Source organism: Periophthalmus magnuspinnatus, chromosome 1, assembly GCF_009829125.3.
Source record: "Periophthalmus magnuspinnatus isolate fPerMag1 chromosome 1, fPerMag1.2.pri, whole genome shotgun sequence".
Lineage (NCBI taxonomy): Eukaryota > Metazoa > Chordata > Actinopteri > Gobiiformes > Gobiidae > Periophthalmus > Periophthalmus magnuspinnatus.
Window position 1 is genome coordinate 2393504 of NC_047126.1, and position 122283 is coordinate 2515786.

The 122283-nt window shown below is 43.4% G+C and overlaps 7 protein-coding genes and 2 non-coding genes across 12 annotated transcripts; 1 reads left to right on the forward strand and 8 right to left on the reverse strand.

The window, feature by feature from the left end:
- Positions 1–4742: 4742 nt before the first annotated feature.
- LOC117375335 (uncharacterized) lies at positions 4743–19678 on the reverse strand. 3 transcript variants are annotated; one of them, XM_055223383.1, is made up of 10 exons: positions 19547–19678; positions 15576–15660; positions 15164–15505; positions 12660–12971; positions 12160–12273; positions 11625–11657; positions 10182–10211; positions 5570–5890; positions 5345–5505; positions 4743–4981 (listed from the first exon to the last, which is right to left on the reverse strand). In XM_055223383.1, the coding sequence occupies exons 2-10, from the start codon at positions 15652–15654 to the stop codon at positions 4877–4879; spliced, it is 1497 nt and encodes a 498-aa protein (XP_055079358.1). In that variant the 5' UTR covers positions 15655–15660; positions 19547–19678; the 3' UTR covers positions 4743–4876. The 3 variants fall into 3 exon arrangements, with proteins under 3 accessions (XP_055079358.1, XP_055079359.1, XP_055079360.1); XM_055223384.1 differs by lacking the exon at positions 19547–19678 and having other exon boundaries at positions 15576–15831; XM_055223385.1 differs by lacking the exons at positions 11625–11657; positions 19547–19678 and having other exon boundaries at positions 15576–15831.
- A 10031-nt stretch (positions 19679–29709) lies between these two features.
- Positions 29710–35793, reverse strand: LOC129456700 (uncharacterized). The gene is made up of 7 exons (XM_055225757.1): positions 35727–35793; positions 35318–35659; positions 33991–34260; positions 33702–33799; positions 32635–32698; positions 32464–32528; positions 29710–29847 (listed from the first exon to the last, which is right to left on the reverse strand). The coding sequence occupies exons 1-7, from the start codon at positions 35791–35793 to the stop codon at positions 29710–29712; spliced, it is 1044 nt and encodes a 347-aa protein (XP_055081732.1).
- Positions 35794–40160: 4367 nt separating this feature from the next.
- On the reverse strand, positions 40161–49977 carry LOC129456425 (uncharacterized). 2 transcript variants are annotated; one of them, XM_055223446.1, is made up of 8 exons: positions 49904–49977; positions 46213–46285; positions 45805–46140; positions 44839–45150; positions 43502–43612; positions 42476–42508; positions 42227–42256; positions 40161–41167 (listed from the first exon to the last, which is right to left on the reverse strand). In XM_055223446.1, the coding sequence occupies exons 2-8, from the start codon at positions 46277–46279 to the stop codon at positions 41151–41153; spliced, it is 906 nt and encodes a 301-aa protein (XP_055079421.1). In that variant the 5' UTR covers positions 46280–46285; positions 49904–49977; the 3' UTR covers positions 40161–41150. The 2 variants fall into 2 exon arrangements, with proteins under 2 accessions (XP_055079421.1, XP_055079425.1); XM_055223450.1 differs by lacking the exon at positions 42476–42508.
- A 774-nt stretch (positions 49978–50751) lies between these two features.
- jpt1a (Jupiter microtubule associated homolog 1a) lies at positions 50752–55899 on the reverse strand. The gene is made up of 5 exons (XM_033971670.2): positions 55736–55899; positions 52923–53062; positions 52165–52250; positions 51148–51175; positions 50752–51078 (listed from the first exon to the last, which is right to left on the reverse strand). Exons 1-5 carry the CDS (start codon positions 55789–55791, stop codon positions 50951–50953), a joined length of 438 nt encoding a protein of 145 aa, XP_033827561.1. The 5' UTR covers positions 55792–55899; the 3' UTR covers positions 50752–50950.
- Positions 55900–59185: 3286 nt separating this feature from the next.
- LOC117375379 (small ubiquitin-related modifier 2-like) lies at positions 59186–62032 on the reverse strand. The gene is made up of 4 exons (XM_033971680.2): positions 61890–62032; positions 61337–61468; positions 61174–61245; positions 59186–59961 (listed from the first exon to the last, which is right to left on the reverse strand). Exons 1-4 carry the CDS (start codon positions 61908–61910, stop codon positions 59896–59898), a joined length of 291 nt encoding a protein of 96 aa, XP_033827571.1. The 5' UTR covers positions 61911–62032; the 3' UTR covers positions 59186–59895.
- Positions 62033–69827: 7795 nt separating this feature from the next.
- LOC117379485 (5S ribosomal RNA) lies at positions 69828–69946 on the reverse strand. The gene has a single exon (XR_004542078.1). It is a non-coding gene; the product is annotated as a 5S ribosomal RNA (ribosomal RNA).
- A 367-nt stretch (positions 69947–70313) lies between these two features.
- On the forward strand, positions 70314–70432 carry LOC117379554 (5S ribosomal RNA). The gene has a single exon (XR_004542092.1). It is a non-coding gene; the product is annotated as a 5S ribosomal RNA (ribosomal RNA).
- A 4691-nt stretch (positions 70433–75123) lies between these two features.
- On the reverse strand, positions 75124–86432 carry LOC117375400 (NACHT, LRR and PYD domains-containing protein 3-like). Its single transcript, XM_055223237.1, has 9 exons — positions 86390–86432; positions 81250–81384; positions 80403–80442; positions 80127–80307; positions 78251–80015; positions 77725–77892; positions 77169–77333; positions 76982–77028; positions 75124–75851 (listed from the first exon to the last, which is right to left on the reverse strand). The coding sequence occupies exons 2-9, from the start codon at positions 81372–81374 to the stop codon at positions 75271–75273; spliced, it is 3072 nt and encodes a 1023-aa protein (XP_055079212.1). The 5' UTR covers positions 81375–81384; positions 86390–86432; the 3' UTR covers positions 75124–75270.
- A 13158-nt stretch (positions 86433–99590) lies between these two features.
- On the reverse strand, positions 99591–117899 carry LOC129456411 (NLR family CARD domain-containing protein 3-like). The gene is made up of 10 exons (XM_055223231.1): positions 117831–117899; positions 113000–113134; positions 111959–112093; positions 111107–111146; positions 110828–111011; positions 108972–110736; positions 108444–108611; positions 107896–108060; positions 107554–107600; positions 99591–100264 (listed from the first exon to the last, which is right to left on the reverse strand). The coding sequence occupies exons 2-10, from the start codon at positions 113122–113124 to the stop codon at positions 99690–99692; spliced, it is 3204 nt and encodes a 1067-aa protein (XP_055079206.1). The 5' UTR covers positions 113125–113134; positions 117831–117899; the 3' UTR covers positions 99591–99689.
- Positions 117900–122283: the final 4384 nt, after the last annotated feature.

Genomic DNA, 122283 nt, shown 5'->3' on the forward strand with positions numbered 1-122283 from the left:
AACACACAACACACAACACACAACACAAGGACAAAACGAGCACAACACACAACACAAGGACAGAACGAGCACAACACACAACACAAGGACAGAACGAGCACAACACACAACACAAGGACAAAACAAGTACAACACACAACACAAGGACAGAACGAGCACAACACACAACACAAGGACAAAACAAGTACAACACACAACACACAACACACAACACAAGGACAAAACGAGCACAACACACAACACAAGGACAGAACGAGCACAACACAAGGACAGAACGAGCACAACACACAACACAAGGACAAAACAAGTACAACACACAACACAAGGACAGAACGAGCACAACACAAGGACAAAACGAGCACAACACACAACACAAGGACAAAACAAGTACAACACACAACACAAGGACAGAACGAGCACAACACAAGGACAGAACGAGCACAACACAAGGACAGAACGAGCACAACACAAGGACAAAACAAGTACAACACACAACACACAACACACAACACAAGGACAAAACGAGCACAACACACAACACAAGGACAGAACGAGCACAACACACAACACAAGGACAGAACGAGCACAACACACAACACAAGGACAAAACAAGTACAACACACAACACAAGGACAAAACAAGCACAACACAAGGACAAAACGAGCACAACACACAACACAAGGACAGAACGAGTACAACACACAACACAAGGACAAAACAAGTACAACACACAACACAAGGACAAAACAAGCACAACACAAGGACAAAACGAGCACAACACAAGGACAGAACGAGCACAACACACAACACAAGGACAGAACGAGCACAACACACAACACAAGGACAAAACAAGTACAACACACAACACAAGGACAGAACGAGCACAACACACAACACAAGGACAAAACAAGTACAACACACAACACAAGGACAGAACGAGCACAACACACAACACAAGGACAGAACGAGCACAACACACAACACAAGGACAAAACAAGTACAACACACAACACAAGGACAGAACGAGCACAACACAAGGACAGAACGAGCACAACACACAACACATGGACAAAACAAGTACAACACACAACACACAAAACGAGCACAACACACAACACAAGGACAGAACGAGCACAACACACAACACAATTTAAAATAAACTCTTTATTTTTACACTTTTCAGCTTCTGCGTTTGGTTTTTGTTTAAAGTTTTCAGCTCAGTAAAAGTATTAAAGTACTGCACTTAAGTAGAGTTTTCACACGTCTGTGCTTTACTTTACTACATTTTACAGCTGATACTTTTACTGTTACTGCAGTACTTTTGAGAGCAGTATTTGTACTTTCTGCTCCACTACGTTTTTGAGCTGAACTAAAAAAAAATCATACGAAAAAAAAAAAAAAAACTGATCTGAACAAAATCTGTCTCATTTTTTAATTATATCGCGTTTATATTTGTGTGAAATACTTTTACTTTTTACTCTTAAAGTACATTTTTAAACGGAGACTTTGATACTTTTACTTCAGTAGATTATTATTGTTATAAGTTTGTATTAACTGAGAAGTAAAAGTATTAAAGTACTGCACTTAAGTCGAATTTTCAGGCGTCTTTACTTTACTTAAGTACATTTTACAGTGTGTACTTTTTACTTTTACTTGAGTACATTTGAGAGCAGTATCTGTACATTTCTGAACAGGACTGAAAAGTAAAAGTACTTTTCATGTGATCTGAGGGAGTATTTTTACCGTGTTCGTGCTAAAACTCTGACTCTGTTTTCGAGTTCGAGCTTCGACAAAAATAAACGCAACAAAATTTATCAGAAAAATGTAGAAATAGATTTGAAAAAAACGACAAATTTAAAGTTTACAGCTAATAATTAAATTGGATTTGTGTGACATTAGTGCAGGGCTTATTTAGGAATGTTTTTAAGTGTTTGTGCGTCGTGTAATTTGTTGTGTTTTTAGTGAATAGTGTTTTAAGAGCGTGTCCTTGTGTCAGAGAGCTCCTTTAACCCTCTGATGCATGAATTATCAAAGCCTTGGTCAAGATTTTTGTTTTTCTGAAGTGTTTTTCTTCTTCTCAGGACGTGAAACAACATCGTGAACTGCCTGTAAAAATGAATTAACTTGTGTTTTATTGTAAATATATAAACACGTGTTTCTTTTTATGCTTTGAAAAACATTTCAACATTTTTTTGGGGAAATTTCAACACTGTTTAGATTAAATGTTTAGGCCTGAATAAGAAAACCAGAGGAAATTTACCTGCAGTTACACCGACTGACCACTGACTTGATCTCAATGGAGTGTGGCAGCAGAGAGCACTCCACATAACCCAATGCATTAAAGAGAAAGTTGTTTTAGTGTCTGTCCTCTGCAGTGACCGCTGTGCACCAGAGGGTTCAAAAGGCTCCAGGGCAGGACCAAGGCGGGTTTTAAGTATCTTTGGTGTTTGTTTTTAGCGTTTCAGTGTTTATATATGTGTATAAAGTTAATTTGGTTTATGGGTTTATTTGGTTTTGAAGCGTTTTAAAGAGCAAATGTTATTTTTAAACACTCTTTTAACTGACAATAGTTTAATCCAGTTAATGGGACGGTATAAAAGTCGACACACCAGGTTCTGCTGCTGTCTCACATCCTGCGTTACAAATACTTTTAATATTTACACTATTCTAATCACATTTTAAAACAGGTACTTAAACACTCTTAAGTAGATTATTTCTTGTGATACTTTTACTTGTTTTGAGTAACTTTTTACCTCTGTATTTGTACTTTTACTTAAGTGACAACATTATTATTTGGCTTATTCTGTAAATAACAGTCCAGTTTTGCTCGTACTTTGCCTCGTCTACAACAACAAAACTACAAACTGAAGACGCTAAGGACAAAACTGAAAACACAGGAACCTCAAAAGGAAGAGATTTTATAGAAACGACAAAAAAAACAACATCATGTCACATTTTTATATGGCGCTTTTCCACTTTCGAGGTGCTGACACACATTTATACACCAGTGTCTTGCCCAAGGACACCGTCAGATCAGTGGACAAACGCTCTACAAACTGAGCCACAGTTCAGACCAACGGCTCAAACCACAGACCTGGAAACGCTGCTGTTTTTTTGTTCCATAAACGATCGTGTCACGTTGTTGAAGTATTTACAGCATTTACTTCCGTCTCACGTCGTCAGATTCGTGTGATTCTGGCTCTGACGCTCTACAGGGGAAATTAAATAGAAACGATAATATTGAAGATACTAATCCCTGCGAACCAACTTTTAAATAGACAGTACCATTAAAAACTCAACAGATAAATGACAGAATGAACCGATAATTAGCCGTAGCAGTTATTTACTCAACTCTCTACAGCTAAAATATTACGTTATTGCATTAAAATATCCAAAAATCTCCTTATTATTGCAAAGAAAAAGTCTCCAAAGTATCTGGTTCCATCTTTTTAGTGATTATTTAGTGATTATTATGACTCTGACTCTCTGATAACTTTATATCTGAACCACTAAGTGTCTTTTTTACTATACTGGTTTATGTTTTCCTCACAAAATGTAGTTTTTGATATAAATATGTATTTTTGTAATTATAATGAACAGGTTAAACGGCTGTTAAACTTTATTATTGTTTGTGTTTTGTGTGAATAGTTTTGCAAAATGTGTAAAAGATTTGCCCACTTACTAAAAAGTTGCAGAAAAAGTCTAAAACTGTAAAAAAGGTGAATATTTAATTGTTTGAGTGCAGATAAAAAACAAAAACAAAACAAAAAACGAATCGAATAGTTTTGTCCATAAACTTTTTTTTTTTATTGTTAAACTATAAACATCACCTCCTTGTAGTTACACTTCTTGACAGAACAGGCCACAGTTCAGCTCTTCCTCCGTGTTCACTCAGGCTGTTCTGGCGTCTTTGTTCAGGCTGTTGTTCATATTGTTATTGTTCATATTGTTATTGTTCATATTGTTATTGTTCATATTGTTATTGTTCATATTGTTATTGTTCATATTGTTATTGTTCATATTGTTATTGTTCATATTGTTATTGTTCATATTGTTATTGTTCATATTGTTATTGTTCATATTGTTATTGTTCATATTGTTATTGTTCATATTGTTGTTGTTGTTGTTCGCATCATTGTTGTTCATATTGTCTTTGTTCAGGCTGTTGTTCATATCGTTGTTGTATCGTTGTTGTCTTTGTTCAGGTTGTTGTTCATATCGTTGTTGTATCGTTGTTGTCTTTGTTCAGGCTGTTGTTCATATCGTTGTTGTATCGTTGTTGTATCGTTGTTGTCTTTGTTCAGGTTGTTGTTCATATCGTTGTTGTATCGTTGTTGTATCGTTGTTGTATCGTTGTTGTCTTTGTTCAGGTTGTTGTTCATATCGTTGTTGTATCGTTGTTGTATCGTTGTTGTATCGTTGTTGTATCGTTGTTGTCTTTGTTCAGGCTGTTGTTCATATCGTTGTTGTATCGTTGTTGTATCGTTGTTGTATCGTTGTTGTCTTTGTTCAGGCTGTTGTTCATATCGTTGTTGTATCGTTGTTGTATCGTTGTTGTATCGTTGTTGTATCGTTGTTGTCTTTGTTCAGGCTGTTGTTCATATCGTTGTATCGTTGTTGTATCGTTGTTGTATCGTTGTTGTATCGTTGTTGTCTTTGTTCACGTTGTTGTTCACATCGTTGTTGTATCGTTGTATCGTTGTTGTCTTTGTTCAGGCTGTTGTTCATATTGTTGTTGTATCGTTGTTGTCTTTGTTCACGTTGTTGTTCACATCGTTGTTGTATCGTTGTATCGTTGTTGTCTTTGTTCAGGCTGTTGTTCATATCGTTGTTGTTCATATCGTTGTATCGTTGTTGTCTTTGTTCACGTTGTTGTTCACATCGTCCGCTGGTTCGTCCGAAAGCCGTTTCTCGTCATAACTTCATAAACATTGTGCATTTGTGCGTTCCCTTCTTCTTCGCGGTTCATCCATTTATGAATCTGTAAATATAAAACATATTTAAACGTCTGAAAACATCACACATTTACACTTTTATCATGTCACCTTGAATACCCTCGTGTTCATGTGTGTACTTGTATTTCTGCGCTTGTCTTTGAATGTTCATTTTGTGTTTTGATTTGTTGTATTGTGAGGTTAATGTCTTTCGTATTGTGTGCATTACTTTGTGTACTGATTGTGATGTACAGATACAGTTGCGTGCCTTTGTCCGCACGTTACACAAACACATCTAAACTAAAGGACAAAGACCAGAATGCACCTGGGCTGGAGTCGCCACATAAAGCAGAAACCACAGAGTCTGAAGCACAGCGAGCTTTTTGTGCGTCTTCATCGTGTGCGTTTACCTTGGGAATAACACACAGGGTGAAAATCACAGTGATGGTGACGCTGACGACTGCAGTAGTGATGATGATGATGATGATGGTGAGGATTGGGGCAGATGTCGCTGTACACGGGTCAACAGGTGCAGTTGGGGGAGGACTTTGTGGTTTCTGGGTTGAAACTTCTGCTTAAAGAAAATATATTTAGGCTGTAGGACAAAAAAGAGGCAGGATAAGTGGCGTACAAACCTGTGACGTGCACACTGTACATGTCGCACACAGCCTCACACTTCAGGTTTATGTAGTAAGAGCAGCGGTAAAATCCAGAATCATGGACAGACACGTTTCTGATTGTTATTTTGTTCCTCTCAAACACTCCAGAGCGTACAATCCTGTGGACATCTTCTCTGTGAGACGGGACAAACTTGTCTGGGTTGTTGTTGTAGTAGGCCACGCGCCGATGGTCACGGTACAGATACATCCCCGTGAACTCCTCACTCGTCTTGGCGTTGTCACAGTCGTTGGAGCACTCGAGGGTCAGGTTTTCTCCAGGTTTAAGGTCCAAAGTTTCTAAAAGTGAAAGAGTTTGTCAGTAAAACTCTGAAGGATTCGTTTATGATTGTATAAAATGATCTTACCTGCAGAGGCAGAAAGACAAATCAGAGCCGTAACCAGCAACATGTTCACCCTGAGCCACAAGTGTCAGATAGAAACACAAGAGCACACACACCTCACAAATACACACCACACAAGAGCACACACACCTCACAAATACACACCACACAAGAGCACACACACCTCACAAATACACACCACACAAGAGCACACACACCTCACAAATACACACCACACACGGGTTTCCTGTACACGGAAACACACAGTAGCTCCAGACTTCAGTCTCTCAGACGCAGAAGCCGCTGAGTTTAATGACCATCACAGACTTTAGGTTTATGCTTTAAGTGTCTCTGATTGGACGAGTGTCTCTGATTGGACGAGTGTCTCTGATTGGACAAGCAGCTAGAGAACCAATGTCCAATGTTTTTTATAACATACATATATACATACACACATACACACATACACACACACACACACACACCCACACACACACACACACACACACACACACACACACCCACACACCCCTATACACACATACATATATACATACACACATACACACACACACACACACACACACACACACACCCCCACCCACACACCCCTATACACACATACATATATACATACACACATACACACACACACACACACACACACACACACACACACACACACATACACACTTACATTTATACATATATAAGGAAAACTGCTTATGTGAGTTGGAGAAGTTCAAATTGAAGCTCATCTGTTGTTGTTTTGTCCATTTTATCATGACTTTATAAATCTTTTATTTGATTTCTCCTGATGCTCTGATTTGTTCTGGTGAAACGACGAGGACAAGATGCAGTGGTTGTTTCAGTCTAATGTTTATAAATCAGCTTCATTTCTTTGTAAAACCTGGAAGAAGCTGCAGAGGAGTTGATTTAAATGATTCTGTTTGTGCCACACGTCTGGCCTGTTTAATTTAATTTATTTAAATTTAATATAATATACATGACCCTCCTGATGTTGCATCGGCCGATGACCTTTGTTTTTTGGCTGCGTTTTCTTTTTTTTCTAGTTAAAACCTTCCTCATTGTTTTTCTCAGTGTCACTCTCTCTCTCTGCAGTACAGCGCCCTCTAGTGGACGGTCATGTGTAACACTTCTGTTCACTGTAAATCCTGCTGTAAAATGTTTGTTATGGTTTCATAACATGTTGTAAATGGTGTCGTGTTTGGACGTGCTGCTCTTCGTGCTGCTCTTCATACCAGGCAGATTCTTATCATATTCTTTTGGCAGAGGCTTATCACTTTAAAACAAACAAACAGAAACTAGAACCAAGTCACAACATTTCTGTCCTGTTTTGTTTAACAAAACAGGACAGAATAGACCTTAACATTTGTTTTGTTTGACTCTGGAGCTTCACACTGACGCCTGCTCAGGTTTCAGAAGTGCATCTTCTATTCATTTTTCCCATAGACTTTTGGAAAAAATCTAATATTAAGAGTTCAAAGGTCACAGATTAACCAGCTCGTCCATAACGCTGCTGTTTTAGTCCAAAGACACAAGATGCAAGATTCTGTGGAAACTTTTAATACATTTGCAGTTTAGAACGTGTCAGATTTTAGATAAAACTACAAATCGTGTGGTTAATAGTTTCCAGTATCTGCTTCTCTCAGAGCAGTTTCATCAGGCCTGACTCAGTCGATAAATGAGAATCTGTCTGCGATTCATAAAGGTTCTATATTACACAAGATTGATTTTTGTAAGCTTTATACTGTTACTCCTCAAAAACAGACCTGGAGTTGTGTTTTGTTTCATTCACACATAAAAACTTTGAAACGTGGACGTATTAAGGTTTGTCATCGTGTTCAGCTCAGCTCTATGTGGAAACCAACATCCAAAATACTTTTAATAAAATAAACCACTAAAAGAGGCAAAAAAAACATTTACCTTTTGTGTTTTAAATGTGATTTTTGGGCTTAAAACCACAGCGTTATGACTTTGGAACCATTAATATTCCACTAAGTCTATGAGGGAAATGAATAGAACATGTGTTTCCATGAGTCTGTTTCATCTCCAAAGCTCAAAACGCTCGGTTCCACCTTGTGATGTCATGAAGTGGTAGATAACAACTACTTTTTATCTTTTGTTTTAGTAGAGTTTGGCAAAGGACATTTAATTTCCGCGTGACTTTACTTCGTCAGGGCTTTAGTCGTCGAGGTGGTAACTGCAGTAGCCGTAGTTATAACAGTAATAGCTCACTTATTTCTACTGACAATGACAAATATTTACACCGTTCTCATTTCCAAAAAGCTCGACCAGGAAATAAAACTGCCCATTTCACCAAACCAGTTGTGTGGCCTCAGCATGTGACTGTGGAATGACTTTTATACTCACTCATCACTTCTGATTGTGGGAATTTCACCAACGGAAGCGGATATTTTTTTCCCCCGATACTGTGAAATGAGAAACTCCGCACGGACGGATACGCAGAGTTTATTAAAAATCCTTTATTAGCCATTAATCACAAATATACAACAATTTCAAACAGTTAAAGTTACAAATAATAATAAAAAAAATGTATATACAAAACGTACAATCATTATGCCCACATGGACGCAAAAACAAGTGCCTGATTTTGAAAAAAAACTGTGAAAAAGTAAATTAAAACTCAGTACCGCCCAGGTTCCTTCCATATAATTGTTGATTTCACAAATATAAGCAACTATTACATAAACTGGTAGCAGCATAAAAAATAAAAACAAGGAACAGAAACCTGAGAGGAGTTTTACAATGAAACGCAGCTTCTTTTGGCACTGGAAGAAATTCAGCTTAAATCAGACATGCCCAAACTACGGCCCACGGGCTAAATGCGGCACTCGGGCCAACTTTTCTTGGCCCTCGAGCTTCCGGTGAACTGTCTCATATTACCGTAAACAGTACTTTTGACTGTATATTTCTGAAAATCTACTTTAACAAGCCCAGATCAAATATTTAATGTGTCCCTCTGAGGATGTGAGCGTGAATAAAGGTCTAAAGGTTCAGTCTAACTTTAAAAAACACGTAGATTTGTCTGTGTTTTTATAAAGTTTGGACACCCCTGACTTAAATATCACAAGTTTCTATTAAATACACAGCTCAGTTTTAGTTGTAGTTGGCTCAGATAAATCACTTTCAGAAGAGAGAGAGAGTGAATATATTTAAACTAGTACAGGATCCGTTTAGCAATGATCTTAAGTCACAAGCTACAAAAATTAACATTTACCTTTAGCAAAAAACGAAAACATGTTCAAATACAAAACAGTATTGTAATTTACACAGTGTCCGATAAAAAAACAGAAATCCTCTCACTTTTACGACACGGGACGACACGCTATAGTTCACAGTCAAACAGTAAAGTTTAAAAAGTATAAAGTACAATTACATATGATTTCAGTCAAAAGCAGCAGGTACAGGTAAAGGTTCATTTAGTGCATCAGATCCCTGGATGAAACACGAGCACATATTTACACGAACGCAGACAAACACGACGTATTTCCCCCGTATGATTATTTAAGCCGCGTCATTAGCGATAAAAGTATTAAAATAGAATTAAAGAGTAAAAAGTAAAAGTATTCTGTGCAGATTTTGAGTCTAATTCATGAGCTTCAAATTCATTGATTCTGATTTGTGTTTAATTTTGTTCAACAGAAACAACTGAATCCATCATTTTTTTCTGTCTGTATATTTTTATTTAATTTTTTAATTTTTGTTTTGTTCAAATTGTGAACCCTCAGCCTTTTCCACAGGTCTTACACCGTAATAAAAAATACTTTTACTTTTCAGTCCTGTTCAAAACTGTAGTGGAGTAGAAAGTACAGATACTGCCCTCAGATGTATGAAGTCAAAAGTAAAAAGTACACACTTGATTGTACTTCCTTATATTCCACGACTGGTAATGAGTGATAAAGATCGTTTATCATTTTCTCTAGACTCCACATAGCAAACTTTGACCCCTTCAGACAGATTATGAAACATGTCAAATAAGGAAGTGTTTATTTGTGTCGCTCCAGAGCAAAGAGGAGAAGAAAAGTGCAAGGTTTGTGTGTCGCTTCACAAAGATTCAAACACCACAGCTTCATCTTTTTGGTTCTAAATTACAGTAAAGCCTCATTCCAGGGTCGTGTCTAAACCATTTGATCAGCTGGAAAGAAAAGTGAATGAGTACAAGACTCATTTTTACGACATTATTTTAAGTGTAACAAACTCACCTTCATCAGGATTGATAACAGGCTTCTCACCTGAAAGACAGAAATGTATTAATTAGTGAAACAAATCATTTTAGTATTTATGATCATGTGAGGACAGAGTCTGGACAGGTCCAAAAAGCCCCAGATTCAAAAGCCTGAGGTCAGTCGCCCAACAATGAGCCCCTCACATTCTGCCCACATTAACACAGTAATCTAAGTACTGTAGGATTAAAACTCACAAAAACTGAGGCTGCTGGCGCGTATCACAGAGGCACAAGGCTGGTGGGTCCCTCTGTTTAAGAAGAAGGACCAGAGGGTGTGTTCTAACTACAGGGGAGTCGCACTCCTCATCCTTCCCGGTAAAGTCTATTCCAGGGACTGGAGAGGAGAATCTGACCGATAGTCAAACCTCCGATTCAGGAGGAGCAGTGTGGTTTTTGTCCCGGTCGTTTAACACTGGACCAGCTCTATACTCTCCATCAGGCCTCGAGGCTCATGGGAGTTTGACACAGTCCACATGTGTTTTGTGGATCTGGAGAGGACATTTGACCGTGTCCCTCGTGGTGTCCTTTAGGGGGCGCTCTGGGAGGGGGTCTGGTTCAGGGGCCGGAGGGGGTCTGGTTCAGGGGCCGGAGGGGGTCTGGTTCAGGGGCCGGAGGAGGTCTGGTTCAGGGGCCGGAGGAGGTCTGGTTCAGGATTTCATCTCTGCTGTTTGCAGATGATGTTTGTCCTGATGCTTCTTCGAGTCAGGACCTGCAGCACTGGGGCGGTTTGAGCCGAGTGTGAAGTGTCTGGGATGAGAATCAGCTCCTCCAAATCCGAGGCCATGGTCCTCGACCAGAAAAAGGTGGCGCCCTCTGCAGGTGGAGAGTCTCTGCCTCAAGTGGAGCAGTTCAAGTATCTCGGGGTCTTGTTCTCGAGTGAGGGGAGGATGGAGCGTGAGATTGACAGTTGGATCAGCGTCTGCAGTGATGTTGTCTCTGTGTCGTCTGTTGTGGTGAAGAAGGAGCTGAGTCAAAGCTCTGGATTTACCTCAGTCTGTCCTCACCTGTGGACATGAGCTCTGGGTAATGACCGAAAGAACAAGATGATGGATACAATGGTCCAAATGAGTTTCCTCCACAGGATGACTGGGCGCTCCCTTAGAAATAGGCTGAGGAGCTCAGTCACATGGAAGGAGCTTGGACTAGAGCCGCTGCTCCTCCACATGGAGAGGAGCAGCTGAGGTGGCTCGGCCTGGCCCCGGATCAGCCAAAGACGATGGATGAAAAACATTCCTCCTGTGAATGGGTGATCCTTCTGTCTGACCTCTACTCTGACCTGTGGTGTCACATGTTTGTTTCCATGGAAATAGATCATTTTAATGCTATACTATGGAGCATTCTAGCCCAATGACAGAGAGAAACAGGAGGCAGACCCTTCACCAGAAAAGTGAAGCAGCTTTAAAGTACTAAGTGAACATACTCATCAGAGGAGCTGCAGAGAGCCGTCGAGCCTCTGTTAAAAACACAAAACACAGTCACCACTTTAACTTTGATGTTTTACTGCTGCTTTTGTTCCTAAAACTGTTTCATTCATGTCTTTATTATGTGCAGTCCTACTGTGAAATACGACCTGATCTATGTTACATAAAATCACCAAAGCATATTTTTAGTTTGTGAGTTTTGTTCACATAAAGAGCTCTTTGGAATCTTATGACGGTTGTATTAGTTTAAGTTTGAAAAAAATATCCATATACAATATTCTATCTAATTTTCTATAGGACGCACAGAAATGCATCATGGTCCATTGGTTTTACAAACAGGAACAGATGAACTGGTTAAACCAGTTCAACAATAACTAAAGTAAAAAAGTCTGTACTTTCCCAAATCACAGAACATGGAAACTGCCCACAGCTCAGGAGAAGTCACATACATCATTTTTACACTTTTAAGTACCAGCTAAAAGGGAAGTCAGTTGTTTATTTCTGTATCTTACATTAATATATAAAGTTACTCACTTTGTCGCCTCCTTCGACACAAAATAAGTGCCACCAGTAATCCAACGATGAGTGACCCAAAGACCACCACTGGAGCCACGATGTGGCTGTAGGAATTCTCCTTTGGCTTATTTCCTAAAAGACAAAACAAAAGTATGAACCAACCTTATTTATGCCAGATGCCCTTCCCCCTGGTCATTATCTGAGAAACAAACTGTTGGGCTTCACAGATGTGTCCACCGTGGTGAAAATGAAAGGATAAATGTAGCTGTGTGTAATGAGGAATGTTGGACAATAACAGTATCACTTTCTTTTTTGACAAGATAAAATCCTGTGAGCAACTTGAAAACACTTATTACACAGATGTTTCGTCCTAGAAAAGCTGAAATTGAAACCTTTTTTCTCATTTTTGTGTAAGATTTTGCCACCTAATATGGGCGAATATGCACTGCTACATTTACAAACAGAGATTATGTCCCACATGAGGAAATGACCCACAATAATGGAAGAAAATGACTTACCTGCATTTTTATCACTGACTACGATGTCAACTCGTCCTTCACCTTCTTTCTCTCCTTTGGCGTTGTACACCTCACACACAAATTTTCTGAATTTTGTCTCGGATCCAAAAGGTAGTGTGCTCGTCAGATCGAAGAGGCCATTTTGGTTCTTTTCAACTTTCACTTCAGGGTTATTTATCCAGGGAAGGTCACCCACCACCCAGCGAATGTCACCTTTAGGGAAGCCACCGAGGGCCGTGCAGGTCAAAGTGAAGCTCTTATCAGGGTCTATTTCCTCAGGATCAGATTTAATCTGTGGTTTGCTGTAGTTTGCTGCACAAAAACAAACATATTATATTGGAGATTGAACAGTCGTCAGGTCTGTCACAAACACAGAGGTTATAAAGAAAATACAAGAAAGACACGAGACAAACAGACTACACTGTATTTACGAGTGTTTGTGTAATGGGTGCTGGATGCCACTGACAATATAATAAAAACTTTACAAATGAGAGGAAAACTTCACTGGAGAACTCCTCTGTGTTTACAAAGAGACATCTCTGTATGTGAATGTTAATGCTTCCTCCTGTGGACCCACCACCTGCGGGAGGAGCCATGGAAGGCTGGAGTGAGGAGATCTGGGCGGCAGTCGAAGGCGGGGGCCTCGGTGACCGGATCTCCAGACATGGAGACTAGCTCTGGGGACATGGAATGTCACCTCACTGGGGGGGAGGGAGCCTGAGCTTGTGCAGGAGGTTGAGTGTTACCGGCTAAATATAGTCGGCCTCACCTCCACGCACAGTTTGGGCTCTGGAACCCAACTCCTTGAGAGGGGCTGGACTCTCTCTCTCTCTCTCTTTCTCTGGCGTTGCCCGCGGGGAGCGGCGGCGAGCTGGTGTGGGCTCATTGCCCCACAGCTCAGCCGCCACGTGTTGGGGTTCACCCCGGTGAACGAGAGGGTCGCGTCCCTGCGCCTTCGGGTCAGGGACAGGTCTCTCACTGTTGTGTCGGCCTACGGGCCAAACAGCAGTGCAGAGTACCCGGCCTTCTTGGAGTCCCTGGGAGGGGTACTAGACAGTGCACCAACCGGGGACTCCGTTGTTCTCCTGGGGGACTTCAACGCCCCATGTGGGTAACGACAGTGACACTTGGAGGGGCGTGATTGGGAGGAACGGCCTCCCCGATCTGAACCCGAGTGGTGTTTTGTTATTGGACTTCTGTGCTAGTCACAGTTTGTCCATAACAAACACCATGTTCGAGCACAAGGGTGTCCATCGGTGCACATGGCACCAGGACACTCTAGGTCGGAGGTCGATGATCGACTTTGTTGTCGTGTCATCTGACCTCCGACCGCGTGTCTTGGACACTCGGGTGAAGAGAGGGGCTGAGCTGTCAACTGATCACCACCTGGTGGTGAGTTGGATCCGCTGGCGGAGGAGGAAGCCGGACAGACCTGGCAGGCCCAAGCGCATCGTGAGGGTCTGCTGGGAACGTCTGCCGGAGCCCTCTGTCAGAGGGGTCTTCAACTTGCACCCGGGGGAGGCTGGGGACATGGGCCGTGTTCTCCACCTCTATCGTCGATGTGGCTGCTCCTAGCTGTGGTCATAATGTTTGTGGTGCCTGTCGCGGCAGCAACCCCCAAACCTGGTGGTGGACACCAGAAGTAAGTGATGCCGTCAGGTTGAACAGGAGTCCTACTGAGCCTTGTTGGCTTGTGGGACTCCTGAGGCAGTGGGCTCGAGTGGCAGAGGCAAAAACTCAGGGCTGGGAGGAGTTCGGGGAGGCCATGGAGGAGGACTATCGGGCGGCCTCAAAGAGATTTAGGCAAACCGTCCGATGCCTCAGGAGGTTCTCGACCAGAAAAAGGTGGCACCCTCTGCAGGTGGTGGAGAGTCTCTGCCTCAAGTGGAGGAGTTCAAGTATCTCGGGGTCTTGTTCTCGAGTGAGGGGAGGATGGAGCGTGAGATTGACAGTTGGATCAGCGTCTGCAGTGATGTTGTCTCTGTGTCGTCTGTTGTGGTGAAGAAGGAGCTGAGTCCAAAGTCAAAGCTCTGGATTTACCTCAGTCTGTCCTCACCTGTGGACATGAGCTCTGGGTAATGACCGAAAGGACAAGATAATGGATACAAGTGGCTGAAATGAGTTTCCTCCACAGGGTGGCTGGGCGCTCCCTTAGGGATAGGGTGAGGAGCTCAGTCACACGGGAGGAGCTCGGAGTAGAGCCGCTGCTCCTACACGTCGAGAGGAGCAGCTGAGGTGGCTCGACCCCTGACTGTGTGACCCTAACCCCCTAACCTCTGACCTCTGACCCACCCAGAGCTCCCTGTCCACTGTCTGATCTGTCAGGATTTACTGATTTTGCAAAACCCTCATAGACATTAAATTACAGCCCTTTTCTTTGTCAGATTCACTAAAGTTCTCATGTTGTTATTTGTATTTTGCAGTGAGCACATCGGGTCTATATTCAAATGTTTCTATAATTCTGTCATCCACAGAGGAGTAAACACTGTTTTAAAGATCTTTACCTCTGACGTCCAGATGCACTTTCTCTTTATTTTCTCCGCTGTCTGTCAGTATCTCACATTCATATTCTCCGGCGTGGGTCAAATTAGTGTCAGTGATGAGCAGAGACACGTTCATGTTTGAGGCAGTGAAAGGACCCGAAGCAAACTGAAATCCAGGTGTTTGAGGTTTTTGTTTTCCTCTGAAGAACTCGAGCACAGGCGCTCCATTTAATGTCCATGTCACCATTACAATCTCAAGTGTCTCAGTGATGCTCGTCTGAGACTGGACGACACAGTCCAGCAGCGTGTTCGAGCCAAACTGAGCCACAACCTCAGACTTCTGACAAACGACTTTCACAAAAACTGTGGAGAAAAAAAACAACATAAAACTATTCATCCTTTAGATAGTAATCTGAAACGGAAAATTACTTACACGTTTGGCTTTCACTTTCTGCTTCAAGCGCAAGTGAAATGAAGAAAAGACACGAGAGGACAAGTCCACTGGAGGCCATGTTTGACTGTCAGAAAAATAAATAAAAACAAAATGAATGTGCACGTCTCAAAGAACTTCAGAACTCCTCTTTGTCTTCAGACCTAAGCCTAAACATTTATCTGGTTTTGAGTCTGACAGAAGAACAACAAAAAAAACAACTTCAACGACAGTGAAGACGAATATTTAAGTAAAACAAACAGCTCCACCGTAGAAAAGAGCAAATGTAACAAGTTTATTTGTACAGAAGGTTCCACGTTTTAGCTGCACAAAAATGAAAAACTGACTCCTCAGGTTTAGACCTGGTTTAGTTTTGGTTTAGACCTGGTTTAGACCTGGTTTAGACCTGGTTTAGACCTGGTTTAGACCTGGTTTAGTCCTGGTTTAGTCCTGGTCTACTGCTGGTCTACTCCTGGTTTAGTCCTGGTTTAGTTTTGGTTTAGACCTGGTTTAGACCTGGTTTAGACCTGGTTTAGACCTGGTTTAGACCTGGTTTAGACCTGGTTTAGTCCTGGTTTAGTCCTGGTTTAGTCCTGGTCTACTGCTGGTCTACTCCTGGTTTAGTCCTGGTTTAGTTTTGGTTTAGTTTTGGTTTAGACCTGGTTTAGACCTGGTTTAGACCTGGTTTAGACCTGGTTTAGACCTGGTTTAGTCCTGGTTTAGTCCTGGTCTACTGCTGGTCTACTCCTGGTTTAGTCCTGGTTTAGTTTTGGTTTAGTCCTGGTCTAGACCTGGTTTAGTCCTGGTTTAGCCCTGGTTTAGACCTGGTTTAGTCCTGGTTTAGACCTGGTTTAGTCCTGGTTTAGTCCTGGTCTAGTCCTGGTCTAGTCCTGGTTTAGTCCTGGTTTAGTCCTGGTTTAGTCCTGGTCTAGTCCTGGTTTAGTCCTGGTCTAGTCCTGGTCTAGTCCTGGTCTAGTCCTGGTCTAGTCCTGGTTTAGTCCTGGTTTAGTCCTGGTTTAGTCCTGGTTTAGTCCTGGTCTAGTCCTGGTTTAGTCCTGGTTTAGTCCTGGTTTAGACCTGGTTTAGACCTGGTTTAGTCCTGGTTTAGTCCTGGTTTAGACCTGGTTTAGACCTGGTTTAGACCTGGTTTAGTCCTGGTTTAGTCCAGACTAAAACTTCCAGTAAATTAAACTCTTTGTTTTCTAATTGACTAAACTTGTTTGACTGGTTCTTGTCGCGTCGGTGAATTTTCTTTGACGTTTCTGTTGAGGTGAAATGTAAATATCAGTGCGGTTCAATCTGAAAGAGAAAGTTCAAACGTGAAAGTCGCCATTTTATTAGAATTTCTTAACCAAATCTAAAGCGAACTCTCAACCCACTGCTTCCTGACGCTCAGCTCTGAGGAATTATCTTGTTCTGCAAAATCCCATTGTGTCTGATTCTGGTCCGGACGTGGCTTTTGTACAAACTAAACTTATGTAACGACTGTGACAAAGAAACATTTTCACTCAAAGACCCGCCCTTTGTCCCAGTGAGGGTCAAATGTGAAAGTGAAAAAGTTAAAATAAAGTAGAGGTCAAATACCACAGATTAAACCCCCCGTGACCAGGGCCGGCTCCAGCTTTCAGGGGGCCCTAAGCTGAATGTGTCTCTGGGGCCCCCCTCCTCTCAGGGGCCCTAAGCTGAATGTGTCTCTGGGGCCCCCTCCTCTCAGGGGCCCTAAACTGAATGTGTCTCTGGGCCCCCCTCCTCTCAGGGGCCCTAAGCTGAATGTGTCTCTGGGGCCCCCTCCTCTCAGGGGCCCTAAACTGAATGTGTCTCTGGGGCCCCTTCTGGCTCAGCTGTTGTTGATTCACATTTGACACATTCTGACTCTCGTCACTTTGTCCAGTTGTTTTTGTTTTTATCTGAACATCAGACTGAAAACATCCAGAACGACACAACTACAACAACACAACAACAACACAAACACACAACAACAACACAAACACATAAGAACAACACAAACACATAAGAACAACACAAACACACAACAACAACACAAACACATAAGACCTGATGATAATGACCTAATTTCCGGCTCATGTCTTTTATTTGATCCTCGATTCTGTTTTAAGTCGTTTATTGTCTGAGGTTTATTCACAAACACATTTTCTTTAAGATCGTCCCACAGGAAGAAATCAGGACGAGTCAGGTCTGTGGAGATACTGCCCCGTCTGTGAAAAACACTTATTATCCCTTTAATGGTGTTTACACTCGTCTCTGGTATTGGGTCAAATTTGACCCGTGTGACTCAAAGTCCCACTGCACAATGAGGTTCGCTCCTCGGTGCTGGATTTGTTCAGATTAATGTGGGAGAGTCTAAACGCTCTGGAAAAACAAAATAAAACTAGAAACAAAAGGATTTTTTTCACTTCTCAGAATCCGAGTGAATCTGGTCACAGCATCGGTCACAAGTCCAGCAGATATAAAGCCAATAAAAAATAATAAAAAACGATAAAGACGACACAGACACACACGCACCAATCTGTGTGAGTGTGTGTGTGTATTTTTACACAGTGATACGACTTTTAAAGATACACAGGTCAAAACAAAACTCAAAAAATACTCAAGTAAAAGTATCACATGAAAATAAAAGTATTTTTGCACAAATGTAGTTATTTTGATACAGATTTTAGCTGAATTCTGTTTTTATTATTATTTTTTCCCTAGATGTTTTTATTTGTATATTTTTATTATGAATGTGTCACAAATAAACCCTCAGACTTTTCAGCAGCTCTCGAACTAAAATAAAAAGACTTAAACTTTTCAGCCCTGATAAAACATACAGTGAAGTAGAAAGTACAGATACTGCTCTCACATGTACTGAAGTAAAAAGTATTCACTCTAACGTTTACTTAGACCATGGTTCTGAAATAGTGAGATGCCGGGGGGCGCGTATGACACTGTAGTACTTTACGCAGCGCGTACGCAGCAAAGAGCAGGACAGAGCGAACAGATCGTGACACAAGACAGTGAACGAGAGACACTTTTGCTAAAGAGACACTATGGAAAACATTTTAACAGGGATGAAAAGAAAGGCAGAGATAGACGGAGGTAAAGTCACACGAAAAATAAGACGAGGAAGAGTCTGATGAAGAGTATGGAGCACTGGGCTTCACCGTGACTCCGGTGGGACACGAGGACAGACCGGTGTCTACTGTGGACAGTGGAAAGTGTAAAGACAAATAAGACGCCTCATTACACCTCAGTCTGATAAGACGCTGGAGTTTTTTCATCGTAAACGTGTCAAATATTAACAACAATCATCCACTTTGTGAATGTGACTTAAAGCAGCAGCTCTGAGCATCATGTGAGGGGGAGTACAAAAGAGCTAAATTATTTGTTTTAATTTGATATTTATTTAATTTTAATGTATTATTGTGATATTTATTTAATTTTATTTTTTTATTTGATGTTTATTTAATTTTATTTTTTTATTTGATATTTAATTAAATTTCATTATATCATTTCATTTATTTTATTTTTTCAGGGGGTGCGCGAAATTTTTTATTCTTTATAGGGGGGGATGATAGAAAATAATTGAGAAGCACTGACTTAGACATACATTTACATTTAAGCCATTTGTACTTCACTCGAGTTCTGCACTTCAGGCTTTCACTTCCATGTTTTTAAATGTCAGTTGCAATAACCAGGAAAAGAACAGCCACGTACGCGCGTAAAGGCTGTAGTTTGGACACAGGTGAGACACAAAAGAGACAGAATATGTCTCTAGAGCTGAGACAGAATGTCCACACGAAGGATCAGACACGATAAACACGAAGGATCAGACACGATAAATACGGTCCAGACGAACACGAACACACACACAAACACCCACCCCCACACACACACACACACAGAGCCCACACAGAGCCTCGTGTGCGCTAAATGACAAACTTAAACCCCTGACACAGAGTAAAGTCTGGACTGACCTGGACACACGCTCCTCCTCAGCCTCGCTCCGTCTCCAGCCTCGATCTGGGGCGGCACAGTCCGTGTGTGACCGATTAACTGATTATCTGATGTTACTTTCACTTTCGGAATGACTGTATATGTACACAGGACGCCCCCTCAGCCTGTGTCTACTTCAGATAAAGGAGGAACAAACACAAGTAGGTAATAAAATCAGGTTTAAACTCACAGTGTTTGGATCAGACTCAGAGATTGTGAACTGTCCCGCAGCTTAAGACACAAAAAAACAGCTGGAAACAAGTTTATTGGAGACGTTTTTATACTGGAAATGTCAAAGTGTGGGACAATGTGAAGGTACAACTGCCCCAACACGTTTAAATGTGTAAAGTTTAGTGTTCACTGGTAAATAAGAATATTTTGTGGACATTTGTTGCGCCGAGTCGGTCTCAAAACGCTCTATAAGCAGAGGGGGCGGGGCTACAGGGGCAGGACGTGACGTTAGGGACAGCAGGGGGCGGGGCTACAGCGGCCGTGGTTGCTCTGGTATCGGCTAAACTGGTTGACCTGCATTAAAGGAGAAGCTGACAGGAATCCAGACAGTGCGTCTCCTTTAGGTGATGTAATGATGTGCGTCTGTCACTTTTTAAGAAGTTTATACCAAAATATTTAATGTTTATACCATGTTTAATGTTTATACCATGTATTTAAGAAGTTTAAACTGCGAGGATAAAACCAGTGTGGAGACAAAAGTGTGAGGAAACAACACAGCTCCAGACGCACACACACACACACACACCTCCAGACACACACCCACACACATCCAGACACACACCCACACACCTCCAGACACACACCCCCACACACACACACCCCTCCAGACACACACAGCTCCACACGCACACACACAGCTCCACACGCACACACACAGCTCCACACACACACACACACACACAGATCTCAGTGCGCACACAGTTCCAGAGTCAGCTCAGTTAATGTGTCAGGTGAAAGAAACTACAACTTAGAATGAGTGTATTTTTGTTTGTCCAGATGCTGAATCATGAAGTGAACTTAAACATATGTCACGTGCCCGTTAGCCCCGCCCCCTGCTGTCACACAAATTGTTCTTAAACAAACTCAACAAATAACTCAAGACTCGTGAAATCATAACTAAGATTTGTACTTGTAGAATGAGTTGAACCTGTAAAATGAAATTCGTGAGTGTAAAAGATAAGTATTTTTATTTACCAGTGCACAAATTCAAACGCTTTGGAACAACTGAACCTCCAGACAACAGTGACACCTGGAGTCAGAGGCAGGTACTGCACGAGTGTCCAGAGTGTCTGCAGGATAAAGGACTGAGGAATGAGCAGTTAAGGTCACTTCAAATTTAACTACACAAAAAACAACAGCGTTTCATTAAATCTGATGATAATGTTCATGTTTTGTCACATTCTCACATCTCACAAAGATTTAAACCACAAAAAACTGTTCCAAACCTTCAGTCGTTAGTTTCCATCTGGGTTACAAAAAAAAAAAATGTTTGAAAGTTGTCTGTTTTGTTTTTTTTTCAACTGAATTAGGACCATTTAGCACTGACCGCTGAATCCAAAAAATTATATCCATTTTTCTCAGTCAGGTTTTTATGCTAATTTGATTTTGAAAAATCCGATCTTCTGACTAAATTGATTACAATTTTGTGACATTATCAGTTGATTTTCTTTAATATTTCTCATCCAAAAAATGTTTTAGGAGATAAAAAATAGTTTTCTAACAGAATGTATTAATTAAATGTTACGTTGTGTTAATTGATAAAGGTAAGTACATGTAAATTGGAACGTTACGTTATCATTGTGCAAAATTCAGGACATGAACTTCTGTTTTTATGAACCCCTTTGAAGGGGATGTCAAGTAATAAAGCTTTTTAGATGCATTATATAATTCATATATCATATCAAAACGTAATAATTCATATATCCTTTGAATATTGTCATGTAAACACCATTGTTATACTGAATGCATATATTGAATGTTGTATCCTTTTGAAGGTTGTTTAACAAGCACTGTTTTATACTAAAGTTTGAGCACAGGTTTGATTTACTAACACTGAAACTATTCACTCATAACAGTCCTACTTTAAAGGCACATTGTGAGATGTGAATTGTGGGAGACAGGGGGTGTTTCCACAGACTCCCGTACAGAGAAGGCGGCCGGAGGAGACTCAAGGCCGGAAAAACAGACCGGGGCGGCTCGGAGAGGTGAACGAGGCCGGAAGGAGGGATTCAAGGTGTCTACCTTCAACAATATTTGCATATTCATGTTGCATGTTACATTTTTGTCTTTGGGGCCAGGGAAAGGCAGACAGAGCCTCTGCACACACGAGGGACAGATCATATGACCCCGGGTCCTGTATTAGATTGTAACTGTCAGGGGAATAAACTTTTGAGATTTGAATTGACCGAATCCATTTGTCATTTTGATAGAACACGCCAAACACCTTGAATGTTCAGCAGCGGGGATGTCTCTCTTCAGAGTCCAACAGTAATCACCATCATGACTGCCCCAGCGTCCCTGATACTGGTCTCCATCTCTTTTATGTCCTGATGAATCTCTCCACCTGCTCATCACTCAATGATCCCAGATTCTCAGGAAACCTGAACATTTAGCTCCTTTTGGGAAAAAGGATGTGGAGCATCATCATTAAAACCACACTGGAGGAATCTTTGTCACTGATGTCAGGAACTTCTATAAAGACAGGAACTGGAATTTCATCACAGTGAGCTACAGGACGACGTGCTGATTCAGGTCAGGATACTTGAGGCTTCGGTTCTTTCTGTTGATCCCAGTCACATCAATAGCCCAGAAGTAGCTCTTGATGTCGGCTCCAAACCATGGAAATTCCAAACTTCAGACAGCTCTTCTTGCCTTTAGTCACTGACGCAGACACTCGGTGCATGACTTGCCAAGCTTCATCTTGGTCACCAAGTTTAATCCCAAAATAAGCGTGGTAAGCACGCTTTATGAAACTTGTGACTTGATTCCTGTTAGGAACATTGGTGTATTCACCGCAGATGTAGCAGAATATGTCAGGCTTATTTTTGCAAGATCTTCTAGTCGAAGCCATTTCATTCACTTGTAATATAAAAAAAAACAATTAGTCATAAGTTGGCACATGCAAAATCTTCAGAATTTGTTTATAGCGAGAAATATAACAGAATTTTGCATCATATGACGTGAAAATACTCACACATGTAAACAAAATCGTCCAAAAACAAATATGTAGCTTAGTTCAGAACGTTGACCTGATTGAGCAAAACCAATGTGATTTTTGGATTCAGCAAAATGATCCTAAATCAGCTAAAAAATCTTAGACAATAAATTTAGTGTTGACCAGTGTAATGAGTCGGAAAAGTTATGAATTCAACCTTTTACGGCTCAAATCTGATCCTAGAGACAAAATAAGCACAGGTGTTAAATTTCCACAGTTCCTTCTTAACAGTAGCAGCCAGAGGGAAGAAATAACACAGTAATAAAAAAATAATAAACTATATAATGACAAATTGGATAAAAATGCTTCAAACGAGGCTACACTTTTGCACATTAACATTACAGCTCCAGTTCAGTGATCAGAGTTAATCCTTCTTTATTTCACAAGAACAAGTCACAAGATTAACAACAGTTTACTTTGGTGAGCAGCGTGAACATTATGGTCACATGAATACAAGAATTAAACAAGCCTCGTGTCTTTTCAAGGCTCTGGTTTGGCAAATACGAGCAACAGTTACAGAAAATTTAACCAGGAACAGAAACTTGAGAGCGAACACCGAGTCCAGTGGCATTTGGAGAAACATTAGTTCAGTGTTTTCAGTGAATTCCCGCTTCCCATTATAAAACATTTCAGTTTGAGTTGTACTTGCACAGCTCCAGACTCAAACACGCTTTTGTTTCTCATTTCAAAAATCTAAAATACAGTTTGTGAATAAAGCTACACACTGGAAAATGTAAATATCTGATACAAATCACTCTCACAAATCATATTTTCGCTCAAAAGCAGCAAAAAAAAAAGACAAAAGTTCATTTTGTGCAGCAGATTCTTGGATGAAACACCAGTAAAATCAAACACGACATATTTCCATGTAAGAATATAATTACTTTCTGGTGTGAGCTTCAAGGAGGACGAGGCAGGAAGGAGGAAGCCTGAGGGTTTTAATGAGTTCCACACAGATGAAGTGAGCAATGAAGCAGCAGATTCTTGGATGAAACAGAAGAGCGTCCTGCGATGTGATTTTATAGAGTCTCTTAATGTATTTGTGTTTAAGGCAGGTCGTCTTCTGTTCACAAAGTCGAGGAAATTGAGTGTTTTAGATCCTCCGCGCTTCCATATCCGCCGGTGCCACGTGTTTTTTACCTCAGCGTCAGTAAATCAAGATGCCAGTTTGGCCAAAAAACACCTCACATTCTTCATAGTTTTGATTCTGACGTTAAGGCTGGAGAGAGAGATTATGAAGTGTTTGTTTGTGCAGCTCCAGAGCACGGGCCGTTTTCCTGGAGGAGAAAAGGGGGAAAGGTCTGAGTGTCGCTTTACAAAGATTCAAACACCAGAAGTTCATCTTTTTTGACATAAACATGAAAAAAAGTAAAGCCTCAGGAGCTTTAATCCATGTTCTGATGATGTTTCCTCCTCAAAAACAGGCCTGGAGTTGTGTTTTGTTTCATTCACACATGTTTGAGTCACTTTTATTATTAGTCTGTAACATCTGCAAAGCTCAAAATGCGACGTTCCACCTTGTGATGTCATCAAGTGGGAGTTTTCAAAGTGAACGGACACAACTCCAGGTCTGTTTGTGACGAGGAAACATTAAAACAGATCAGAAACAGTGTGATATGAGCACGTTAAACTTTTGATTCGAATATTTGATGGTGAGTCTGGAGATGATTTATTCTTTTCTCTGTGTAACTAAGGACAAATATAAATATATAAAATGAACCGGTTATGCTCAGTGGTGCTTTTGTTTATTACAGTTTTGCTCATACCTGGTGTTGGTCCTCCAGTCTCTTCTTCTGTGTTTTCGTTTCTTCTTGGCGTGACCTTTGCCCCTTGTATAAATTCTGGGTTTTTGTTTTTTTTGGGTTTTTTTTTTGTCTTGGGCAAATGGACATCTTTTCTCTCTGCATAGCCTAGGCAGCCACAATCAATATCAATCAACACAATGATACAAGAGAAATAAACAAAAACAGACAAGCAAAACACACAAAAAAGGGTATCTCCGATTGCCCAAAAAGGAGTGGGACGAAGAAAACTTATTTAATCCCACCCCCTCTGTCATTATTACTTAAATTTAGCATACTTTACTTCCTTTTCATGATTGTATTACGTGATTACATTGGGGACTATGAGTTAGACTTATGCAACTTAAGTGTTACATCATATTGGATAAGGTGCCAACAATGGTAAGGAAAGTTATTAATACCAACAATGGTAACGGACAGTAAATACCAACAATGGTAATGGACAATAAATGCAACAATAGTAAAGAAATGGTAGATACAAAGCCAGCATTGCAAGATTACTGAAATTATATTAGGACTCTTCCTCTAGATACTGTGACCAGATCATATTTTTATATCGATGCTTGAATGTACTGATACTATGGCATTGCTTGATGTGTAAATCCAGACTGTTCCAAAGTTTAACACCACATACCGATACACAGAAACTTTTTTCAGTAGTTCTAACTTTAGGTAATTTGAATTTCTCATACTCTCTAAAATTGTATGTTCTCTCTTTGGTTGTAAACAAAACTTGCAGCTTACTCGGTAGCACATTTATGGAAGCTTTAAATAGTATAGTCGATGTAACATATTTTAGAAGATCAGGAATTTTTTGTCTCGTCTCTTCCTTTTTACAAATCCAGTGCTGGGAAGAGCTCATTCTATTGGGAGTTTCCTTTCGTTATTACTTTCGCTTTTATTTACATCTTTAATTACATTTTACTTGTGTTCACTCTGTCCATTGTCTCTGTAGTTCGGGCTGGACAGTGGCACATGTTCATCTCATTTTGTTCTTTTGTGAAGCAGCAGATTAAAAGGAGAGCGCCGTGTCCCGTGGCTCCTGAACACATCACAAACTGCACAAAACAACACAACGCAGAAGTCCAGCGCACAATAGGACTCAATGTGTCAGACTCAGTATTGGTAAATTGTAAATTGAGGTCATCAACACCAGGAGATTTTTTAGTGTCGTCTCTGTGGAAAGGCGGACCATCCCTGTCTATTCTGAGAGAGCAGCACTGGATGAAGTTTAGGAGTAAGACACTTCTTCTGCCAGGAACATTTCATACCAGATCCCATGACTGCAAACAGCTGATCATTTATGTTTTAATTTCTTGTATCATGATTTTAAGGACTAGTTGTGCCAAACCTGACACAGAACACGGGGCTTCTGGCTGTTTTGCTTCTCAAAAATGGAAAAATTCAAGGAAAAGCTAAATTGGATATGTTGATGACACAATTGCATTTTAATAATCTTGTAACAAACATACACACACCTGCACCTTTAATGTTTTATATTGATATATTTGTTTTGCTTGTTTTTCTGTTCGTGATGTATTTAAAACAGGGAACCCATGAAAAAGAGAGTGCTCTTGGGTTCCCCTATGTAAATAAAGAGAAAGAAAGAAAGACAGAGAGACTGTACTGACCACCTCAGACCTTCAGACCAGCAGCACGATCAGGCTGTTTCTAAAGTGTCGCCTTTTGTCACGGCTAAAAAAAAGATCTACTGGAGGTGAAAGGTTTGGTGCAGACGTCCAGATGCTCATATTGTTAATGTTGTTGATGACAATGTGCTTTACAGAGGGTCGTGTGATTCCAGTACCACTCAATCAGAAACAGAAAGCACCATCAGGCCTCCGTGACGTGGCTCGTCGCCAGGGGCAGAACCGCCCCCTTCCCCTGGGGAGGCAACGTTTTTATGGACGTGACATGGAAAATATTTTCTCAGCTATGTCAAATGTCACCCTCAATGCTTGGAAATTCCCCAGATTCTTCTGCTCGAGCCTCCTGGAGAGATCAACATCTCTGCTCCCATGGAGCTGCCGGTCAAATAAAAAGTTGCCACCAAAATAAAACAGGTCCCACACTCTAATATTTGGTTCTTTATCTTTGATCACGTCACATTCTCTGTCATTGTTTTGATTTCACTTCTACAGCGTCACAGATTTATTTCCATCCATCGTTGCATTAATATTTCACCTGTTGCATTGACGCTGGTCGAGTCTGACGCTGCTCAAAGCTTCTCCAGCACAAAGATTCTCACTGGGGTTAAGGTCTGGACTCTGGTGGACGATCCATGTGTGAAAATGACGTCTCATGCTCCTGATCCACTCTGTCACAGTTTGAGCTCGATGAATCCTGGGATTTTCATCTTGGAATATGCCCAAAAATCCACTGATGGAATAATCTGGTCATTCAACTGACCAACTGCAGCAAACCCAAACTATTTGCTGAGTTAAATCCAGGTGGAGACTTTTTTTTTTTGGCCATACAGTGTAGTTTGATCAGAGTTTTGGTCAACAGAAAACAGCAAACTGAGATCTGTGGACGTCGTAGTGGTAACTGAACATTTTACAAGTTTATCCCAGTCTCTTGTGTCAAACAGCTTGACAGGAAACTAGAAAACTGGGAATAACAGCTGGTCCAAATGAAACGAGATGAAAAATTTAAAAAGGAGTTTGAAACCAGGTCAAACTTTCTGGTGTTGCCAAGTCTCAGCCTAAAGTGTGTGACTCTATGGAGGACATGTTTTTTGTCTGATTTGTGGGTGTTCTTTCTTATTAAATAGCTGTAGGGTCATGTGACTGCTCTGTTGTTCCCGACGCTGGGTGGGATGGTCAGATTCTCTTGTATTTTAATCCAGGGTGCTTGGTCTCCACGTGGCAAAGCAGTTTTGAAGCTTCATTGCCTCAGAGTCACCATTATGCAGAGCGGGCTTGAACTCCTGGTATTGTCTGTTAAATCTTTTTTCTTGGAAGTTGTAGGCTCTTTTTCTGTCTCTTCACTGGGCCTGTTCCCCTTCGAAAAGAAACTTTTCCAAACTTTCATTCATTTTGCTGATTTGTGGGTTACATTTTTGGCGCTCAAGTGACCGAGATGTAACCAAGAGAATCCGGTCATTTAAAAAAAAAAAACATTTTTCAAAATAAAAGATTGTTCAGACTCAGATAATAAGTACAATGGAAATAATTATTACTTGGGCGACCAGTGGCCCGGTACCAATTGATCCACGGACCGGTACCGTGGCTCAGGTCTGTGGCTCCTGTGGCTCAGAGACTTTAAAGCAGCTCAGTGTGAACAAGTCTCTCCATGGACCAGCACCAAAGAACATCTCCCACATGAGCCACAAGAACCATCTCACATGAGGAGGACTTCAGGGACGGGCCTCCTGCTGGAGCCAGAGTCAAGACTAAACCTGGAGAATCAGTGTTTCAGTTTTGTTCAGTTTAAACCTGGATCATTCTTCCTGAAGATGTGAGACAGGCCTCGACTTTGACCATGTTCTTTGTTGTCGATGTCTTTCTTATTCTGTAAAACACTTTAAATTATAAACCTGCCTTGCCTTTACAAGTTTGTGAAATCAAAGCTGAAGAGCTGCCTGTGGCGACAGCATCAACTCTTTCTTAGCGTGTACAATTTTCTCTAAACTCCACATTTTATTTATTTATTTGATAGGGACAATGCACATTATCAGTATAAAACAGATGTAAATATGCCCAATTTTAGCAACAAACCTGATTTTCATCCGTCGTCCCTGGGCAGGCAAATACATAAAAAATACAACATGAAAAACAAGCAGCACAAACAAAAGTGTAGTGGTCACATGTTTTGTTTTCAGCCGTAGTTTCAGTGTTTTAAAGGTGATCAGTGCAGGTGTAACACAACTAGGGGCTAATGAGGACCTGACTGCATTGTTGACCTGATGTAGGTACGGCAGGAGCCAATGTGTGTGAAAAAAACACAACAAACAAAAGATCTTAGTCAAAAATAATATGTATTAAGTTCAATATTAATTACTCAGGGCAGGTATGCAATAATACAATATATACTGTGGATTATGAATATGAATATATATACACATATATGAAATGACTTTTGTATTAATTATATCTACTTAATATATAAAGAAACCAGACAAAATGAAATGCATCAGAACCAAAAAAAAAAAGTCCTGTTCCAGTTCCAGGTTCGAGTATTTATTCCAGATGTTGTGTTCAGTGTGTAATGTCTTTATAATCCAAAACGTGTTGTAATCCAAGAAGCAGGGAACATATAAAGGTTTGTTTGTTCCTACCAGTTTATGAAGGAAAAGGGGTAGCTCGCCGTCCAGGTTATTGTGAGGTTGTCATGGTAAAATTCAGTGCAGAGGAAAAAAACCTGACCTAAAAACAGGGTCAGTAAACCAAAAATAAAATTAACATACAATTAAATAATTCCAATAAATTAGCTTTGATTTCAAAAGCAAAGCAAAGTAAGATAAAATAAGGTAGTCAGGTAAAGTGCACTTTCAAAGTTCATTCAATAAATCAAATGTTATGGGCATCTCAGCCTAATTCATAAAAAAAAAACATGGAGCTTCTAATGCCGCGCGTCACATCAGAACGTTCCATTCAAAACATCATGACTATATTAGTGCAGAGTGCAAAAAGTTACAAAAGCAACGAAAGGGGTCAAATTGAATCAAAATAAAGTACTAACTTAACACTAGCCTTTACGGCAAAAAGTTCGGTTTTCACCATAAATGTAAATAACGTAGAGATTAAACCAAAAAGACCGTTTTTGGTCACGCCGACCGCATTATCCTCAATGCTAACGTTAGCATTAGCCCCGACGCATGTTAAAAGGGGGATCCGCAGAAAACATAACATACGTAACGTTATGAGAAATGAACGGATTGACTCACCGTTGAGCGCACAGTGATAGCGGTGAGTATCCGTCGGCTCAAATGTAGTTTTATGTATTTTTTCAATGAGATTGCCGAGAGAAACAGCAAGAAACAGCCAGAAACAGCCACAATCAGCCACAGCAGGAGCAGCGTGAGAGGCGTGGGCGTCTGACGTCACCGCTAATAAAGGAAATTGTCCCGCCACAATCAACCCCTCACCGGAAGTGGGACTTTATTTGACAAGGGTTACACAGGCCTCTCCTTTATGTGCAGAGGACGACTGTTCCAGATGTTCATGTCCCTCACAGAGACAGTGTTCTGTCCACAGGAGGTTCTTCTGTGGGGGACCTCATAGAGACAGTGTTCTGTCCACAGGAGGTTCTTCTGTGGGGGACCTCACAGAGACAGTGTTCTGTCCACAGGAGGTTCTTCTGTGGGGGACCTCACAGTCTCCTTTGGATGAGGTCCTGGTTTTTGGACCACTTGAAGTCTTGGGTTTGAAAAAGACAGACATGGGGGCGGGGCTAGTCCATGTAGCTCTTTGTAAATGAAGCAAACATACTTAAAGTTTATAACATTTAAAAAATTGTACTTGTTTAAAATATTACATACATGAAATGAATTAGGTGACCTAGTGACCTTTGACCCATTCAGAGAGTGTGATACATGTAGTCAAATAAAGAAGTGTTTGTGTGACTCCAGAGCACAGTCTCCTGAGAGGAGAAAAGGGAAAGGTCTGAGTGTCACTTTACTAAGATTCAAACCCCAGAGGTTCATCCTTGTTCTTCTAAATTATGGTAAAACCTCATTCCAGGGTCGTGTCTAAACCATTTGATGAGTTGGACAGAAAAGTGAATTAGTACAAATGTGTCTGACAGCAACACAACACAATATGGCTCCCTCAGCCATTGTTCCAGGTATCGGCTGTTCACACTCATGGTTATTGATTGGCTTGTGCTTTATCAGTTACCAAACGCCAGTGAGGATATATATTTGACAAAGTCTTACATAGTCTTATATTCACATATTTATTGTGCTGAATCACTCCGCTAAAGTCACAAGAAAGCATATATATAAATGCACATATATGTATTTAAGTGGACACGGGCTGCTGTTTTACTGATAACTGAACCTGCCTCTTGTCAACAGGAGCTGGACAGAAACATCCAGAGTGAGTTGGAGCAGCTCTCTCGTTTAGACCCAGAATCCAGTGATCTTGACCCCAGAGACAGTTTCCCTCTGAGCCGAGAAGTGGAGGCTCACGGGCCCAGTCTGGACCAGCTCCGACAGAAGAAACCGGAGCGTAATGTTATAAAGCAGCTTTAAAATAAAGAGGCAGATCCATCCCATAACATTAAGTGGACGTTCTCGTCAGAGGAGCTGCAGAAATTATTTGAGCCTCTGTTAAAAACACAAAATAAAACAGAGTCACCACTTTAACTTCTATCTATCTATGTTACATAAAATCACCAAAGCATATTTTTAGTTTGTGGGTTTTGTTCACATAAAGAGCTCTTTGGAATCTGTTACGACAGCTGTATTAGTTTGAAAAACAATTTCAATAAAATATTCTATCTAATTTTCTATAGGACACACAGAAATGCATCGCGGTCCAATGTTTCCACAGACAGGAACAGTTTACTGCTAAATAGTTAATTTAGTTCAACAGTAACAAAAGTCTGCACTTTCCCAAATCACAGAACATGGAAACTGCCCACAGCTCAGCAGAAGTCCCATACATCATTTTTACACTTTTAAGTACCAGCTAAAAGGGAAGTCAGCTGTTTATTTCTGTATCTTACATTAATATATAAAGTTACTCACTTTGTTTCCTCCTTCGCCAAAACAGAACTGCCCCAAGTAACAACAACATCAGTGACCCAATGACCACCCCAGACATGTCCTCCAGCCCGTCCAGTGGGACCCCAAGGCCAGAGAGGCATAGTCCATCCAGCATGTTTTGGGTCTTCCCTGGGGCCTCCTCCGGGCATCCAGGAGGCATCCTGAGGAGATGCCCGAGCCACCTCAGCTGCTCCTCAACGTGGACAAGCAGCGGCTCTACTCTGAGTCTACTCTGTGACCGAGCTCTTCACCCTATCTCTAAGGGAGCACCCAGTCATCCTACGGAGGAAACCCATTTCAGTCACTTGTATCCACGATCTTGTCCTTTCGGTCATTACCCTGAGGGCAGAACGTAGATTGAGGTAAATCCAGAGCTTTGCCTTTGGACTCAGCTCCTTCTTGACCACAACAGACGACACAGTGACAACATCACTGCAGACACTGATCCAACTGTCAATCTCACGCTCCATCCTCCCCTCACTCGAGAACAAGACCCCGAGATACTTGAACTTCTCCACTTGAGGCAGAGACTCTCCACCTGCAGAGGGCGCCACCTTTTTCTGGTCGAGGACCATGGCCTCGGATTTGGAGGAGCTGATTCTCATCCCAGACACTTCACACTCGGCTCAAACCGCCCCAGTGCTGCAGGTCCTGACTCGAAGAAGCATCAGGACAACATCATCTGCAAACAGCAGAGATGAAATCCTGAACCAGACCCCCTCCGGCCCCTGAACCAGACCCCCTCCGGCCCCTGGCTGCGCCTAGAAATTCTGTCCATAAATATAATGAACAGAACCGGTGACAAAGGGCAGCCCTGAGTCCAACATGAACAGGTCTGACTGCAGAGACACAGCTCCTGCTCCGGTCACACAGGGACCGGACCCCATACTCCCAGAGCGCCCCCTAAAGGACACCACGAGGGACACGGTCGAATGCCTTCTCCAGATCCACAAAACACATGTGGACTGTGTCAAACTCCCATGAGCCTCGAGGACCCGATGGAGAGTATAGAGCTGGTCCAGTGTTCCACGACCAGGACGAAAACCACACTGCTCCTCCTGAATCGGAGGTTTGACTATCGGACGATTTCTCCTCTCCAGTCCCTGGAGTAGACCTTACCTTACTGTGCAGTGTGATTCCCCTATAACTGGAACACACCCTCCAGTCCCCCTTCTTATACACAGGGATCACCACCTGAGGCTGCCAGTCCAGACACACCGTCCCTGACCACCACGCGACATGCAGAGGCGTGTCAGCCAACATCCAGAGACTTAAGGTACTTGGGACAGATCTCGTCCACCCCCGGAGACTTGCCACCGAGGAGCTCACCAACCACCTCGACTTCAGCCAGAGTGATGGACGGGTCCGCCTCCGCGTCCCCAGTCTCTACTTCCTCCTCAGAAGACGTGATAGTGGAATTGAGGAGATCCTAAAACTATTCCTTCCACCACCCGATAACGAGGTCAGCAGCTCTCCACCCACACTGTAAACAGTGTTGGTGAAGCGATGCTTCCCCCTCCTGAGGCGTTAGATGATTAGCAGAATCTCTTTGAGGCCGTCCGATAGTCCTCCTCCATGGCCTCCCCAAATTCCTCCCAACCCCAAGTTTTTGCCACCGTGACTGCCCGAGCCGCGGCACGCTTGGCCCACCTGTACTCATCAGCTGCCTCAGGAGTCCCACGAGGCTCTATAGGACTCCCTCATCAGCTTGACGGCATCCCTTACACCAGGTGTCCACCACTGGGTTCGGAGGTTGCCACCATGACAAGCACCACAGACCTTACGACCACAGTTACGAGCAGCCGCATCGACAATAGAGGTGGAGAACATGGCCCACTCGGAGTCCATGTCCCCAGCCTCCCCCAGGTGCAAGTTGAAGACCCCCCTGACAGAGGGCTCCGCCAGGCGTTCCCAGCAGACCCTCACGATGCGCTTGGGCCTGCCAGGTCTGTCCGGCTTCCTCCTCCGCCAGCGGATCCAACTCACCACCCAGGGACTCCAAGAAGACCAGGTACTCTGCACTGCTGTTTGGCCCGTAGGCCGACACAACAGTGAGAGACCTGTCCCCGACCCGAAGGCGCAGGGACGCGACCCTCTCGTTCACCGGAGTGAACCCCAACACGAAGTGGCTGAGCTGTGGGGCAATGAGCCCACACCAGCCCGCCGCTCCCCGCGGGTAACGCCAGAGAAATGGAGAGTCCAGCCCCTCTCAAGGAGTTGGGTTCCAGAGTCCAAACTGTGCGTGGAGGTGAGGCCGACTATATTTAGCCGGTAACACTCAACCTCCTGCACAAGCTCAGGCTCCCTCGCCCCCAGTGAGGTGACATTCCATGTCCCCAGAGCCAGTCTCCATGTCTGGAGATCCGGTCACCGAGGCCCCCGCCTTTGATTGATACCCAGATCTCCTCGCAACAGCCTTCCATGGCTCCTCCCGTAGGTGGTGGGTTCATAGGAGAACGGCCCCACGTCGCTCCTTTGGGCTGAGCCTGGTGGGCTTAAATTTAAATCTTTTTCTCAATTTTTTGTGCAAGATTTTGCCAGCATTGGGCTAATATCCACTGCTACATTTACAAACATAGTGATTATGCAACTGATTGTCCCTTTACAGCCTGAGTAAATGCCCCACAATAATGGGAGAAAATGGCTTACCTGGACAAACGTTTGTGACGTGATGTTCTGGTTCACCTTCTTTCTCTCCTTTGGCGTTGTACACCTCACACACAAATTTTCTGAATTTTGTCTCGGATCCAAAAGGTAGTGTGCTCGTCAGATTGAAGAGGCCATTTTGGTTCTTTTCAACTTTCACTTCAGGGTTATTTATCCAGGGAAGGTCACCCACCACCCAGCGAATGTCACCTTTAGGGAAGCCACCGAGGGCCGTGCAGGTCAAAGTGAAGCTCTTATCACGGTTTATTTTCTCAGGATCAGATTTAATCTGTGGTTTGCTGTAGGTTGCTGCACAAAAACAAACATATTATATTGGAGATTGAACAGTCGTCAGGTCTGTCACAAACACAGAGGTTATAAAGAAAATACAAGAAACACACACAATAAACATTATTTACGAGTGTTTATGTGTGATGTTTGTGTAATCGCTCAGTCGTCCAGGTATGATCCATGGTAAAAGAAAAATTCAAATCTGTAACTGGATAAAAAGTTGTAGGACTGAAGACGTATTGCTGCTCGTCCATCGTTTGTGTGTGATCATGTTTTTACACGGTGATATGACTTTTAAACACTGACCACTGCAAACTCGAGATGTTCACTATGAAAAAAGACCTTTGAGACGTTCAGACCAGGTCCAGTTCTGGACCGGCTCTGTGCACAACAGTAGTCGGTCCAATCAAAGGGACAGTCAGTGGGACTATTTCCAGCGTAACATAATGTCCATGAGGTTTTTGATGCAGTAAAATCACTAAATCCAGACGAGGCAGTGGACAGGGAGCTGCACATGTCACTGACAACATGAGGAAAACTTTACACATGAGGAAAACTTCACTGGAGGACTCTTAGTGTTTACAAAGGGACGTGTTTGTGTCACTGCTAATGCTAATGCTAATTTTGGAGTGTCACGGCTAAAGTTCAGGTCGATATTCAAATGTTTATTTAATTCCTAGAATATTTAACCACTCTGTAACAGACTGGAAATGATGTCAAATGTAAAACCAACAAGCGACTTGATCTGTGTGTTGGTGTTTCTTTATATAAGAGGAGAGCGATCACACTCAGGCCCTAGATGAGCGGGTCGCCTCTCGTGGACGTCAGCTCACGAGGTTTGTGTACTTTTATTTAAGTTTTCATGTATTGTAAAGTACAAAATTAATTTTAGCATTTATTTTAATGCATTTCTGTTTGTGACCAGTTTTCACTGTTTGTCAAGACAAGAATAAACTCTGTTTTCTCTCGTGCTCAGGCTAAAGCCGTGAGGCCACACACTGAGAAAAGCAGAGTCATTTATATCGCAGACATAAAGTCATGGCAGACGAGTAAACACTGTTTTAAAGATCTTTACCTCTGACGTCCAGATGCACTTTCTCTTTATTTTCTCCGCTGTCTGTCAGTATCTCACATTCATATTCTCCGGCGTGGGTCAAATTAGTGTCAGTGATGAGCAGAGACACGTTCGTGTTTGAGGCAGTGAAAGGACCCGAAGCAAACTGAAATCCAGGTGTTTGAAGTTTTTGTTTTCCTCTGAAGAACTCGAGCACAGGCGCTCCATTTAATGTCCATGTCACCATTACAATCTCAAGTGTCTCAGTGATGCTCGTCTGAGACTGGACGACACAGTCCAGCAGCGTGTTCGAGCCAAACTGAGCCACAACCTCAGACTTCTGACAAACGACTTTCACAAAAACTGTGGAGAAAAACATAAAATATTTATTCATTTTTTAGGCAGTAATCTTAAACTGAAAATTACTTACCACTTTCTGCTTCAAGTGCAAGTGAAATGAAGAAAAGACACGAGAGGACAAGTCCACTGGACGCCATGTTTGACTGTCAGAGACAAAAACAAAATGAATGTGCACGTCTTTGTCTTTGGACGTAGCTCTGTGCAACCGAACATTTATCTGGTTTTGAGTCTGACAGAAGGACAACAAAAAAACAACAACTTCAAAGACAGTGTAGACGAATATTTAATAAGTAAAACAAACAGCTCCACCGTAGAAAAGAGCAAATGTAACAGGACAGGAAGGTCACCACACACGGACAAAACTGTTGGTCCCTTCAGTTAATAAAAGAAAAACTCACAATTGTGACAGAAATAACTTGAATCTGACAAAAGTCATAATAAATAAACATTCTATGAGATTTAACCTGAGACCCCTGGAGCAGTTTGTTGATGAGGAGTGGGACAAACACCTGAGCAGACGTCTCACTGACAGTTACATAAATCGTTTGATTGTTGCGTCAAAAGGTGCAGCAAAATATTAAATTAAGGGAACCATCATTTTAGTCCAGGCCTGTTTCATGAGTTTATTTTTTTAATAATTCTGTTGAAACATGTTTGAAAAGCAATGTCTGACTTTCATTGGTTAAATTTCATAGAATTTTTATTTATTATTACTTTTGTCAGATTCAAGTTATTTCTGTGACAATTGTGAGTTTTTCCTTCATGAACCGAAGGGACCAACAGTTTTGTCCTCGTCTGTATTTGTACAGAAGATTGTTCCAGGTTTTAGCTGCACAAAACTCAAACACTGACTCCTCTAGTTTAGACCTGATTTAGTCCTGGTTTAGTCCTGGTTCAGACCCGGTTTAGTCCTGGTTTAGTCCTGGTTTAGTCTTGATTTAGTCCTGGTTTAGTCCTGGTTTAGTCTTGGTTTAGTCTTGGTTTAGTCTTGGTTTAGTCCTGGTTTAGTCCTGGTTTAGTCTTGATTTAGTCCTGGTTTAGTCCTGGTTTAGTCCTGGTTTAGTCTTGATTTAGTCCTGGTTTAGTCCTGGTTTAGTCTTGGTTTAGTCTTGGTTTAGTCTTGGTTTAGTCCTGGTTTAGTCCAGGTTTAGTCCTGGTTTAGACCTGGTTCAGTCCTGGTTTAGTCCTAGTCATCTGTGTATTTACTGATACTTATTCTTATACTTAAACTTTTGTTTGCTCAAATTCTAAACGTGTTAAAGACTTTTCAGCGGGTCTTAAATAAAAAACACATTTACTTTTCAGGCCAATACTTTCTGTGGATTCTGCTCTCACATGTACTGAAGTAAAAGTACAAAAATCCACTTTAATACTGACTTAAGTACAGAGCTGTAGTACTTTGTCCTCGTTATGAGCCATTATGAGATATAAATAACCAGGAAAAGAACAACCACATGTTTGTCAAAGAAACACAAACAGAAGCATGAATGTGATTTTGGGCGTTACAAAAATAAAATGAATTGAATTGAATTGTCTGTGATTGGCATTTACTCTGCATTTGTAATAAACAGCCTTACACCATCAGAGCTTGTCTTTGGGGTCATTTCCTGAGCACATCCCACTCCAGACCACCGGGCTACTCCTAAAGGTCATCCAAGATCTTCGGTCAGCAGCTGCGGGGGAAGCACAGGGACTGGGAAGACAACCAGACAGCAGTGGTGAGGCTGGGAGAAGTTATCCCTAAAAACAGTTCTCTGTCTCGAGACTAGAGTTGTGTGCAGCTCTCACAGGAGCTCAGCTGCTTAAGCTCCTCCAGCTTGAGTTAACCCTGATGATTCAGAGCTGCACACTGTGGTCTGACTCTACCTCAGTCCTAACAGGGCTCGGTCCACCTCTTGTCACTTCAAAGTTTTTGTTGGGACCAGAATCACAGAGATCCAAAACCTCACAGAGCAGAGCATTTGGAGATACGCGGACTCATCCATTCCTGTTCCCCTCGGCGCGAGCCCTACACAAAGCTACTCATCAAAGACTTTGCCCTTCTCTGCCACCCAGGGTATCTACAGAGCTTTGCCGTTCACTGTGGATCCTGCGAGGGCGAGAGGCTGCGAGACGCTGTCAACATGGCTGTCTTGACTTTGCAGAGAGCTAAGACTGCTTCTCAACAAGTGGCTGATCTCCCTGTAGCTCGAAGCTGTTTAAGCCAAGTTTTCACTCCACCAACATGGATCATTTTGGGCCTGTTCTTGTCAAACTAGGACACTGCCAAGAGAAATGCTGGGGTATCTGGTTTAAGGGCTGTCCATGTAGACCTCCTCAGTCCATACAGATTCCTTTTTCATGGCCTTCAGGAGAGTCATCGAACATTTCACTTCATTCTCCAGCATCTGGACTCCCCGAGAACCTACACCAGGATCCTGTTTATGGACTTCAGCTCTGCGTTCAACACCATCCTCCCTGCTCTGCTCCAGGACAAGCTCGCTCAGCTCAACGTGCCTGACTCCACCTGCAGGTGGATCACTGACTTCCTGACGGACAGGAGGCAGCGCGTGCGGCTGGGGAAGAATGTCTCGGACACTCGGACTATCAGCACAGGATCTCCACAGGGCTGTGTACTTTCTCCCCTGCTCTTCTCCCTGTGCACCACCTGCTGCACCTCCAGACATGACTCCATCAAACTAGTTAAGTAACACCACCCTCATCGGACTCATCTCGGACGGCGATGAGTCTGCAGGCCGTGTAGCAGCTGACACTTCTCACCCTGGACATGGACTATTTGAGCCACTTCCCTCTGGCAGGAGGCGACGGTCCATTGGGACCAGAACCTCTCGTCATAAGAACAGTTTGTTCCTCTCCCGTTTGTCTCAAGACACTTTATAACATCTGCACTAAACTGACACTTTATAACATCTGCACTAAACTGACACTTTATAACATCTGCACTAAACTGACACTTTATAACCCCGGCCACTTTAATAACTCATGTTTGCACTGTTGTTGTATATTTCTACCTCTAAGACTATTTTATTTTTAAGCATATATTTTTTACTTATATATTATTTTTATTATTCAGTTTTTTTATGTTGCATCATAGAAAGTTCCTAGTTTGTGAGTGTTCAGTGACACAGACAATACGTTTTCTGATTCTGATTAATACCAGATCCCATGACGGCAAACAGATTATGTTTTAATTTGTTGTATCATGATTTTAATCATCCTTATTCTGTAAAGCACTTTGAATTACTTCATGTACAAATTGTACTGCACAAATAAACTTGCCTTGCCTAAGGACTAGCTGTGCCAAAACTGACACAGTAAAGAGGCTTCTGGCTGTTCTCAATCAGAAACACAAAGCACCATCAGGCCTCCGTGATGTGGCAGAACCGCACCCTGTCCCTGATAAGACAACGTTTTTACTGACATGACATGGAAAAAATTTACTCAACTATATCAGATGTCGCCCTCAATCTTTGGAAATTCCACAAACTCTTCTGCCTTAATGAGATTTGGTCTTCCTCCCCCTCGCCTGGCCGATTTCTTATGTTGTCTGATTTTCCTGTTGTGTCTGATTTTTCCTGTTGTGTCTGATTTTTCCTGTTGTGTCTGATTTTTCTTGTTGTGTCTGATTCTTCCTGTTGTTTTGTTTTTTGTGTCTTGGCGGCACGGTGACTGAGTGCCATCACTCATGTCTCACAGCAGAAGGTTGGTTCGATCCCCGGGTCACCAGGCCTTTCTGTGTGGAGTTTTTCATGTTTCTCCTCGTGTCTGGATGGGTTTCCTCCGGGTACTCCGGTTTCCCCCATCAACCAAAACATGAACGCCCTTCGAGACAACTGTTGTTGTGATTTTGGGCGTTACAAAAATAAATGAATTGAATTGAATTGAATTTATCCTGTTCAGTGGTTTTAAACATTTTTAATCACATTGCATGTTTGTTTGTGGTGCATCCTGTTGATTCAAGAGATTCCTTTTGAATTAACCCCAAAGAAATGGCTCCTCCTCAAGACAAGGCAAAATTTGTATCATGGTCTATTGGTTTGTTCATCTGGGGAGAGGAAGTGTGGGACCTGGAAAAAGAAGAAGAAAATGGATGGATGGGTTTATAGAGACAAAATGGGAGACGCAGATTCGACAAAACTACAGATCCAAGCGTGGAAGAGACGAGGGCAGTTAGATCGAAAGAAGTGTGTCACCGAGAACTTCTGAGGAAAACATCGATTGTGAAAGAGACGTGTATGAAATGAGGTCAAAAACTCTGGAAAACCACTGAGCACAAGAGAACAAGTCTGATTAAGAGACGACAAGTGCAACAGTCTCTAAAGCAGCTTTTTTTTTAGCATCTAGCAAAAAAAAGAGAACAGTGAACCAACCAAACCTCAGCATGTGACTGTTAAACGGTTTTTACGTTTAACCGTCAGAGCTGATCATGGAAATATTAAGCGTAGTGTGAGTTTTATGTGTATATATGTGATAAAACAAGAAGTATAGAAGGATACGCAGAGAGTTTTATTTAGTTTTATTAAAAATCCTTTAATGGCCATGGATCACAAATACACAAACCATATGCAAAGTTAAAAATAAACTCTATGCAACATATACAACAATTATTGGCACACAAAACCTGTATAAAAAAGTGAATTAAACACAATGCAGACAATGTTCCTTCCATATTAGACCTTGGTTTGGCAGATACAAGCAGTGGTTACCCAAACTTATAAAAACAGGATAAAAAAAAAAAAGATTAAACCAGGAACAGAAACCTGAGAGGGGAGTTTCACAATGAGACACAGCCTCTAATTAAATGTAATTATAAAAGCTTTTCAGTTTGAATTGTATTTGGCTTGGACTGAATTGAATCTGGACTAACAGACTTAATATTTACTCTTGGCTACACAAATTCATCTTGAAATAAAGGCACATTAAAAATATAGCACAGTACTGGAATTCACTCATGTCACAACTGACCTACAGTGTCCTATAAAATACCAGAAATCCTGTCACTGCACAAAACGCCATGGCTCCAAAGTACACAGTCGAACAGTAACATTTAAACAGTATGAAGTACAGTTTGTGAATAAATCTGCACACTGGAAAATAGCTGATACTTCCAAAATATTCTCATAAGTCACATTTTCAGTCAAAAGCAGTAGGTATTATTTTTTTAAAAAGCTTCATTTAGTGCAGCAGATTCATGGATGAAACACCAGTGACATATTTTAAGCTCTTAAAAGTACATATTTACACGAACACAGACAAACGCGACATATTAACTTTATCAAATCAATGATGAAGAGCTTCCTTTAGCGACAGTGACCTTTGACCCATTCAGAGAGTATGATACATAGAGTCAAATAAGGAAGTGTTTATTTGTGCGAGTAGCTCCAGAGCACAGTCTGTTTCCCAGGAGGAGAAAAGGGAAAGGTCTGAGTGTTGCTTTACAAACATTCGTCTTTGTTCTTCTAAATTACAGTAAAGCCTCATTCCAGGGTCGTGTCTAAACCATTTGATCAGCTGGAAAGAAAAGTGAATGAGTACAAATGTGTCTGACAGCAACACAATATAATATAATATACAGTGGGGCAGAAAAGTATTCAGCCAGTCACCAATTGTGCAAGAACTCCCACTTAAAAAGATGAGACGCCTGTCATTTTCATCATAGTTTCAGTTCAACTATGAGAGACAGAATGGAGGGGGAAAGAATCCAGGAAATCACATTGTCTGATTTCTTTTAAAAATATTAGCAAATTATGGTGCGAAATAAGTATTTGGTCAATAACAAAAGTTCATCTCAATACTTTGTTGTATTCCCTTCGTTGGCAGTGACAGAGGTCAAATGTTTTCCTTAAGTCTCCAGAGGTCAAATGTTTTCCTTAAGTCTCCAGAGGTCAAATGTTTTCGTTAAGTCTCCAGAGGTTTTCACTGTTGCTGTAGTTTGGTCCATTCCTCCTGCAGATCTCCTCTAGAGCAGTGATGTTTTGGGGCAACACGGACTTTCAACTCCCTCCAAAGATTTTCTATGGGGTTGAGATCTGGAGACTGGGCCACTCCAGGACTTGGAAATGTTTCTTACGAAGCCACTCCTTCGTTGCCCGGGCGGTGTGTTTGGGATCATTGTCAACCTGAAAGACCCAGCCATGTTTCATCTTCAACGCCCTCGCTCATTCTTTCCTTTACACAGATCTGTCATCCTGGTCCCTTTGCAGAAAAAAAACGTCCCAAAGCATGATGTTTCCATGATGTTATTTTGTTTCATCTGACCATGTGACATTCTCCCAATCCTCTTCTGGATCATCCAAATGCTTCTATCAAACTTCAGACGGGCCTGGACATGTCCTGTCTTCACAGGGGACACGTCTGGCACTGCAGGATTTGAGTCCCTGGTGGTGTAGTGTGTTACTCATGGTCCCTTTGTTACTTTGGTCCCAGCTCTCTGCAGGTCATTCACTAGCTCCTCCCCCATGTGGTTCTGGGATTTTTGGCCGACTAAATACTTTTTCGCCTCAGTGTAATTCTACTACAAACATATTCAGAATGGTGTATCAGCTTCAAAATTAAGTGTAACAAACTCACCTTCATCAGGATTGATAACAGGCTTCTCACCTGAAAGACAGAAATGTATTGATTAGTGAAACAAATCATTTTAGGATTTATGATCATGTGAGGACAGAGTCTGGACAGGTAGTAGTAGTTCAGTATTCAGATTACATCATTTTAATGCTACACTGTGGAGCATTCTAGGCCAAGCAATGACAGAGAGAAACAGGAGGCAGACCCTTCACCAGGAAAGTGAAGCAGCTTTAAAGTACTAAGTGAACATACTCATCAGAGGAGCTGCAGAGAGCCGTCGAGCCTCTGTTAAAAACACAAAACACAGTCACTACTTTAACTTTGATGTTTTACTGCTGCTTTTGTTCCTAAAACCGTTTCATTCATGTCTTTTCTTAAGTGTACTACTATTGTGTAATGTCTGTGTAATCACTCAGTCATCCAGCTCTGATTCAGAACAAAAGACCAAGTTTAAATGTGTCAACTGGACAAATCGTGGCGGGACTGAAGACGTTTGGCTGCTCGTCCAAGCCGTTTCTTCAGTTCTGGTCAGATTACTGCTGGACACTCTCTGAAGAAAGGAGCTAACGACGCTAAAACTGTAAACACCTAATGTCTCCAGTTGAAACCATCCTCTTCAGTCCTTAACGACACTGCTCCTGTTCTCACTGTTCTGGGTCTGAGGATGGAGTTATAGATGGGGGTGAGGTGGTGTCTCAGGTCCTAAGTAAACACTAACCAACGGTGGTTTCAGCAGGAACTGGAGACAATAGATGTTCACAGTTTCAGTGACGATAGCGCCTCCTTCAGACAGATATAAGGCAGTGTGTCCAGCAGGAATCTGACCAGAACTGAAGAAGAGGCTTGGACGAGCAGAGAAACGTCTTCACTCCTACGATTATTTGTCCAGTGACTGATTTAAACTTCGTCTTTTACTATTGTGTAATACTAACTTGTTCTATGTTCCACAAAATCACCAAAGCATATTTTTTAATTTGTGAGTTTTGTTCGCATAAAGAGCTCTTTGGATTCTGTTATGACGGTTCTAATTTTCTATACTACACACAGAAATGCATTGTGGTCAAACTGGGTCATGTTTCGACAGCACAAAGCAACAGTTGAACTCGATAATCCAGTTCAACAGTAACAAAAGCTCGTACTTTCCCAAGTCACAGAACATGGAAACTGCCCACAGCTCAGCAGAAGTCACATACATCATTTTTACACTTTTAAGTACCAGCTAAAAGGGAAGTCAGCTGTTTATTTCTCCATCTTACATTAATATATAAAGTTACTCACTTTGTGGCCTCCTTCGCCAAAGCAGAACTGCCCCAAGTAGAACGATCAATAAAACAATGACCACGACTGGAGTCACTAAGTTGCTATAGGAATTCTCATCGAGCTTTTCTCCTAAAACACAAAACAAAAACATGAATAAAACAGAAAAATGTTCCCATCTCATTGCATAAATCAGTGCACACGTGTCTGACTTATTTATGCCAGATGTGCTTCAAATTTGAATCTGAAACGCGCGTAAACAAACAGGGTGGAGGTGTGTGTGTGTGTGCGTTTTTTAGAGATAATTTAGTTACTCACAGGTTGTCATTTGGGGTGTTTTCATCTTTTGAGTATGTTTCCTTTAAAATGGAGCTAAAACACTCCCCCTCCACAGCAAGATGTGTCTCAGATAAAATGTCCCTGACCTGTGGGGTGCCCCAGGGGTCAATCCTGGGACCCCTGTTGTTCAGTCTCTACATGCTGCTGTTAGGACAGTTAATACACAACAATAATGTGTCACACACAACTCTGCAGACGAGTCAGATCTATGTCTCACTGCAGCAGGTGAATATGGACCAGTGGATTCACTCGGATTCACTCCAACAGATCAGTGTGTGGAGGAAAAACAACTTTCTCCAGATAAACTCAGACAAGACTCAAGTCACAGAAACATAGAGAAAGTGTCAGCGTCACCTCCAGACTCTCTCTCTAAAACCTTCAAATCAGGACAGAAATCTAGAGGTAATAATGGACTCAGACTTGAACTTTAACAGACACATCAAATCAATAACATCTGCAGCTTTTTACATCTAAAAACATGTCAAAAATCAAAGGTAAACTGTCAAAACCCAGACTCAGAGACACTTATCCTGCGTTTGTGTCCAGTAGATCAGACGAATGTAACGTCCTGATCACTGGACTCTACAAACGAGCCACAGAACAGAACATCCAGAACATCCAGAACATCCAGAACATCCAGAACATCCAGAACACTGCTGCTCGGGTCAGGACTAGAACCAGGAAGTACTTCACACATGTGTCCTGTGGCTCAGGTCTGTGGCTCCTGTGGCTCAGAGACTTTAAAGCAGCTCAGTGTGAACAAGTCTCTCCATGGACCAGCACCAAAGAACATCTCCCACATGAGGAGGACTGAACCAGGACTAAACCAGGACTAAACCAGGACTAAACCAGGACTAAACCAGGACTAAACCAGGACTGAACCAGGAAAAACAGAAACTTTCTACTTTCTGTGTACAATTTTGCCAGCATTGAGCGAATATGCACTGCTACATTTACAGACATAGAGATTATGTCCCACATGAGGAAATGACCCACAATAATGGAAGAAAATGACTTACCTGCAGTTTCACCACTGACTACGATGTCAAATCCTCCTTCACCTTCTTTCTCTCCTTTGGCGTTGTACACCTCACACACAGATTTTCCGAATTGTGTGTTGGGTCCAAAAGGTAGTGTGCTCGTCAGATCGAAGAGGCCATTTTGGTTCTTTTCAACTTTCACTTCAGGGTTATTTTTCCAGGGAAGGTCACCCACCACCCAGCGAATGTCACCTTTAGGGAAGCCACCGAGGGCCGTGCAGGTCAAAGTGAAGCTCTTATCAGGGTTTATTTTCTCAGGATCAGATTTAATCTGTGGTTTGCTGTAGTTTGCTGCACAAAAACAAACATATTATATTGGACATTGAACAGTCGTCACGTCTGTGTCTAAAATCACTAAATCCAGACGAGGCAGTGGACAGGGAGCTGCACATGTCACTGACAACATGAGGAAAACTTTACACATGAGGAAAACTTCACTGGAGGACTCTTAGTGTTTACAAAGGGACGTGTTTGTGTCACTGCTAATGCTAATGCTAATTTTGGAGTGTCACGGCTAAAGTTCAGGTCGATATTCAAATGTTTATTTAATTCCTAGACTATTTAACCACTCTGTAACAGACTGGAAATGATGTCAAATGTAAAACCAACGAGCGACTTGATCTGTGTGTTGGTGTTTCTTTATATAAGAGGAGAGCGATCACACTCAGGCCCTAGATGAGCGGGTCGCCTCTCGTGGACGTCAGCTCACGAGGTTTGTGTACTTTTATTTAAGTTTTCATGTATTGTAAAGGACAAAATTAATTTTAGCATTTATTTTAATGCATTTCTGTTTGTGACCAGTTTTCACTGTTTGTCAAGACAAGAATAAACTCTGTTTTCTCTCGTGCTCAGGCTAAAGCCGTGAGGTCACACACTGAGAAAAGCAGAGTCATTTATATCACAGACATAAAGTCATGGCAGAAACACTGTTTTACAGATCTTTACCTCTGACGTCCAGATGCACTTCCTTTTTATCGTCTCCGATGTCTGTCACTACATCACACTGATATTCTCCGACATGTGACCAATTAGTGTTAGTGATGAGCAGAGACACGTTCATGTTTGAGGCAGTGAAAGGACCCGAAGCAAACTGAAATCCAGGTGTATGAAGTTTTTCTTCTCCTCTGAGCTCGAGCACAGGCTCTCCATTTAATTTCCATGTCACCTTTTTAATTTGAACTGAGTCACTGGCGTCATTAGGTCGGACGACACAGTCCAGCAGCGTGTTCGAGCCAAACTGAGCCACAACCTCAGACTTCTGACAAACGACTTTCACAAAACCTGTGGAGAAAAACATAACATAAAATATCTATTCAATTTTTAGACATTAATCTTAAACTGAAAATTACTTACCACTTTTTGCTCCAAGTGCAAGTGAAATGAAGAAAAGACACGAGAGGACAAGTCCACTGGACGCCATGTTTGACTGTCAGAGACAAAAACAAAATGAATGTGCACGTCTTTGTCTTTGGACGTAGCTCTGTGCAACCGAACATTTATCTGGTTTTGAGTCTGACAGAAACAAATCATAAAAAAGACAGACTGGAAAATGTCAAACTACATGTTGACCTCTCAGTCGCAGGTCATGGGTCTTACATCAGGACAATGACCCAAAAGACAAAGAGGAAAACACTGGACTGTTCTAAAGTCGCCTCTTTGAGCTCTGACCCAAATCCTACTGAGCGTCTTTGGAAGGAGCTGAAACATGTCGTCTGGAAAAGGCCTTTAAACCTGAGACCCCTGGAGCAGTTTGTTGATGAGGAGTGGGACAAACACCTGAGCAGACGTCTCACTGACAGTTACATAAATCGTTTGATTGTTGCGTCAAAAGGTGCAGCAAAATATTAAATTAAGGGAACCATCATTTTAGTCCAGGCCTGTTTCATGAGTTTATTTTTTTAATAATTCTGTTGAAAAATGTTTGAAAAGCAATGTCTGACTTTCATTGGTTAAATTTCATAGAATTTTTATTTATTATTACTTTTGTCAGATTCAAGTTATTTCTGTGACAATTGTGAGTTTTTCTTTCATGAACCGAAGGGACCAACAGTTTTGTCCTCGTCTGTATTTGTACAGAAGATTGTTCCAGGTTTTAGCTGCACAAAACTCAAACACTGACTCCTCTAATGTAGACCTGATTTAGTCCTGGTTTAGTCCTGGTTCAGTCCTGGTTCAGACCCGGTTTAGTCCAAGTTTAGTCCTGGTTCAGTCGTGTTTCAGTCCTGGTTTAGTCCAAGTTTAGTCCTGGTTCAGTCCTGTTTCAGTCCTGTTTCAGCCCCGGTTTAGTCCTGGTTTAGTCCTGGTTTAGTCCTGGTTCAGTCCTGGTTTAGTCCCGGTTTAGTCCCGGTTTAGTTCTGGTTCAGTCCTGTTTCAGCCCCGGTTTAGTCCCGGTTTAGTCCCGTTTAGTCCTGGTTTAGTCCTGGTTTAGTCCTGGTTTAGTCCCGGTTTAGACCTGGTTTAGTCCCGGTTTAGTCCTGGTTTAGACCTGGTTTAGTCCCGGTTTAGTCCTGGTTTAGTCCTGGTTTAGTCCAAGTTTAGTCCTGGTTCAGTCGTGTTTCAGTCCTACTTTAATCCCGTTTTAGTCCCGGTTCAGCCCTGGTTCAGTCCTAGTTTAGTCCCGGTTTAGTTCTGGTTCAGTCCTGTTTCAGTCCTGGTTTAGTCCCAGTTTAGTCCTGTTTCAGTCCTGTTTCAGTCCTGTTTCAGCCCCGGTTTAGTCCTGGTTTAGTCCTGGTTTAGTCCTGGTTTAGTCCCGGTTTAGTCCCGGTTTAGTTCTGGTTCAGTCCTGTTTCAGTCCTGTTTCAGCCCCGGTTTAGTCCTGGTTTAGTCCTGGTTTAGTCCTGGTTTAGTCCCGGTTTAGTCCCGGTTTAGTTCTGGTTCAGTCCTGTTTCAGTCCTGTTTCAGCCCCGGTTTAGTCCCGGTTTAGTCCCGGTTTAGTCCCGGTTTAGTCCCGGTTTAGACCCGGTTTAGTCCCGGTTTAGTCCCGGTTTAGTCCTGGTTTAGTCCTGGTTTAGTCCAAGTTTAGTCCTGGTTCAGTCGTGTTTCAGTCCTACTTTAATCCCATTTTAGTCCCGTTTTAGTCCCGTTTTAGTCCCGGTTCAGCCCTGGTTCAGTCCTAGTTTAGTCCCGGTTTAGTTCTGGTTCAGTCCTGTTTCAGTCCTGTTTCAGCCCTGGTTTAGTCCCGGTTTAGTCCTGGTTTAGTCCCGGTTTAGTCCTGGTTCAGTCCCAGTTTAGTCCTGGTTTAGTCCCGGTTTAGTCCTGGTTTAGTCCCGGTTTAGTCCTGGTTTAGTCCCGGTTTAGTCCCGGTTTAGTCCCGGTTTAGTCCTGTTTAACTCGTTCATGCAGGACGTGGGTGAATTTGCTTTGACCTTTTCGTTTACTTCTTGTTTTCTGTGTCATTGTCAAAGAAAAGTTCAAAGTTCAGTTTCCATCTCACAAACTAAAAAAGTGAGACCAGAGAAAATCCACTCAGCGTCTTGTTCTGCAAAATCACACTGTGTCTGAGTCCGGTTTTTGTACAAACTAAACTTATGTAACGACTGTGATAAACATTTTCACTCAAAGATCTGCTCTTTGTCCCAGTGAGAGTCAAATGTGAAAGTGAATTTAAAATACCGTAGAGTTCAAATACCACAGATTAAACCCCCCGTGTGAGAAGGTCGTGTCCTCAGTGTCTCGTTACACTGATGATGACATCGTTCTACCAGCTGGAGGTCGGGGGCGGAGTTATGTCCAGCCCATGACACACACAGATACAACAGAGCCGAGGTGGACTACAGCCAGTGGTTCAGCGAAGATGAAAACATGTTCATTTTATAAAGTTTAACTGCACTTTTACTGTCAAAAAACTGAAACAAAACAAACTCTAGGTCAGTGCTTCAGAGCAGCGATGGAACAAGGACAAGGACAAGTAAAAGTAAAGGTATAGTATGAAAAAGTACAAGTATTTAAGTACATGTTAAAAGGGAACTTGAAGAGTAAAAAGTAAAAGTTTTTTTCTAGATGTTTTCATTTGTCTCGTGACCAGATGGAAACTAATCAAATGTGGGTCAGTGGCTCAGTTTAACACGAGACAAACCCTGAAAAAGACCCATGTCTGTTGAAAAAAATGTGTGTGGACATGTGTGTGTGGGTGGACATGGGTGTGTGTGTGTGCGTGCGTGCGTGGGAGTGTGTGTGCGTGTGTGGGTGTGTGTGTGTGTGTGTGTGTGTGTGTGTGTGTGGACATGTGGGGGTGTAGGGGTGTGTGTGTGGGTGTGTGTGTGTATGTGTGTGGCCCCGGGTCAGTCCCTCGTGGGGCAGCAGGACCCTCCTCTGGACCCTCCTCTGGACCCTCCTCTGGACCCTCCTCTGGACCCTCCTCTGGACCCTCCTCTGGACCCGTCTCTGTCCCAAAGTCATGAGTCGATTCTGGCTCCACAGACGTGAACTTTAACTGTAAATGAAAGTCCTGGACATGTCTGCAGCTGCCAGTCCACGTTTAAACCTGGTTTAGACCCGGTTCAGTCGGGGTTTAGCCCTGGTTTAGACCCGGTTTAGTCCTAGTTCAGTCCTGGTTTAGTCCTGGTTTAGACCCGGTTTAGACCCGGTTTAGTCCTAGTTCAGTCCTGGTTCAGTACTGGTTTAGACCCGGTTTAGTCCTAGTTTAGACCCGGTTTAGTCCTAGTTCAGTCCTGGTTCAGTCCTGGTTTAGACCCGGTTCAATCCTAGTTTAGACCCTGCTCTGAGGCCAGATGCTGTTCGACCCTCCGCTCCACAGACCTGCTCCGTACGGCTCGCTCTGTCCTCGTGACTCTGATCTCGTGGTGTTGAGTCTAAATCAGTGACAGTGGCTCATCTTACAAAAACACCACTTTCTGTACAAATACTCAGATGCTGTCACGTGTCCTGAAGTAAAAGTACATAAATCCACTGTAGTACTTTGACCTCGATATGAGCCAACACTTTTCCAACGGTCAGATATAAATAACCAGGAGAAGCAGCAGAACTGTCCTGGTCTAAATGTGACAAACTTAAACCCCTGACACAGAGTAAAGTCTGGACTGACCTGGACACACGCTCCTCTTCAGCCTCGCTCCGTCTCCAGCCTCGATCTGGGGCGGCACAGTCCGTGTGTGACCGATTAACTGATTATGTTACTTTCACTTTCGGAATGACTGTATATTTACACAGGACGCCCCCTCAGCCTGTGTCTACTTCAGATAAAGGAGGAAGAAAGGAAAGTATTCTATAAAATCAGCCTTAAACTCAGAGTCTGAACTGTCCCGCAGCTTTAAGACACAAACAAACAGCAGGAGACAAGTTTATTGGAGAAGTTTTTATACTGGAAATGCCAAAGTGTGGGACAACAGTGACACCTGGAGTCAGAGGCAGGTACTGCACGAGTGTCCAGAGTGTCTGCAGGATAAAAGGACTGAGGAATGAGCAGTTAAGGTCACTTCAAATTTAACTACACAAAAAAAACAGCCAACAGCGTTTCATTGAAAAATACAAAAAAGGAGTTTGTCTTTTGGGCTGATGATACCGGCAAATTTACAAGCTCACGATTGTAAAAGGCAAGTCGTTTGTTTTTCTATTCTCCTGTAAGATCAAATTCAGAACCACTTTGGCAGTTTTGTCTTAGAAACAGTTTCAAACCAAAATAAAAACAGAATTCATGCAAAATTACCAGAATGGCACAGTAAGAATCTTTAAATCTGATGATAATGTTCATGTTTTGTCACATTCTCACAATACAGACCAGATCATGCAACGTGTAGCACAGCGGGAAAAAGCCCAAACGGATTCAACTTGATTCTGTTCACAGCGTGTGCTCTTCCGACGTTTGGGCACATACAAACAGAATAATAAAACAGCACCTCTCTCGGTTTGGCACAGGTGACTCTGGATTTAAAAAAAGACAGACATAAAGTGCTTTAAACTGAACAAGAAACGAATCAGTAGAAAAACCGTTATCATAAGAGGCGTCGGATAATGCACTTCAGGATGTAAACGAGGATTTCACTATTCCAGGACCTCGGCAGATAACTACAGACACGATGAACACGGTAATGAAGCGACGTGTGGACGGAGGTAACAAAAGGCTGTGAGGTTTTCATCCCAGAATAAGGCTGGATTTGCCGCCTGGAGGGTTCCTGCGTCCCGACGGGGCTCCGGGCTCCTCGGCCGGAGACGCTTCTGCCTGCGGCTGCTCGGGGCACAGCTCAGCGTTAGCACCATGCTCTGAAAACAGGATCATTATATTTTTATATGATGATTTTGATCATGTTGCTGTGTTTGACACACACTCACCAGGATCAGCACAGGGCTGCTCCTCTCCCTAAAAACAGAAATCATTGAGACGATGTTTTTAAAAAGGTTTTATGAACACAACCCAACAACAAGTGAATTCACTGAGGAAAGTTTCTCTGTGTATTTCCTCACATTAAATGTACTTTCTTTCATTTCTTTCAGATTCTATGTGGACGGCATCTGGACAAGTGGAAAGTAACTTGTTCATCTTGGATGATGAAGTTACAGACAGTTCATTACTAAGACTTTTTACAGAGAAACAGCTCTGTCTGGACCCTCTGCCCGTGTTTGTGTGAGGAGAAAGTGTCTGGACACAAACCCACAACCTCAAACAGCCGGAAATGGGTGAGATTCAACCTGGAGTCAGTGGAGCTCAGGTACAGCTGTGGTAACAGCGGCAGGAACGCAGGCCACAGGGCCAGGGGCGCGGGGCCAGGACACAGGGGCAGGAGCGCAGGGGCAGGACACAGGGGCAGGACACAGGGGCAGGACACAGGGGCAGGACACAGGGGCAGGAGCGCGGGGGTCAGGGCACAGGGGCAGGACACAGGGCCAGGAGCGCGGGGGTCAGGGCACAGGGGCAGGGTCAGGAGCGCAGGCCGCAAGGGCGTCTAATGTAAATGCTTTAATTGATGCACTGAGGTGGACACATGTCATCACTGCATCTGTGTCGGTGCAGGTTACACTTAATCTACACTGACACGTTTATCACAGGCCGGCGCCACATCAGCGGCACAGAGTCGGCTGGAACATGCACCGATCCCACCTCTTCACATGGATTTTGGTTTTTCATCAGAGGTATTCACTGTTAATTGTTTCCCACAAATATGACTGAACCACTGCAGGTACGAGTGACCAGCTTCAATAAAAACACATCCAAGAACAGCTCCTGCCCGACGTGAGAGATTACCACACTTCAGAAACACCCATCTGTGCCAGACTACAGCACAGACTTATATAAAGAGTGTTTTTGTGGTATAAAAATGTTCTGTTTGTCTCTCAGGACTTTGTACTTACAGCTGCAGCCGAGTTGGTGGTGGACTGGTCTCTTCTTCTCAGTGGAGCTGAGGACTCTCCACAGAGGACACCAGTGGGCTCCCCACCTACAAAAAATATATTATGTGAAATTTACCAAAAAAGAAATATGCAACATCTGGATCCTGTGGTTCAGTGTTGAAAAAACAAGAATAAACTTTAACATCTAAAAGTTAAAGCCTCTGAAGTGACATTTTAATGCTAAAATTAACTACGTGACGCTTATACCTACTTTTATTACATGGATGTTTTTATTGAAAGTAAGTCCAGACTAAAAGGCTGAGAGGAAGAGTGAAAACAGAACATTCTTGAGCACCTAAAATGCAGGACACTCAGATTCCTCAAACATGAATCAGTTAAAATACAACAGTAGTGAGTTAAAGGTGTGTGTTAAAAGCTCATAATTATCACCTTTACAAACTGTGTCCCATTTAACGTTTGTGATTTAAGCTGAACTACACAAACAGGACGATCATTATGACTGGTCCTGAACGTTTGATTTTGAACTTTTGTATTATTTTAAACGGCTGAAGTGTTTTGAAAGGCGCCTGAAAAGACACATTTGTATTAACATTACATCATTCACTGCCTCGGACAAATGACTCACACAAATTTCCTGTGTTTGGGAAATTTGGAGCTTTCACTTTCACCGGGATGGAGTCTGGACACACAAGTTATCGACGCGTGCCCTCACAGTTTCCTTTATGCAGACGTAGCCGTGTTTTATCTGCACGTCGTACCTGGTGGGTTGTTCCTGCGGTTGGCGTAGGGGTCCTCGGGTTCGGCGAACACACTGGAGGCCATCTTGTTTACTCGGACGGGTTTCTCCTCTTCGTTACCAAAGGATATGTTGGATCCGCCACCGGGAGGACGCAGAACCCTGAGGTAAAAACGTCACAGTTAATGCCTCCGTTTCATGAAATACTTTAAGGCTGCGCTTCACTGAGGTCATGCGCTGGACTCGCAGTAGTAGATCTAAATTAGGTCACCCCAGCTGATGTCGATAATGAGGTCAGAGTCATTAGGCCACACCGTGTAGCCCTTTGTCCCACACATCCTTGAGACGTTTACTTAAACAGCTTCGTCTCCACGTACGGGCTAATCATTTGACGTTTTTCCTTGATGTGCGCTGCGGGGTTCAGTACTCGGTCAAATCCTGTCCATACTTTACATATCACCGTTAAGTAACATCATCAGAAAACACGGCAATAACTTTCACTGCTATAATGACACACAGCTGCACTGCCTGTGATGACGATCCTGTTTCTTAACCCAGAAAAAAACCCCAAAAGGTCATTGTTCTAGGCCCCAAAGGTCAACGAGTCTCTCTGGACAGTGTCAGTGTAACGTCCAGCTCTACTGTGAGGAACCTCAGAGTCTTATTTGACCCAGAGCTCTCATTCACAGCACATAATATCTCCAAAATCCTGCCTAAAAGTAGGATTTTGAAAAACATCCAGGCATTTGTTACGTCAAGGCCAGATTACCGCAACTCCCTCGTCCCTCCAAGCAGCGAGCTCTAAAATCTCTAGAGAAAGTTGTTTGACCTGGTTCAAAATGCAGCGGCCAGGCTCTTAACGGGAACTAAAAGAAGAGAACACATGACCCCAGAGCTGGAGCCACAGCACAAAGCGTCGAGTTTAGTATCAAATGTAAAGTCCCCCTCCTGACCATAGACTGTATGTGTAAAGTCTGGACAGTCTCACATATAAAAGCATAAAGGACATGGCCTCATCGTGTCTGTGAGATGCTCATTTATTTTCTGTGTGTGTCTGAATAAACTAACTAACTAACAGTATCAGATCATCCAAACGGAGCACTCCACTCTCAAAACGCTGGACTGGTGGTTCTAGAGTGTCTAAAAGCTCAGGAGGAGGGAGAGCCTTCACCGACCGAGCTCCTGTTTATGGACTCAGCTCAGTGTTAAAGACGCTCCACACTCTCTACATTTAAGACCAGACTTAAACGTTATGACCAGACCAATGAGGAGCAGAAATAAACCCCACAGTTTTAGCTAAACTGCCGTAGGAGCCCCTCTGTGGGGGGAGTACGGTGACCCGAGCACTAACCCGACTCCTCCCCGTTTCCCTGTCCACAACACTCACGCTTCAGTTCACCAGGAGTCTTTACATTTCTGTTCACGTTGTTCCCTGCCCCACTCCAGTCTGGGGAGTGCAGCTGTTTCAGATGCCCCGCCACTGACTGCCCTGTGATGACTGGACCCTTGATGCCCCTCCCCTGTGCCCTGGTCCTGTTCTGTGGATGACCCCTCCTCTGTCACCTAGACTTGAGTCAGCTCTGGTCCTACAGATGTGACCTTTATCTGCAAATGGACACGCGTTGGACCGGACACATCTGCAGCCTCTCGGCCCTGGTCTCGGCCCTGGTCTCGGCCCTGGTCTCGGCCCTGGTCTCGGCCCTGGTCTCGGCCCTGGTCTCGGCCCTGGTCTCGGTCTAGTTTAGTCCTGGTTTAGTGCTGCTGGTTCAGCCCTGGTTTAGTCCTGGTTTAGCCCTGTGTTGACCTGGTTTAGTCCTGGTTTAGTCCTGGTTTAGTCCTGGTTTAGACCTGGTTTAGACCTGGTTTAGACCTGGTTTAGACCTGGTTTAGACCTGGTTTAGACCTGGTTTAGACCTGGTTTAGACCTGGTTTAGACCTGGTTTAGACCTGGTTCAGCCCTGGATCAGCCCTGGATCAGCCCTGGTTCAGCCCTGGATCAGTCCTGGTTTAGACCTGGTTTAGACCTGGTTTAGACCTGGTTTAGTCCTGGTTTAGTCCTGGTTTAGTCCTGGTTTAGTCCTGGTTTAGTCCTGGTTTAGTCCTGGTTTAGACTCGGTTTAGTCCTGGTTTAGACTCGGTTGCTCTAAGCTCGGCTCATGTTCTGAGACACTTGTCCATTTGCTCGTTTTCTGTTGTGTTTTCTGTTGTTATGTCATATTCACGTGTCTGTTTCACTAAAACTCCCTGTTGGTTAAACCCAAACCGAACTGAACTGAACTGATCCCTGATAAAAGCTCTGGTCCGACGGTTGTGCTGGATGTGAATAAATGATCAGACTAGGCCCCACCCAAAGCTGCACTGGGCAGGGGCCTGTGGATCCTCTGGGTAAAATGATAAGAATGAACAACAGAGAGGCCCGTGCGTAAAGACACGGGCGTAAAGACACGGGCGGCGTGGGCGTGATCCACAGACTGGACAAAAGGAAAGGAAGGAAAAAGGGAAGAAAGGGAGAAAGGGAAAAAGGGAGGCACATGTCGGCCTCGGTCACACATCTCCCTGTGATGGAGGACAAGCTCAACATCCGCATTTACCCGCGCGCAACACGGAACACACTGTCCACACACGGTCCACACTCTGTCCACAAACTGTCCACACACTGTCCACACACTGTCCACACACTGTCCACACACTGTCCTCTGCGCCTCTGTGGGACAAACACACAGCTCAAACCCACTGGTGGCTCATCTGTGCTGCACATTTACACATTACATCACCGCAGATCGCAGCAGAATCCCGTCGCTCTTTGTGTGTTTTGTGTTTTGTGTGTTTTTTTACCTGGAGCTGCTTTTCGCGCCGGGCTCCATCCCTTTAAACGTGGTTGTCGTCGTCATCTCGCACAGACTCGTGTTTCTCTCTCTTCTCGTGTCTGCTCTTCACCTGCTCCTCACCATCACTCTCTTGTTCTGGCCCTGCGCGTCTGGGATGTCCGCGTGAGGCGGAAGTGAGCGCGCGCCGCACATCCGGGCCCTTTCACAACACCTGCAAAAACACAAAACACACAACACCTGCAAAAACACACAACACCTGCAAAAACACACAACACCTGCAAAAACACAAAACACCTGCAAAAACACAACAGCAACACCTGCAAAAACACAACAACAACACCTGCAAAAACACAACAACACACAACACCTGCAAAAACACACAACACCTGCAAAAACACAACAGCAACACCTGCAAAAACACACAACACCTGCAAAAACACAACAGCAACACCTGCAAAAACACAACAGCAACACCTGCAAAAACACACAACACCTGCAAAAACACAACAACAACACCTGCAAAAACACAACAGCAACACCTGCAAAAACACACAACACCTGCAAAAACACAACAGCAACACCTGCAAAAACACAACAGCAACACCTGCAAAAACACACAACACCTGCAAAAACACACAACACCTGCAAAAACACACAACACCTGCAAAAACACAACACCTGCAAAAAACACAACAACACAGAAACATAGAAATACAAAAACACAAACAAAGAAATACAGAAACACAAAAACACATAAACAAAGACATTTTACAAAAATACACAGAGCTGGGAGTCAAGTCAAAGTACAAAAGTGCTGTGTTTAAGGAAAATACAGATGTGTAAAAATTCTAATTAAGTACATTTTACAGTGTGTACTTTTACTTTTACTGCAGTACATTTGAGAGCAGTATCTGTACTTTCTTCTCCACCAGGGCCGGTTCAGCATCTAATCAGACTGAGCAGCTGCTGAGGGCCCCGAGGCCACCAGGGGGCCCCCAAGATATTGAAAATAATATATCAAGTTTTATTGCACACGGGGCTTGTGTGTTTACAGCAGCATAAATATCCTCTAAAACTATTACATTTGTTTAAAATATCTGCTGCTGTGTTTGTTTTTGAGTCGGGCAGAGGTGAGGGCAGCTCTGTGTTTACACCGGAGCAAGGACCCCACATAATGCAAATGTAAGAAACACTGTCGCAACTGGACACATTAAAAAATTCAAATTCAGCTTAGGGCCCCCAGAAAACTAGCGCCGGCCCTGTACTCCACTACATTTTTGAACAGAACTGAAAAGTAAAAAGTACTTTTCATATAATTTGAGGGGTTATTTTTACCAAGTTTATGGAAACATTCTGACTAAAGTTTGAGTTCAAGCTTCAGGTTTGAGCAAAACAAAAATAAACACACAAAATTCGTAAGAAAAACTGAGAAATTGATTCGTATTGTTACTGCTGACCACAAAATGTATAAAATTTGTACAATTTTGTTATCAATATCACTGCATTTACACTAAAAATACTGTGTTCTTTTACTTAAGTAGATGTTTTCATGTAATACTTTGACTTGAGTAACTTTTTACCTCTGTATTTCTGCTTTTACTTTAGTTAAGCAACAAAATTCTTACTAAATACTTCTTCCACCACTGGAAATAAATGATTACACCGAATCTTTAACCCGTCTAACCAACAGTAATAAGTCAAATTGCCATGTTATTTATACTATTTTAAATTAGCACTGAAGGCCTGAATTAAAAAGAAAAAAACTAAAAATATCAAAGAACCCACAGATGAAATAAAAAAAACAAACAAACTCAAGTTTATTATCAAGGGTATGGACTTTTTACATAAAAGGCGGCAAAGATCGATCCATCACCGTTTAAACACAGTCACTTTTATGAGTCTAATGTGGAGACACGGCCTGAGCAACATTAGCTTCAAAAAAAAGACTGGAAAAAATGTGAAAAATCAATAAATTAGTGAAGAGCGAGTCGACGTGAAGCTTGAAATCATCGAAACCGACGACGATGGTGTTTGAGAACCTCTTGACCGGGAAGATTTTTAACCAAAGATTCATCAAGAAACACAGGCTGTAGAAGAAGTGATGTTCATATCTCGATTTACAGACACAAAAGTGAAATAAAAACCCCAGGGTCATGTAGAGCGGGTTAATACGAACATTTAAGACCAGAATGGCGAGTCTGACAGAGAGAAAGTGAACTGGAGCCAGAGTCGATGGAGCTGGACGTGCGCTCATGATCACTTCCTGTTTGGAACGCGGCGGCTAGCACGTTAGCTATGTCCATTTGTAAATACGGACTATGCCAAGAACACAAAATGTATTCCCTTGGTTCTAACGATGTCCGATCTCATCTAAGCACAGCTCTATTGTGAGGGGTTCACGGCCTAAAATCATGACTCTTATTACAAATGAACAGAATTAAACATCCACAAATGGAAATGGTCAGGGATCGGGTCAAACTCACTGTATTAATATTAAAATTATCTGTACATGATCTTAACTTATGAGAAGGATCCAATAGACACTTAAAGAGCCCAGATTACACCGTTTTCTGATGTTGTTTCCTTATAAAAATAATAAAGTTTAGTTTCAATCACACACAGACCCTGGAAATGTAACCCGAGTTCTTTTCTCAAACTGAAAACACTCTGCTCCACCTTGTGATGTCATCGTGTGGTGATACAGGAAGTGCTCCACACCTTCAGTTCTAGAATCATCTGGATCATTTTATCCCTGGAATTGGCAATCTCCACTGAATTAAAGGTAAAGTTTAAGGAGGTTCGTCGGAAATGTAACAGACTAATAATAAAGTGTGACTCAAACATGTGTGAATGAAGCAAAACACAACTCCAGGTCTGTTTTTGACAACGTTCTAACAGGATTTAAACCTCACAAGAGTCAGTTTTTGTATAATATAGGACCTTTAATGCCTCTAAACAAAACACATTAGTTACCACGTACCCAGAAAAATGTGTGGAATTTGTTTTGGCTCTTATAAAAGGCGGTGATGCCAAATGAACTGAGCGTGATGTTGATCATTTATGTACTTAGTCACTGAAGACATAGCAGCTCTACTTACGCATGTGTCGACCTGTCTCAATAATCACGACATCGACTCATTGCTCTACATAAAAAAGCTGGAACTGGGATAGATTATGGAGCTCAAAATGTATTATCTGGATGATTTTGTTGTAATTCGATAAGATTTGAGCTGTAGAGGGTTGATTAAGTCACTGTTATGGCTAAATATTGGTTTATTTATATTGGGTTTGTTCTTCCTTTTCTCTTTTAATGTTAAATTGATAATGATTATTTATGTTTGATTTGCTGTATTATGATTTTAATGTTTTCCTTATTCTGTAAAGCTCATTGAATTTCTTTGTGTACCGATTGTGCTGTACAAATAAACTTGCCTTGGCTTGGCTTTCCACTCGTGTCTTTTAATGAAACTGTCTATATAAAAAGGATTTCCTGGGATTAGGTTGCTTTATTTTAATCTTAAAATCAGTGGCATTAAGTAGCTTCAATATTATCGTTTCTCGCAGATCTTTGTTATGTTGAGGTTCAAAATGTGTTCTCGCGACCTACAAATGGGACAATGTTTTTTTTAAACAGCTAAAACTGTAGCAATAATTTGAAATAATAGGGCTCTTAAAAGTGTAAAACAGCCTAAAGAAAGACGTCGCCTGTTCACGCTAGAGCTGCAACTGATGATTATTTTAGTAGACGACAAGTTAGTTAAATAAATCAGCTAGTATAATTATTTCTGTTGTACAATGGGTCTTTTTAAAATCATTATCGACCAAATAAAGGTTGCAATACAACTGAAGGCTTTTAAATAGAGAATATTTACTAATGTTGTGCGTTTTTAGTGAAAAACCATTAATAATAAATCATTAATAATACCCTGGTTATCACAGGTGTTTTCGTACGTGTTTAGAGTCTGTTTAAAGTCTGTATAGTCCAGATAGTTTTTACGCTTATCAAAATATGGCGATTATGTTTTACAGATGGATTAGTCACGTTGGTTGATCAGTCGTTGCAGCTCTGCGTCAGGACATGGCAGATTCCCAGATGTCAAACGCTGAGGAGAACAAATGGTTGGAGGATGAGCGAGGGAGGTAGAAAATGTTTGAAGGAAATGGTCTTCAGTGTAAAGAGCCTCCCGTTTGCTGCTGGAAAACATCGATTGTGTCTTCGTCTTCCATTTCAAGCTGTAAGAAAAATATGTTTTAAGAATCTGAATCTCAGTTAACTCAGCAATACTAATGTGACAACAACAGTATCCTTCTATTTCACACATGACCAAAAATGAGCATGTGAGAGCTGGGCCTGTCAGAACAATCACTATATCGACTTAACGTTCAATACATGACAGGTGGAACTATATATTATGTTTTCTTTGCACTACTGGGACACATTTTGTTATTTTCTGGCTGTATAATAAGATTTGAGCCGTAAACGTTTCAATTAATAACGTGACTGACTCATTTCAGATGTAAAACAAGTACTAAAGTGTTTCATTCTGCTCTTTATTTATTGCAGCTCGAGCGTTTTTAACAATACTGTAGATTTAGAATAGCTTGTTTTGGTTTAAATCTGCTCTTGGGTTTTTGTATCAGAGGTAAAAATGGGTTTCAATGTTATCGTTTATCATCTATATTTACTTCAAGCTGTCCCTACTGACACATGACGGGCACTTTTAATAGCTCCTTTGGTTATTAGCTACTTTAACAAGTGCTGTTCAATAAAAAAAATTAAATCAAGACGCTTTAACATGTCAAGGAACATTAACTCTTGAGAGAAAACTGCAACGTGAGCTGCTAAAACAAAAAGACCAATGTTTGAAGAGACTTTAGGATTAGCATGTTTCATAACAATATACACTTCAATTACGGCTATGGCAAGTTTGATCAATTCTTAAACAATGTTATGCTGAAAAAAAACATTCATAGAAACATAAGTAGCCCTCCTCCTCTAAGGTCATGACCATAGACTGTTTACATAAATGGACATAGCTAACCTGCTAGCCACCGCGTTCCAAATAGAAAGAGATCATGGCTCCAATTCACTGTCACACAGAAAAACTGTCGCCCCTCTCTGTACCTGCTGCTGTCAGACTTGTTATTTTGGTCTTAAATGTTCGTATTAACCCGCTCTACATGATCCTGGGGTTTTTATTTCACTATTGCGTCTAAATCAACACATGCACATTAATAAGAGACAAATCAGCTGCCTTTTTTTCCCGATTTTGCTCCCGGTAGCGTTAGCCACACGTCGGACTGACAGCGTTGCCTCTGTAACTGCTCTAGCCTCGATGAGCTTGATTTGACTGGAGCTGAACGCTGCGGGTGACGTCACACTCACTTCGTCCACTTCTTTATACGGTCTATGGTCATGACTAAAATGAAACGTCGGAATCTTACCTGTGAAGGGGTGTCAGTTTCATTAATCGGCTGTCCATCAAATCGAAACCTTATTTGGCTAATGGACAAGCCCTGTATAAGCAAATAAGAGCAGTGAGCGTTCAAATCCGGTGTTATCTAGCAGCCTAATGCACTGCCTTGTTTGCATGATTGCGGGCTTTACCTGTCGTTCACAGTAAGCTTTCATGAGTTTGCTGAGTGGAGTGTGCCTTTTGATTTTGAACTGCACCACGGATCCATCTTGTCCTGCCACTTTCAGGTTGATGTGCTCATTGTTTTCTGTCTTGACACCCTCCTAAAGATTGAAAAAGAGAGAGTTGAAGGTTAGATTGCAGTATTACAGTTAGCAGCACAGACCAAACATGTCCATTCATTCAGTCCATATGTGCCCCCACTGTAACTGTGCATAAAAACACACAAACGCACATAAAAACACACAAACACACATCAACCGCCAGGAATTGAGACTCACGGGGTCACTGCACAAATACAACTAGATGAATGATCATATTTATTGAAGCTGTCTCATTCTGATCCATGTTTATAGACACACATTAGCTCACTGTTAGCTAACACTATGCTAACTTCTTCAATGGAATGATTCGTGTAAAGTAAACGGTGGGTTTTTCTTCATCTTACTCTCTGATGTTGTGCCTCAAATGAAACCATCAACCAGCTGATTCTACGCTCCGGCAGGGAACATAAATAAATCTTACCTTTGGTTTTTCATCTGCCATGGCTCCTGTAGCTGCTGCTGTAGTGGTTCAACTAATGCGCATGCGCACAGTCTCCGCGCGCCGCCGCAGCCAGTGTCCGTTTCCCACAGACTCTGTACTGTAGGACTGTACTGTTCAAATGTACAAGGGGAACCCAAGATGGCGGCGTATTGTCTACAGTGGCCTGAGCTCATTGGCGCATGGGCCCAAAAATAATATTCAACATTTTATTAATGAATTTAAACAATTTTTCTCCTTCCTGAAATTGCTCAAATCTGTCTGTGCCAAGAAAATTTTATATTCAATGTCTCAAGTCCTTTTGTTTTAATTCTGGTTTTATAATGTGCTCCTTTTTTATGCCTTACAAAAGCTGTTATCGTCATATTATTTATTTATATGTTATTACCTCTACAAGGTTTTGTAATGATAACGTTTAATAAGATTAAATTAATAATTAAAATAAATTATAATAACAAAATAAATAATAATCCGGACTAGCCCCTCCCACCATATGACGTCAGAATCAGAGTGAGAGCAGCGAGAGCAGAGCCCGCGCGGGCTAAGAGCGGAGCTAGCGCGGAGCTAACGCGTGCTCAGAGCGGGGCTAGCGCGAGGCTAAGTGTGGAGCTAACGCGAGGCTAATGCGGACCTATCTTGGGCTCAGAGCGGGGCTAACGCGGAGCTAATGTGGACTTATCTCGGGCTCAGAGCGGGGCTCAGAGCGGGGCTCAGAGCGGGGCTAACGCGGAGCTAACGCGGAGCTACCGTTGAGCTAACGCGGGCTCAGAGCGGGCTAGGCTAAATCTTACAAAGCAAACTTTTTGGCGCTTTGCAGAATTACATTTTTTGTACGTTCATGATGTGAAAATATAGAAGAATCCTACAGAATCCGACCTTTGTGAAAGCTTAATGCCCTGTCAGCCGAACACAAGTAGTTTGAATTTACAAAAAAAACCAAAACTTCATTGTGTTCTATGGGAGAATTCTGTGTGGGCCCGAGCTGCATCCTGTACTGATAACTTTTTCTTTTTTTACTTTTACTTTTGCTACATGTGGACTTGATGACATCAGCTCATGAACTCTGACAGAAATGTAAAAGTATTTAACAAATAAAGCAGAACATGAGCCCCTCACTCTTTACTGTCACCGTCCTCGTTATTTAGGCCAAATGTGTGAGCCATTGAGAGTTATGTTTATTCTGCTCAAAAAGGCTTTATTTTAACTAATATGTCAGTATATTTGTTTTCAGAATTGAATTCAAATGTCCTGTATTTGTATCAAAGCGTTGATGTCTTTATTTTATTCATTTTTATATATCTTATTTTAAAAAATAATACCATGAAACCTGCTGATGAGCTTATTTGAGTGAACATGCACATTTAGTCTAAGATGAATTATTATAATGTGATGATAAATAATAAAATTATTAAAAATAATGATGCTAAAAATGAAAATATGCAGCTTTAGGTACATTTAAATTTATTTACGATTCAGTTTGAGTTTGTTTCAAAGTTTCTGGTATTAAAAAGCAGCTGCATTTGTCACATATGTTCACATAATTGTAAACTAATAATTGTGAGGCTCTGTACAGTATTTTTGCTCTTCACAGTACTTTACTTTTCTGGACTGGTCTGATGTTTTTCCTGGGATCTGCTGTAGTCACTCCTCCAGTTTGGGGGTCTCTACCTTCACCTTCCAGACCTTCTCCAGCTCTTCTCTGAGCCCCTGGTGTTCCTCTCGTTTCTCCTCTTTCTTCCTGATGTTCTCTTGGTTCTGTGATGTCCATCTCTTTGCTCTGTTGTTTCTCCACCTCCACAGTGTCCGGTCGGTCCATTCTGTCCGTCTGTATCTGAAGTCCCACAGTCCACTCATTCTCCACGACCTTTGGAGATGTTTCCCATGTTGATCTTGGTGTCTCCAGTCCGTCCTCTGCACTGATGTTTCCGGACACTGTGGCGCCGTGTTTGTTTCCCTGGAGCATCTCACACTGATGGTATATCCCATGTAGGGGCTTGTCCTGAGAATAGATTTATATTTAAATATGAAACTATAATTCCATCGTTTTATGTCACCAGGTTTTTGATGAACACATTTCTTTTGCTTTAGTGAAAATCCGATGTCATTATTGAGTTATTTCTGCTAATCTGAGCGACCGTGTAAATGTAACGAACATTAAAATACCCAAACCTGAACACAACACAGCTCATTATTATGATCTTTATTAATAAAAAACACAAAAAACCTCTGACGTATTCGCACTCGGAGGCAAAGTTTCATCAGAGGCAAAGGTTTTTCAAGTTTAAGTTTTGGGCTGAAAGGTTTGCAACTAAAATAAGAATTGATTTTTAAAAGTCGCAGCTGCTCTGACGTTGCGTTCTCTGTCTGTTTAGTCACGATCCCAGAGGAGCGGCGCGACGAAGACCACGAATTTAAGGCAAAGGTTAAATCTCCCAAACAGAGGAGGAAGAGACGAGACGTGAAATGTGACCTGCAGCTGGTGAAACGGCGGGTTTGAGCGTAACAAGGTGTGAATTCTTAGTAAAATGTTAATTCTCGTATGTATATTTTAGTTTTTTTTTCGCTCCCAGTTCACTGTTTTCTAAAGACACAGCAGCTGGTGATGTTTTGCTCGTCATTCATGTGTTTCATTGCGTTGCATCATGGGAAACTTTGTCAGGAGATAAGGTCAAAGCTTTAAAACACATGAACATAACGACAAAGGTCTGGTCTGTGGGTTAAACTTTCAAACGCTGTGGGTGAACGTGCCCTTTCATTTATATCAGAGGAGGCAAATTAGGCAATTTTAGGCAAATTAAGGCAAATTTATCTGTTATCTTGTTTCCATTTTCCTGCTGTTCAGATCTTGATCCAAAATGGCTCCCAGATCCACATTCAGGTTAAAGTTTAAATGCAGGTCACCACTGATGCGCTGGTGAATGGAAAAATGAGGGTTGTTCTTTGTCTGATGCTGACATACATTTGTCAGGTATCGGTATCGGTGAGTACTCAGACCAAATCCCTGATCCGATACCGCTCTGTGAATGACGATCTGACGACCACAGATGAAATACAGACTGAGACTGTGGAGCCTCTGCACACGATTAAAGAACTAAACCAGGACTGAACCAGGTCTAAACCAGGACTAAACCAGGTCTAAACCAGGGCCAAACCAGGACTAAACCAGGACTGAACCAGGACTAAACCAGGACTGAACCAGGACTAAACCAGGACTGACCAGGACTAAACCAGGGCTAAACCAGGACTAAACCAGGACTGAACCAGGACTAAACCAGGACTGAACCAGGACTAAACCAGGACTGAACCAGGACTGAACCAGGACTGAACCAGGACTAAACCAGGTCTAAACCAGGACTAGACCAGGACTAGACCAGGACAGAAACCAGGACTAAACCAGGACTAAACCAGGTCAAAACCAGGTCTAAACCAGGACTAAACCAGGACTGAACCAGGACTAGACCAGGACAGAAACCAGGACTAAACCAGGTCAAAACTAGGACTGAACCAGGTCAAAACCAGAGCTAAACCAGGACTGAACCAGGACTAAACCAGGACTGAACCAGGGCTAAACCAGGACTAAACCAGGTCTAAACCAGGTCTAAACCAGGTACAAGTATCATTATCAGATGGGACTAAAATGAAGAAATAAATAAATGGAATCAGATCAACACTGAAAAAAATCCCCAAAAGTCGATGAATCCAGCTGTTTACGATCAACAACAGTTTAAACATCGTCCCACTGACATTTAGTCTGAGGTAAAAACAGACTCCAGGGAAACTTGAGGTTTGGGGTTTTTTCTGTTTGAAAATCTGTGGACTAGGACTAAACCAGGACTAAACCAGGACTAAACCAGGTCTAAACCAGGTCTAAACCAGGTCAAAACCAGGGCTAAACCAGGACTAAACCAGGGCTAAACCAGGTCAAAACCAGGGCTAAACCAGGTCTAAACCAGGTCAAAACCAGGGCGAAACCAGGACTAAACCAGGGCTAAATCAGGTCAAAACCAGGACTAAACCAGGTCAAAACCAGGGCTAAACCAGGACTAAACCAGGTCTAAACCAGGTCAAAACCAGGTCTAAACCAGGGCTAAACCAGGTCAAAACCAGGGCTAAACCAGGACTAAACCAGGGCTAAACCAGGTCAAAACCAGGGCTAAACCAGGACTAAACCAGGTCAAAACCAGGTCTAAACCGGGGCTAAACCAGGTCAAAACCAGGTCTAAACCAGGGCCAAACCAGGACTAAACCAGGTCAAAACCAGGGCTAAACCAGGACTAAACCAGGGCTAAACCAGGTCAAAACCAGGGCTAAACCAGGTCTAAACCAGGTCAAAACCAGGGCTAAACCAGGATTAAACCAGGGCTAAACCAGGTCAAAACCAGGGCTAAACCAGGACTAAACCAGGTCTAAACCGGGGCTAAACCAGGTCAAAACCAGGTCTAAACCAGGGCCAAACCAGGACTAAACCAGGACTAAACCAGGTCAAAACCAGGGCTAAACCAGGACTAAACCAGGGCTAAACCAGGTCAAAACCAGGGCTAAACCAGGTCTAAACCAGGTCAAAACCAGGGCTAAACCAGGTCAAAACCAGGTCTAAACCAGGTCAAAACCAGGGCTAAACCAGGTCAAAACCAGGGCTAAACCAGGACTAAACCAGGGCTAAACCAGGTCAAAACCAGGTCTAAACCAGGTCTAAACCAGGGCTAAACCAGGTCAAAACCAGGGCTAAACCAGGACTAAACCAGGGCTAAACCAGGTCAAAACCAGGTCTAAACCAGGGCTAAACCAGGGCTAAACCAGGTCAAAACCAGGTCTAAACCAGGGCTAAACCAGGACTAAACCAGGTCTAAACCAGGTCAAAACCAGGGCTAAACCAGGACTAAACCAGGACTAAACCAGGTACAAGTATCATTATCAAATGGGACTAAAATAAATAAACAAATAAATGGAATCAGATCAACACTGATAAAACTCCCCAAAACTCCATGAATCCGTCTGTAAAGAATCCACAGTTTGAACATCGTCCCTCCCAGTCTGTTATTTCCTGTGCGTGATGTAAAAAGACAGAGACTCCAGGGAAGCTTGAGGTTTTGGGTTTTCCAGTTTACGTGTGGATATGTCACTTTAACGACATCTGGCTCCTTTATGTCGACGGGAAAATACTAAAAACAAATTAAGATCAACGGTGGAAGGTAACGAAGTACAAGGAGTAAAGTGCTGTACTTATCTGTACTTTACTTAAGTACATTTTACAGTGTGTACTTTCTAATTTTACTTGAGTACATTTGAGACCAATATCTGTACTTTCTACTGCACTACATTTATGAACTGGACTGAAAAGTAAAAGTACTTTTCATCTGAGTATTTTTACCATGTTCGTGGAAACATCCTGAATAAAGTTTAAGAGTTTAAGCTTCGACTTTGAGCAAAACAAAAATAAAAACACAAAAATAAATAAGAAATTGATTCATGACTGTCGATCAAAATATAATTTTTAATCAATATCAGTCCATTTACACTTTAACAAAGACAAGGCAGGTTTATTTGTACAGCACAATTCATACACAAAGTAATTCAAAGTGTTTTACAGAATAAGAAAGACATTAAAATCACACAAATCAAAACAATAATCACAAATAATCATCAGAAAATGACCATTAAAACAGAAAAGTGCAGAATAAAAATCCTTTAAGTCACAGCAGATAAACAGAACTGAGTCTGGATTTAAACTTTGTCAAAGTCGAGGTCTGAGTCACATCTACAGGAAGAAAGAGACAGATTTAAACTGAACAAAACTCAAACACTTTAGACCTGGTTTAGTCCTGGTTTAGTCCTGGTCTACTCCTGGTTTAGTCCTGGTTTAGTCCTGGTCTACTCCTGGTTTAGTCCTGGTTTAGTCCTGGTTTAGTCCTGGTCTACTCCTGGTTTAGTCCTGGTTTAGTCCTGTTTTAGTCCTGGTTTAGTCCTGGTTTAGTCCTGGTTTAGTCCTGGTCTACTCCTGGTCTACTCCTGGTTTAGTCCTGGTTTAGTCCTGGTTTAGTCCTGGTCTACTCCTGGTCTACTCCTGGTTTAGTCCTGTTTAGTCCTGGTCTACTCCTGGTTTAGTCCTGGTTTAGTCCTGGTTTAGTCCTGGTCTACTCCTGGTTTAGTCCTGGTTTAGTCCTGGTTTAGTCCTGGTCTACTCCTGGTTTAGTCCTGGTTTAGTCCTGGTTTAGTCCTGGTTTAGTCCTGGTCTACTCCTGGTCTACTCCTGGTTTAGTCCTGGTTTAGTCCTGGTTTAGTCCTGGTCTACTCCTGGTCTACTCCTGGTTTAGTCCTGTTTAGTCCTGGTCTACTCCTGGTTTAGTCCTGGTTTAGTCCTGTTTAGTCCTGGTTTAGTCCTGGTCTACTCCTGGTTTAGTCCTGTTTAGTCCTGGTTTAGTCCTGGTCTACTCCTGGTTTAGTCCTGTTTTAGTCCTGGTTTAGTCCTCCTCATGTGAGATGTTTCTTGTGGCTCATGTGGGAGATGTTCTTTGGTGCTGGTCCATGGAGAGACTTGTTCACACTGAGCTGCTTTAAAGTCTCTGAGCCACAGGAGCCACAGACCTGAGCCACAGGACACATGTGTGAAGTACTTCCTGGTTCTAGACCTGAGCACAGGACACATGTGTGAAGTACTTCCTGGTTCTAGACCTGAGCACAGGACACGGCCGTGTACCAATTCGCCAAACTGGCCTTAGAATCACCATTCAAAGTGTGCATCGAAGGGCAGTTACGTAATTTCCGGCGCGACAAGGCCTGTCCCATTTCAACGCACCCTACTGAATGCGGCCGACAAACCTGCCCTTCCTTTTGCACCGTTTCCATGGAGATCGGCTGCTATATCCCATCATGCACCGCGACTACGCAAGAAACAGAAGAAAATGGAGTCCTCTGCACAATACACGTTCAAATGTTCGTACTGGTTTACCTCATCAGTGCGACATGAAACTGTTAAATCTGAATAAAGATCTGTACAGTGTGTTTGATGATTAAAAAGGAGGAGAGTTACATGGAATAAAGGAATGTGCAGTTATTGCTAGACAATAAGAAAACATTATTATCATTAAAAATTATTACTGCAATAAGAATAATGTAAGAATGTTTGTTTCTATTGTGTCAAAGACCAAGAGACTGAAACATAAGGTCAGAAGGTTTAATGATCCACACAGGTAATGTGAACAATGAAGCAACGGACTCTGAGGAAAGGACAGAACAGAGTCCTGAGACGTGATATTCTTTACAGGCTGAAGGATCAAGGCCAGTATCACCTCAACATATGGATCCATTTTAAAACTGGAGTCCACTAGAAAGGTTTGTCTTTCAATGTTATTAGTATAAATAGAAAGGAGTAAACACTGCTGTCTCTCCATATGATTAAATGTTAAAACACTAATAAATTGTATGTTTGTTATAGATCACAAAGAAGCTAACTGGGCCAACAAAGGGCACTGCACAGTGGCTCTCTTCAGTTGGCAATGAGATGGGTCAAGTGCTCATCAGTGTCCTGACTGCTGGAGAAGGCCCAGGTTTGGATCTCATGGCTGCGGGCTTGGTAGACGGGTAATTTGCCTTTTTTTTACTTCATCGGGAGTGCAAGTACAAGTCCAGTATGTATATACACACATGAGGAGGGAGGGGACACACATGAGGAGGGAGGGGACACAGACAGAGGGGGAGGGGACACAGACAGAGGGGGAGGGGCCACAGACGGAGGGGGAGGGGAGACCAAGCTCTGAGTCAATGTCAGTCTGGAGAGGAACAGGAGAGAACTAATGAAACGACTTTTGGCAAACAAGTGTTTTAAAGAAACAATCGTTTATCAAAACCAGGCAACTTCAGTGTTTTACAGCTTTTAAGGACTAAAAGAAAACATATTAAACAGCCCTCTGCAGAATAAAAAGCTTACAGCACCTGGTATTCCCAGGCGGTCTCCCATCCAAGTACTAACCAGGCCCGACCCTGCTTAGCTTCCGAGATCAGACGAGATCGGGCGTGTTCAGAGTGGTATGGCCGTAAGCGAGGGACACACTGCTGGGGATTGTATTTATATCTACTCTATACCTGTTACACATGTTTACTGGAGTCATGAAATTTACATTTTAAACCAAAAGAAAATCCTGCTCAAATGTGACAGTGACTGTTTGGAGACACACTTTGTGGTTTTTCCATTTCTCAGTTGTTATCTGCAGCACAGTTCAGCCCTTTTACTTTATTCTATTCTATTTGTTATTAAAGTAAAGGTATACTTTATTGAACCTCATGGGGACATGCATCCTCTGCATTCGATCCAGCGATTTGTCTTATTGTGGATGTCAAAAGCTGCATGTACTTCTATTCATAGACTTGAATATAGATATAAAAACAGTGTCACATTCATGTCCCCTCGCTTACGGCCATACCACTCTGAACACGCCCGATCTCGTCTGATCTCGGAAGCTAAGCAGGGTCGGGCCTGGTTAGTACTTGGATGGGAGACCGCCTGGGAATACCAGGTGCTGTAAGCTTTTATCTTTCCTTTCTTTTTCAAACTGTTATCTAGAGTTATTATTATTGTTTTGAGTGAAAACAAACACATTAGCCTGATTACATGACTGTCATGTTCTTTTGTACAAATTACTGTTACTACTGCACTACTGCAATATGACCAGAAGAGGGAGCTGTTCTGATACTTTTCTACATTGTAAAACTCTCAGGTGGAGTTCTTGTGCTTACTGGGTTCATGTGTTTTGGTTGTTATGTTTGTTTTTTTTGGTTCATAATTTAACTCCATCACATATAAAAGAACAGAATGTTACATGGTTGAATGCAAAGAAAAAAACAACAAAGAAAGTCAAAATAACCACGTGTACCTAAAGAACGCCACTGCTGCAGTTACTATTTAGCCCCTATAACTCACTTTAAGCTACGGCTGCACAATATGTCACAATCAAATCAAAAATTCCATTTGATTTGGTCAAAGAACAATATATCATGTTTTTTAAGTCTTGTAGTTTCGACCTCTACAAACATGCTCTGAAATGCGTGGGATTCTTGTCTCAAATGTTTATGCTCTTGTAGTTATTTACAATGTGCACTCTGAACAGAATCCTGCTTTTTAAACATCACAAATCTAATCACAAGAGTTTTTCTTACATCTTCAGCCGCAGTGTTGAACCAGAGAGAGGGAGGGGCCACACATGAGGAGGGAGGGGCCACACATGAGGAGGGAGGGGCCACACATGAGGAGGGAGGGGCCACAGAGGAAGGGGCCACACATGAGGAGGGAGGGGCCACACGAGAGATTGGACATTACATTACCTTTTAGATCTGATACTACAAACTTTAAAATTCAAAAAACACAGTCTCAAAGTTAAATCTCTTCTTTACAGAAAAATGTGAAATTTGCTGGAGACTGAGCAGCAGCATCACCAGGATGTGCCACAGGAGGAGGAGGAGGAGGAGGAGGAGGAGGAGGAGGAGGAGGAGATGACATTAAGTTTATAATTCATTTCTTTCAACTACACAAAAGTTTTTTAGAGTGAAGACGTTTTGCTGCTCGTCCAAGACATTTCTTCAGCTCTGGTCAGATTACTGCTGGACACAAACACAGATATTTGTTCAGTTTCTTTTTGTTAATCAGGTCACTTGACGTTCACTCATTTAATTGTATTTTACACAGAGGTTCAGGTCCTAATGGAGCTCATCCTCACGTTGACGTGTGGCTGAGGTTTCACCAGGTCACACACACAAACACCGACGTGTGCAGTGTGTTTGGGCCCAATGAAGTAGTAGTAGTAGTAGTAGTAGTAGTAGCAGTAGCAGTAGTAGTACTTGTACTAGTAGTAGTAGTAGCAGTAGCAGTAGCAGTAGCAGTAGCAGTAGCAGTAACAGTAGTAGCAGTAGTTGCAGTTATTGCAGTAGTTGCAGTAGTAGTAGTAGTAGTAGTAGTAGTAGTAGTAGAAGTAGTAGTAGTAGTAATAGTAGTAGTAGCAGTAGCAGTAGTAGTAGTAGTTGCAGTTATTGCAGTAGTTGCAGTAGTAGTAGCAGTAGTAGTAGTAGTAGTAGTAGTAGTAGTAGTAGTAGTAGTAGTAGTAGTAGTAGTAGTAGTAGTAGTAATTGAAAAGCTCTTATAAAGTCAAAAACATAATTTCACTTTCACATCAGATTACAATTTTTCTCAATTTCCCCAGAAGAGGGACACGTTTCACTGTGATACTTGTTGTTTTCATATTGTCCAGAAGAGGGAGCCATTTCCCTGTGACAGCTGTTCACAGTTTCACACAGACCTGCGCATGAGTCAATGCTGGGTAGTGTCGAGGAGGAGCAGTACTACCACTAGAAGTAGTAGTTGTCATGGTAGTAGTAGTAGTAGTATTAGTATTAGTAGTAGCAGTAGCAGTAGCAGTAGCAGTAGTAGTAGTAGTAATAGTAGTAGTAGTAGTAGTAGTAGGAGTAGTAGCAGTAGTAGTAGTAATAGTAGTATGTTGGTGTAGTAGTAGTAGTAGCAGCAGTAGCAGTAGTAGCAGCAGTAGTAGTAGTAGTAGTACTAGTAGTAGTATTAGTAGTAGTAGTAGTATAGTAGTAGTAGCAGCAGTAGTAGTATTGTTGTAGTAGTAGTAGTAAATGACATCCCATTCTCCTGTATCCCTGTGTGTCAGATGCCCTCCCATTCTCCTGTATCTGTGTGTCAGATGCCCTCCCATTCTCCTGTATCTGTGTGTCAGATGCCCTCCCATTCTCCTGTATCTGTGTGTCAGATGCCCTCCCAGCTCATAAACTTTGGGTTGGTGCATTTTAATTGAACGTTCCTGCCACAGATTTGTAAAAAACTTCATTAAAATCGATGAAAAGCTCCTTTTTCAAACAGCTCTTTACACAAACTCTGTCACAACAGGCAGATTCAACTGTAGTTTACTGTAGTTTACTCAGAAGTGTAAGAAAAATCATGCAGTGTTTTCATATAAAAATAAGACATTTTTGTGTCAGAATCTATCTTATTTTGGGACATTTCAAAGAGAAACATGGACAAAGGTTTAAATCTCTGCTTCATTTTGTGGACACTCAAAATATACAGAGGGATTTTAGTTCTTATTTAGTGTTTGAATAAATTAAATCCCACTGATCCCCCAAATTTGGTGTAATTTAGACAGGCCTCTGCACTTAAACATAAACTTGTGAACAAATACCCGTCTGCTAAAAAGCCCAGCACCTTCCTCAAAAAAGCCCTGGTCCTCTCAGGCCCCTGTGATCATTGTCAACACATCTCTTCATTTTATGGACGCAGATGGAAATAAAACTGTGTTGCCATTTGTTTGCCAATCGTAGCTCTACATGTGTAATACCCAGACTAAACTGTGTCTGCGGCTGCTTCTATATCGGCCCAAGCAAAAGAAAACTCAAAGAAAGATTTACTGAACACACGTACGAGCCCGAAGTCAAAACATGGACAACCCCACAGTCAAACATTTCAAAACTATGGCCCACACGAATTTAAACCACCTCAAAGTCACACAGAGGTCACTGAACGGAGCCCCAGAGGAGGTGATGGGCTCAAAAGGACACGACAAAGGACCTTCTGGATGAACTGGCGCAGCATAGAAGGTAAACAGCGCCCTCTACTGGTATTAAAGTGGTTTAGACACAGATCAAATTAAACCAAACACAGAATCGTTAAACTGCAATATCCCACTTTATGTACAACTAATCAGTGTTCTCTGGTTTATAGACCATAAATGTACAAATGTTATTATGTTTTAACAAGGTTTATTTTATTTTAAGTTATGAAATAGCTACAGTTGGGAAAAAAATCACCTCAAACCTTGTTTTTTTGCTTATTGATATTCAAAGGGAAGCATTCATTCCTCACTTCATTCAATCTACACCAGGGGTGTCAAACATATTTTCAGCGGGGGCCACATTAGCAAAATAGCTGCCTTCAAAGGGCCGGATGTAAAATAAATAACTACTTTTTTTAACTTGTTAATCAACTGTTTCTTCTTTCTATTTATTAGTTGTTCAAGTTACAAATATTACATATGCATTTGCCTAGATGTAAAAATGTGGCTGTGTAACTGCTTATCTCCTGATAAAATTACATTTTAAGACCATCATACCTTTTACTTTACCCTGTCGAGGGCCACATGAAATGATGTGGAGGGCCACATTTGGCCCCCGGGCCTTGAGTTTGACATGTGATCTAAACCGAAATAAACGCCTGCGACGACGACGTCAGGACTCTTCTTCTATTAGGTCACTCCTGCTAGCGTTAGCAACAGGTTTGATTGACAGTGTTGCTAAGGGGCGTGACCTTCACCAGCCTGGCTCCTGATTGGCTCTTTGATTGCTGTGATCTGATGGTGTTTATTCTTAAATCTGTATTTACATATGCACCACCAGTCAGAGGTTTGTATCACACATGTTAATTCACACATGTTTAACACACAAACCTGCAGATTTAGGCTGAGTTCTCCTCTCAAACTGAAAACCTTGTCACCTCACCTTGTGATGTCATCATGTGGTGATACAGGAAGTGCTCCACTGTGTTTACTCCACACACCTTCACTAGAATCATTTGGATCATTTCAGACCTGGATGTGTCGAACTTTGAAGTTGCAGTGATTGTTTTAGCCTAATTTAAACTGCTTCACTCCTCAGTGCAGCAGAGACATTAGAGACTGACCCCCTCAAACCCAACCTGAAAATACCCCCTCTTTAATACCCCATAGAAGTAAATACCCCCTCTTTAATACCCCATAGAAGTAAATACCTCCTCTTTAATACCCCACAGAAGTAAATACCTCCTCTTTAATACCCCACAGAAGTAAATACCTCCTCTTTAATACCCCACAGAAGTAAATACCTCCTCTTTAATACCCCACAGAAGTAAATACCTCCTCTTTAATACCCCACAGAAGTAAATACCTCCTCTTTAATACCCCACAGAACTAAATACCTCCTCTTTAATATTAACCTGCCAATGGGACTACGGATGAAATTTAGAAGTAAATACCTCCTCTTTAATACCCCATAGAAGTAAATACTTCCTCTTTAATACCCCATAGAAGTAAATACCTCCTCTTTAATACCCCGTAGAAGTAAATACCTCCTCTTTAAGTGAGAAATTACAGATAAACCAGCTCACCTTTATCCACTGGTCCAAAACAGTCTGGAGCCAAAGTAAAGAACTACAACTCTACATGTTCTTTCCCGTCGCTCATTTACTGTATTTTGTGTCTTTATTTGATTCAATGTCAAATTTAAACTGTTACATTTAAGCTCCATTTTGTTTTATTTCTCTTGCATATCTGTTGTTCTCATTGTTCTGTCTCATCGTGGGACAAATACAGTTTCTCTTGTGTTTAGTTCATCGTCTCGTCTTTTTCACCAGAGTCACACAGGAACCTTCATCCCTCAGTCCAAACCCAAAGAACAGAGGCTCAGAGAAGGACGAGGAGAAGGTCCAGATGTGGAACAGTTCTCCATCAGAGGAGACGTCATAGAAGGACAGAGCTCCAGCCTCAGAGTCCAGGAACACGCCCACTCTGCCAGAGGACACGCCCACTCTGCCAGAGGACACGCCTACTGTCCCTGAGCGACGGGGGAGTCGTGTTAACTTTCTGTTGTGACAAACATAGTACTCTCCATAATTACTGATCCACAGACTCCAGGACTGATCATTGTTTCCAAACCTACTCTCTCCTCCGCTCCGTCTGATCCCTCTGTAACTCACTGTTATATAAACCCTCCCGCTCCAGTCCACCTCCCAGTAACAGCGCCCCCTCAGGCCAGTGCAGCTCAGGACCTGGGGGTAGTAGTCGTCTGTGAACCTGTCATCATGATCTGGATACTCCTGCTCCTGCTCCACACCTGTCACAGTCCAATTGTCCTCAGACAGAAGGAGACGTCTGTGAGCTGTGTTTGGGTCCAGAGAGAACTCACAGGAGTCTGAAACACAAAACATTTCATCTTATTATTTTGTTGTAATTGTTTGTACGTTTAGTGGGATCGTACCTGTCATGAAAACTATTTAACTCTTTCACCAGCAGACGTTTGTGAGGAAAAGTAAAACTAGATGTATCTGAAATATATTAAACATATTTATATTGTGTAAATGAGTTGTGGCCCTTGTTTACAGTATGGTTGCTAGGCAACAGTTATGGAATAACCTCTACATGTCACATCTGCTGCTCACGTCCAAGTGAAAAGAGAAACTTCACCAAAACTAGAGACGATCAGGAACCAGTCGGCTCTTTGGAACGAGTCGGCTCATTTGAAATACAAAAGGTTTTATAAAGCATGTGCTCGTGATAATATTGTGAGAGAAGTGGTTGATTGGAATGATGTGTCTAAGAGACATAAAAGTCAAGGTTTCTTTAGACACTTTTATGAGCTCACTTTTGGGCATTGTGGACAAATATGCACCAGGGAAAAAGGAAACAGAAGCAAAGTGCACTGACTTAACACTGAAGAATATGATGAAGCTCAAGAAGTGGCTGTAAAATCAGCCTTATTAGAAGACAAGTTAAACTATCACAAGAAAAGTGAAGACGATAGAGACAAAACTGACAAAACATGATGAAAAAAAGCTCTGGAGCATCTGACATGAAATAATGGAGAGAAACAGAAATCCATGTCCTTCATTTGAGTCAGACAATGGTTTAGAACAAATCTCAAAGATATTACAGATATTTTCAATGATTATTTTCTAAATAAAGTTAGTTTCTTAAGAAAGACTTTGGGAGAAATAGATTTAAATTGTACTGGACCCATGAAGACGAGCTGACTGCACTGCTTTTAGCTAACGGGTTCCACAAAAATAAACAAAGGAACTCGTTCACAAGCTGCATTTACGTGAGCCGTGATGACATAGTAACAACTGTTTGTGAGGAAAGATCATCATTATTAGCAACTCACGACTTTACCAACATAATATAATCAAAATGGAATCCAAGTGGATCAAGTTGTGTGTGGAGAGGAAGGACGAAGATGTGTCTTTGAGAGTTGTTAAACATAATAAATATAATGCTATGAGCTGTTATAAGCACTTTACTGTGTGAATGAAATAAAAGACTCACACTTCATCAGACCTGGAACCATCCAGAGCTCTCCAGCAGGATCCAGCCTGAAACACACAAGTCCAGTTTAGACCGGACCAGGACCAGGACCAGAGAGACCAGAGAGACCAGAGAGACCAGAGAGACCAGAGAGACCAGAGAGACCAGAGACAAGGACCAACACCAACAGAGCAGGGGGTGGTCTCACCTGACAGACAGCAGGGGGCGCTGGTCCTGTAGAGCGGTCAGGAGCTCGGCTGAGGGTCCTGGATGGTTGTAGCTCAGGTCTAACTCTCTCAGATGGGAGGGGGCGGAGCTCAGAGCTGAGGCCAGAGCAGCTCCGCCCCTCTGTGAGATCAGACATCCAGACAACCTAAAGACACAGCATTACACTCATGTGGACACAAGGGGGCAGAGTGCATCATGGTCAGTGTTCATCTCTGATTTGCTCACCCTCAATTGGTCGACCAATAAATCACTGGTTTAGCTCTGTACCTGTCTGCTCCTCCGCCGCGCGCACTCCACTCTCACTGTGTCTGTGCAACTGGCGTTTGGACTGGACAGTTACTACTCTGCTTTAAGCCTTATTTGTCACACTTACTTACTCCCAACCCTGTGGTGAGTTTTGCCGAAACTTTATCTGTCCTGTGTACCATTAAAATGCTCTAAATTCAAAGCTAGTGCCGAGTTTAGCATATAACAGCTTGCCAAAAACAATAACCCAACAAACTAAAAATACTATAGTGGATACAGGAGCGTCTCACCTGAGCGTCTCCAGTTTGCAGGGGGCGCTCTTCAGTCCAGAACACAGCAGCTCCACTCCTGAGTCCTGGAGGTCATTGTGACTGAGGTCCAGGTGTGTGAGACTGGAGGAGCTGAGGACTGAGGCCAGAGGACCACAGCTGTGAGGGGACAGTCCACAGCCACAAAGACTGAGGACAGAGAGGGACATTAGAGACTAGAACCACCACACAAGAGTTTAATAATGATGCTTTACAGACGTCTCAAAGTGCTACACTATAGTCATTCATTCACTCCACACTCGGTGGTGGTAAACTACTATTGTAGCCACAGCTGCCCTGGGGCAGACTGACAGAAGCTGCACCGTCGGCCTGACCACAACAATCACTCACACACCACTTTCACACTACACAAGGTGGGTGTGGTTGTGTCTTGCCTAAGGACACAACCACAGAACTTGTCCCAAGCAGAAATCGATCCTCTGACCACTGCTCTGACCACTGAGCCACTGTCCCCCCAAAATAAAGTTTAAATACAGTGTGGACTCACAGGGCTTTGGTGGAGGCTCTGACCACCGGCAGCAGACCCAGGAGAGCTCTCTCTGAGGCCTGGTATTTCCTCAGGTCAAACTCCTCCAGGTCTGAGTCTGAGGACAGTAAGAGGAAGGACAGAGCCGACCAATCAGCAAGAGACATGTTTTTATAAGAGAGATGTCCTTCCCTCATGTACATCTGTATCTCCTCCACCAGACTGAGGTCGTTCATCTCATTCAGGCAGTGGAGCAGGTTCAGTTTTCTCTCTGCAGACAGACCCTCATCATTCAGCTTCTGTTTGATGTACTTTACTGTCTCCTGATTGGTCCGGTCACTTCCTGTGTGAGTCAGCAGATCCTGCAGCAGCCTCTGATTGGTCGGCAGAGACAGCCCCAGGAGGAAGCGCAGGAAAAGGTCCAGGTGTCCGTTTGGACTGTGTAAGGCCTGGTCCACAGCAGAGCGGTAGAAGGCCTCAGGGTCTGGACTCTCAGAGGAGTGTGGTGGCTCCAGCAGGTTCTCTCCAGAGCTGAAGAAGGTGTGATGGACGTGAAGAGCAGCCAGAAACTCCTGCACACTCAGATGGATGAAGCAGTAGACCTTGTCCTGGTACAGGCCTGGCTCCTCTCTAAAGATCTGTGTGAGCACTCCAGAGTACACTGAGGCCGCTGCAACGTCCAGCCCACATTCGCTCAGGTCACACTCGTAGAAGATCAGGTTTCCTTTCTGCAGCTGCTCAAAGGCCAGTTTTCCCAGAGACCACACCATCTCCGTGGTCTCTGGAGTCCAGTGAAGATCCTCTCCTGATCTCTGGTGGTACTTGATGTTCTGAACTTTGGCCTGCACCACCAGGAAGTGAACGTACATCTGTGTGAGAGTCCGGGGCAGCTCTGGTTCCTCTGTTTGTTCCAGAAGCTTCTGTAGGACTGTGGAGAGGATCCAGCAGAAGATCGGGATGTGACTCATGATGTGGAGGCTGCGGATGCTCTTGATGTGGGAGATGACGGCTGTGGCCTGTTCTCTGAACCTCTTCATGAAGTACTGCTCCTTCTGCAGGTCGGTGAACCCTCGCACCTCTGTCACCATGGAGACGCACTCAGCAGGGATCTGATTGGCCGCGGCGGGGCGCGTGGTTATCCAGAGGCGAGCGGAGGGAAGCAGACTCCCCCTGATGAGGTTTACCAGCAGCACGTGCACTGAGGCCGACTCTGTGGGGTCGGTCAGGACTCGGGTTCTGCTGAAGTCCAGAGGAGGTCTGCACTCGTCCAGACCGTCAAAGATGAAGAGCACCTGGAGCTGTTGGAAGCTGCACAGATCTTTGGATGGACTGAAGAAGTGGTGCAGCAGTCCCACCAGGCTGAACTGTGTGTCTCTGAGCACATTGAGTTCTCTGAAAGTGAACGGGAACAGCAGCTGGAGGTCCTGGTGGGCGTGGCCTTCAGCCCAGTCCAGACTCAACTTCTGAGTCAGCACCGTTTTCCCCACGCCGGCCACGCCCTTCGTCAGCACCACTCTGATTGGCTCTGGTGAGTGGGGGCGGGGTTTAAAGATGTCTTCACATGTGATGGTGGTCTCTGGAGCGGCCAGTTTCCTGGACGTGGTCTCCATGTGTCTGACCTCATGTTCCTCGTTGACCTCTGAAGCTCCGCCCTCTGTGATGTAGAGCTCTGTGTAGATCAGGGTCAGGGGGGCGGAGTCTCCTGCTTTAGCCACGCCCTCAAACACATGGCTGAACCTCTGCTGCAGATCAGACTTCAGTTTATCGCTGAATCCAACTTTACTCCCTTTAAAGACAGAAGAGTTATAAAGTTAAACATGTAATAATTCATATGGAAGGGCATCTGACACACAGGGAGGGCATCTGACACACAGGGAGGGCATCTGGAGGTTCTTACTGTTGAACAGGCGCTGGGCCAGATGCTCCTGGTCCATCCTCTTCAGGAAGTCCAGGGTGATGTTCAGAACCTCTCTGCTCTCCTCCTCACTCTCGGTGCATTCTGGGTAATCTGAGGCCAGGAGGCTGTGGAGCCTCTGGAGCTGCTGTTGGACAAACCTCAGGACCTGCTCCTCCAGACGCTGGAACAGAACAATAAGAGAAGAGTTTTAGTCAAGGAGAGTACCTGAGGAGCACCCCGAGAACCCCACACACGCTGCGCTCGTGGGGTACTCACCCTGAATATGGCGGCCAGCTGCTCCTTTAGGCCTGGCTCCCTGTAAAAAACAATAAATGCATCATTTATTTGTTCCACACTCATGGTCCATAAAAGAACAGGAGACAAGAGTCAAACTGGGTTATAAAGACAGCTCAGTGTTTCCATAAAGAGCAGTGGTTCTGCACAGCACTAAACCTGGGACCAGCATCACCACCACAGAGTTCACACGCTCAGGACACACATGTAAACATCAGGTTTGTCATGAGAGCCTGAAAAGTGTTCACCCCAGACACAACAGGAGACTGGCACTACTGGCCCTGGGCTTTTCCAGCAGCATTCTGAGGGCATCAGTAGAAGATCCTTTGAGCTTTTGCAGTGTGGCCTTCTTATATTTGCACCACAGTGGGGCTGAATACAAGGGTGTACAGGAGGTCCACACACAGAGACAGTGAACAGGAGAGTCCCTCTGAGCAGGGACCAGCTGCCTTTGGGACAATTTACATCATCAGGTTTGATGGACAAAGACTTGAGCCTCAGGTCTAAAGACTATGGGTGCTGCTGGTAAAATGTTAGAAAGGCTGATCTTTGGTTAAATGCACTTGAAAAAAGTCAAATTCATCATCTCCTGTAGGACAGTTGTTTCACTCTGATGGTGGATTCAGGGCAGGTTCAGAACAGCTGATTCTCTGAGACCTCTGTACAATCTGTAGAAGACCCTGTGATCCTGTCCCACCTGAACTCATCTGTCTCACACTGAGAGTAGCTCCATTCAAACACAGGATCACTGTTTGCACTGATGAAGGACGAGCAGCAGGTGGCGCTGTCCTGAGAACATGTTCAGATCTCTGGATTAAGCAGGTCTTACCTCTGGTCTTCAGGAGGATCCTCTCTAAACTCAGGAGGAGGGGTTCTGGAGCGGTCACTTTTCAGAGACACAGAGCTGGGAGCAGGTCTGGGTTTAGACCCGGGGCCAGGTCCAGGTGGGTCCATGTTGTAGGAGCTGGAATCAGAAAAGTCCATTTGAACACAATGTTTTCATGTATTTTTATTGTTATGTATTTATTTATTTATTTCTCTCATTTATAGAAAAAGAAAAAATTTGAAATCTGTCCACTGGACAAATTGTTGTAAGTGAAGATGTTTCTCTGCTCATCCAAGCCGCTTCTTCAGTTCTGGTCAGATTACTGGTGGCCACTGCCTTGAATCCATCTAAAGGGAGGGGCTAATGTCACTGGGACTGTACACATTTATTGTCTCTAGTTTCAGCTGAAATAAGTCTATTCAGCCCTTAATGACCCTGCTATCTACAGCTTCCTGCTTCTGAAGAGTGCAGACGCAAATCTTGCTTGCTCCTGCTGCTTCCTTCTTTACTTTGCTTTTTAATCATTTTACCTCTTTCAGTGCTGGAAGATTTGTTTAGTTATGATATTCTTTGAAGTAAACCAAGACTTTTAAACCATTTTTACATTTTAAACAAAATTTCTGACGAGCCAGCGACATGTCTGGAAGAAGAAACAAAAGGAATTATTTCTGCAAACGCTGTCGGAAATATCAAGAAAAAATTAATGAGCTACAAGTATGCATATTTGTTTTAGAATCTGAAAAAAGGACTTCACCAGACGCTCCCGGTGACTTCCAGTGGTAAGCAGCCTACAGTTGCTTTCAGAGAAGAGGGTTTAAAAAACTGCTACTTTCAACTTAAACCTGAGTGATACAGTGTCTTTTCCAAAACTTTGTAAAGACAAGAATGCCAAGCAAACGCGACAAGTGGTAAGAGGCAATGCTAATATAGTTACATCACCCAAAATACAACTTACAAGCACATTTTTACCATTGACACAGGCTGATGTTGATGTTAATATGCAAACAGAAAAAATGGATTTTTGTCACAAAATAAGAACAATGACGTTGGCAAAAGAGCGGCGGCCGACAGGCGATCTTTGCCAAATGTCAAGGTCAGAGATACGCTGTTGCTAGGAGACGGTGCTATCAGAGATTTGTGAGCCACAGAGGAATCCAAACCTGCTCTTATCCCAGTTCCACTGTTTCTGAGATTACAAAACTCTTGCCAAAAGCTTTGTCAATACACCGAGGAGTTTAACTGCTGATTGTGCAAGTGGGTGCAGGTGACACCGGATTGGAACAGACTGAAATCTTGAAAAAGTATTCACTGATTTGAGGAGCTTGATAAAGTGGAGGTTAAAACTTTCATCAGTGGACCTCTTTCCAGCATAGACAGAAGGAAGATGAACAAATTTACCCGGCTGCTTCAGCTGAACACATGGCTGTTCACTGAATGTGCAGCCAGAGGACTGCACTACATTGAGAACTTTGATCTATTCTGGAAACGAGAGGACCTGTTCAAGAGAAATGGCCCCTACCTGAGCAGAGGTGGAGTAAGAGTGTTGACGGATAACCTCCTCCACGCTCTGAGGCACCGGCCCAGACAGGGTCCTGGGCCACTGAGAGAAAAGAGGAATGAGAGAAGCATTCCTGCTGCGCCAACCAGAGACCGAGCCAATGTGTCAGCACCACCAGCAGCACCACAACTACAACCACCACCTCCCCCAGCGAAGGAGTCACCACCAGCAGCACAACCATCTCCCTCAGCAAGGGATTCAGCACCACCACCACCACCTTCACAAGTGAAGGATTCATCTCCAGTGTCACTTCCCTCAGGGCCCTCGTCACAGGCCTTGAACCTGTCTGTGACATCCACTCCCTCCAGGGACTCCTCACTCTCCTTTTCCTCCCCACCATCACCCATGGTCCTTCCCAACCATCTAGAAAGTCTCAACAGATCAGGAATTAAGATGGCTCCCCTCACACCTAATGCAGTGTGATCGAGAGTTCTGGCATCAACTATGCAGAACTCTTCCCCGTACCCACCTGTCCCCCCTCGTCTTTCACCCAAACTCCCCCCTGATCCGCCTCCTCGGCCCTCACCTGGTCCTTCACCCAAACTCCCCCCCTTCCCTGCCCTCCCCCAGAGCTGTTATCACCAAGAGCTAGGACACACAGGGCCTCTGCTGTCTCGGGACATACAGTCATGATAAAGATAATATCATGCTGAGGCCTGTGATGGAGCTATATCTACAGTTACATCACGAAGACTGATTAACAGAAGGACAGTTAGACTGTCCAATCAGAGACATTTAGTTTACATTCCCTGTAAGACGATAACATCCAGTCCTACTGAAACTAATCTGAAACTTGCTGTCATTTTTAATTAATGATTTTATTTCTTCTTTTAATCTTGACTTGATATTTTTAACCGAAACATGGCTTGACAAAAACACAGGTAATGCAGTTCTAGTGGAATCAACTCCACCCAACTTCAAATTTGAATCTGAAACATGAGTAAACAAAAAGGGTGGAGGTGTGAGGTGAGATAGATAGATAGATAGATAGATAGATAGATAGATAGATAAGATAGATAGATAAGATAGATAGATAAGATAGATAGATAGATAGATAGATAGATAGATAGATAGATAGATTAGATAGATTAGATAGATTAGATAGATTAGATAGATAGATAGATAGATAGATAGATAGATAGATAGATAGATAGATAGATACAAACAATTTGTTCACTCACAGGCTCAAAACAGTTCTGTTTAGCTGTGCATATAACTGAAAGGTTTTTATTCTGCACTCTTGTTACATTTTTGATGATTATTTGGGATTATTTATGATTTAATTTGTGTGATTTTCTTATTGTGTAAAGCACTTTGACTTTGTGTCTGGATTGTGCTATACAAATAAACATTGTTTTGGGTCTGATAATGGAGTTATAGATGGAGGACAGGTGACTCAGGCTCCATTCCTGTTTAGGGAAGGATTCTCTTGCCTAAAAAAAAACTTTAACTCTCCTCTCAAACCATTTTTTTCCCCCTCTGGCTCAGATCTGAACCTCACTCTCTTCACAGGAGGTTAGTGTCTTTGAGATGTAGATGAACTGCAGACTCTGGTCCTGAGCTGCTCTCTCTCGATGTTGGTTCATTCTCTTATGAAGTGTCTGTTTAGTTTCTCCAGTGTGATGCTCACTCTTCACTGAATGGAGTAGACACATTACTTTGTTTATGTCTCTGGGTTTTGTCCTTTGGGTGAACCACTTTCTGTCTTAAAGTGTTTGTGGGTTTGAAATAAACCAGAATCTCAAACTGTCTGAAACATTTTCCAGACACACCCGCTGTGTAAGGAATAGTTACACTTTCCTTCTAGGTTCAGATTCCCTGTTGTCCTGTTTTTTGTCTCTCTTAGATCTATTGAAGGCTCATTTTGGATCTCCACAAACAGAGAGGTCTTTCTCCATGTGTTGTTCCTCCTTCACTTTTCCCTCTGTGTTTGTGGCTTGAGCTCTGTGATGTAGAGGACGACTCTGAGTTTGTGCTGCAGTGGATGGTGTGAATAAAACAGTGTTGGGTGGGCTTCCTAAAGACTTCTACCTGGAGTCGCCAGTCCTCTCCTATTGTTACTACACAATCTAAGGACAGTTTGTTCTCCTTGGCTTCATCCCGTGTGTAATTAATGTTTGGTTCCACAGCATTAATATGTGCAGTAAAAGGTTCCAGATCCTGAATTTTAATTTTGTTTCAGTTGTTATCCACATATCTATACCAATGTGTGGGTGGTGTACCTGGAAATGAGGCCAAAGCCTCCTGTTCAAATAGTTCCATGTAAAGGTTAGCCATGATAGGAGAGACAGGTGAGCCCATGGCACAGCCGTGGATTTGCCTGTAGAAGTTTCTTCTAAACTGGAAATATGAGATATGAAGACAAATTCCCAGCAGATTCCAGATTTGGTCCGGTGTCCGTTTTATTCTCTCTTTAGCCTCTTGTTTGCTGCCTCCACCGCTACTGATGTGGGAATACAGGTGAAAAGAGAGGTCACATCAAATGAAACCATGGTATCACACAGGAGAAACTAAACAGCCACTATATTCGAAAATGAACCAACACGAGAAGAGAGAACAACAGGACGGCCGTTAAGGCTGAAACTGGAGACAAAAGCTGTTTCCAGTGTCAGTGTCGTTAGCACCCCCTTCAGACTGATATAAGGCAGTGTCCAGCAGGAATCTGACCACAACTGAAGAAGTGTCTTAAATGAGATGACAAACGTCTTCACTCCTACAAAGATTTGTCCAGTGGCAGATTTAAACTTCGTCTTTTGCTCTGGATCAGACCTGGTCGACTGAGGGACACAGACACTGTCAGTCTAACTTGAGTAACAGAGCTTCAGACAGAGCAGTGCCTCTAGTTAGCTCCATGAACTTTGTGACAAACATTGAGATTTTTTAAAAATTGCAGTATTGGAGAACTGCACTGGATCAAATGTTACAAACACAGGAGATCATCAGACCAGGACCTTGAATAGAGGATCTTTATCTGTACAAACAGTGAGATCAGATTTGTGAATTATGTTTTTAGAGTTGATTCTGTTCCTAGTTGACATTTTAAACACGCCCAGAAGCATAAACTTTTGAGAGAAGAACATTTGAGGTATGAAGTATCACAAGTTTGACCGGTTTAGTTTTACGTAATAAGTCTTTATACTGCGTAACTTGTACCTACTGTGTTTAAATAAGTGCAGTGTTCACACTGAGATAAATGTGACTGTTTTATAATGTTCTCAACAATAACTCAAGAATAATTTAATCTAATACACAAACATTATCTTATGAATCACATCTGAAAAGAGAAAAGCCTCGGAAAGTCAAAGTAGTAGTAGTAGTAAAATTAGTAGTAGCAGTAGTAGTAGCAGTAGTAGTATTAGTAGTAGCAGTAGTAGTATAGTAGTATAGTAGTAGCAGTAGTAGTAGTAGTAGTAGTAGTAGTAGTATTAGTAGTAGCAGTAGTAGTAGTAGTAGTAGTAGTAGTAGTAGTAGGAGTAGCAGTAGTAGTATAGTAGTAGCAGTAGTAGTATAGTAGTATAGTAGTAGCAGTAGTAGTAGTAGTAGTAGTATAGTAGTAGTAGTAGTAAAGTGTCTTGCTGCACTCACCTGTTCACAGACAGTTGAGGGTCTGAGCGAGTGTTTCCTTGTTCAGTCTGATTTCCTTATAACAGCAGAGGGAGGGGCCTGTGCCCTGCTCCTGTAACAAGGTGTGTCAGATGCCCTCCCATTCTCCTGTATCCCTGTGTGTCAGATGCCCTCCCATTCTCCTGTATCCCTGTGTGTCAGATGCCCTCCCATTCTCCTGTATCCCTGTGTGTCAGATGCCCTCCCAGCTCATAAACTTTGGGTTGGTGCATTTTAAGTGAACGTTCCTGCCACAGATTTGTAAAAAACTTCATTAAAATAACAGCTCTTTGACACAAACTCTGTAACAGTGAAACAGGTTAAACTCTCACAATGGGCAGATTCAACTGTAGTTTACTCTTAAGTGTAAGAAAAATGTAATCAATTTTTTGTGTAAAAAAATTTAAAAATCACCATCCTGTCGCATAAAAGTGGATACTATAACGGACTTGGAGCAGTATATTGACAATTACTACAATCAACACCGGCAAAAACGGCAAAAAGGACAAAACCCGAGCCATAAACAAAGTAATGTGTCTACTCCATTCAGTGAAGAGTGAGTGTCACACTGGAGAAACTAAACAGACACTTCATAAGAGAATGAACCAACACAGAGAGAGAGCAGCTCAAGACCACAGTCTGCTGTTCATCAAATCTTAGAAACACAGGAGATCATCAGACCAGGACCTTGAATAGAGGATCTTTATCTGTACAAACAGTGAGATCAGATTTGTGAATTATGTTTTTAGAGTTGATTCTGTTCAAAGTTCACATTTTAAACACGCCCAGGAGAATAAACGTTTGAGAGAAGAACATTTGAGGTATGAAGTATCACAAGTTTGACCGGTTTAGTTTTACATACTGAGTCTTTATACTGCGTAACTTGTGCCTACTGTGTTTAAATAAGTGCAGTGTTTACACTGAGATAAATGTGACTGTTTTATAATGTTCTCAACAATAACTCAAGAATAATTTAATCTAATACACAAACATTATCTTATGAATCACATCTGAAGAGGGGAAAAGCCTCGGAAAGTCAAAGTAGTACTAGTAGTAGTAGTAGTAGTAGTAGTAGTAGTAGTAGTAGTATAGTAGTAGCAGTAGTAGTATAGTAGTAGTAGTAGTAGTATAGTAGTAGTAGTAGTAGTAGTAGCAGTAGTAGTATAGTAGTAGTAGTAGTAGTAGTAGTAGTAGTAGTAGTAGTAGTAGTAGTAGTAGTAGTAGTAGTATAGTAGTAGCAGTAGTAGTATAGTAGTAGTAGTAGTAGTATAGTAGTAGTAGTAGTAGTAGTAGCAGTAGTAGTATAGTAGTAGTAGTAGTAGTAGTAGTAGTAGTATAGTAGTAGTAGTAGTAAAGTGTCTTGCTGCACTCACCTGTTCACAGACAGTTGAGGGTCTGAAGCCGCTGAGCGAGTGTTTCCTTGTTCAGTCTGATTTCCTTATAACAGCAGAGGGAGGGGCCTGTGCCCTGCTCCTGTAACAAGGTGTGTCAGATGCCCTCCCATTCTCCTGTATCTATGTGTCAGATGCCCTCCCATTCTCCTGTATCTGTGTGTCAGATGCCCTCCCAGCTCATAAACTTTGGGTTGGTGCATTTTAAGTGAAGGTTCCTGCCACAGATTTGTAAAAAACTTAATTAAAATCGATGAAAAGCTCCTTTTTCAAACAGCTCTTTGACACAAACTCTGTCACAGTGAAACAGGTTAAACTCTCACAACGGGCAGATTCAACTGTAGTTTACTGTAGTTTACTCATATAAATGTAAGTAAATGTAATCTAAGTTTTGTCATGCAGTGTTTTCATATAAAAATAAGACATTTTTTGTGTAAAAAAAAACTAAAAAAATCACACCATCCCGACACATAAAAGTGGATACTATAACGGATTTGGAGCAAAACATGAACACGCCGTGAGACCCAAACGCAAGAAAAAAGACTGTGCCACAGACACCGACGACCTCGAATCGACTGAGATTCAGGTCAGTTTATTCGACAGCATCAACAAGAAACTCGGACTGTTACCCGCGCTTCACAATCAAATTAAGGAGCTGCATCACAGCCTCGATTTCACTCACGATCAAATAGTTTCTGTGGTTCAGTCTAATACAGAACTCAAAACGTCAGTTAAATCTCTCAAAGGGAACTAGATCTGGTCAAACAACAAAACAGATCATTAAATGAAACCATATTAGATCTTCTTTCTTGGAGCATGAGGGACAACATCATATTCTCCAGAGAACAGGAAAACAAAGATGAGAATCTGAAAGAAACAACTCTGCTTGCACCGGACACAGAGAACAACATAACATTCCACAGAGTACACCGTATCAAACCCACTTAAAAAAAAGAACCCAGACCCTTAGTGACCAAGTTTGAACACATCAAACACAAGGAGCTGGTGAAAAGCCGCGGCAGACAGGGAAAAGGCACCACATTCAGACTTAATGACCCCAGGAAAATACAGGACAGCAGAAAGATACTATACCCCATATGGAAGAACAGCAGAAAAATCAATAAACGCACACATCTGGGAGTGGACAAACTACACATTGAAGGACAGTTATACAGAGATTCTTCCTCAACGCCATGGATCTTCTAAAAGGAACTGTCCACTGCCCAATAGATGACCCCAACCTCCCACTGTGAGCCCTCTAGCCCTTTAATACCTTTGGACAAATGTACCCCCAATCTAACCCCAAGTCTCTGTACCTGTACACATCTGACCCTGTGTTCTCAGTGTATGTTCCATGTCACACACTCAACCCCCCCCCCCCCCCCCCCCCCACACACACACACACACACACACCCCCACACACACACACACTCAAAACACAACCACTACATCATAATTCCACACAGATGACACTTTCAACCCAAAATGTCTTCCCTCAAATTTGTATCATGGAACATCAGAGGAATTGTCTCTGAAATAAAAAGGAACAAGATTTTCACCCACCTCAAACACTTACAACCTGATATATGCCTTTTACAGGAAACACACCGACCAAAATCAGAAAATAATAAACTCTACACACCAATTTAATAGCATTTACTCTGCAAACTTCAACTCAAAGCAGAGAGGAGTATCCATTCTCATGAACAAGACACTCACATTCACTCACAACACCACAATTTCAGACCCAGAAGGACGTTTTATAATAATCAATATCTCAATTAATAATAACCCTACGACAACTGTAAACCTTTATGGACCGAACACAGACAACCCGACTTTCTTCCATAACTTCCTCACATCCCTCTCCCTACACTCAAACTGCCCTATCATTGTTGGAGGAGACTTTAACACTGTTATAAACCCATCAATCAACCGCAGCAACACCCGATCCAACAAAACATCACAATCCACTGAAGAAATAAAACAATATATGAATGAAATGGGCCTAAGCCACAGCTGGAGACACCAAAACCCAACAGCAAGACAATACTCCTACTGCCCAGTCCATAAGTCCTATTCTCACACTGATTATTTCATTGTTACTAACTCCACAACACACCCCATTATTATCAGTGATTATGCCCCAAAAATATTTACTTTACTCACATAAAACAACCACTAGATGGCGACGGAACACATCCCTCCTTAAAGACGCAGAATTTAATAACCTGATCCAAAGAGCGTGGACATCCTTTCAGGAAATAAATGATTCCCCAAAGTCATCTCCATCAGTTCTATGGGAGGCAGGGAAAGCAGTATTAAGAGGAATCATCATATCGTCTTCAACATGTAAGAAAAAAAAGAACAAAATGAACAGAGAATGAAACAACTGGAAACCATAAATACAAACAACACAACAACCCCACAGAAAAAACACAAGACGAACTAAGGCAGCATAATTACAAGCTCAATCATATTATTAATAGTAAAAGCAAATTTATGATACACAGACTACGACAAGAGGATTTACACCACAATAATAAATCAGGCAAATATGGAGCTAATCAAATAAAACAATAATAAAGAAGTTAGTATTAAGGATTCAGCAGGAAAGCCAACACAGTCCCCAGAAGAACTAAACCACATATTCAAGGACTTTTATACATCCCCACACTCATCAGACAGAATACCACAACAATCAGACATAAATGCCTTTCGAAACAATATTATTCTTCCAGAGCTCTCACCAGAACAAATAAGCAGGTTTGAGGTCCCTATAAACGACAAGGAACTACACACTGCAATCAAACTAATGCCCAACAACAAGGCCCCGGGACCTGATGCCCTTCCTGCTCAGTTCTACCAGCATTTCTGGAACATTCTCTCGCCATCGTTCCTTCGACTCATTATTGAAATTAAAGAAACAGGCACATTACCCGCACACATGAACAATGCAATAATCTCACTCATCCCAAAACCCAACAAAGATCCAACACTTCCCTCAAATCACCGGCCCGTCTCTCTTATCAACGCAGACCTTAAAATCATTACAAAAGTATTAGCTCATCGAATTGAAAAAGTTATCCCCTCGATCGTACACCCAGATCAAACAGTCTTAATTAAAAACATTCATCAAATAACACTCAGAATATTCAATTTAATGCAATATTCAACCACTCAACAAAATCCAACCATAATATTCCCACTAGATGCAGAAAAAGCATTCGACAGACTAAACTGGTCTTTCTCGCTATTAACACTACAAAAATTTGGCTTTGGGGAATCGTTTATCAACTGGATACGTATCTTGCGTACTTCAGCTACAGCTACAGTATTGACTAACGGACTGATCTCACAACCATTCACACTCCATAGAGGAACCAGACAAGGATGTCCCCTCTCTCCAGCTTTATTCACTATATTTATTGAATCACTTGCAGCAGCCGTCCGTCAAAACCCAACCCAAGCCATTAAACTAATAAAACAATTATCAAACGTCTCAGATTACTCAATTAACCTTCATAAATTGACCATCCTACCTCGACAGACCAATATCTCTGATGTGGCAGTCCATACCCCCCTAAACTGACTGCCTGTTTCCTGTGGCTGACGTCATTTCCGGGTGAGTGCATTCTGTTTTGCGAGTTGTATATCTAGCGTCTCTCTCCTGAAATTGTTAATCCACGAATCTTTACAATTTTAAAAAGCAGTTTCTAACATCTACACTAGTGCCTGAATACTTCGCTAAACCACCGAAGTTTCATTCAGCATCTATTGCTCCGCACTTCGTGGATTAATCCCCTCTATCTCTCGGTTCAGCCTGAACTAGCCTAGCCGACTAGCATCATGGCTAAACCTTCCCCCTCTTCTCTCGCTTTTCCCTGCCCTGGTTGCCATATGTGGAGTGATGACCCTGGCTTATTTGATGATGATAGGGACAGTTGCGTTAAGTGTAGTGTAGTGGCAGTCCTGCAGGCCAGGGTCTCAGAGTTAGAAACGCGGATCCGCTCATTGGAGGCTCTGACCCCGAGTTACAGTCAGGTAGCAGCAGTAGGGACCGCGGACCGCAGTAGCTTTAGCGTAACTAGTGAGACTAGCCCCCCAGCGCAACCCGTGCAGCCGGGATCAGACCAGGACAGGTTTGTGACGGTTAGAAGAAAGCGTAGGACAGGCCAGGGACACAGGGCTGAGAATAGGACTGTAGCAGACCAGGGACACAGGGTTGAGAGTAGAGAGCTCCCCGTCCAGAACAGGTTTGCTCCCCTGAACTGGACCCGGGACACTTTAGTCATAGGGAGCTCCATAGTCAGGGACGTGGAACTGCCTGCAGCTTCCACGCGGTGTTACCCTGGAGCCAGACTGGGTGACATCGAGGGGAATCTTAGGCTTTTAAAGAAAAGTAAGAATAGGTACCGCCGGATCGTTATACACGCGGGGGGTAACGATACTCGGCGCGGTCAGTCAGAGGTGGTTAAGTTACAGATAGCTGCAGTCTGTCAATTGGCTAAGTCAATGTCGGAGTCCGTGTACTTCTCTGGCCCCCTCCCAACCTACACCAATTGTGAAATGTACAGCCGCTTTTCAGCAGTCAACCAGTGGTTGACCAATTGGTGCCCGCAGAATGGTGTCGTCTTCATAGATAATTGGAGGGCATTTGAGGGGAAGCCTAGGCTTATACGTAGAGACGGCATCCATCCCACGCAGGCTGGCTCCGCCCTGTTAGCTCAGAATATGATTGCTAGTCTAGATTGACCAGGTAAGACTAGCACGCAGAATAGCTCAGGGAAGCACAGTGACAGTGATAGTGACGTTAGGGAGCAGTTTAGACCAGTGAAGCACAACTCAGTCAGAGGGAACAGCTCCAAACAGACAGAGACTGTGTGTGCCCCACGTACAAAAAGCACAAATAAAACACCCCTAAACTCTGACAAGGAAGCTGTCAGATCTCATAACTTAACAAAAATAAATAAATGTGCCGCAAATAAACAAAATGATAACTGTGTAAAATGTGAACTGCTAAACATCAGGTCTCTTTCCTCCAAATCTCTTTTAATAAATGAACTAATTGGCGACCTTAATATTGATCTGTTAGCCCTAACTGAAACATGTTAGACTAAATGAATCTACACCATCAAGTCACATGAACTTTCAGAGTGCCCGGAGCACAGGTCGAGGTGGTGGTGTGGCCGTCATCTCTCATTCCAGTCTAATTCTCAGCCCCAAACCCAACTATACTTACCTCTCCTTTGAAAGCCTCGCACTCTCCATTACGTGCCCCAATTGGAAAAACCAAAAAGCTGTTATATTTATAATAATTTATCGACCTCCTGGTCCATATGCCGACTTCCTGACAGAGTTTTCTGATTTCATCTCAAGTTTAGTCTTGAACTGGGAAAGGATTGTTATAGTCGGAGATTTCAACATTCATGTAGATAACGGCAGTGATTGCCTCAGTGATGCTTTTGGTGCACTCCTGGATGGGATCGGTTTCACCCAGAGTGTGAATAAGCCGACTCACTGTCACAATCACACTCTAGATCTCGTTCTAACCTATGGTATTGAGATTAATGATCTAATTGTCCTTCCTCAAAACCCTATACTCTCTGACCATTTCTTAATTACCTTTCAATTTATACTAAAAGACTATCCAGCCCCACAGAAAAAAACTATAATGAAAAGAACATTACTGAAAGATATGTCATGTGACAATGACAATAATTTTAATCCAATTGTCACTGATCAATTGGTTGACAGAACAATGCTCACCTTAAAATCGGCTCTCGATGTTGTAGCTCCGCTAAAACAGAAAAGCATTAAACCAAGACCTCCGGCTCCATGGTACACGTTACAGCTCAGGACACTCAAACAACATGTGAGACGCACAGAGAAGCTTTGGCGCCGCTCGCGCTCTGAGCAGTCTCTGAAGGCATGGAAGCTCTGCCTGCTCACTTATAAGGCCGCTCTGCGGAAAGCCCGAACTAGATACTACTCAAATCTAATAGAAGTAAACAAAAATAACCCCAGATTTTTGTTCAGCACTGTAGCCAGGCTGACAAACTCCCACACTGCTAATGAGTCTCTTATCCCCTCCAACATTAGTTGTGATGACTTTCTTCACTTCTTCGATTACAAAATTACAACCATTAGAGACAAAATCAACAAAGCTACTCCAAAAATCAGCTCTGAGCTAATCCAGTCTGTAATGCCAATATCCCACATGGATCCTCTAATAATATTAGATAAATTTACTCCTGTTGATGAGGTGGAGATTACCTCAGCCATCATGTCGTCAAAACCATCAACCTGTTTGCTCGACCCTATTCCAATCAGACTCCTCAAAGAAGCCCTCCCCCTAATAATAGATTCCATCCATAACATAATAAATATGTCGTTAGAAAATGGCTACGTTCCTCAGTCTTTTAAGTTTGCTGTGATTAAACCCCTTTTGAAAAAACCTAACCTAAATCCTGATGAACTAGTCAACTATAGACCTATCTCTAATCTTCCCTTCCTCTCAAAAATTCTAGAACGAGTTGTGGTGAAACAGCTCTGCCGCCACCTGAAGGACAATAATATATTTGAAAATTTTCAATCTGGATTCAGAGCTCACCACAGCACAGAGACTGCACTGCTTAAAGTAACAAATGATTTACTACTAGCTGCTGATAACGGGCTGGCTTCAGTCCTGGTCCTACTGGACCTCAGTGCAGCGTTTGACACCATTGATCACAACATTCTACTGCAGAGGTTAGAATGTGACATTGGAATCAGAGGGACCGCCCTCAAATGGTTTAAATCCTATCTATCAGATAGGTACCAGTTTGTTAGTATAAACCAGAGCACCTCTCCCTGTTCTAAAGTAGCCTGTGGTGTTCCACAAGGATCTGTGCTTGGTCCAATCCTATTTACTCTGTATATGTTGCCATTGGGAAACATTATCAGAAAACATGGCATTAATTTTCACTGCTACGCTGATGACACTCAGCTGTGCTTATCAATGAAACCAAATCAGACTGATCAAATAGATAAACTCAGTGCCTGTGTGAAGGACATCAAAACCTGGATGACCTTGAATTACCTGCTCTTAAATCCTGAAAAAACAGAGGTCATTGTCGTTGGTCCCAAAGGTCAAAGAGATTCTCTGTCAGACCAGATAATCTCACTCGACAATGTGAGTATAGCTTCTAGCCCTACTGTAAAAAATCTTGGAGTCCTATTTGATCAAAATCTCTCATTCACAGCCCATGTAAACCTAGCTTGTAAAACCGCATACTTTCACCTGCGAAATATAACTAAAATTAGAAATATTTTACCTAAAAACGATGCTGAAAAACTCATCCATGCATTTGTTACTTCCAGACTTGATTACTGTAATTCCCTGCTCGCCGCCTGCCCCAAAAGTACTATAAAGTACTATAAAGTACTATAAGGAGCCTCCAGTTGGTCCAAAATGCAGCGGCCAGAGTCCTAACAGGAACTAAAAGAAGAGACCACATCAGTCCTGTACTAAAATATCTGCACTGGCTTCCTGTCGAGCTTAGAATCAAATTCAAAGTCCTCCTCCTGACATACAAAGCCCTAAACGGTTTGGCCCCATCCTATCTGCAAGATGCTATTGTCCCGTACCAGCCAAACAGAGCACTCCGCTCTCAGAATGCAGGACTATTAGTGGTTCCTAGAGTGTCCAAAAGTACAGTGGGAGGGAGAGCATTCAGTTACCAAGCTCCTGTGCTATGGAATCAACTCCCTGCTGATGTTAAACAGGCCCCCACAGTCTCTGTATTTAAGACCAGGCTTAAAACCTTCCTCTTCGGTATAGACCAGGTTACATAGTGAGGGAGTTAGGGACAAACCCGGGATAAGACAGGCTGCAGTAGGAGTAACTAGCTGGGGGAAGTATGGCAACCTGAGCACTATCCTCTGCTTTGTCCTATTTTCTCATCAGCAATGCTATTCACATGTTGTCCCCTGTCCCACTCCCCCTGTGGAGTGTAACTCTTTCAGATGCCCCGTTGACAGCTGGACCCTCCCCTCCTCCCCGCCTGGCCCTCATCCTTGCCTGGCTCTCCTCCTCCTCGCCCAGCTCTCCTCCTCCTCATCTGGTCTTCCTCCCCCTCACCTGGCCGATTTTTCCTGTTGTGTCTGATTTTTCCTGTTGTGTCTGATTTTTCCTGTTGTGTCTGATTTTTCCTGTTGTGTCTGATTTTTCCTGTTGTTTTGTTTTTTGTGTGTTGGCGGCACGGTGGCTGAGTGGCTCATGTCTCACAGCAAGAAGGTTGGTTCGATCCCCGGGTCACCAGGCCTTTCTGTGTGGAGTTTTTCATGTTTCTCCCCGTGTCTGGATGGGTTTCCTCCGGGTACTCCGGTTTCCCCCATCAACCAAAACATGAACGCCCTTCGAGACAACTGTTGTTGTGATTTTGGGCGTTACAAAAATAAATGAATTGAATTGAATTGAAATTAAACCCATATGCACAAATCACATCACTTACCAGGGCATCAGGGCCTCCTCCAGGCTGTCAGAGCTGATCAGTCTTAACTACACCTTCTTAAATCACAGATCGACTCCAACTTTGGATGAATCTTCCGTTATCCCTCAGCAACAATTAAAACGTCAATTCTCGCTAAAATAAATGACCTCCTCTCCATGATCCTGACCCCTCCAACTTCAAACTGGTTCCAATCCCTCGACTCTGTTAAATTCTACTGGCAAAATAAACCTCCCAGAATAAAACTATCCACGCTACAAAAACTTAAATCTTGAACGTGGACTTGGAGCACCAAACTTTTTTCACCACTCAACAGCAATGCAACTGCAATATATTTTCAAATGGACTCAGCCTCACCCATCAGACAACATCAGGTCCCAATATCTGACCTCCCATTCCAAGGCCGTACGATCAAATCAAACATCACCCATGCTTCACATTTTTAACAATATCTTCAGGTCTGACAGCCTGAAGGAAATTTCATAAAATTATTGACTCCACCATAGCACCATCTGACTTCACAAGTATCTGGAACAATACAGACCCACAAGACAAGAAACCCATAAACTTACGCTCATGGAAAGAGAAAGGAATCACACATCTACAGCATATATTTTATATTTAACAGACTGGTTTCTTTCTTACACTTGGTCCAGAAGTTCAGCATCAGGGAGACACAAGACCTAGAATATCACCAACTCAAATCTGTGATCCAAAGAGTTTAAAATACAGAAAATATTAATCTCACCCTCCTCCCCTCACACATCTCAAGAATAATAAATATTAAATCAACCAAAAAAAAACTAACAGCCAATATCCACAGAATTATCTTACAATCAGACAAATCTTACATGAAAAATAATCATTTTACTGCTAAGCCCTGACAAAGACAGATGAAACACATAGGCTGGTCCATGTCATTTTTCTACACAAGAGCCTCGGATGTTTCAGCTCGACGACCGTTCACGCTTTAACGTCGGTATGAGCTGAGATAAATCTCTGCTCCTCCAGAGTTCTGAACATATTGATGTTTTTGAAGCTCAGTGGAGGGAAGTCCATAGAGGAGACTATTGCACCAGTCGAGTCCTGAGATGATGACAGTTTCAGATGTGGATGACAGTTTCAGATGTGGATGACAGTTTCAGATGTGGATGACAGTTTCAGTCCTGGTGATGTGGGGTGTGGAGGAGAGGGTGGGGTTGAAGATGAATCCGAGGTTTCTGATCTGATCAAGTGGGGCATCAAAAGTTATCCAATTTATGATGATCCCTATTACGGTTTCCGTGCGGCGAAGCCGCAAAATTCCATCGAAAATTTTGCAATTTTCAAAAGTCAAAATTTGCTCCCGTTAGCGCATGCAAAGTCCGATTTTGGTCAAAGTCACATCAGTTGTAAAACTTTCGGGCCTAAAGCTACTCATTATCACATAATTTAAATTGGCACGATAGCGCCCCCTACAGAACATCTAATATATTTGTATGGAGGTCCGAAAATTTAGTTTTCCCAAATGTTAACAAATTTGACACAAAATTCCATTGGGTCATCCCAATCAATAAAGCCAATCAGACCTATGTTGTCTTTTGCACCGTGTTGCCATGGCGATGTGCCAAACTGCCAATGTTATCCTAATGGGAAACCTCCCAATTTTTCCCATTCATGGGAAAAATATTAGTTTCATGGAATAATGTGAAATTTGGCACCATGACTCTTCATGTCATCCTGATCAAAAAAGTCAATCAGACCCAAGTCATATTTTTCACTGGGTTGCCATGGCGATGCGCGAAAGTGCCCATGTAATCCTAATGGGAAAATTTCCAAAGTTTCATACATTTCAAAATGTTATAACGACTTATTCGCTTCATTGACGAATGTGAAATTTGGCACAGTGATTCTTCAGGTCGTCCCCGTCAAAAAAGTCCAAGGGGCCAAGTTTGTATTTTGCACGGTGTTGCCATGGTGATGCCTGGAAAACCCATGTTTTTGCACTTCGAATGTGTTTTGACTTGTTTGGTGATAAGTGCAGCCAAAAGCCGCAATATAAAAGGGACAAGTGGCGTGTCAGCGCCACCCACAGGGAGTGTGGGGCCGGCCTAGTGCGAAGCACGGCCTGCGAGGGCCGTTCGATGCCGCTTGCGGCTTTAATTTTTTCTTTACTTTTTTCTATATTTTAGACACACACAAAAAAAACAAATACATGAAATGAGATAAATGTAATTATGTTGTAAAGAAAAGTGTTTGGTAGAGTTATTTATCATTGTTTCTTTGCTAAAGTAGTAAAAAAAATAAATAATAATAATACAACATTGAGTGAGAGGGCGTGTCCAAACATTTGAGTGGTAGTGACTCATCTGATTTAGCATTTTCAGTTTGTTTTTTATTTGTATTTATTTTGGGTGATTCGGTCTGATTTAAATTAAACACAGATGGTGCTGTGAAGTAACTGAGGACATGAAGAGTAACTGTATTTCATTTGGTAAATCAAGATATGAACATTAATAACAGACAAATCAGGCGCCTTCTTTCCCCGAGGTCGCTCCTGCTAGCGTTAGCAACAAGTTTGATTGACAGTGTTGCTAAAGTGCATGACCATCACCAGCCTGGCTCCAGATTGGCTCTTTGGTTGCTGTGATCTGATGGTGTTTATTCTTGAATTGTGCACCACCAGTCAGAAGTTTGGTTTCCTCATCACAAACAGACCTGGAGTTGTGTTTTGTTTCATTGTCACATGTTTAACACACAAACCTGCAGATTTAGAGTTGAGTAGAGCTGAGTTCTTCTCTCAAACTGAAAACACTCTGTTCCACCTTGTGATGTCATCATGTGGTGATACAGGAAGTGATACACTGTGTTTTTAAACTCCACACACCTTCATGAGAATCATTTGAATCATTTCAGACCTGGATGTGTCGAACTTTGAAGTTGCAGTGATTGTTTCAGCCTCATTTAAACTGCTTCACTCCTCAGTGCAGCAGAGACATTAGAGACTGACCCCCTCAAACCATCAAACCCAACCTGAAAATACCCCCTTTAATATCCCACAGAAGTAAATACCTCCTCTTTAATACCCCATAGAAATAAATAGCTCCTCTTTAATACCCCATAGAAGTAAATACCTCCTCTTTAATACCCCATAGAAGTAAATACCTCCTCTTTAAGTGAGAAACTACAGAAAAACCAGCTCACCTTTATCCACTGGTCCAAAACAGTCTGGAGCCAAAGTAAAGAACTACAACTCTACTTTCCTGTCGCTCATTTACTTTATTTTGTGTCTTAATTTGATTCAAAGTCAAATTTAAACTGTTACATTTAAGCTCCATTTTGTTTTATTTCTCTTGCATATCTGTTGTTCTCATTGTTCTGTCTCATCGTGGGACAAATACAGTTTCTCTTGTGTTTAGTTCATTGTCTCGTCTCTTTCACCAGAGTCACAGAGGAACCTTCATCCCTCAGTCCAAACCCAGAGAACAGAGGCTCAGAGAAGAACGAGGAGAAGGTCCAGAGGTGGAACAGTTCTCCATCAGAGGAGACGTCATAGAAGGACAGAGCTCCAGCCTCAGAGTCCAGGAACACGCCCACTCTACCAGAAGACACGCCCCCTCTGCCAGAGGACACGCCCCCTATCTCTGCGAAGCGGTGCAGTAGTGTTGAGTTTCTGTTGTGATACACATGATACTCTCCATAATCACTGATCCCCAGACTCCAGGACTGATCATCGTTACCAAACCCACTCTCCTCTCCGCTCCGTCTGATCCCTCTGTAACTCACTGTTATATAAACCCTCCTGCTCCAGTCCACCTCCCAGTAACAGCGCCCCCTCAGGCCAGTGCAGCTCAGGACTTGGGGGTAGTCTGTGAACCTGTCCTCATGATCTGGATACTCCTGCTCCTCCTTCACATGTGTCACAGTCCGATTGTCCTCAGACAGAAGGAGACGTCTGTGAGCTGTGTTTGTGTCCAGAGAGAACTCACAGGAGTCTGAAACACAAAACATTTCATCTTATTATTTTGTTGTAATTGTTTGTACGTTTAGTGGGATCGTACCTGTCATGAAAACTATTTAACTCTTTCACCAGCAGACGTTTGTGAGCAAAAGTAAAACTAGATGTATTTGAAATATAATAAACATATTTATATTGTGTAAATGAGGTAAAATAATACTAATAATATTAATACTACTACTACTACTACTACGACTACTACTACTAATAATAATAATAATAATGTAGTGAAATGCTTTATTTAGCCTATGCATCATTATAAATAAATAGTAAAAGAGTCAGTCTTTTTAACGGCTCTTTGAAATAAATGGATCCAAAAGATTTGGATCCCATATAAGAGCCGAAAATCCCACTTCTAACCAAAATGGTCAAAGGTGTTTTGCTCAAGTTCACGTGCTCTAAATGACAATATTTCACTCTGTACTTAAGCCGTTGTCTGATGGGCAGAGTTTTAGTGTTTCCCGCAGCTGCCTCTATAAACTCACACACTCAATTATATGAGACACTGAGTTGGAAAAACCCGCTGTCTCAGAGGAAGTGATGCACGTCCTTGGTTCATTGGATGTGATTTCCCGTCACAAAGAGTCGCCAAATAACCACGTTTATCCATAAAATCCACAAGAATCTGCATATTTCCTCATGTCGAAAACAGCGAGTACTCGACCTCGTGCAGCTCTAAACCAATAAAATCCAGGGAAAGTCTTTACGGTCGCCTAGCGCCGCTTCTGATTGACCTTCAGTCAATCTCTGTTTTAGCCAATCACTGTCTCTAACCCCTCGTCTCGTCTTGTTCACTTCCCAAAACAAAGGGAAAACCTCACAGCTCCTCTGAGACGAGAGAGTCTGATCTGTGACCTGCTCAGACTCACATTAAAATAACGAGCCCCATTACACTGACAGTAATTATAACGACATTACAGAGGAAAGAGTCATTAGTTAGATTACTCATTACTGGTAAAAATAACTCCATTAAGAAGTTAATCCAGATGGAGCCAGTCTCTGAGTAGTAGCAGCAGTAGACAAATAGCAGCTTGTTGTGAATTGGTCAGTTCCTGTGTCTTTGCAGCGTTAGCACCAATATAGTTATGATTATGAAGTAATGTGTGACTCAAGCACAAGCTCTGACATGTTTAGGTCAAATCTGTGACAAAGCTTCAGATGTTAAGTGTCAACTCAAACTGTTCATCTTCATACAAGAATTTTCCCAACAACCTCGACTTTCCAGCAGTCCCATGTAGTGACCACATCTGCACTAATGTTCCACAGTAAAGACTTTAAGTCAGTACCTGTTGGATTCAGCCTCCATAAACTCATGGCAGTCACAAAGACAGTTAAAGTCCCTAAAGTGAAGGCACATTTGAAATACAAAAGGTTTTATAAAGCATGTGCTCGTGATAACATTGTAAGAGAAGTGAGTGAGGTTGATTTGTGTCTAAGAGACACAAAGTCAAGATTTCTTTAGACACTTTTATGAGCTCATTTTTGGGCATTGTAGACAAATATGCACCAGGGAAAAAGGAAACAAACAGAAGCAAAGTGCACTGACTTAACACTGAAGAATATGATGAAGCTGTCGTGATCCCTGTTTTGCTGTCCTTGTGTTCTCGCTCCCCCCTCCCTCACCTGCCTGTCTCCGGAGCTGGGCGGAGTCCTGACTCCTCCTGCGCGCACCTGCTTCCCATCAACGCGATCAACACCACCCACCGTGGATAAAAGGAGTCAGGACCAGACACTCAGCGCCGGAACGTCCACGTGTTTCACGTGATTATGCTCATGGCTTAGTACTTTGATCCTTTCTTGTACACTCTTGTCTTATTGGAACTTTTTTGCTCTGCTCCAGATCTCCGTCCGAGAACCAGCTCCGGACTCCCCCAGCAACCGCACCTCCGCCCTGGTATGGTCTTGTGTCTTACCTTGTCGTGCACTTGTGCCTCTCCGCGCTCACGGACCTGCACCCACGCTCCCCAGCTACTCTGGATTTATGAACTATGTTATTTCGGACACTATGCTATGAAGCACCCTCGTTCCCCGGCCTTGTGGATAAATGAACTGTGGTTTCTAGGAACACTTTTTGTGAATAAAAACACTGTTAAAATTTCGTGAGTCTCGCACCTTTGGTCCCTATGCCCCGCTGGTTACGACAGAACTTTCCGGCCAGAAATGGACCAAGCGGACTCAAAACCAGATCCTATGCTTCAGCAGGCGTTTACTCACCACGGTGACGTGCTCGGGCAGCACGAACAAACTATCCGGTCCCTGCTGGAGCACAATCAGTCCCTCGCTCAGCAGGTGTCGCAGCTCGGGAGTCACGTCGCTACGCTGCTCGCGCACCTACCCCCCACCGCTGCCGCCACCGGTGGAACCGCTCCGCTGCCCGGTCCTCCGGAATCGAGAAGCACCGACCCGGAGCCTTATGCAGGTCAGCCCGGCCTCTGCCGGGGTTTTCTTTTCCAGTGCCTGTCCGTCTTTCAGCACCCAGCCCGTTTCCCATCTAATGCGGCCAAGATACGTTACATCTGTGGGCTGCTCAGGGGAAAGGCGCTCCAGTGGGTGGAGGCTAAATTTTCCCATTGTGCCTTGGACAGTACAGACTTCGGGACTTTTTTGAATGAGTTTAAGTTGGTTTTTAGTCACCCCCACTATCAAGCTAACGCCGCCTCCCGCCTGCTAGGCTTAACCCAGGGGTCCAGGTCTGTGGCGGATTTCACTATTGAATTTTGGACATTGGCTGCTGAAGTTGACTGGTCGGATAGTGCGCTTAAGGCTGTGTTTTCAAGAGGACTGAATGACTTGTTAAAGGACGAATTAGCCGCACGAGATGAGCCCTCCGACCTGAGAGCCCTTATCACGCTGGCCAACCGCATAGACCATCGACTACGGGCGTGTCGACGGGAGACCCGTCGTTCCCCTGTGCGGACCGTGGCCCGCCTCCCATCACCGGCTGCGGAGGAGCCCATGCAAATCGGGAGAGCGTGCCTATCTGCCGAGGAGCGTGTGCAGCGCTGCGAGGCGGGGGAGTGCTTCTACTGCGGAGTTAGGGGGCATTTTGTCACCTCCTGCCCAGCTCGGCCAAAAGGAAGGGCACAGTCACACATCCCAGCCCAAAGCAATAGACTTCTGCTCCCGGCTACGCTCTGCCTCCGCTCTAAGACCTTGTCTGTCCAGGCTCTGGTGGACTCCGGGGCCGAAGAAGACTTTATTGATCGGCAGTTGGCAGAGCAGTGGGGAATCAGCCTGGAACCTCTGGATCGCCCCCTCACTGCTCGTGCCCTCAACGGTTTGCTTTTAGCCCGAGTCACTCATGTTACGGAACCTATTACTATGCTTTTGTCTGGGAACCACCATGAAACCCGTAGGTTCTATGTCGTCGCCACCCCTTCCTCACCATTGGTTCTGGGCTACCCCTGGCTAAGGGCCCACAACCTGGTCATTGACTGGGCCCGGGGTAAGATTGCGGGGTGGAGTTCCGCCTGCCATGCGGGGTGTTTACGGTTGGCCTGGTCTCCTGCGGAGGGAGCTTCCCTGTCCAGTGATCCAGTCCCGAAGGTGCTTGACCTGTCCCTGGTTCCGGAGGAGTATCACGACCTGCGGGACGTCTTCAGTAAGGACGGGGCCCTCTCTCTGCCTCCTCACTGTCCCTACGACTGTGCCATTGACCTGGCCCGGGGCCTCCTTACCCACTAGCCGCCTCTACAACCTGTCCCAGCCCGAGAGAGAGACTATGGAGTGGTATATTCGGGACTCTGTGGCCGCAGGAATTATCCACCCTTCCTCCTCCCCTGTGGGGGCGGGGTTTTTCTTCGTGGCCAAGAAAGACAAGACCCTTCGCCCATGTATAGATTATAGAGGCCTAAATGACATTACTGTGAAAAATAAGTATCCACTTCCCCTTATTGACTCTGCTTTTACCCCTCTCCACGGCGCCACTATATTTTCTAAATTAGACTTACGTAATGCTTATATTTGGTGCAGGTGAGGGAGGGGGATGAGTGGAAAACGGCCTTTAAAACCCCCATTGGACATTTTGAATATTTGGTTATGCCCTTCGGACTCACAAATGCCCCCGCAGTGTTCCAAGCCCTAATTAATGATGTTCTCCGCGATTTTCTTAATCAGTTTGTTTTTGTATATTTGGATGATATTCTAATCTTTTCCAGGTTGTTGCAGGAGCACAGACAGCACGTCCACCAGGTGTTGCAAGGGCTGTTGGAGAACAAGCTTTTTGTCAAGGCCGAAAAGTGTGAGTTTCATGCTGACCAGTTTAGTTTCCTGGGGTTCATAGTGGGGCGGGGCCAGGTCAAGGCAGACCCGGAGAAGATTAAAGTCGTGAGGGACTGGCCAACCCCTACTAACTGAAAACAACTACAGAGATTAATAGGCTTTGCAAACTTTTACAGAAGGTTTATCAGAGACTTTAGCCGAGTCATTTCCCCTCTCACTAGACTCACATCCCCTGCCCAACCTTTCACTTGGTCCCTGGAGGCTCAGCCGGCCTTTGAAAAACTTAAGACTGTTTACTTCGGCTCCTATCTTGCACCAGCCTGACCCCTCTCGGCAGTTCATTGTAGAAGTGGACGCCTCCGACACCAGGGTAGGGGCGGTCCTTTCCCAGATGTTCGACCCCCACGATCGGTTATTCCCCTGTGCCTTCTTCTCCCGGTGGTTGTCCCCAGCGGAGGCCAACTATGACGTGGGGGATCGCGAGCTGCTCGCCGTCAAGCTGGCCCTGGAGGAGTGGCGGCACTGGCTGGAGGGGGCGGAGCTACCGTTTCTGGTATGGACAGATCATAAGAAACTTTCGTACATTCAATCTGCTAAACGTCTTAACTCTCGCCAAGCCCGCTGGTCCTTGTTTTTAGTCGTTTTAACTTTACCCTCACTTACCGCCCGGGGACCCGTAATGTGAAGCCGGACGCCCTCTCCCGCCAGTTTGCTCAAGAGGAAGCAAGCTCCGCTCCGGAGGCCATCCTCCCCTCGTCCCGTGTGGTTGCTGCCCTCCACTGGGAGATTGAGGACTTGGTGCGGGAGGCCCAGGGAGATTTCCCCAACCCAGGTAACGCTCCCCCCGGCACATTATTTGTCCCCAATTCTGTCCGCTCTCAGGTACTGCAATGGACTCATGGATCCCGTTTTGCCTGCCACCCCGGAGCTTCCCGCACTCTTTCTCTGCTTCGGCAACATTTCTGGTGGCCTGCTATGGACAGAGATACCAGGGCCTATGTCACCGCTTGTCAAGTGTGTGCCCGGGGGAAGTCCTCCCACTCGCCCCCGTCTGGTCTGCTGCATCCGCTTCCTGTCCCAAGTCGACCTTGGTCTCACGTGGCAGTGGATTTCGTGACCGGCCTTCCCCCATCCCAGGGTAACACCATAATTTTAACCATTGTGGACTGTTTTTCTAAGGCAGCTCACTTCGTTGCCTTGCCCAAGCTCCCGACAGCCAAGGAGACGGCTGACCACCTTACTAACCACGTTTTTCGCCTTCACGGCATCCCTCTAGACATTGTGTCCAACAGGGGGACCCAATTCACCTCCCAGGTCTGGCGCTCCTTTTGTGAGGGGCTGGGGGCTTCAGTTAGCCTCACCTCTGGGTTTCATCCGGAATCCAACGGACAGACCGAGCGCACTAACCAGGACCTGGAGAGGGCTCTTTGCTGTGTGGTTTCTGCCAACCCGTCCGCCTGGAGTACCTATCTCCCGTGGATTGAATACTCCCACAACGCTCTGGTGAGTTCCGCCATGGTAGTTTCTCTGTTTCAGGCCTCGCTGGGATATCAACCACCACTGTTCCCCTCCGAGGAGAAAGACCTGGCAGTGCCATCTGTCCAGCACCACCTCCAGCACTGCCGTCGGGTCTGGAGGAAGACTCGGGCCGCACTCCTTAAGTCTGGGGCCTGCACCAAGAGAGTGGCCGACCGCCGTCGCATCCCTGCTCCCAAGTACGCACCTGGCCAGTCGGTATGGTTATCCGCCAAGAATATCCCACTAAAAACTGACTCACGTAAGCTCTCGCCACGTTTCCTCGGCCCATTCAAGATCTGTAAACTTATCAATGACTCCGCAGTTCAACTTCAGCTTCCCCCGTCCCTTCGCATTCATCCCACGTTCCACGTCTCCCAGATCAAGTCTGTCCGCACCAGTGACCTGTGCCTTCCTCCCGCCCTACTCGTCGACGGCCACCCAGCCTTCTCCGTCCGGCGGCTCATGGATGTCCGAGGGGGAGGGGGCTCCAATACCTGGCCGATTGGGAGGGATATGGACCTGAGGAGTGCTCGTGGGTGCCCAGGGCGCACATCCTGGACCCTAACCTGGTGAGGGACTTTCACCTCGCTCACCCGGATAAGCCTGGGGGTCCACCGGGAGGTGTCCCTTGGGGGGGGTACTGTCGTGATCCCTGTGTTGCTGTCCTTGTGTTCTCGCTCCCCCCTCCCTCACCTGCCTGTCTCCGGAGCTGGGCGGAGTCCTGACTCCTCCTGCGCGCACCTGCTTCCCATCAACGCAATCAACACCACCCACCGTGGATAAAGGGAGTCAGGACCAGACACTCAGCGCCGGAACGTCCACGTGTTTCACGTGATTATGCTCATGGCTTAGTACTTTGATCCTTTCTTGTACACTCTTGTCTTATTGGAACTTTTTTGCTCTGCTCCAGATCTCCGCCCAAGATCCAGCTCCGGACTCCCCCAGCAACCGCACCTCCACCCTGGTATGGTCTTGTGTCTTACCTTGTCGTGCACTTGTGTCTCTCCGCGCTCACGGACTTGCACCCACACTCCCCAGCTACTCTGGATTTATGAACTATGTTATTTCGGACACTATGCTATGAAGCACCCTCGTTCCCCGGCCTTGTGGATAAATGAACTGTGGTTTCTCAAAGATATTACGGATATTTTCAATGATTATTTTATAAATAAAGTTAGTGTCTTAAGAAAGACGTTGGAGAAATAGATTTTAATTGTACTGGACCCATGAAGACGAGCTGACTGCACTGCTTCCAGCTAACGGGTTCCACATAAATAAACAAAGGAACTCGTTCACAAGCTGCATTTACGTGAGCCGTGATGACACAGTAACAACTGTTTGTGAGGAAAGATCATCATTATTAGCAACTCACGACTTTACCAACATAATATAATCAAAATGGAATCCAAGTGGATCAAGTTGTGTGTGGAGAGGAAGGATGTGTCTTTGAGAGTTGTTAAACATAATAAATATAATGCTATGAGCTGTTATAAGCACTTTACTGTGTGAATGAAATAAAAGACTCACACTTCATCAGACCTGGAAGCATCCAGCGCTCTCCAGCAGGATCCAGCCTGAAACACACAAGTCCAGTTTAGACGAGACCAGAGCGACCAGAGCGACCAGAGCGACCGGAGACACCGGAGACACCGGAGACACCGGAGACACCGGAGACACCGGAGACACCGGAGACACCAGAGCGACCAGAGCGACCAGAGCGACCAGAGCGACCAGAGCGACCAGAGCGACCAGAGCGACCAGAGAGACCAGAGAGACCAGAGAGACCAGAAACACCAGAGACCAGAGACCAGAGAGACCAGAGAGACCAGAGACCAGGACCAACACCAATAGAGCAGGGGGTGGTCTCACCTGACAGACAGCAGGGGGCGCTGGTCCTGTAGAGCGGTCAGGAGCTCGGCTGAGGGTCCTGGATGGTTGTAGCTCAGGTCTAACTCTCTCAGATGGGAGGGGGCGGAGCTCAGAGCTGAGGCCAGAGCAGCTCCGCCCCTCTGTGAGACCAGACATCCAGACAACCTAAAGACACAGCATTACACTCATGTGCACACAAGGGGGCAGAGTGCATCATGGTCAATGTTCATCTCTGATTTGCTCACCCCCAATTGGTTGACCAATAAATCACTGGTTTAGCTCCATACCTGTCTGCTCCTCCGCCCTTCCACTCCACTCTCACTGTGTCTGTGCAACTGGCGTCTGGACTGGACAGTTACTACTCAGTTTTAAGCCTTATTTTTCACACTTATTTACTCTGTGGTGAGTTTTGCCGAAACTTTATCTGTCCTGTGTACCATTAAAATGCACTAAATTCAAAACTAGTGCCGAGTTTAGCATATATTAGCTTGCCAAAAACAATATCCCAACAAACTAAAAATACTATAGTGGATACAGGAGCGTCTCACCTGAGCGTCTCCAGTCTGCAGGGGGTGCTCTTCAGTCCAGAACACAGCAGCTCCACTCCTGAGTCCTGGAGGTCATTGTGACTGAGGTCCAGGTGTGTGAGACTGGAGGAGCTGAGGACTGAGGCCAGAGGACCACAGCTGTGAGGGGACAGTCCACAGCCACAAAGACTGAGGACAGAGAGGGACATTAGAGAGTAGAACCACCACACAAGAGTTTAATAATGATGCTTTACAGACGTCTCAAAGTGCTACACAATAGTCATTCATTCACTCCACACTCGGTGGTGGTAAACTACTATTGTAGCCACAGCTGCCCTGGGGCAGACAGACAGAAGCTGCACCGTCGGCCTCTGACCACAACAATCACTCACACACCACTTTCACACTACACAAGGTGGGTGTGGTTGTGTCTTACCTAAGGACACAACAACAGAACTTGTCCCGAGCAGGAATCGATCCTCTGACCACTGCTCTGACCACTGAGCCACTGTCCCCCCAAAATAAAGTTTAAATACAGTGTGGACTCACAGGGCTTTGGTGGAGGCTCTGATCACCGGCAGCAGACCCAGGAGACCTCTCTCTGAGGCTTGGTATTTCCTCAGGTCAAACTCCTCCAGGACTGAGGACAGTAAGAGGAAGGACACAGCCGACCAATCAGCAGGAGACATGTCTCTATAAGAGAGATCTCCTCCTCTCATGTACATCTGTATCTCCTTCACCAGACTGAGGTCGTTCATCTCGTTCAGACAGTGGAGCAGGTTCAGTTTTCTCTCTGCAGACAGACCCTCATCATTCAGCTTCTGTTTGATGTACTTTACTGTCTCCTCATTGGTCCGGTCACTTCCTGTGTGAGTCAGCAGACCCTGCAGCAGCCTCTGATTGGTCGGCAGAGACAGTCCCAGGAGGAAGCGCAGGAACAGGTCCAGGTGTCCATTTGGACTGTGTAAGGCCTGGTCCACAGCAGAGCGGTAGAAGGTCTCCAGGTCTCTCTCTGGACTCTCAGAGGAGTGTTGTGGCTCCAGCAGGTTCTCTCCAGAGCTGAAGAAGGTGTGATGGACGTGAAGAGCAGCCAGAATCTCCTGCACACTCAGATGGATGAAGCAGTAGACCTTGTCCTGGTACAGGCCTGGCTCCTCTCTAAAGACCTGTGTGAACACTCCAGAGTACACTGAGGCCGCTGCAGCGTCCAGCCCACACTCGCTCAGGTCACACTCGTAGAAGATCAGGTTTCCTTTCTGCAGCTGCTCAAAGGCCAGTTTTCCCAGAGACAGCACCATCTCCCTGATCTCTGGAGTCCAGTGAAGGTCCGTCCCTGATGCCTGGTGATACTTGATGTTCTGGACTTTGGCCTGCACCACCAAGAAGTGGACGTACATCTGTGTGAGGGTCCGGGGCAGCTCTGGTTCCTCCGTTTGTTCTAGAAGCTTCTGTAGAACTGTGGAGAGGATCCAGCAGAAGATCGGAATGTGACTCATGATGTAGAGGCTACGGATGTTCTTGATGTGGGAGATGACGGCTGTGGCCTGTTCTCTGAACCTCTTCATGAAGTACTGCTCCTTCTGCAGGTCGGTGAACCCTCGCACCTCTGTCACCATGGAGACGCACTCAGCAGGGATCTGATTGGCCGCGGCGGGGCGCGTGGTTATCCAGAGGCGAGCGGAGGGAAGCAGACTCCCCCTGATGAGGTTTACCAGCAGCACGTGCACTGAGGCCGACTCTGTGGGGTCGGTCAGGACTCGGGTTCTGCTGAAGTCCAGAGGAGGTCTGCACTCGTCCAGACCGTCAAAGATGAAGAGCACCTGGAGCTGTTGGAAGCTGCACAGATCTTTGGATGGACTGAAGAAGTGGTGCAGCAGTCCCACCAGGCTGAACTGTGTGTCTCTGAGCACATTGAGCTCTCTGAAAGTGAACGGGAACAGCAGCTGGAGGTCCTGGTGGGCGTGGCCTTCAGCCCAGTCCAGACTCAACTTCTGAGTCAGCACGGTTTTCCCCACGCCGGCCACGCCCTTCGTCAGCACTGCTCTGATTGGCTCTGGTGAGTGTGGGCGGGGTTTAAAGATGTCTTCACATGTGATGGTGGTCTCTGGAGCGGCCGGTCTCCTGGACGTGGTCTCCATGTGTCTGACCTCATGTTCCTGGTTGACCTCTGAGGCTCCGCCCTCTGTGATATAGAGCTCTGTGTAGATCTGGGTCAGGGGGGCGAAGTCTCCTGCTTTAGCCACGCCCTCAAACGCACGGCTGAACCTCTGTTGCAGATCAGACTTCAGTTTATCGCTGAATCCAACTTTACTCCCTTTAAAGACGGAAGAGTTATAATGTTAAACATGTAATAATTCATACGGGAGGGCATCTGACAGACAAGGAGGGCATCTGGAGGTTCTTACTGTGGAACAGGCGCTGGGCCAGATGCTCCTGGTCCATCCTCTTCAGGAAGTCCAGGGTGATGTTCAGAACCTCTCTGCTCTCCTTCTCCTCACTCTCGGTGCATTCTGGGTAATCTGAGGCCAGGAGCCTGTGGAGCCTCTGGAGCTGCTGTTGGACAAACCTCAGGACCTGCTCCTCCAGACGCTGGAACAGAACAATAAGAGAAGAGTTTTAGTCAAAGAGAGTACCTGAGGAACACCCCGAGAACCCCACACACGCTGCGCTCGTGGGGTACTCACCCTGAATATGGCGTCCAGCTGCTCCTTTTGGCCTGGCTCCCTGTAAAAAACAATAAATGCATCATCATGTATTTGTTCCACACTCATGGTCCATAAAAGAACAGGAGACAAGAGTCAAACTGGGTCATAAAGACAGCTCAGTGTCTCCATAAAGAGCAGTGGTTCTGCACAGCACTAAACCTGGGACCAGCATCACCACCACAGAGTTCACACGCTCAGGACACACATGTAAACATCAGGTTTGTCATGAGAGCCTGAAAAGTGTTCACCCCAGACACAACAGGAGACTGGCACTACTGGCCCTGGGCTTTTCCAGCAGCATTCTGAGGGCATCAGTAGAAGATCCTTTGAGCTTTTGCAGTGTGGCCTTCTTATATTTGCACCACAGTGGGGCTGAATACAAGGGTGTACAGGAGGTCCACACACAGAGACAGTGAACAGGAGAGTCCCTCTGAGCAGGGACCAGCTGCCTTTGGGACAATTTATATCATCAGGTCTGATGGACAAACACTTGAGCCTCAGGTCTAAAGACTATGGGTGCTGCTGGTAAAATATGTTAGAAAGGCTGATCTTTGGTTAAATGCACTTGAAAAAAGTCAAATTCATCATCTCCTGTAGGACAGTTGTTTCACTCTGATGGTGAATTCAGGGCAGGTTCAGAACAGCTGATTCTCTGAGACCTCTGTACAATCTGTAGAAGACCCTGTGATCCTGTCCCACCTGAACTCATCTGTCTCACACTGAGAGTAGCTCCATTCAAACACAGGATCACTGTTTGCACTGATGAAGGACGAGCAGCAGGTGGCGCTGTCCTGAGAACATGTCCAGAGCTCTGGATTAAGCAGGTCTTACCTCTGGTCTTCAGGAGGAGCCTCTCTAAAGTAAATAGGATTGTCTTTGGAGCGGTCACTTTTCAGAGACACAGAGCTGGGAGCAGGTCTGGGTTTAGACCCGGGGCCAGGTCCAGGTGGGTCCATGTTGTAGGAGCTGGAATCAGAAGAGTCCATTTGAACAGAACATACAGAGATGTCTCTTGTTTAGAAGATCTTATTTATTTCTTGTTAAAAAGCAAAAACAGAACATGACTTCAAGAGTAATTTCATGAACAAAAACAACAAAAACATTTGTATCTCCATTCCACTAATTTTGTTTTGTATTTTTTTAAACACTGGGCATGTGCAGTTTGGAAAAACATTAGATTTTATGGCTTTATATTTTGTACAGATAAAAAGTGAAGAGTCGTTTCCTGATTTCAAACGTTTTTCCAAACTGCACCAGATACTTCAGTCAGAACGTTTTGGACAAACTTCATTTTTGAGATTGGTTCCATCAAATGTCCTCGTGGAATATAAACTGTGTAAGTGATAAATGGGTGGATGACATTGATCTGAAGGCGCCGGGTTAGATCAGTGTCTGACTTGCTATGATGTCACGACTGCGTCGGGAACATGTTATGGAATGAAGTTCCCACAGCCAAAACCTCAAAACTCTTCACAATGAAAGTTGTGTTTTTAGAAATGTTAAGTTTCAATACTGAGCTGCAGGGGATATTTGAATGAAAACAGCAGAGTCGTCAACTGTTTCATAAAAGTATTACATCATGACATTTAACCTTCAGGACTCTTGAGAAGCCATTTACGTTCTCACCGATCTGGCCCCTCTCGAGCTCATTCTGAGCTCAGAGAGAGTGTCCTGTCAGTGCTAGTCCTCAGGGCCAGTGTAGAGAGGTGGAGCCCATGTGTTCTGCTGGAGTTTAAACTTCTGTCTGTGTAAGTCTGACCCTCTGGAGCACAGGACAAAGAAGATCTGACTGAGGAGGCAGGCCTACAGTAACAGCCCTACTCACTTTAGTCTCTGTCAGTGTGAAAAGACCTGTTAAAATGACCGTCTTACCTCTGGTCTTCAGGAGGAGCCTCTCGAAAGTAAAGAGGATTGTCTTTGGAGCGGTCACTTTTCAGAGACACAGAGCTGGGAGCAGGTCTGGGTTCAGACCCGGGGCCAGGTCCAGGTGGGTCCATGTTGTAGGTTCTGGAATCAGAAGAGTCCATTTGAACACAACGTTTTCATGTATTTTTATTATTATATATTTATTTATATTTCATATGTAATATTTACTTTGCCTGTTCTGACTTTTACTTGTGGAACCTTCACCACTTTTGTGAAATAAAACTAAAAATGTGAAGACAGAGCTGTGTGCAGTTTTATAAATGGCACTGTGCTCACGGCTGATTGGTCCATGTTGGTTTTTCTAACTCTAAACCAGATCTTACCCTGGTCCAGAGCAGGTCGCCGTGTGGAGTCTGTTACCATGGTGATTCACACTGAACTAAACCAAACCTCTTTTCAGAGGCACAAAACTGAGTTTCTTCAAACTAAACCTGAACTTAGCCCAAACTTAAACTAAACCTGCTTCTACCAACAGGCCTCAGATGTGGAGTTACTGTGAAGTGTGTCTACGCCCGGGGTCTCAGACTCACGGCCCGTGGGCCAATTGTGGCCCAGGGGCCCCGAATTTGTGGCCCTCGCCTTAATATTAAAGTTTAATGTCAGTGCGGCGAGTTTGATATGTGACACTTTACAGTGTTGTGTGCAGAGCTGAACAAACCAATCACGGTGAGTTATATGGCTCTGGGGGTGGGACATGACTGTGATATCCCAACACTGCTTTCCCACTGTGGAATATCTGTTCATTAACTGTAGGCCTTTCTATTCTCCATGTGAGTTCACTTAATTCATTCTGGCCGCTGTTTACATCCCACTGTACGAGGACACGCACGAGGCCCAGCGCGTGCTCGCGGAGCAGATTCTGAATGTGGAGCAAACCTTCCCGGACTCTTTACTGATCATCCTGGGGGATTTTAATAAGGGAAATCTGAGCCCGGAACTGCCCAAGTACAAACAGTTTATTAAATGCCCGACAAGAGAGCAGAAGATGCTGGATCACTGCTACACAACGATCAGTGGAGCCTACAGAGCCGTTGCTCTCGGATTCTCTGATCACGTCATGGTTCACCTCATCCCTGCTTACAAACAACGGCTGAAACTCTCCAAACCTGCTGTGAGGACTTCTAAGAAGTGGACCAGTGAGGCTGTGGAGGAGCTTCGCACGTGTTTGGACACTACAGACTGGGATGTGTTCAAGGCCACAGACAGTTTGGATGAGGACACAGACACTGTGACATCATACATTCAGTTCTGTGAGGACAGCATCATTCCATCATGCACCAGGGTGACTTTTAACAACGACAAACCCTGGTTCACACCCAGACTGAGACATCTGAGGAGAGAAAAGGAGATGGCTTTCAGGGCAGAAGATAGTGACGGCTACAGGCGTTGCAAGTATGCGTTTAGCAAAGAGGTGGAAAAGGCTAAAGCGAAATACAATACACGTCTGGAGCAGCAATTCTCCACCAACGACTCTGCTTCTGTCTGGAGAGGGCTTAGGCAAATCACCAACTACAGGCCCAAAGCCCCTCCCGCTGTGGACAACAAACAACTAGCAGAAAAGTTAAATAGCTTTTATGCAAGTTTTGAAGTCGCACCCCCCCCCCCCCCCTTTACCATCATGGACATTACCTCCAAACCCACCTCGGACCCCTCCTCTTCCCCCACTGCCCTCACAGTTTTGGAGCAGGACGTGACTAAACTTTTCAGGAAGCAGAACTTCCGTAAGGCCGCGGGCCCGGATGGTGTCTCTCCTTCCACCCTTAGACACTGTGCTGAGGAACTGGCTCCTGTCTTCACGGACATTTTTAACACCTCCCTGGAGTCATGTCACATCCCAGACTGCTTCAAGCTGTCTACCATCGTCCCCGTCCCCAAGAAGCCCAGGATTACTGGACTTAATGACTACAGACCTGTGGCGCTGACGTCTGTAGTCATGAAGTCATTTGAGCGCCTGGTCCTGCACCACCTCAAGTCCCTCACCTCCCCCCTCCTGGACCCTCTGCAGTTTGCCTACAGAGCCAATTGGTCTGTAGACGATGCCATTAACCTGGCCCTTCACTTCATCCTCCAGCAACTGAAGGATGAAGTGAAGGGGATGACACCACTCTCATCGGACTCATCTCGGACGGCGATGAGTCTGCCTACAGGAGGGAAGTGGACCAGCTGGTGTCCTGGTGCAGCAGCAACAACCTGGAACTTAACGCCCAGAAGACAGTGGAGATGATTGTGGACTTCAGGAAGTTCACAGCCCCCCTGCCCCCCTCACCCCTGACGAACTCCCCCATCACCACTGTGGACTCTTTCCACTTCCCGGGCACCTGCATCACCCAGGATCTCAAGTGGGAGCCGACGATCAGCTCCCTCATCAAGAAAGCCCAGCACAAGATGTTCTACCTGCAGCAGCTGAGGAAATGCAAGCTGCCGGTCCAGATGATGGTGCAGTTTTACACAGCCATCATTGAGTCCATCCTCACCTCCTCCATCACTGTGTGGTTCACTGAGAAGGTGATTGGCTGCTCCTTCCATCTCTACAGGACCTGTACGTCTCCAGGACTCGGGGGGAGCAGGCCGTATAGCAGCTGACACTTCTCACCCTGGACATGGACTATTTGAGCCACTTCCCTCTGGCAGGAGGCTACGGTCCATTAGGACCAGAACCTCTCGTCATAAGAACAGTTTCTTCCCCTCTGCCATTTCTCTCATGAACACTTTATAATATTTGCACAAAACTGGACACTTTATGACCGGCCACTTTAATAAGTCATGTTTGCACTGTTGTTCTGATGCTGCTGTTGTATATATTTTCTACCTTATTAGTACCTTAGTATTTGATTTGATTTTTTAAGCATATCTTTTTTAACTTCGTGCATGCCCTTATTTGTATTTATTCAGTGTGTTTTATGTTGCACTTTATCAACAAAGTAAGCTCCTAGATGGCAATAAAAGGATTCTGATTCAGATTCTGACATCAGGCTGATGCAGAGAAACATTTCTCAATGAGAGAAAGTTACAGCCGCATTGTCAAGGAATGTTTTCTTCCATGTCTGACTGGGGCCTCGTTTCTATTGGACACACATGGACATTCGTCCCAGCGCTGTCTTCACTTCAAAAAAAGTTTTTTTAAGTTGCTGCAGAGCGGGACATTATACATATATATACATATATAAATGTGTATAATTGTACACATTTATTTATACACACACATGAATGACACTTAGAGAGTTAATATGAGGTCTCTCTCTGTCTCTGACAAAATAAATCAAAGTGATGCAGCGCGATAAAAGAAAAGTAAGGAGCTCAGTGTGACGTGTTTGCAGTCACGTACACACCTGTCCGTCGGCAATAACAGCTTCCGGTAACCCGGACCAATTACAGTGTCGCACCGTGGGTTTGTGGGTCAAACCCACGTGACCGTGTCTCGCCACATGCACAGTTCAAAGTGCCGTTTGAAGGACCCGGAGAACGAAGGGGACTTTTCCGTGTACCTTTGTGGTGAAATGGGATACGGAGCAAACTTCAACCTCTGTCTGTGCGCTTACGTAACGTATCTTATGTGACGTCACTGAAATAATTCGTTTTATTTTTAGCTAGCCATTTATTTCTGTTTAAATAGAATGAAGTGAGGAATTAATCTTTCCCTTTGAATATCAATGGACAAATAGAAGGTTTGAGGTGATTTTTTTCCCAGTTGTAGCTTCTACATAACGTAATAACAGAGACAGAGGTAACAGTATAATTTTTACATTCATAGTCTATAAACCAGAGACACTGATTAGTTGTACATAAAGTGGGATATCGCAGTTTAACGGCTCTGTATTTGGGCAGGTTTAATTTGATCTGTGGCTAAATCACTTTAATCCCAGTAGAGGGCGCTGTTTACCTTCTATGCCTTCTATGCTTGAGTGTGCCGGAGCGGCACAGGTTTTTTAATCATTAAACACACGAGGGCGGGCCGTCGCAATGTCAAGTGGTTAAAGAAGATAAAAAAGATATTTTTGTTCGGAAAGAGAATCCTTCCTTAACACTGTTTCCAGTGTCAATGTCGTTAGCGCCCCCTTCAGACAGATATAAGGCAGTGTCCAGCAGTAATCTGACCAGAACTGAAGAAGAGACTTGGATCAGCCAAACGTCCAGTGACAGATTTAAACCTGAGTTGACTGAGGGACACAGACACTGTCAGTCTAACTTGAGTAACAGAACTTCAGACAGAGCAGTGCCTCTAGTTAGCTCCATGAACTTTTTGACAAACATTGAGATTTTTAAAAATTGCAGAATTGGAGAACTGCAGTGAATCAAATGTTACAAACACAGGAGGTCATCAGACCAGGACCTTGAATAGATCTTTATCTGTACAGTGAGATTAGATTTGTGAATTATGTTTTTAGAGTTGATTTTGTTCAAAGTTGACATTTTAAACACGCCCAGGAGAGTAAACGTTTGAGAGAAGAACATTTGATGTATGAAGTATTACAGGTTTGACCGGTTTAGTTTTACATACTGAGTCTTTATACTGTGTAACTTGTGCCTACTGTGTTTAAATAAGTGCAGTGTTTACACTGAGATAAATGTGACTGTTTTATAATGTTCTTAACAATAACTCAAGAATAATTTAATCTAATACACAAACATTATCTTATGCAGCAGTAGCAGTAGCAGTAGCAGTAGCAGTAGCAGTAGTAGTAGTAGTAGTAGCAGTAGTAGCAGTAGTAGTATAGTAGTAGCAGTAGTAGTATAGTAGTATAGTAGTAGTAGTAGTAAAGTGTCTTGCTGCACTCACCTGTTCACAGACAGTTGAGGGTCTGAAGCCGCTGAGCGAGTGTTTCCTTGTTCAGTCTGATTTCCTAATAACAGCAGAGGGAGGGGCCTACTCCTGTAACAAGGTGTGTCAGATGCCCTCCCATTCTCCTGTATCTGTGTGTCAGATGCCCTCTCATTCTCCTGTATCTGTGTGTCAGATGCCCTCCCATTCTCCTGTATCTGTGTGTCAGATGCCCTCCCATTCTCCTGTATCTCTGTGTGTCAGATGCCCTCCCATTCTCCTGTATCCCAGTGCCAGATCACAAACTCCGTCACAGTGAACTCAGGTTAAACACTCTCATAACGGGCAAATTCAACTGTAGTTTACTGCAGTTTCCTGTAGTTTCCTGTAGTTTACTGTAGTTTACTGTAGTTTACTGTAGTTTCCTTTGGTCAAATGCACTCACTGATACTTTACTTTAAGGCCAGACACTGCAGGTGAATAGGAACAAATCTTATACTTAGAGATATTTGACACATCTCCTCTAGTTTACTGTAGTTTACTGTAGTTTACTCATATAAGTGTAAGAAAAATGTAATCCAAGTTTTATCATGCAGTGTTTTCATATAAAAATAAGAAATTTTTTGTGCAAAAAAAAAAAAAAAAAAAATCACACCATCCTGACTCATAAAAGTGGATACTATAACGGACTTGGAGCTGTATATTGACAACTACTACAATCAACATCAGCAAAACATGAACACGCCGTGAGACCCAAACGCAAGAAAACAGACTCTGCCACAGACACTGATGACCTCGAAACGACTGAAATTCAGGTCAGTTTACTCAACAGCATCAACAACAAACTGGGACTGTTACCCGCGCTTCACAATCAAATTAAGGAGCTGCGTCACAGCCTCGATTTCATTCACGATCAAATAGTTTCTGTGGTTCAGTCTAATACAGAACTCAAAACGTCAGTTAAATCTCTCAAAGGGAACTAGACCTGGTCAAACAACAAAACAGATCATTAAATGAAACCATATTAGACCTTCAAACTCGGAGCATGAGGGACAACATCATATTCTCCAGAGAACAGGAAAACAAAGACACAACATAGCATTCCACAGAGTACACGGAATCAGACCCACTTCAAAAAAAGAACCCAGACCCATAGTGACCAAGTTTGAACACATCAAACACAAGGAGCTGGTGAAAAGCAGCAGCAGACAGGGAAAAGGCACCACATTCAGACTTAATGACCCCAGGAAAATACAGGACAGCAGAAAGATACTATACCCCATATGGAAGAACAGCAGAAAAATCAATAAACGCACACATCTGGGAGTGGACAAACTACACATTGAAGGACAGTTATACAGAGATTCTTCCTCAACGCCATGGCTCTTCTAAAAAGGAACTGTCCACATGTCTCTGTACCTGTACACACCTGACCCTGTGTTCTCAGTGTATGTTCTATGTTGCACACTCACACACAACAGGCACACACACACACTCAAAACACAACCACTACATCATAATTCCACACAGATGACGCTTTCAACCCAAAATGTCTTCCCTTAAATTTGTATCATGGAACATCAGAGGAATTGTCTCTGAAATAAAAAAGGAACAAGATTTTCACCCACCTCAAACACTTACAACCTGATTTGATCCGTAATGATGTATAAGGGTAAATGATCAATATAATCATAACCTTTTGTTTATAGATGTTATTCAAACAGAGTCAATATCATCTCAGACAACCAGGTTTATTCAAAAAAATTAAGACTAGAACCAGTAAAAAACGTCATTGTGTTTGTGTTCGAGGGGTCAGTGCGTGGAACAACCTGGATGATAAATGAAAAAGCTCCTACACAATAGAAACATTTAAAAAGAGGTATAAAACATGACTTTATGAACATTACAGGACTCAGGAGTGATTCATGTGACTGTCGTGGTTTGTAGTTTTTCTTTTGTTACATATTGATTCATTTGTTGTTGAACTGATGCTGCTTTTCTTTGAATTCTTGTGCTTTATTATTAAAATGGGTTAGACGTTATAAGTACTTTTTTTACTTCAGCCTAAACCCTTTGGTCACGATAGAAATGTTATGTACAACCTGATACAAGTGAATAATGTTTGAATGTAATGACCAAATAAATAAATAAAAACCTGACCCTGTGTTCTCAGTGTATGTTCCATGTTACACACACGCGCACGAACACACACACACAGTCACACACACACACTCAAAACACGACCACTACATCATAATTCCACACAGATGACACTTTCAACCCAAAATGTTTTCCCTCAAATTTGTATCATGGAACATCAGAGGAATTGTCTCTGAAATAAAAAGGAACAAGATTTTCACCCACCTCAAACACTTACAACCTGATATATGCCTTTTACAGGAAACACACCGACCAAAATCAGAAAATAATAAACTCTACACACCAATTTAAGAGCATTTACTCTGCAAACTTCAACTCAAAGCAAAGAGGAGTCTCCATTCTCATGAACAAGACACTCACATTCACTCACAACACCACAATTTCAGACCCAGAAGGACGTTTTATAATAATCAATATCTCAATTAATAATAACCCTATGACAATTGTAAACCTTTATGGACCGAACACTGACAACCCGACTTTCCTCCATAACTTCTTCACATCCCTCTCCCTACACTCAAACTGCCCTATCATTGTTGGAGGAGACTTAAACACTGTTATAAACCCATCAATCAACCGCAGCAACACCCGATCCAACAAAACATCACAATCCACTGAAGAAATAAAACAATATATGAATGAAATGGGCCTAAGCCACAGCTGGAGACACCAAAACCCAACAGCAAGACAATACTCCTACTGCCCAGTCCATAAGTCCTATTCTCACACTGATTATTTCCTTGTTACTAACTCCACAACACACCCCATTATTATCAGTGATTTACTGACATAAAACAACCACTAGATGGCGACGGAACACATCCCTCCTTAAAGACGCAGAATTTAATAACCTGATCCAAAGAGCGTGGACATCCTTTCAGGAAATAAATGATTCCCCAAAGTCGTCTCCATCAGTTCTATGGGGAGCAGGGAAAGCAGTATTAAGAGGAATCATCATATCGTCTTCAACATATAAGAAAAAAAAGAACAAAATGAACAGAGAATGAAACAACTGGAAACCATAAATACAAACAACACCACAGAAAAAAATACAAGACGAACTAAGGCAGCATAATTACAAGCTCAATCATATTATTAAGAGTAAAAGCAAATTTATGATACACAGACTACGACAAGAGGATTTACACCACAATAATAAATCAGGCAAATATGGAGCTAATCAAATAAAGCAATAATAAAGAAGTTAGTATTAAGGATTCAGCAGGAAAGCCAACACAGTCCCCAGAAGAACTAAACCACATATTCAAGGACTTTTATACATCCCCACACTCATCAGACAGAATACCACAACAATCAGACATAAATGCCTTTCTAAACAATATTATTCTTCCAGAGCTCTCACCAGACCAAATAAGCAGGTTTGAGGTCCCTATAAACGACAAGGAACTACACACTGCAATCAAACTAATGCCCAACAACAAGGCCCCGGGACCTGATGCCCTTCCTGCTCAGTTCTACCAGCATTTCTGGAACATTCTCTCGCCATCGTTCCTTCGACTCATTATTGAAATTAAAGAAACAGGCACATTACCCGCACACATGAACAATGCAATAATCTCACTCATCCCAAAACCCAACAAAGATCCAACACTTCCCTCAAATCACCGGCCCGTCTCTCTTATCAACGCAGACCTTAAAATCATTACAAAAGTATTAGCTCATCGAATTGAAAAAGTTATCCCCTCGATCGTACACCCAGATCAAACAGGCTTCATTAAAAACATTCATCAAATAACACTCAGAATATTCAATTTAACGCAATATTCAACCACTCAACAAAATCCAACCATAATATTCCCACTAGATGCAGAAAAAGCATTCGACAGACTAAACTGGTCTTTCTCGCTATTAACACTACAAAAATTTGGCTTTGGGGAATCGTTTATCAACTGGATACGTATCTTGCGTACTTCAGCTACAGCTACAGTATTGACTAACGGACTGATCTCACAACCATTCACACTCCATAGAGGAACCAGACAAGGATTTCCCCTCTCTCCAGCTTTATTCACTATATTTATTGAACCACTTGCAGCAGCCGTCCGTCAAAACCCAACCCAAGCCATTAAACTAATAAAACAATTATCAAACATCTCAGATTACTCAATTAACCTTCACAAATTGACCATCCTACCTCGACAGACCAATATCTCTGATGTGGCAGTCCATACCCCCCTAAACACATATGCACAAATCACATCACTTACCAGGGCATCAGGGCCTCCTCCAGGCTGTCAGAGCTGATCAGTCTTAACTACACCTTCTTAAATCAGTCACAGATCGCCTCCAA

Coding starts and splice junctions, on each gene's coding strand:
- LOC117375335 (XM_055223383.1), bottom strand. CDS start 15,654: ATGGCCTCCAGTGGACTTGTCCTCTCGTGTCTTTTCTTCATTTCACTT. Junction 11,658..12,159: donor GTGTCGAAGGAGGCGACAAA/GTGAGTAACTTT, acceptor TGTTTTTAACAG/AGGCTCGACGGCTCTCTGCA. Junction 5,891..10,181: donor TGTTATCAATCCTGATGAAG/GTGAGTTTGTTA, acceptor TTTCACTTTTAG/AAACTTTGGACCTTAAACCT.
- LOC129456700 (XM_055225757.1), bottom strand. CDS start 35,793: ATGGCGTCCAGTGGACTTGTCCTCTCGTGTCTTTTCTTCATTTCACTT. Junction 32,699..33,701: donor GCTGTTGCGAGGAGATCTGG/GTATCAATCAAA, acceptor TCTTCTGAGGAG/GAAGTAGAGACTGGGGACGC. Junction 29,848..32,463: donor ATAAGAAGGGGGACTGGAGG/GTGTGTTCCAGT, acceptor GGTCCCCCACAG/AAGAACCTCCTGTGGACAGA.
- LOC129456425 (XM_055223446.1), bottom strand. CDS start 46,279: ATGGCGTCCAGTGGACTTGTCCTCTCGTGTCTTTTCTTCATTTCACTT. Junction 43,613..44,838: donor AGTCAGTGGTGAAACTGCAG/GTAAGTCATTTT, acceptor TTTGTGTTTTAG/GAGAAAAGCTCGATGAGAAT. Junction 42,257..42,475: donor CTCTGCAGCTCCTCTGATGA/GTATGTTCACTT, acceptor TCTGTCTTTCAG/GTGAGAAGCCTGTTATCAAT.
- jpt1a (XM_033971670.2), bottom strand. CDS start 55,791: ATGACGACGACAACCACGTTTAAAGGGATGGAGCCCGGCGCGAAAAGC. Junction 53,063..55,735: donor GGCGCGAAAAGCAGCTCCAG/GTAAAAAAACAC, acceptor TTTTTACCTCAG/GGTTCTGCGTCCTCCCGGTG. Junction 51,079..51,147: donor GCAGCCCTGTGCTGATCCTG/GTGAGTGTGTGT, acceptor TCCTGTTTTCAG/AGCATGGTGCTAACGCTGAG.
- LOC117375379 (XM_033971680.2), bottom strand. CDS start 61,910: ATGGCAGATGAAAAACCAAAG. Junction 61,469..61,889: donor TGGCAGATGAAAAACCAAAG/GTAAGATTTATT, acceptor TTCAATCTTTAG/GAGGGTGTCAAGACAGAAAA. Junction 59,962..61,173: donor AAACTGACACCCCTTCACAG/GTAAGATTCCGA, acceptor TTTTTCTTACAG/CTTGAAATGGAAGACGAAGA.
- LOC117375400 (XM_055223237.1), bottom strand. CDS start 81,374: ATGGACCCACCTGGACCTGGCCCCGGGTCTAAACCCAGACCTGCTCCC. Junction 80,016..80,126: donor GGCCCAGCGCCTGTTCAACA/GTAAGAACCTCC, acceptor CTGTCTTTAAAG/GGAGTAAAGTTGGATTCAGC. Junction 77,893..78,250: donor AGAGCCTCCACCAAAGCCCT/GTGAGTCCACAC, acceptor CTCTGTCCTCAG/TCTTTGTGGCTGTGGACTGT.
- LOC129456411 (XM_055223231.1), bottom strand. CDS start 113,124: ATGGACCCACCTGGACCTGGCCCCGGGTCTGAACCCAGACCTGCTCCC. Junction 108,061..108,443: donor TGCAGACTGGAGACGCTCAG/GTGAGACGCTCC, acceptor CTGTGTCTTTAG/GTTGTCTGGATGTCTGGTCT. Junction 107,601..107,895: donor CGCCCCCTGCTGTCTGTCAG/GTGAGACCACCC, acceptor TGTGTGTTTCAG/GCTGGATCCTGCTGGAGAGC.